The sequence below is a fragment of the Chelon labrosus genome (genome assembly GCF_963514085.1).
Source record: "Chelon labrosus genome assembly, chromosome: 21".
NCBI classification, from domain to species: Eukaryota; Metazoa; Chordata; class Actinopteri; order Mugiliformes; family Mugilidae; genus Chelon; species Chelon labrosus.
In genome coordinates, this window is record NC_140354.1 from 4,462,913 (window position 1) to 4,602,520 (window position 139,608).

Genomic DNA, 139,608 nt, shown 5'->3' on the forward strand with positions numbered 1-139,608 from the left:
TTAGGGACAGAAAATAGGAATGGAAAATGAGAAATCAATAACATTAACATGGTGAAAAAAACATTTATTATTCTGTGCCTCAGCAACGAGGCACTTTTCCTGAATCTCAGCTGCCTTATCGATTTATCATCTGTATATAAATAAGTTTGGTTTTTGGAAATGAGTGCAAACTGCAGGAGCCCCAAATTCGACCAATTAAAGGTGTTAATTACATACCTGAAAAACGGCCAACAAATAAGACAAGCGCTGAAGTGCTGATCCCAACTTCTCTAAAGGCGCAGGCTGCAAGCAGCGTGCCCATAATCTCTTCCACCACACGGCTACTGTCCTTGTCCTGAGAAAGAGCAGCATCCCGCAGGCAAAGACATGTTCTCATCTGCACAGAGGAGATAACTGACACCACACCCAGCCTCCAGCCCCCCACCCCCCACCACCACCAGCCTGCCTCTGCACACCATCCACGCTCTCGGCCCTCCAAGTTTCCTCTCTGACGTCTGTCCACACACATACACACTCCCGCTGAAGCGCACTGCCATTACCAGCTCACGGGAAAGATGAGGGGGGAGAAGAAAGACAGGAGTTAAAATGAGTTTGGACAGCGATGTGAGAGCAAAGCTTTTTTTGTTCTTCCTTCTGCTCTGGCGTTGGCGCTCTGTGTGTATCTCTGCTGATCCACTCACTTTGAAGTGTGAGGCCTTTGATTTGGACAAAGATTAGGGAACTTGATCCCCCTCTCTGAAGGAGGTGGCACACTGGGGTTGTTTTCATAGACAGAAGAAAAATCATTCTGACCAAAAATCAATGGGCGATTGCAGATGGGGCCATCTCAGCTGGGAGCGAAGTGTATCATCTCAGGGTATGTCAGCGTGGCTGCAAAGTGTTTATCGGGCGACCCACTGGTCGAGGAGATTATTATATTGACTCGGGGGGCAGTGACAACAGGTGGATGGAGTGATGTCACACTGCATGATGACACACCAGGAGCAATCTCGGCCAAGAGCTCTTAGAACTGCAGATAACGGCGCCAGGGGCATCATCATCTCTGCGGTGCCTCAGTATAAAACGAAGCGGGTGCAGCTCAAGTACATTGTGACCACTTGAAAGCACACTATCAGAACGGTTCCTCTTGTAGGAGAGACTCAGTCCTGCTCCTTCCACACTATTCCCCTGTAAAAGGATTCCAAACGGTCATGGAGTAGTTTGAGGGACTGTTTTGTCAGTTCCTGCGTAAAACCAAAGGGAATGGCCGAGTGTAGTCTAGAGGACTATGACTGTGGTGCCAATGAACAAACCTTACTTTAATACCAACAATGTGTATTACCATATAACCCAGCCACCTGTCGGCTACATGGCAGGTTTGTTTTGTCCTGTGTAGATAAGACACAGGTATCAGGTATCCACATGACATAATAATGTATTGCATGAGAAACCATGACAATGATATACATGTCTTTTAATACGGAAATCTTTCTTGCTGCGTTAGGCCTTTGAGGAAGAAGAAGAATATTGCATGTGATGAATTTCATTCATATTTAATTCAGAGAAACAGCAAAAAAATAAATAAAATCTGTCCCAGCTGAAGTTCCACATAACTGAGCAGTATCATCATATACGGTGAAGTATTTTTAGACTAAGAATATGCAGTGTGAAAGTAGTATTTGAGTGTCAGCACCGAAGAGAGAAAAATCTCAATGTGACCTGTTTGAACTGCCCCTTTAAAGGGACTCATCATCAGAGCCCGAATCAAACAGAAAGTGACCCAACATTAGGTCAGACTTCCCTCACTAGACCTAAATTATTGACACAAAGATAATGAATAGCCCTCGAGCACTTGACTTGATGCCGAGAGTGGCAAACGGGACGAATCATGCGAAGAGGCGTGTGCCGCAAAAAAAATACTAGTAGGTATAGATTCCACGTCCTGTCATTTAACTGCCATTTACTGGATCCTATACCCCAAGAAAACACGGTGGGTGGTTATCATGAGCTTTTGGTGATTACACAGTACGCCCATGACATTTTAGACCAAAAGCTTTAAAAGCTATTTATTATATAAGCTAGCAGCCGTTTGGAGTGCAGAGGAAGTTTTCTATTCTGCAGCTTCTTTTGAATTTCCACTGCTGGTGTTCAGAGGAAAGAGCCCATGATCATATTCCTTTCAAAACTCTCTCTCTTTTTCTGAATTATTTGTTCTCTCCCTGCCTCTCTCTGTCTCTCCGTCTCAGTGTCTCACTCTTCCTATCTCCTCCATTGCCAGCCCAACAGCTGCTTCTCCTTTGGCCACGTTCCAAATGGATGACTGAGGACAGTGAATGGGTTTTTAATTTCACTTGTTAATGCTGTTTTCTCACTGGTTCTCCTCCCTCAACCTGCGGTGCCAACACTGCCAGATAGGAAGAAAACTTGAAGTGGGAGGAGGGGGAATAAACAGCCGTCTGAGTGCAACACAAGAGTGGGGTCTGAACATCAAACCTTCAAATTAAGAGGATATTGATTAGGCATGAGCTGAGCCGTTTGAAGAGTTTCATTCTACTTTCTCCCCTCTTTTGTTGGTTAATTAATCATGAAGGGGTTTTGCTCAAGTATCTCAGAGGAGGCTAAGAGAAATGGAGCAGTGAAATTGTTCTGTTACTCCCAGAGCAGGGACTTCTGCCTTGGGCAAGATGGCGACTACCTTACCTGTGGCTGCAGTAAAGAGAGGCCCAGAGGTGCCATGAAACCCACCTCGTGATTTGACCCTTTTCACCTCACACTGACACTTTTTCATTACCCATAATTTCAGTTCTGCATATCTCATACCATACTTCTGGATCAATTGAGGAAAAGGGGGAAATAAAAGTAATAATGCTAATAAACATATGAAATTAAGATTAAGAAGAAGGCTGTAGAGTGGCTGCAGGTAAATGGGTCAAGTACCCGATAAGCACTATTATAAATGAGGACTACAAAGCACCAAAAAGTTGCAATCAAAGACAAATGCAGCATGACAGTATGTGCACGCAAAACTGTTAGACTCTGAGTCTGAAATTCACAAAACCAAAAAAATTTAAGACGGAAGAAAAAGCTACTTTAAAAAAGCACAGTTTCCATACACCAGAGATGCATTAAAAAACGTCAGGTGTCAGCGCTGTGGAACTTATAAACAGAGTACATAGCCCCTGAATGCTTTAAACCGTGTGCCTGCGGCTTTGCAGTGGGACGAGCTGTGACATCCATCCTAAGTGAGATGGATTACACAGAGCCAGTTTGATTTGAATAACAAGTAATTTACTGTCTCTAATGTGATGCTGCAGAGGTGCAGGTCGCTGGCAGAAGGAGGCCACAAAGCTCCCGTTACGCCAGGTGCTGGTGTCTTCCTGTCGGTCTGCCCGTTTGAACGCGGCCCAGCTGGTGGAAGGAGGAGCTCGTAGGTGCTGTCCCTGGACAGACACTGGCAGCATCAGGCTCTGGGCTCACAGGTGAAGTCTGGTTATAGTCACTTGTATCATATCTGAGCCACCAAAAGATAAATGGGGTAGACACAATTAACAGAAGCTGCTGCACTGTATGATCCAAAACAAGCTCAACAAAATCACACACTATGGCTATTTATATAACAATAGATTATCATAAAAGAATATTTTAAAACTGTCTTTTGCATTAGCATTAGTAATTATTAGCATAGTGTGTATTTATTGGCTTCTATTTTATTTCTTGAACTGCAGTCATTTCTTGTGCACTTTCATGGTTGTATAGTCTGACTTCAAATATGAATCTTCCCTCTTGGGCCTGCTTAAAATAGAGGTCTTGATTTAGCTGAAACATTTTTACACATTAGGTATGATCTGCAGTTGGTATTTTGCCCAGATGTCAACGCTGTCAAATTAATTTAATGTAGCATCTTCCAGCATCAACATCACATCAGGCAGAATCAAAATGTGATCAAATGCTGAACTGAAAAAATATAAAGGACAATACGCAAAAGGGGTGGTTTCTGTAAATTAATGTCACAATAAACTGTTAGTTGTAGGTCACTTGAACCTCTGTAAAGACTGAAGTCTGCAACGAAGAATGCCCAGTGGCCAGTGAAAGTCAAAAGGACAACATTTAGAAGGAGAGGTGTGCCCTCTTGTGGACAACTCTCAACACTGCAGCCCACATGTTTCACATTGATTCTTTGATTAATTTTCCTGCTCATTGGAACAGGCTCCATCTTTACATAACAATTTGTTTGACCATGAGTAATAATCCGTTTGGAAGCAGAAGCTTTGAGAACATAGACTTTATTTATTTCATATAAAAATGACACAAAAAAAAAAAGTCAAAAAATTTGAACAGGTGCTTGGGGTATCTTTAAGAGGACAAGAGCTGGAGTGTATCACAGCCACTGGGGAACACACTGAGGGTCATCACGCATCCACCTCGGTCAGTTCATCTACTGCACATAAAGACAAACTTGTGCAGTAATCCACCAGCAGAGGACAGGGTAAATCCAGGCCGAAGCACTGCACCCTTTCCACTCCTCCTCCTCCTCCTCCTCTACCTACATCCCTGACTCCTCCTCACACTCCTCCTTTTTCCCTTTTCTCCTTCCTCTTGCTTTCCTTTTTTTTCTTACCAGTCTTCTCTCTGACCCTCCATGTCCCTAAGCCTTCCTTCTCTGATTGGTTCCAGACGTGCCACTGAGCTCTTCTTGCCGACTCAACATTCCACAGCTGGAGACTGCACACATACACACACTGAAAAACACACACCCCTACTTACACCCTCTCCTCCTCCCTTCCCCCTCAATCTTAGTCCAACTTGTGGAGCAAAAAGAGCTGTTTTTTTTTCTTCCTCTTTCACAGCAGCTCACTGAAACACCAAAAGCTTCAGACTGAAATGGCTCCAAAGCATTCCTCCTAACAGGAAGACTGAAATGCACTCAGAGGCAGGAGTTGAAAGAAAAAGGAAAATGTCTCAGGGTGCAAACTAACTTGGTCGAACTCAACTCGGAAGACGAAGCGAAAGACTGAATTTGGGTTTGAGACATTCTTTGGCTCTCATGTGTGCTCATGTCATTCGCATGAGGCCTGTTTTCCTTCGTGAGGCAATGAAAAGTTGAAGTAGGAATGCTTCCAAATGTCTTTACCAACCGTACATAAGTCAAATCACATTATGCAACCTGCATCATTAAAAAGAGAGGCAAATGTCCTAGTGATATAACATACAGAGAAGCAAGCCTTGGGTCATTAAAATGATGAATCAGACAAATATTAAATTGCAGACCCTTTTCACGGTGCATACAAAGAAAATTACTGTCCTCAAAAAATGCTGAATCAGCTCCAGATGGCGGCACGGTGAGCCAAAACAAACTGGAGTTAGGAAACAAAGAGCAGCAACTGCATCTTAAAGATAATGACTAAAAGCAAGAGGATGACTGAATTAGATTAAGACAATAGAAGAAAGTGCCAAAACATCGGATCATTTGATGACAACCTTCAGTCCCGCTGTATCAAAAAAGACAATGTAGTCTATTTAAAGACCGGCTTTCAATACAAACTTCTACTTATGTGCACAATTATAGTGTGTGCCCTCAGACGGTTTGAGGTCACTGGTCCCTGTCACCTTCCACACATTCACATTTGGACTTCTTCTTCTCCTCCTCCGCTCGCCTGACAGCTGGTGCTGACGTGTCGGGTCAGAAAAGAGGAGGCAGGCTCGCAAAAAACCACACATGCATCATGAGTAACAGTTCTCTACAGCTGCACGGAGAATGACAAATGAAAGGGAAGGACACAACGAAACAACACAAAAAGTTCAAGTTCAGATCAATACTGACATGGCAAAAAGAAAAAAAAAAAAATGGTCCTGAAGAAAACTATGTGGATATTTAGAGGCAAATGGCTTTTTGTTTAGTGTCGATCGCTAGGTGTGATGGTCCTTTTTGTTTTAAAAGTCTTTAAATCAAAATAGAAACAAAAAAAGATACTATACAGTGTGCAAAAATTTACTTTGGCACCAGGAGTCATTGCTGGGTTTCTGGTTTTAGGCTGAATATTTCCAACTCCAATAAAACTATTCCCAGTAGATCCATTATGGCCTTCATGTGCAGATGGATGCATCTGATTTGTCAAGGGAGAAATTGCGAGCGCTCTTCACTCTTGGCAAAAGAGGATTTAGAAAGTGGGGAATCAATTTAAAAACTAAACATATGCTGCGCTCCACACAGCCCTTCAGCACTTGAAAAATATTTTTTTTGGTTTTCAAATGAGACAAAAACTAAAAAAAAAAAAAAATACATGCCATAAAGTGTTATCAGATTCTGAGTCAGCAAACTGAGGTCAGCCTCTCCTGTGTCAGGGTTGGGGTCCAGTCCCAGGTTGGTTGGCCAGTCCAGGGGGGGCTCCTCGGGCTACTCTGGCTGCTCATTCAGCTCCATGTCGGACACTAAGATGTTCTTCTCGGCCTGCTCGCCGTGGCTGGAGTTGGTGCGGCTGTAGCGGGCGCCTTCGTAGGAGCCCCGGGACCCAATGGTTCGCCGGCGGTACAGGTAGATCACAGCGACTATCAGCATCACCAGCACCACGCCCGTCACCATGACGACAATCAGAGTGGGCAGGTGGTCATTGTCCACTAGGTAGAGGTGGAAATCAGAATACATTACTCAGTTTAAGGAAGACAATGGAGATATGAGCAGAACAACCTGGCAGCTGTTAACCAGACTTACATGTTACAGGTGAAGTTTCAGCGCCTGCAAATGGAACAAAAGACAGTTAGTATAAATTAATTGCTTTAGTAATTAGCAGTCATTTCAAGTGCACTTGATTTCAGCCTCTTGTGAGTGATTTCTCAGGCTGTCACCTCAAATGATATGTTTTATTCTTGGATGAGTGGAGCCTCTTGAGCAGTTACGTGCGTGCTTGTGTGTGCTTACTGCGGGGCCGCTTGCAGATGACTCCATGCGTGCGATTTCTGCAGGAGCCCGGCTTCCACAGGCCACTGTTGCTCTGGATCCAGAAGCAGGACTTGACCGACAGCACCGAAGAAGGTACCTCATGCGTCTCCCAGTTGGTGTATAGCATCTCTGCATCTTCAGTCCAGACTAGACCCCTACCTGTGGCAGGAACACAAGCACGTTCAATGAATCTTACAGCATGTTCGTGGCAATCCTTAGGTTTATCTTCCGTAGCGCTAATGTTTCGTTGAGGTTTCCCTATTTAATATTCCCATTAGCTTAGTAAGCATATTTTATGGCGTTTTACTCGGATTATCTAATTGCTTTGACAGAAAATTGTACAGTTTAAATAAATTAACTTTTCTGAGATTGGATTCTTTGCTCACATTTATTTGACACAGCTTTAATCGAGTCTCCACTCTTTAATTAATTGTTTAATGATTCTACAATGAAAGAAATCATAATCAATCAGCTAAAACCTATTTAATTAGGAAAAATTATTTGCAAGCAATTTGTTTGACTGTAGTCTGAAATGAATCCGCATGGATTTAAAAAAGTTTTGAAGGTTATTAAGTCCGCTGCTTTAGTGAGAGAAGTCTGAGGCTGGACCTTTCACGCTGATGCCCAGCCATGCGCCGTGTGCCTGTTCTGCATAGCTCTGGATGTGTTCCCATATAAATCCGTTCTCTGTTTCATCCAAGATAGAAAGAAGTTCTGCTCCCACTAGAAAAGAGAGAAGGAAAAAGATAGTCAGAGATGCAATGAAACAGCACTGATCCCGTAGTTGGACTGATCAATGGTGCCAGGGGCTCAATGAAACACTTCTAAATTTAGACATATTGATGTGTTCTGTCAATGACATTTGCTGTGGAGAAGGTCAGGAGTGTTGCATTTAATTGGTTTTCAAATGAGCTGTACAGCAGTCTGGTGGAGGGTCCATACTTTTTTTGCAGGATGTGCGCGCGTCCTGCTGCAGCTGAAGGCTATGCAGGTTGAAGGCATAACAGTGGTTTCTGAAAGGCACCCACGCCCACTCTCCCAGAGCCTGGGGGCACAGGCCGGGGTAGATCCACGGGTGAACCGGAGGCTCATCTGAGAGGCAGAAAAACAGCTGTGAACACCTTTAAATGTTCACTTGTGAAATGTTACCTGAGAAAATGCTGTGTTACACACATACCACTGATCTGACAGATAGCAGCGTCCAGTTTGGCATCACATGGAGTCATCGTCCACAGCCCTGTAGTGGTCATGTGACCACATCCGGCCACCTGATTAGGGTCCCCATCTTTCCAATTGAAATATGACACTTCTTCATTACCCAGCCAGGTGAAGCTTCGTCCCTGAACACATAAGAAATCACTTCATCATAGTTCCTCTCACAGTGGATTTTTCAATCAATGCGACTCTGTCAGAGAAATATAATGAGATATCTGTAAGTTAATTTGCTCACTCCATAGTTGTGGAGAGCAATCCAGGCCGGTCTGTGCAGGCTGTTCATGAGCAGTGTGAGGTAACCTTGCTGGTAGGGATTCTTCACTGAAGCCAGGGTCCCATTCAAAGATTCGCAAAGATGCAAGGCGCCGAGCCAGTCCAGGCGCTTCTCCACCACACGGTACGTCACTCCACCCAGTTCCACAGGCTTTGACAGGGAGGCAGGAATGAGGGCTGGAGCCGGAGGGAGACTTTGGTCTGGAGTCAGATATAATGATTTACTAACACACTTCTGTTTGCTCAGTGATCTCAACTTTTAAATGACATCATTGTGATTATTACTGAGGATCACACCTTGTGGCTTTTGGCAGATGAATCCATTACTTTCCATCTCACAGGCTCGGGAAGCCCACATGCCAGTTCTCTGCTGCGGGTTCCCGTGAATCATTACCACACAGTTTCCCTGAGAGGGGACAGTGAAATGATGAGGACAGGGACAGATCGATGACAAAGACATGGCAAGAGTATAATGAGTGTTGTGAGTACCGGCGTTTTGTTGTGGTGCGGTCCGCTGTTGTCGAGGGGCTCTCCAGGTGCCCAGTTTGTGTAGCTGAGCAGCCCAGCCTTGGCCCACTGGAAATGACCTTTAGAGTCTGATGTCAGGCCCACCCAAAGGTCAATGCTGACATTGTTTAGCAAGGTGGTGACAAAAGCTGTGAGGGAGAGATGGGAGTTGCATGACAGCGTGAATATACGAAATGAAGAGACTCCTCCACCCCCCTGCTTGTGGCTCCGTGATGTATTCTGCTGTAATTACCTTGCTCCAAATGATTGGATACCACTGCCAGCACTCCTCCCTGCGCCTCACATTTCAGTTTGGCTGCAGACCATGTGAGCCGGTTTGACTGATCAAATATTCTGAAACACTACATACATAAGAAAAAGAGTACTTAGGGTTTGGTGTGGTTAGTCTTTGTACAGCTTAAAAACATTATAGTGAAATCCAGGGCTTACCTTATGCTGATAGGACGACCATCCGTCCTGACAGCCTGATGGCGGGTGAGGGGATGACGGCGTCGGAGGAATAGTCCCTGTGACATTCACTCTCTTGCAGATGTAGGGCAGGTCAGAGTGGCACTTCTGATCGGCCCAATCCCCTGTTTGTGTGTGAAAAGCACAAGTTCATTTAAGTGTATCGCATTTCATTTACTCTGCCGAGGTCTCTCTTTCGGGCTGTTCTTGCCTTTGCTGACGGACATGTGAACGCATCTGCGATCACGGCTGAGTGGATGCGGCCTCCCGAGGGCCCAGGACACGTAATTAAGCACGGAGTGGTCGGACCAGCGGAAACGGCCGTCGTTTTCGTACGTGTTAAGTCCAAGCCACCAGTTGTCCCCCTCCGCCTTGACCATCTGAAGGCGAGAGAGAAACTGTGAAAAAGTGTGGAGGCTACAAAGCAAGATGCTTCTATAGACAATAAGATTTATACCTCAACACTACTCTAAATATGTAGTTACATACTCATGAATGGTAGTTCTGCACTGTGGTTGCTACATGGACGCCATAATCAGTTGGACCATTACACATAGTTTGTTAGGTATTCCTCAGGGTTCAGCCCTGATAAAGCTGCACTCTGACTGGTTGCAGACACAATGGTAATCAATCACATTGTTTGATAAGATCAACTCCTACAAATGATAATGAACACCATGCCTTGCGTAAAGTGTTGGCCAGGAAAGCCTCTTCCTCAGCTGAGTGGACGGATGCCAGCGAGGAATCAAACCAGGAACAAATCCTCTGGGCTTGATCCCAAGTGGTGCGGTGGTCAAAAAATTTATACTCAGCCTCCTGGAAGCCTATCCATTCTGGTGAACTAGTGCCTGACAGAAGAGAGATAAGAGACTTTAATATATCACTTCAATGAAAGATGAGGAAAGAAATTGAAAGATTGGGAAATAGGACACACCTTCAGAGATTTCTGGTGTCTGCTCAACACTACCTAAAAACACACAAACAAGAGAAAAGCGTGTAAATGACACATATTGATCAAACAAACAAAAAAAACGAAAGAAAGAAAATGCCCTCTGTACCTCTGGGGATCTTGCAGATCCAGTCTAACTCAGAGTCACAGTGCATGGCCAGCCAGGTCATAGTGCCCAAGTCTGCTGCGACACACTGCCGAATGTTGTAGTAGTAGCGCCCAAAGTTCTGGTATGTTAACTGGGACACAGACAAAGAGTGAGCAGATTGCGTTTTAAAAAAAAATTAAATTAGCATCTGCTAGTACACAGGTGGGCTGTATCTTGTCATTACTCACAGCCAGTCCATCACTCCACTTCCAGCTGCCGTTATCCATGGGGTTCCTGCGGTTCAGTCCGATCCAAAACCAGTGCTGCTCATGCTCCTCTGACTCCCTGTGGGCCCCATCATCACCATCCCCACCACCATAATCACCATTACCATTACTATAATCATTATCATCACCATCATCACATGTCAGCTGGTCAGAAATCCACACCCACCCGAATGTCTCATGGAGGACTTGCATAACGAAGTGCTCCTCCTCTGGACCGCTGATGCTCAGCAGGTTGGCTCCATGTTTCCGGCAGAACAGGTGAGCTTGCAGCCAGCTCTGCTTCTGCTCCATCTGGGAGTAATGGAACACCTACACACAGGTGATAGAGCTGGAGTTACAGTCAAATAATAAAGGATGTAAAACAAGCTGTTCAGCTGTACATTCCACCTCCTGATACCTTTAACAGGGTATCAAACCTCAGCATATGTTCAGCACTGATTGCATTGTTCGTTCTAGGGAGTGTCATAACTGTTAAGAACTCTTAACAGCACTCTAAGAGCTTTTTATTTCTTAGTTAAAACTTCCAGGATGAACCTTATAGCAGTAGCGCAGGTCGCTGTTGCTCTTCCAGCCGTTGGGACAGGAGCCGCTGAGACTCGGGGTGGGCTGAGGGACGGGGGGCTCGGGACTCAGAGAAGCGTCCTGGTTCTGACGGCAGATGAATTTTGCCTTTGATGATGCACACTCCTTCACCTCCCACAGCCCTATTGCAAAGCCTGTCGCCATGGAGACGCAGCCGCCACGGATGTTCACTGAAATAGATGCGGGGTGAAATGTAGGTGAGCGGAAAGAAAGAGGCTGCAGTGATGAAACACGTGGAAATGGGTGAAAATGTGATTACACAGTTCTTATGCGGTAATTTGGAGAGTCTGATACTGAATTTCACTTTTGTTTTCAAACCATATGCATCATTTCCATTATGGATCATAATATAAAGCTCAGTGTGCACACTGGGAGTTGGCAGTTCTTTTTAAAGTATGGACCTTTTTTATTTCATTATACAAATATGTATGGGCAGGTAAGTGAAACGCTGCTTTGATCTGAACAAAGGTCAGACGGTTCATATCTCTGTATCCATCGGTGAATCTAAAGCCAGACAACGCCCCCAGCTGTTCTGTGGCCACGTCTCCAGGTTTGGTTTAGAAATTATGGCTGCCATGAATCTGAATTCCACAACAGTCTGTATTTTAGAACAAAAGTAGAATCCTCTTCGGTTTCCATGTGCTACTGGAATGACTATTTGTTGGACGCCAGAACTACGACAAGATTTACTATTTTTACATGTAGTCCAAAACTGAATACATTAAAGTAAAACTGGCATATGCCGTCACTGAAAATGTTCTTAGACGAGCAGACTGCCTGCTAAGCAAAGCTGCTTTGGAGCCAAATCAATCTATGAGGATGTGTGTTTTGGCAGACGAATAAAACGACAACTTGGGACCAATCCATTTTCTCCTTTGCAGGTTAAATCCAAAATTGGCTCTGATTAATGAGCGTCATGTTTTAGGCAACTGCAAATCTCCGTCTACAGATCAGATTAAACTTTAATATCCCCTCAAGGAAGTGAACTCATTACAGCAGAAGGAATAAACAATTGTAAGATCCACAAAAACAAAAATACTGCAGCAAGTATAAAAATGATATGATTAATGTACACTGAAAATAATTAGCTGTAGCCATAAAAATAACATTCCAAAAGAAAGACAAAACCCTGTTTTAGGTGTGAATATAGAAGCAAGTTAGATTTTACACTACTATGCACTAACAAACATGGTGTAATAGATATTCCAGATCTTATACTGATAGTACATCAGGAGCCAAAACCGCTGCAGCATTCACACACTCATTCGAATATGTATCCTACCAGGCTGGTCTCGATTCCAGTTGGTGTAGGACACCTCGTCTCTGCTGAGCCAGTGGAAAGAGCCCAGATTGGTCTGGTCATGGAGCCCGATCCAAAAGGAATCTCCAGAGCGGCCCCACAGCAGGCTGTTGGCGAAGGCCTGGTCGAACCTTTAAACATGAAATGGGATTTTTAGGGAGTCCACAGTGACAAAACACTCATTTAATCACTGAAAGGTAGTTTTCTCAGGATATGTGTGTGTGTGTGTGTGTGTGTGTGTGTGTGTACCTATTAGTAATGGTGACAAGAGCGGCTTTGTGGTCCTCACAGGACTTTCTGGCATCATTAAAGGTGAGCAGATCTTCTCCCACCCAGTAACAAGCTGAACTGTGCCACTTCCATCCCTGAGAGGAGAGGAGAGGAGAGGAGAGGAGAGGAGAGGAGAGGAGAGGAGAGCAGGATGTGAATAAATATTCAGTCAACACATCTTCAGGCTGTGCAGCTCTTTAAAGTTGCTTACTCAGTCAGTTAAAGTGTGAATAATGATTTTCATCAAACCACACGCCGACAAGCACACATTTTTCTAATGCATAGAAATTGCAGCAGCTCAAAGGCCAAACTGACCCAGTAACTAGCCTCTTCTTTGGATGCGAAAAATGTAAAAGGTATCTCTTTGAATGAAAAAGTTCAAACCTAACCGAATCCACATCTAAAAGCTGACAGCATCCCATTAGCACAGTGAAAAGAGCAAGTCTAGGCACACTGAGAAAACTTTCCCCTGGCTTCGGCCCCTCCTGCAGGCTCATGTATCGTTGCCGCCGTGGACGTGTACAGACAGAGAGAGCAGCCGACGCGCAGAAAGGGTGAGATTTTTGCGTGAGGACGAAAGTGAAAGACAGGTCATATGCAGCTTTGTGTGAGTAAACCCATCCCCAGGCTTTTTTTTTTTTTTCTTTTCTGCACAACCACGTTTGGCATGTAGACAGAAACCTCAAAGATTACAGCTGCTTGAGAGACTTCATCAGTCGAAGCTCACGTCTCCCTGACGCGCTTTCCTATCCTTCCATCGCCTGTCACGCAGTCAAAACAACGTACAGCTGATAGCATGTTCCAAAAGCGACGCATGCTAGATGAATTTCAACTTGTGTGTAATTCAAGTTATGTAGTAATTTCGGCTGCAAGTGACACAGATGTTGAAAAATGAATACATCATATTCCTTCATTTGAAATGAGACAGACGTACTCTCATTACTTTGACTTTATCACACAAAACACTGACAAAAAACAAAGAAGTGCACTGACCTACGTTCCTCTGTGACCTAGAGGAGGAAAACAGCAAAATCTTTCTTTTGAATGCTTAAAAAAAAAAAAAGATATACATATATATATATATATATATATATATATATATATAATAGCTTGACAACTTGTTTAAGATAAGTTTAGCTCTGGTTTTGGTTTCTACCAACCCCCAAGAGGAATATCTGGTTCTTTAGCCACTAAATGCTCCCAGCTAAGCATATATTTCAGAGTGTTTTCCTGCAAAACAATGTTATGCGGGCGGTGAGAGTGAACTAAAATGGTACAACAGTTGGAGGCTGGATAAACAATGAGCTGAGACTCGTCACATTGTTTCCACTCTATCATTTTAAACTAAAAAATACAATAACAGCCGCTTTCAGATGCCCTTTCTAACTTCCTTGCGACTGGGAGGACATCTGGGGCACTGAATTAGGATCCTTGATTCATTTAATAATCACCAAAAAAGCACAGAGGGTTCATTTTTTTCCTGGTGGCAGAGGAGACCGGAACAGCTGCTTGCACCTCAAACTGCCTCTGGCATTAAATATATGTTTTATCATCTGTCTTATTTACACAAGCACGCTGACAATTAAAACACTATCAAACAGACACTGCACAAAGTTAAAATGACAGCTTTATAATATCCATTACATGTCCTGAGAAATGAGCCCAGCACTAGATGGGGTAAATGGGTTGAGAATCAAATGTTGCTGGAGGAGTCTGCAGGCTCCATATTGTTATTTCACATGTTGCACGAAGTGAGCTCGTCTGCTCAAGACAAAGGGAACCGCCATAGGGCCCTGCAACGCGTGCCATGCCAAATGACCCCTGTCGCATTACCACCCACTGACTCATCACCCCCCAAGGGAGAGGGCTAAAGATTCATTACACCAAACAAATGACCCGTCCATACAGAGATCTTTGTTGAATGTAACAGCTGAGAAGCAGCACGACCCGCAGCTTTAGATCATTTACATCATAAATCAGTGCAGAGCAAAAAATACATTCAGAATCTGCTGCCAAAGGGGACGGAGATGCAGAGACGCTTTCTTTTCTGGCTATTACTGTTGACTGTGTCAAGCACAAAAACACACTAAATGCAGTAGTTGGACAGGGAAGATTCTCATGTTTGATTTGATTGTCAGGTCTGAGAGGCTTAAAGTCTTATCAAAGTCATAAGAACTATGTGCAGAATAATCCGAGACAGATGCAGATGCTGAATGCACACACAAACTTCTGAATGCTCTAAAATGCGATGCTATTTTTTATTTATTTTGTCATGGAAAACTCCACGTTATACCAAGTGAAGAGTTTACATGCCCAGGGCTGACTTTGCCTGGTGTGCCTGGTAGCTTTCCCAGTTAAAAGGAAGTGATTTATATCACAGCTCCAGTCTGGGGGCGGACCATGGCACCAGTGGAAGGGTGACAGAATGAAGGGAGCTCTGGGATAAAAGAGGTCAAAGGCTGAAATATTTAGTATAATAACGGAGCAGACAGCAACACTGCAGCCTGTCAGCAGCTGGAGACTGAGGCTGCAGGAGATCTGAGTACATTCGTTACGGAACAAAAGACAAAAATATGTGGAGGGGAAAAAAATGATTTAAAGCTTAAACGGTAAATCTCAAGGAGAAACTGAAGGATGCAACACTGAATGCAAAGAGAGAAAAGAAAGTAATACTTGTGCGCAGTCTTGGTGCTGCGGCTTCCCAGCACTCTTTGTTCCCGGTTTCTTGCAGATGGAGGGGAGAGTCAGATTACAAGGGCTGTCATCCCAGCGGCCCTCCTGCACATAATGGCGAGACACAAACAGAAAGAGAGAGCACAGCTGGTAAATATATACAAACGGAGGAGGAGACGGTGAGAGTCCGTTACTGTGTGCTGATGAAGACCACAGGCTTCAGGGGTCAGGGTGAGGCTGCGGGGGCAGGGAGGGCACTCACAGGTCCCCAGATGGAGACGCAATCTTCCTGGGTGTTGCGGAAGTTATTGGGTTCAAAGGGGTGCCAGTAGGTGAAGATGACAGGCGTGTGGTCAGTCCACTGGAAGTCCATTTGCATGTCAGTGTCATGGAGCCCTATCCATAACTGCTCAATATCTAAAAAGAAGAAACAGAAAGACGTGTTAAAAATGTATTCAATTGGGAAATAAGGCTTATGCCCTTTCAGCGAAGTTCAGTAATTATGTTGCACTACTTCCATGAGAAAAAAGAATTCATTCCTCACTTCATGTGATGGAAGAAAACAGAGGGAACAGGAGAGAACTGTCAGACTTCTGCAACATTTCAGCTTAATGTGAAGCTTTGGAGCATATTACTTAGGAAAATAGCATGAAGATATATCTAAATATATCAATGACCTCCCTTAATTATACTTCCTTTCACAATGCATACTGAAATGAATCACTGAGGAATTTGCTCCTCTAAGACACGGAAAAAAGACTTTGAGGATTGTTCTGACAGATTCGAGTGAACTCTTTTTGAACTTGCTGGACTTAACATTAGTTACACGCACTCCTGATCTCCATGTTAGTCCTTGGTTGAGCATGATGCTCTTTTCTTCTACATTTTCTACAATAAATGTCAAAATCTGCCAGAATATATCTGTCAAAATGTCAGCTTTATTTATTCGTTTCAGCTACTCTTGGGAGCCTCGCAGCACAGGCAATGAACTATGAGAACGATCAAATTACAGATGCCCCGTTGAAGACTGATTCGCAAGTTGGACACTTCGGAAACAGCGAAAGGACGAAGTGAGGACAGAAAAGATGAATTTCTTTTCTAACTGACCTTTCTTCAGGTTGCGCAGGATGAACTCTAGCTCGGGTAGGGTGTGGATGCTGACCAGGTTGGCCTCCATCTTCTGGCACGTTTTCTGAGCTGCGTCCCAGTCAATTTTCTCAGAAGTGACCTTGTAACATCCAGCCTGGAAGGCCTGCCAGCCCACATCGCACTCATATTTATCATCATCTGCCCATGAATCTGTGAAAGCGAAGATATAAAACCCATCAAATCTGTTGTATTTCACTATAATTGAGAGATCCAAATATATATTCACTGACCAGTAGTGAAGGGGTCCATGGTGGCATTGGGCCTCTTTTTACAGACATATGGCAGAGCAACAGAACAATCACGGTTTTGCCAACGACCTGATGACTCAGTCCTTATCACAGCGCAGTTCTCCTCCTCAGCGTGATTTGGCTGGTCTGGAGTTGAGTAAGAAAGACAGACTCTTCAGGAAATCACTCACGCCAAGGTGCCAGTGCTCAAATACTCAACAGTATAAAATACTGTGGCTGCGCTGGAAAGCTGCCATGTCGGCGTTTGAACCGAGAGCGGGGCGTTGCTAAAAATGAGTATGCATGCTTGCTTAGCCTTCTGTGGGAAATAAACCTTTATAAAAAAGATCACTTATACTTGAAGCTTTAAAAAGACAGACAAGCTTGGACTGTTTTTACAGGCTAACCTGGCTCCCAGTTGAGATATTTCAGTGGTGAGGAGTCGGCCCACTGCCAGCCTCCGTGGATGTCCAGGTCATTGAGGCCAATCCACAAAGCAGCACTGTAGCCAGTAAGTAAACCTATAACAGCAAGACAACACGTTTCTTACACTACACAAAATCTACCTGTTTTCCACGTGCACTTTGTGAAAGAAGTCAAAAAAATATCAATATCATCAATAGTGTGCTTCACATAGACTTAACAGCATGTCCAGTTGGCAGGCGTTCTAACTGTCCCCACTGTATTAGGTCAGTTACAGAATAGTTACGTAACAATAGTGTCAGTGTGGCCTGAAATTGGCAACAGGGTAAATACACTCCGAAAATCAGATATTCCTGTTGGGGATGCGAAATAGTTCGTCTGTGTGTTTGTGAATATTCAGCTGCGCAGCAAACGTCACAGCCGCTGAGCTATTTATGGTTCTCACAGGCAACCTGAGAAACAAAAGCTCGGTGGATAGACAAGAAATAAAGAACCTGAAGATTTTAATAGGTAATAGATCTTTTTATAGTTGCTGATTCTAAGAGTAGTGCAAATGATGAAACTGCACCCACTGCCAGGGAAATGATCACAGAAAATGTCAAAAACATCTACATCACATTGGGTTTTTCTTTTTGGCATGCAGCAGCTAGTTGTTTAACTGTTTTCTTAGCGTTGATTAATTTGTGCTTGCTGCAAATGTTGGCGGTTTATTTAACTGCTATTTTCAGTATATACTTCTTTGTGTCACAAAAAAAAAATGCTTTTACTAATGGATATGCGCATGCACACACTGACTTTACCATTGATGTAGGTCTGCTCATGCAGCTTGGTGATGCTCAGCAGATCTGCCCCCTGCTGCTGGCAACTGATCCGAGCCTCGCTCCACGACAGCGTGGACTGGAAGTTAAACTGGTAACAGCTGTCTGTCAGCGAGTCGGTATCCCAGAAGGTCTCACAGGTGGTGCCTGACAGTGAGGGGAAGGGACAAGAAAGAAGTACTGTTAAACTGGAGGACGAAAAACTATGAACTGATATCTGGCAGAGCGAACAGACCATGCATCCAATCCACTTACTCTTGACAGGACAGAAACCCCAACGCTCATCCTTGCCATAGTCAAAAGTGGTGGCACACCAAAGGTGACCATCCTCCCGCCCGATGCTAGTACAGTTGTGGAACCACTGGCCGTCGTAGAGAAAGGGCAAGTAGCAGGGTCGGCCGTGAGAGTTCCCCTGGATTGTGTAGATCTCTGGAGGACAAACAGAAGTTAAGACTTTAAACGGCTGCATGCGGCAGCGGAGACAGGCCTTCCTTGTGCTGTCTAAAGTTATGGCTGTGAACTTTGCTGAACTGAAATACCTTATATGTTTTCTCAGCAGCTTGTATAATCAAATACGTGATGGAAACAGAGGATGATGTTACAGTCAGAAAGTCAAACTGTGGTCAGCAGCAGGAAGCGTAAATACACAAAAATAGGCTTTTTTTAGGTAAGCATCTTTTATCGTCAACTCCACAGCTAGGATATTAGACAGAAAATTACAATTAAATATTTATATTCCGAAGCAGACCCCTTAAAATATGACATGCAATTTACTACAAGTTTTACTACAGTTTGACCAAATACCCTAGTGCCATTGAACATTCCACAAGTATAGTATGATGTGGGGAAAAAAAGGGCAACAGGGACGGAGTGAGAGGCTGGATCCGTAGCGCTACCAAAACACGTTAGGCCACTGGAAAGTAGGGCAGACATGTTAAATGAGGGAGGAAAAGATTTGGGAAGCTCCCTCCCTGATTTCCCTCTCTGCTCCACCACTGGCTGACTGACTGGCTGCTCCTCGGGCTGACTAATGTCAGAAGCATTCCTCTCCAACAGTGGGTTGAAACTTGTGAAGATTGGCGCTTGAAAGTTAAAAATGTCAATGTACCCATTTCTCCTGCCACATAAAAGTGAAACAGCCTCAGCAGTGGGAACATAAAGGAAAAAAGAGAAATTTTCTGGTCTTACATTTATGGCTTATCTGGTTTTAATTGCAGTCGAGCAGAGCCCGTTAACTATAGCCTGGTACGGCTGAGTGGGTCTTATAGTATAGTTTGTCAGGAAACAACAGTTGACACTGGTAAGCGGAAATGAGGCTTAACTGGGAACCACGATGGTTAGCTTACATCTGGACTGAAAACTGCACATAAATACAAATATAACATGAGTGCAAGGACAGCTTTGTGTATTTACTGGAGGTTACAAACACCGGCAATGTTTTCCTTGGAATTCTGACAGGCAGCCAGTTGCCCTCAAACATTCCCTAAAAGCAACATTTTTCTATATCCATTTGATCAGATACAGCTGTGGAATCCACAACAGTAAGTCTATCTGTCACACAGAATGCCATGCAGAAAACCAGCAGTGACGGAGTGGCTCACTGGAAGACTACAGGTGTCTTTGGGGGAAGGTTCAGTCCACATGCGGGCCTCCCAAAATGATTCGGTATCTGTGATCCCATTTCTTAGATCTTGATCTTACAGCGGGCACACAGCAGCTAGGCTGCGTGAATGAAGCTTTCAAACGTTCACAGTTTAGGCTGGAGAACAGGAATTTTCAGTCCGAGTTATTTTGGCTTACGAAGACCACTACACAATATTTTAAGTTCGATATATGCAAGTACAAGCTGGTATGAACCATGCTTTGTAAAAATCTCATCAGCACTTGGAACCACAATTTGCTTGAAAGTGGATTCTTCTGACATTTGCAGCAGCTTCCAGGATAAAGTCAAGGTGTCTGTTCGCCACCTGAGGATCAGTAGTTGGGTGATGCAGCGGAAAAATGACCCCAAACATCAAGGTAACTCTGCTTCAAACAAGAAGAAACAAAGATAACATCCTGTTGTACTGGCCTAGTCAAGGCCTAGACTTAATCCAACAGAAATACCGTGGAAGGATGTTATGGGAGCGAGTTGCACAAGACATCCTAACAACATGTCTGAGCTGAAGCAGTTCCAAAACGAAGAATGGTGCAGAATTCCTCCAGATCATTGTGCAGCTCTGATCCACTGCGGCTGGAATTGTTTGTTTTAGGTTGATCCGGCCAAAGGAGGCTCGGCCAGTTATTAATTCCAGGGGTTCACTTACTTTTCAGTAAAAACCTTTAACACCACACTTTGTGTTTGCCCATACTTGTGACTTAGATGAAAATCTGATCACATTCTATGACCAGAAAACCAGGTTTATCTCTGTTTCATCCGGTGTTTGTGTTTTTCCAGTTCCTCAATTTGTAGTTTTATTAATATTAAAACCATATATTTCAAAGGCAATCATGAAGTCGGTTACTTTGTTAAGATATGCAGTAATACAGATTGAGATTAACCACCAATGTGAAGAAAACTTGCTAAGCAAAACAAAGATTGTTTAAATACAACCGTACCTACCTTGATATATTTTGGAGCACAGGTCTGGCACATTGCCGTATAGTCTCCATTTGAACTTGGTAGTCGACGAGGCTACGGAGGAGTTTGAAAACGAGGTCAACGGGATGTAGCTGTTGAAGTTTTCCAGCACCTGTGCGCAGTTCCAGGTCCAGCGTATTCTGGGGGGCTCGCGGTCGCAGGTGTACACCCCGAGAGGAGATTTGTCCCATCTGGAGGTGTAGTTACCAGTGGTCACCCCCAGGCACAACGAGGAGCCCAGGTTGAATAAGCGCCCCCGAGTCACCCACTTCCAGCGCTGGTTGGCTTCCTCGCAGGAGGACGACAGGATAAGGGAGTGATCCTCCACTCCCAGGCACGCCTCGGCGCCCTCAAGGAAGAAACTAAACTCGTCAGACTCCTGGGGCGCTGTGCAAAGGCAGGGAAACAAAAGCAGCAGTCAATGACGCTGGTGACAATGGAGTTTCATGTGAGCAGCCATTGTGGCAAGTGGAGTGGTCAGGGTCTGGATCAATATCTCCATTAATGCATGTGCTGCTGGGTTAGTGCTAGATCTAGTGTAGCACACTGCAGTAATAGGCTATTAATCTCTAACATTTTCTATAAAGATTATATAACAAAGCTCCTAAGAGGAAATAATTAACATGCAATGAAATGAGAAGTGGCTGCATGTGTTTTTAATGCAAGGCTAGCAATCACGTTTGAAGTACCTCACCGCCCCCTGAGGTGTCAGGAATTCACCCCATTTCCAAAGTTCAGCATGGATTTACCTCTCACCTGATTCACTATATCACTACATCAGCTGGGTCTGACTGCAGAGAGAGACACAGCTGGCCTGTTTGGGTGATATACGCTGAGATATTTATCATTAGAATCTTTAAGGTGACATAGTTGCCTCATGTAAGTGATAGTTTTAACAGGTCTGAATAAGATTACTTTGGCAAAACTTTAATGGTCCTCAGGGTTTAAGCTGTTTTTATTCTGCACACTGATGTCTATTAGGCTGCTTATAATGACTCTCTAAAGAGCCATAGCCGCCTGCAGAGCAGCGTTACCCACAGGGCCTTACATTATTCACATTTGAATTATTTAATATGAATAAAATGTTAACTAATTATAGAGTTACTGAAAAAAAAGTGTTGAACTTAACTTATTCAGAGTTGCTGGGCACCAGCCTCAGTGAACAGACTTTCGGGAACAGAAACCCAACACCCTTTCCTGAGAAGTATGCGGTTTACTTTCATTCCTGTTTCTGTTTGGGGTTCTCTATTATCATAAAGGATTTTGAGATCGGCATAGGATGTCCCGATCCGCAGCAGAGAATATGTGCGAAGGTGGGAGAAGGAAAGATGCACAGGTCTAGAAATTAAAACAATTTTTAAAAATGTGGCCAAAATAAACTTCTTCTCTCTGACATGAGATTGAAGACACAAAGTGAGAGCCTCGGCATTCCTACTCGGCAGGCTCCGGTGAGAGGCCAGGAAGTCGGTTAGCTGGGAAAAACCACCGGGCATCTGGTTAAAAAACATGACTCTCTCATGTGTGGGCACCTCAGTCTGCTCAAATCCTTTGTTTCCTACCTCTCAGCTAAAACCCTTCAAACCTCCTGTTCTGTTTTTATGGACACAGAGACAATAGAGTCTCATCAAGGGCTCCATAAAAATCCCTGTAATCTGGAGGAGGCAACCGTCACGCCCCTCTTCTTGCACTCAGCCTCTGCGGTTGAGTTTCTCAGAAGTAGTTTTCGCTCACTACAAGTTAAAAACGGCTCACAGATATAATAACCCCCCTGGTCTTGCTATAAAGCCATCCATTTTACAGCGGCACCCAGACGACAGGCTTGTTTACTGCTAATTTACTGTTATGATCACTGTAGGATCAAGCGTGTTGATCCTTTCATGAGCTTTTAATCAGCTGCTTCTGAGGCAAAACTACCTGTCCAGGTTGACTTATTTAACCTGCTCGTTTCGGCTATTTAGTTTAGTGACACAGAAAACAAGAGAAGCAGCAGAGGTGCAGCTTGTCTGCAGGCCATGCAGGAAACTGCCCGAGGACGCAGGCCAATAAGAACTGACAGACTTTAAACTACAGCAATGAGAATAGGCTAAATATTGATAGTAGGAGAACTATGTAAGGGGCTCCCATCAGAACGACTCTGTTCATTAAATCCCATTGTGAAATTGTTAAGTATGACAGCAGCACCAAATCAATCAAAATCAAAAGAAGTTAATTTGGGAATGAAACAAAAAAAAAGAAAAAAGAAAGAGGATGAGGAGAAAAAAAAAAGGAAGACAGTTGTAAGTGAGGCTTAACTAACACAATGTGTCCAGCTCTGTTGTTTGTGTCTAATGTGTGTGCACCGTCAGTCATAAGGTTTGGTTTACCTCTCTTCATTTTTAAAATTTGAAATTACAATATTCATGCGACATTGTCCTTTATATTTATAGATTAAAAACTGATAATCAGATTATTTATCAGATAGAGAGGACCCAGGGTCCCAATAGACTCTAGAATCAACTCTGCCAAATAGTAATTGTTTCAGTAATTGTTTCAGCTCATACAAAAAACTTTCTATTTATTATCACTTCTATGTTGCAATGCTCTGCAGTCACAGTGTGAACGAATAAAATGTTGAAATGCTACACCCTTGATTTAGGATTCAGTTACTCTTCTCGTTGCAAGGAAAGGAAAAACTTTGCGGATACTGTGCTAACTTGAGGAGGGGAGGCATAAATGGCAATAAACCACTAATCGCTGTTTTGCCATATTCACAATAAGAATTAAAGCCATTTTAAAAATAGATCAGCTTCAAAAAGAGCCTGTGGGAAGGCTTTCACACCAGAACCAACCCAGCAAAATCAGCGTTACACCGCGTTTGAATTCGCTTCAGTACATGAATGTAAGCTCAGTATTAAAACGGTGACAATATGAGATGTTCCGGGCAAAAAGCTTTTGAACCGCTACAGACAACCTTAAGCTGAAGTTCCAGACGGCGAAAAGCAAATTCAAACAGGAGTTTTAATTCCGTTCAGGAGGGGACAGGACTTGATGTTTGATGTGAGAAAACTCCCGGGCAATCAGAGTGAGTGCAGAATTCCAGATTAACTTTAAGCCCTGTGAAAGCTAAGCCACAACAGCTCTCCTGCTGTGATCTCATCCCCTTCTTTGCCCTGTCACCCCCTGTTTTTTTTTTCAGTGCTGAAGAGTGCTTCCTACTGAAGAGAGAGGCTGGAGCTCACGGCCAAGAACAACCGGTTTCATCCGCCAAGAGAGGCAGATATTCCCAGAACCTCCACCTCCTCAAAAACGGTCATCTCTTGGACCAGATTTCAGCATAGAGATGTTGGTGACTAATCAACAGCACGTCTTAGCTTGAAATATTCAACAAACTTTCTGAAATTGCACTGTTTGGTAAGGAGTTGCATGTGACTCATTGTTCCTTTACTTTATTATTGCATCCTTATATCCAATCTTAAGCTCTGGGTTTATACGGCTAATGCTTTTCTCAGTACCTTGTTTTGACAGATGTCTGAATTTAAAACAAAAAAAAAAAAAAAAAAAAAGGAAAAAAAGACAGTTTTTTTACTGGTCAGCGTAACAGAATGGCAACCAACAAATAGGCAGGAAATTCCAGGCGGCTGTGTTTGTTTCATTGGTGTTTTATGGTGGTCTGGCCTCTGAAGCAGCCCACACTGTGGATAGGTTTTACCTCATCCAGGGGGCATGGGGGAAAGAGAGAAAGAGAATCACTACTGGAGAAAAGAGCATATTTGCATTTTGCAGCCACACTCGGAAAGGGAGAGAGCTGGAACCTCTAGGAAAGTACAAATCAAATTTAGAAGCCAGAGTGAGAATAAGTGCACATTGTCGAAACTTTCCATCACCCCCAGACTTACTCACAGATATAAAGGGCATTGCCATCTGCCACAGTGTAGGTTTTAACCATTAAATCACTTTCAGATAAGTTTGTTTCTGTCGCTGAAGAAGAACTGTGATGAATTTAAATTTTTTGAATTAATATCCAAAAGGAGATCTGCGAAAAAGGACACCACAAAGGTTGTGACATTGATAATGAATTGGAACTCATTTTGAAATGTCCACAGCATGTTGATGGTCTGCAACTAGTCTGTTATTGTGGTTCTGACACTTACAAACAAGAAGATGCAAACTTAAATCATTCTGCGTATCGTGAACATCATAGTTAATCTTTTCTCTGTTGTTTTCCACAAAACTACCAAGACACATCTTAGACAAAACTACACAGTTCAGCTCGTTGACCCGTCTCAGTGATAAGGCAGAGTCGGCTGGGGATTGCAAAACAATTGGCACAGCAAATCCAAAGAGTCGGCATTTCATAAGACAAATCAACAAGCCTTTATATCCTTTTGAATCCCCTCCTTTTGGCATAAACGTGACTGACAGGGGATTCCTAGCTTTAGTGACAGTAAAATGTGACTGCAGATGGGTGCAAGGAAATTTAAAATTAAGAGACTAAGGCTCGCCAAAAGGAGATCGAGATCATTTAAGATCAGGCAGTACATTCTCAGGAACAGGAGTACAAACAGAGAGCGTAAACTTCTAGAACTTTTTGAAACTCAGTGCCTCATATGATGACACCAGAAAATTGGACAGATTGCTCAGAAAAGTCACTAACAGAACACTAAAGCTTGTAAAGCTCCAGCCTCATTTTTAAACAAAGTGCTCTAAGTTTTCTAATTCAGTCTGTCTAATCCTTATTTGAGAACAGTGTTTAGATGGGGTTTTAGGTGGTGTGATGGCCTGCTAGCTGTTTAGAACGGACTGAATGTGTTAATTGCAGCCTGTAACAGGATGCAAAGGTCACATCTGCCCACAGGGTGCCAAATGAAGCGTCAAACCACGTCAGTTTTACAATGCAGCTTAAAGAAATTCCGATCCGGTGCAAAAATAGACCAAAAACATTAACTTTGAATCATGCGTTTCTTTAAGTCTTCTTAACTTAATGCAACTTAACAGAAAAATCAGAATGCATAAACCTAAGCTCGGAGCCCCAATTCCCTCCTCCCCCCCGTTTTTCTTCACATCTGGTTCCACTCACTGCTCGGACTTTTGGTTCGTGGCATACCAACGCACCAAATCCAGAATAGGCACCCTTTTAATGCGTGTTTTTTTTTTTTTTTCCCCCCGAGTGGAAGACATTACCAAAACAAGAGCATGCACAATAGATTGAGTGTCTGGCCAGGTTTCCCCGACTTCTACGTGAATTAAATCAAACGAGAGTGGATGTTTGTTTTTTGTTTGTTTTTCTCTCACCCGTTGCGCTCCTCTTCAGTTCCAGACTGAAGATGAATAAATATAAAGTGCATTTGTAAAATAAAAGTTGCCGATTTGTCCATTTCGCCCTTGATTCCATGTTTCGCTCGTTGCTCCGCATGCTGGCAGCCACAACACGCACACGCTGCAAAATAAACCCAAACGAGGAAAAAAAAAAAAAAAAAAAAAAAAAGAATAAGGGAAGCCGGAGCAGCGACTGCCCGAGTGCTGTACTTTGAGAGCGGATGGTGCAGAGTTGGTGGCGAGTTTGACCGCTAGAGCTCCGTCTGCCTCTCAGTCAGAGGAGACTGAAATGAATGGAGAAGCGTCAACAGCGCGTACGTGTGTGTGTGTGTGTGTGTGTGGCGGTGTTTGTATGGTTCCCAAAGTGAGGTTCGGGGACCCCCAGGCGTCCGTGGTAGGTAGTAAAAGTTAACTTCTAATATCGATCATAAAAACTGATTGGTAGTGTCTCTAGGGCCACTTTGAATAAAAATATAAATATGACAATGTTTTTTTTTTTTTTTCTATCAAAATTGGGACTTCAATCTCAGAATTCTGAGAAAATGTCATAAACCTCCCATTCTTTGCATTTTACAGTGGCCTTAATGCGCGGTGTATACCTCTGTGTCAATTTGACACTGTATGGCCAGCCTAAAGCACTGCTGAACCTAGAGGCAGGCTTATTTTAGTTTCTATTTTCTACTTCACTTTTCACTTCCCGCTTCACTTTCAAGAACCTCTTTTGAGGAACATGGATCATACAAATGTTACAAAGATCTAAATCTAAAAATATTAGAACAGCCATCCACAACCTTTACATCTTTTTGAACACAGGTTCCAAGAAATTTCCAGTGTATCTGTGTTTGTATTTGCATATCACTGTTTTAGTTTTTCCCATTAGAAATCCTATTTCCCATGTTTTAATAATAGATGGTTAATAATTGAAAAATCATAAACTCAGCTACACCAATAGCCTTTAAAAAAATAAAAAATAAAATGCTGAAATGCTGACCCGTGAGAGTCCGGACATACTAAAAACAATCATTTAACTTAATAAATCACAATATTCCTGTAATTATTAATATTTAATGGTTTGCTTCGGCTTTCAGATACTTGGATTTCAGCAGGGACGGGAAAAAATAACAGTGCTTTTTCAAAAGAAGACTATAAAAAGTAGAGGCAGTTCCAGATTTCCGAACATATGAGATGTATTCAAAATATTTCAGCACTTCTGCTTCACTGCAGCTCTCTCTATATTGTCGTGGTCAGTGTGACATTACAGTATATTTCCACTTTCCTCGACATAGTCTGTTTCGTTTCCTTTAACTTATGACACACCCGAATTCTGTGTATAAGCAATGCAGCTCATCTGTAACTAGGTAGGAATGAGTGCAAGTCAGTAAAAACATTCACTGAATAATGATAAATAATGACCAACTACAAGCAAAGTGCGCATGAAAACATTTTCAGCTGCATTGAAAATTGAAGCTGTTCCTTCAAAGAAAGCCGCGAGACAGAAGCCCAGAACAACAAACACATTTTAACCAATAGTATTTAATGGTTTATGCAACTTTCTGTTAAGGCCCAATCTTGCCCAACAGTACTATCAGGTAAACCAGTCCCTTGCATTTTATTGGCCAAAAATAAATTCAAACATACCTAAATAAATATGTGTTTATGGTGGGGGATGGGGGGGGGGGGTTTAAAACAATAACAGTTCTAATTAAAGGCAACTTGAAAACACAACAGTTTTCCCCATAAAACTGGTTAAATTGAAGTTTTTTTAAAAAAATGTAAAAGGGGTCATTCCTCAACAACCTCCACTCCATATCAAGTAGCACAAGTCAAACGCCATTCATTATAAAAACTGAGGTGGAACACTGCCACCAGCTGGAAGTTATAAGCTTTGGTCACAGGAGTCTGACGAAGATATGGGAGAGAGGGGGTGGACCAGATAGTAACTTCTGTCCCTCCTCGTCACAAACTATCTAGGTCTGGAATTTAAGTGGGGCAAGGGTTCCCAGAACAGTGGGTTGAATGGCTTAGTGCCATAGATATTTAGGGTTCAATACAATAACAGCCCTGACTGGTTCTCTCAGTTACGTTCAGGGAGATGAGAACAAACAAAATGTTTGAGCTTAGGGAGTTCAGGCTACCTCGGACCAGAATGGCTCATGCATGAGTGTATGTGTGTGTGAGAGCGTATGGGGATGAGGCCTTCCGCAGTCCTTTCCATCTGGCCAAGCTGAAGCAGTTCTATACTTCATTTTATTTTCTCTTTTTTAAGCAGAAAAGGAAAAATCTCAACCACTGAACCCCACTTTTCACCAACACAGTGCCAAAACTCGCCCCCTGCTGTTTGAGTCATCCAGGGCTTTGACCCCCAGAACAATGCCAGCCTTTTGAGAAAGCAGGACAGGTGGGCTGGGGTGGATGGACATGAGAGGGATGAAGGGTGACGCAGGTCTCCCTTCCTAACCCGTCCATGGCCTCTCACCCACCCCTTGCCGACATCTGGCCAGTTTCACATGGGCTCTTCACGGCAAGGTGGGATGGTTTTAGGAGACGGGGACACAGCATGGCGTCGCCCCCGTCGCACCCCACCCTTTCAAATGATTCAGTCAGTCAGTTTAAAGGGTGTGATCTCAGTTTGAGGCGCTGCTGTTAGAGGAGCTGGATGTGGAAGCCACGGCCATGCTCGAGGTGCCCGAGGAGGCCACCGACTTGCGGATGTGAGGCATGAGGAAGGGATCACTGGCCAGCTGGTGCACATCGATGCGGTCCTCCTTACGGTAGACTAGACAGCGTCTTATAAAGGCCTGAAGGGACAAGGGATGAGATAATGGAAGGACTGAGAAATGATCATCTCAAGCACAGAGATCAACTTTTCAAATGTTCAAGAAGTTATTAAACATATACTTATATATACACTAAAGCCCCATTTTAACAGGAGTAGTGAGCATATAAAGAGAGTAGGTTCATAATTGAAAATAAAGAGAGAAAAGCGAGGTGAGTGTCTATTACCTTAGCTTCAGGTGTGACTACAGGTTTAGGGGGAAACTGAACATCTGTTGCCTTCAGAATGGTGTTCTCCTGCAGAATGTCCTGCTGTGACTGGTTGTGTCCAAAGGGCTAGAGAGAAACAAGAAAAAAATTCTAACATTTCCCTTCATTTTCTGGAATAACTTTAGAACTCAATATCAGCTCAAATATCTTTTCAAAGGCAACATTTCTAGTCAGGGTTGTGTCTCACCTTGCGGCCATACAAACACTGGTAGAAAATGACTCCCACAGACCACACATCAACCTTGTTGGAGATTTTGGGTGGTTCCTTACCAACCACAAAGCACTCAGGAGGCAGGTACCTAAACGAGAGAAGGGGAGCCGTGTTAATGGAAGTGAACTTGAAGAAACCCAGTTATGTGTCTGGTCTTTCAATGAGCATTCTGAGGTAATGACATGTAAGATCACTTTTTCCAGTATGACCTCATCCCTCCGTCCCCACATATGAAAAAAAGCATAACAGTGATTTAAACAGACACGGTGTACTAGCAGGTCTTCAATAAGAACTATGCAATCAGAGTGTATATGTTTGTGTTGGGTGGCTCATCTTAGCAAGATTACTTTTGTGTTTGCACTAGGCCAGGAGGCAGAATGGTAGAAACATGTGTCACACCAATGCTTCAGCAACATTACAAGCGTTTTGATCTAAATGTTGTGTGAAGCAATGCCTTGTGGCCACACACATACTTTTATGTTAAGAAGTGGCATTTTTAGAGTTTGTGCCGTTTTATTCATGCATAATTCTGGTTATGTTTTTATGTTTCATCTTCCCTTGTCTTTCCATCTTTACAGTATTATCCCTTTATGGTACATCAGTGATCAAAGACAGATTGCTTTATTTCCCGTGGGTATTGAGGAACAATCCTTGTTAATCAGCACAAATGACTCCTTAATTTAACACAGCTTCTTTGCAATTCATTTTCCATCTTACAATCTTCGGGCTTCTGTAGAATTTGAAAAAACAAACAAATTCCTCGATTTCCAGGGGAGTTTTTTGTGATGAAAAAATTGAAAAGCAAAGTGACTTATTTTAGAGCTGAAAAGTAAAATCAAGGAAATTAGAATAAACTGTCTGCATTCATTTGTATCCCTGCTGTGTCCAACCAGCTGGAGACAATCAACTGGTTCTGTTTGATGCTAGCTGGTGTGTGTCTTAGTGTCCCTCTCATGTCCACTATTATTAAGTATTGGGTCTATTTTCTCTGAAATGCACTTTTTAGTGTCTGTTAACAATCGGTTTTCTTTCAGTGATGTACTTCATTTGTCACTGACAATATCTAAATAAACTTAAGGTGACATCTTCCAGTTACAATCTTACCAGTATGTCCCTGCTCCCTGTGAAGTCAGCTCCATCCCATCCACCGAGTTGTAGCTGTCATCATCCATGATCTTCGACAAGCCGAAGTCTGTGATCTTGATCTCCCCACAGGCGGTGCCATTCACCAGGAGGATGTTACCTGAGCAGGGAGAGGGCAGGATTTGAAGGCATGAGGAAAAATATACTAGGTAGTCAATTAGTCTGGATTATTTAGTTCTGTTGATTCCACCATAGACTCAGTCGGCACAGAAAAAAAAAATGAACAGGCTCATGTTATTCTCAATGGAAAGAGGAATCTCAATGAGAAATGACAAGATTAGAAAAAATTCAAACAATCGAGTTTAATAGACTCGCTCCAATCAGTTCATGATGTAAAAATCATGCCTTTGTGTGTACACTGTTAAGCAGCTTAATAACCAGTGTCATGCACCCCATGCATTAAAATAGACTCCCAATCAACAACTAAGGTAGCTGCAGCAGCATGGAAGTGACAGGATTATGTGAATGTTTAATAGAAATGTGTCAAGAATATGGTAACAACATTGTGCAAGCTCTTACAATGGCCACAGTGATGTGAACACTAACCAGGTTTAAGGTCGTAGTGGATAATGGGCGGTCTGATCTCATTGAGGTACTTGAGGGCATTGACAATCTGCATGATGATGGAGCGTCCCTCTTTCTCTGACATAAGCTTGTGCTGTTTCAGGTAGAAGTCCAAGTCATTGCCCTCACAGTACTCCAGGACTGTACAGAACCTGCTCCAAAACAAGGGAGATGTATTAAACCACACTGGCAAGTCAAAACAAACAATAAGAGTGTGAAGTACACATTTTCCACAAATTTGTTTTAAAAAGAATGACTTACGAATCAGTGTCAAGTGAAAAGTAGTCATAGAGTTTAACTATTCGTGGGTGGTCCAGCTCTTTATGGATTCTATATTCTCTGCACGCATGTCTGGGGGGAAAAAAAACATTTACACCAGTCGTTTTTAAAAAGGTAAATATTATGCACAGTACATTAAATGGGTTAATGATGGGGGAGCATAATTTCTTTACAATCACAGCAAATATATTATTGCCTTGAAAATGGCCCAGCACTCACTTGTGATAATTTTCCTTCTTCTCATCCCTCCAGTTCTTGTTTAATTGGTGGATTTTGACTGCAACATACCTTTGCTCCGTTAAGTCAAATGCCTAGAAGATAAATTAGAAACTACATTTGGGACTGCTTTGTTTAGGCTGCAGCAAGACTGTCTTCACTTTAAATGGGTCTGTTCATTAATCATTTTTACTGTGATGACGGCAGATTCTAAGAAGAACTCTCACATTCTGCTATAATCATTTACTTAAAATGTTGATCCTGTCAAGTACTTTAAGAAAAAGTACCTGCAGTAGAGACACTCCAGTTACTATAAGGATTAAATAAATGTGTTTTCAGTGCTACAATCTGGCCTCAAAAGCACACATTCACAATCAACATATATAAGACTCTTAAGCAGCAGAAAATGGCATTTGTTGCATGGCTACGCCAACATTGACATTGTACTTCATTACTAAGCATGTAACATACTTGTATTAAGGTATGGATGTTTTGGTCCTCATTCATTAAAAACAAGAAATGTATGTCTTTATGTGTAACTATTAGAAAATGCATGAAGAAAGCAAGGTTAAACACAGACTGACTGGCCTCTCACCTTGTAAACTTCACTGAAACCTCCTCGTCCAAGTAAATGGAGCAGCAGGTATCTGTCATTTAGCGTAGGGTGATCTTTGAATCTGGACAGAAGGAAAAACAATGTACACTAATTAGAGCACTGAGATTCATCAGCACAAACTTGGGAAAAACATTCCACATATTACCACATATAGCACGTGTTTGAATCTATATGTACTTTGGTCACAATAACTAAGTTGCACCCATTAACATTTTCTCATCAGTTTCACAATAGAAAAAGTTTTAGTTCTAAGTTATGGCATTTCACTGTATATTGCTTTTCCATCACCAAAAATTAGGAGGTGACACTTAAAAGTTGCAACCTAATCCCATCATTTGAAAGTGGCACTGTTTGACTGCAAATAAAAATTGTTCCGAATCATTTGGAAGTGATGACAACTTTCTGCCTCAGCTCTCATTAGAAATGTCAAGATATCTTCCACTACAGCTGCTGTCATCAACCGAAATAATGACTTTTTCTACAGCAACAGCTTGGTTCCTGTGAACAGGGATTTCTCTCTGCGTCTCTGTTCAGGTGTCTAATTAGATAAACAAAAAAGTTCTGTTGTATGTGCATCAAGACAAAACTGTCAAAGAGCACAGGAATGAACTGTATATGTTATCACAAGTGAAGTTTTGCCACCGACTAAAGGAATTTGGCCTGTCTGAATGAAGCTTGAAAACACACTAAAGTAAAAGCCTCCTAAGTGTGAGCGACACCAACAGCTTGACGAAGGCATCAGTATTATGTATTCCATGTCTGAAAGGAAGCTTAAGAAATCATACTGGGAATTATCTTCATTGTGAATCCTTTTCAGCTCGCGTATGTGCAGGTTCCGGACTCGCTCCAATCTCTCCAGCTCTGCCTGGATCTCAGCCTCCTCCTGCAAGAGACAATTTTATAATTTAAAAAGTTGTGCAAAAACTAAACATAGGAATCGTATAATGAACATGGTGGCAACAAGAAACTTTCAAATGCATTATACATTACCTTCTTAAGATGGCCTAGCCTTAGCTTAAAGATTTCTTCCTGCTCATGGTACTCAGCCTGCGATAACCTGCAAGAACATAGAATCACGTGCAACTTCAAATGGAGAAAAAATAACTGGTGTAAAAGAGGCGACAAATAAACAAAAGCACCGTACGCTTCACTTTCTGTTCCATTGGTCTTGCTTTTGCGTTTGTTTTGCTCCAGACTTGGTGGTGGAGTCTGGGCCATGGAGGGCGGCTTCCGTTTGGCCAGAAGCTTCCTCTGCCTTTCAATGTCTTCTCGCTGAGAGTTAATCCTTTCTTGTTGTCTGGAAACAGACAATACAATTAGTAGGAAATACAGACTTAATTAATGCTTCTTTGTGTGCTCCTTTGATAAGCTCTAATGCTGAGGAAGTAGCTTTAATGTACAAAAAAAAAAATACAGTCATATAAGGTAATTTATTGTGATAGTTAAAACAAGTGAATCTTGTACTGGTCAGCATGTGTTGTTTCTAGTGAGATTTTGATTCTTGAACTACAACTTAAAAACAAGTGGGAAAGAAGTTTAAGTAGAAAGCCACTCACTTGATAAGATTTTGGAAGGCATATCCATCCGTCCACTGCTCTGTGAAAGATGCTCCATGTCTCACTGTGGTGAAGTGACCCAGTCGAAGCCGATCCTGCATACTTTTATCCCGGCATGCCATCTTCTCCTGTTTTGACTTGTGTAAGGGCGGAGAAAGGCCGGCATCAAATCTATTGATTCTACATAACCTAAATTAAAGCTTATTAAAATGCTCAAAGCCAGACTAGATGAACATACTTTTTCAATCAGCAGCTTCTTGGACATGGTCACACACTTATTTAAGCGTTCCTTGTATCGCTCCAGCATCCTCTGCTGCTCATCAATTTGTCTCCTCAGTTCACAGTTTGCCTGGACGACAAAATACAAACAAGCAGGAAAATGGTCAGATAAAAAGAATGAACAAAACTTGTTACACATGTCCAGAATGAATGTGTCACCTCTAACATGCACTGCATGAAAAACCAAGACAAAGAAAGTGACATTCTCAAAACTACTGAAAATGGCAAGCAGAGTAGCAGGGATGAAATGTAATGTGATTAGTACCCGCAACAAATCGTCTATTCGGCCTTCCTTCTTCTCCAGGTCAGAGTTCTTGTTGTTCTCCATTGCTGTTAGTTTCTCTATAGTAAGGTCAGACTAAAGGTGAGCACAAAAAGTGTTTGTTAATGGTGGATCATTCAAAAAAAAAAAAGTAAAAAAAAAAAAAAGTAGTGCAACAAGGAGTCCCATCTTATATTAACTTGCAGTTCTTGAAGATTTTTGTCATCAGGCGGTGTGTCAAGTACCTGTGTGGCTTTGTGGAGCACATGAAGAGAAGTAGGCTTCAGTGAACACGAGGAGTGCTCTGTGTTGGCCGAACTGACAGAGGAGGGGCTTCCCTGCTGCACCTGGGAGGCAGAAACATTCTTCCAATAAACAATACACATGCACATGGGTGTCCTAAAGTGTGAAGTTTGTCACATTAAAAAAAATTTATCAAGATCTCGACCTGCAAGTCTTAATAAAACATGACAGCAAACTGGCAAAATAAACAAAAACAAAATAATATGAAGAGTCTAAAGTCTAGTATAGAGTCTAGTATAAAGAGTCAATCAGAATTACAAAAGTATTAAATTGTCAAAGAAACAGCACTCAGGACTCAGGATGAATTGCAGTGTTTGGAAATTAATTTTACTTACACATAGACTCAAATACCAAAAGGCACAAGCAACAGGTTCATCTAAAGTCTTTCTATTATTATTTGACAACTTGGATGTAAGTGAATTTGCATTATCAGTCTTTTCCACTTCCAGAATATGTTCGTCTTTATGATTTCTTTCCTTGGTTTTGGATATTATAGGAGCTTTTTCCAACAGTAAAACAAACTGCTAGTGTTAATAACAAGAATAGAAGACAGAATGGCAAGAGAGAGGGTTATGAGATAAAAAAGCACAAGAAAGACCACAGAGCAAACATGCTCACCATGACAGGGGGGTTGGAGAGAGAGTGTTGTGGGGAAGAGCGGACCACTGGTGGAATTCCCCTGGCAGGGCTGGTACCAGGACCGCTACCTCCCGCAAACTGACAGACACATAAAGAAGAAGAAAGCAATTCAATGGAAAGACCGAGATGGCTAAAAGAAGAGGCTAGAAAGTAAGTATGAAAAGATATGCACCCAGTACTGAAGCATTTTAGAGGACATGATATGCAGTCTGTACGACAAAGGAAGGTCATTTTCTGTACTCACCTCAAAATAATCACTAATTTTATGTCCTCGTGCTCCTGCTTTGCCTGGGAAGGAGAGACAGGGAGTTCAGGGAGAGGGTGGTGTTTGAGATACTTGATCAAACGGTCATAGGAGAGAATCTTACCTTGACTGCTGTCAAAGTGGTCTGCTTTGCGTTTTCTCACTCTCTGGTCATTTGCCTTTTTCTCTGGAGTCTGTTGGGAAAGCAGCATCCATCAACCAAATGTATAATAAGGTAACAAGAAGATGGTTGGCATAAACAAAAAAATGCTATTTATATGTGAAAGACACTAACCTCTAGCTCTTTGTCACTGAGCGAGCCCACACTGCACAGACTCTGATTGGATGACTCATTTTGATTCTGACCCGAGCCCTGTTAAAATTAGGTAAAAATACATAATGATCAAGCACAGCAAGTAATTAAAGAGAGAGATACTATAAAGAGGCAAGAGATCCGTACATAAAAATTGTACCTTCAACATGCATGTGAAAGAGCACACACACGGAGTTAGAAAACACAGAGGAAAATGGGTGAGAAACAGAGAAAGGGATGCGGCGTTTTGTCTAAATACCATCCCTATTAACTTCCCACCGAAATGCAGCCCTGCAATAGTCCTAATGCCGGTTCCCTAGGTGATGCCTGTCAATCAAATGAATCACATCAGAATTCAGCAGGCACTGTCCAATCAGGGAGAGATACTTAGTCATTCAGAGCACACTAGAGCTCTCTCACTGAACCCTCCTAAAATGGCTGAACATTAGGCATGCTGCTACGGATGTATTCCTCCCTCTGCTGTCTGTCACCTTTAGATAATGTCATCTATCTTTCTCCTGTTCACCATGGACTTAACCATTCCTTAATTCTCTAGAGAATTAGTCTGTAAAAAGCTGCTTTGGTTGGTCTAAGAATGACAGCTGCTTTTTGGACCCCCCCCCCCGAACACCACCACCAAAAAAATATCTTGGTTGTTTGCTCAAGAGGAAATGCACTTTCCAGCAATTTTGGGCCCTCTCTGATCCATTATCAAAAGGTGTCCTAGCTCTTTGTCCTCAAAGGATAACAATTTTCCTTTCTTTATGCCAACTCAGTGATGACAGAGGGAGCAGAAGTGCCACAGGGTTGTCCAAGGTCAAGAAAAAACTAACCTATTCTGAGATATTGATGGGCTTTTAGACCACCAACCCGTCTTTTGTCAGAGCCATTTGTTGACACACTTCTCTCTGGCTTGTCCCACAGACACATTGCATCCCTTGTCATACAGGATGGTAGTGGCATGATGCCTTAGCGAGAGCCGCCATTTTCTCTGCGGCAGCAGCCATGCCATGCTCTGGGCTCATCTCTGCCTATGGCTGGCACAGGGCCCACTCCTGGCACCGACTCTCACTCTCTAACTGTTCCAAGATCACCTTCCACAAAGACAGCTCCGTCCATGTAGCAAGCAAGGGGGCGGAAGGCTAAATGATGCCTCGACTTACACCTGGTCAAGAACTATTTCTGCATTCCTCCTCTGCCTTCTCTCCTCCTCCCCCTACCACCCCTGTCCCGTCTGTGGCCTTTTTGGCAAGCATCACCACTTGCATATACAGCCACTACATCATGAGCCAGGGAGAGATGCCATATCACACCAGCCAAAAAACACAGACACAGCTCAACCTTCTCCAGAGACAGACAAAGAAAAGGAGTGGGGCCAAGCCTGTCCAGGCCAAACAGCAGAATGACACTAAGGCAAAGTGAGACAAAGAAAGAAATAGATTCACAAATGTGTGTAATGGAGGAAATCTGTGATTGCAAGCACAAGAAAAAGATCCCATGCTCCACCTTCGCGACATCTGCTGTAACACAAACCTTAGCTACGCCGACCCCAGTGAAGCGAGCCTCCAACAGCTCCTGCCGCCGGGGGTCCAGGCTATGCAGTTCTTCCATCATGGCTGCAGAGACAAGAGCACAGATTAAGGAAGGCGTAGAGTCTGGAATATTCAAGTGAGAGTGAGGGATCACTGTTTCAAAAGGCATTGGTTGTGATGAGTCATGGCTGTTTTTAGCTATATGGATGTGGAAAATTCTTGTTCTGAGTCATCAATAAGCTTGACAATAATGTTATACACCATCATGTGTGTTGAACAAATACCTGCTACACAACTTGGCAACTCAGTAAAATACTCAAAACACAGACTACACAATCACGGCAAAAAAATATAGGCAATCACGGATACTGACTGTGCATTAAAGACGTGGGCCAGATGTGTAAAGTCACTGCCTGGAAAATTATAGCATCATGTGATAACGCTCTGGCATCATTGGCCTAAGTTACATGGCCCTGGAGTTATGAAAGGTCACTAATGGAGGGACTGCCAAACACATTCACAGCCATGGAAAAGGCCACGGTAGACAATAAGTGCCCAGCTTGCTAGCTTGTGCAAAGGTTAACGTTTAAGTTACACGCCCAACACTGACTGATATGTCTGTATGTTACCCACTCCATGAATACATTAGATACATAATATAACCTACAGAATTCGTGTCTTATTATAATACATTCTAGTCTTGGTCTCGACTCATAACTGGGCATAGTGGCTCATCTATCGTTAAAACAACAAGCACATCGATTTGAAATATCATCAGTGAATGGTCGGCGAGGTAGCTTGCTAACACTGAGCTAACCTTAAATGAGCTAACAAGCCTACCGACGTTGGCCATCACATAGCATTGCAATTGGAGAGCTAACGGTTAATGTTAGCTGGCAACATTTGATGTGATTTTGTCAAACAGTTAACGTACGCAAACCAGGCAGATGCTGATTAAAGTTGTCTCAACTATAGCCGTCTGAAAAGATAACTACTCTGAAAAAACATCTCAATTCCTGCCAGCAACTGTTACACGAACACGTTAGATAGGTAGCATTAGGTATCCAACTGGCTAGCGTCGTCTGTCAAAAAGAAGCATCTCCTCACTTCTGTGTTGCTAGGCGCTCGTGCCACGACGTCTGGACTCGTTGTATCAGGAGACATGTCCATATATATTCTTTTGTTCGACAACCTGACGAGACACTTACTGTAATTTTATATTTCTCGGTCCTCCGGAGGGCCTGTTGTTAACCCTGAAACCGTCTCCGTTGTTTCCCCGGTGCTCGACAGACCCTCCCAGGCTAGGCCGCATCCACAGCCGCGTCCCTCGCGTGCTGATTGTTAACGATCAAGACACGGGAGCGCGCTGTGCAGCTCAAGGTAGACGACGGAGGATTCCCTCGGAGGCCTCGACAACTCCGGGTATCCCAAACCCGCCTTTCTGTACTCCTTAGGCAGGGATCCCCATCACATCCCTCTCTCCGAGGACCATACCCTGCCTAGGTTAGGTATCTTCTTCCACACAATGGCGACCCTCGAGATCCTGCGGTTTTCACCAAGGTATAAATAATGTCTTTAAGCTCGCGTTAGTTACCCCCTATCTTTATCTCCCCCGCTGGTGAGATGAATTTCGGGTCTTGGCTTTCAGCTCGATCAAAACAAAGTTCGGCTCCAGTCGCCTTCCTCCCTGCGGGGAAAAAAACAATCTGTTTCGGAAGTTGGGATGTTGCAGGCGTTTCAGTTGAATCCGGATCGATTCGGTTCGGTTCTCATGTTTTTGCAATGTAAACAATAATCAGTAAAATCTCATATTTTCTCGTGAGATTGTTCAAGCATTTTCACCTTCGTTCAGTCCACGCCTGCCCCAAAATCTCTGGTCTGGACCAATGGCAAATCCCTCTGTACACAATACAATTTACTAGCGCGCGCCCACCCACACAACTAGCAAAATGATCACTTATCGGAAAGTTGATGTTCACACCCACATACCATACTTATTAAATGTAAATAAGTTGCCAAGTTTGGGGGCGGGGGTCTATTTCACACTAGCCATTCAAGTATAAATGGGTTTAATAGGTTGTGGTGATAAGCAAAGCACTATTAGGATAGACACGAAATTAATGACATCCTCCTCCTTTGAAGGATGCTTTAAAATGCTTCAATGGAAATGCTGTTTAGATTTTTATTATCATTTTTTTTTTTTTTCATGTACAAAAGGATCCATGTTTTCTTAAAAACAATGACATTTATTTCAAAACATTAGCTAATTAAAAACAATGGCAGAATAGAAACACTCATATGGAGTAACCAGCCTTTTCTCAGATCACTGAACACATCAGCCGAAAATGAGTAATCATCGCTTTTAAAGCAATGATTGCAGCACCATCTTCTTGATAGTCATAAAACTAGTCCGTTGCCTTTGTTGGCTGAAGGTCGAGCTAGGTGCGTTCCCCCTCCTCAGCCCTGCATGTCAGGTGGCTAAACTCGAGCCTTGCGGTACTTGCACTGGATCCACACCCTGTACATGGTGAGCTGTTTTCCTCTGTTCACCTGCAGCCTTCTGTCCACGAGGTTCTGCACTTTCTCCAGGCCAGCCTCAGTGAACAGCTCGTGAAGCTCATCTGAATTTCAAGAACAGACATGTGTTATACAATTCACCAGAATATTACTAATCATTCTTAAAGGAATTGCTCTTATTTTTACCTTGGGTAAAGAAATATACTCTTGTTCCATCACCTCGGACATAAAAGTTTTCTGAAAGACACCTTCCTGAAACAAGTACGGAGACACAACATATGTATTATTCTACAACAAATTGCAAACATGCCCTTTAAACTTGTGGTCTGTAAGTATTACTTAAACACCTTGGTTTAACAGGTGTCGTACAACCAGACTCACTGTTATCTGCTTCAGGAGTATTCCATAATATTATTTAACATTGTTTAAGAGCACCATACTTTGTCTGCACTTTGAACTGCTTGAATACAGAATATTGCTTTTAAGGGTCTAAGGCGGTGCTACCAGAAAAACACATTTCCAGCGATCAACACAAGTAATACCCCATGAGTAATGGATCTTTATGAGTTTGGACTTCAACCTGACTAACCTTTCTTGAAACGTAGTTGAGCCATATCGTAGCGTCCATAGTCCCTGAGGAGCATCACCCCCCCAGGCTTTAGCAGGTGTGCTAGTCTACTGATGGATGCCTGCATCCTGGAAAGGGGGAAACACATTAAGACAAGTAGTGCAGTATTTAACAAAAGTGGAAATCGGAAGAAAAAGAAGGAGGAAGGTAAAAAAAAAGAAGTTCATACTTGTTGGGATGCAGGGCGGATAGCACAAAGATTAGGACTATAACATCAAGGGTTCCATCAGGGACGGGGTAATTGGCTTCTGCATCACTTAAGTCGTGAACAAAGGCAAAGCAGCGCCCCTGGTCGTACTCTGGATTAGTCTGACGACAAGGAAGCAATTTTAATTCCGTCGTTAGCCCACAACCTTTGAGAGGAGTGCACATCATCCTTTTATGATCTCCCAATCATCTCACCTTGACCAACTCCACAGCAGTGCTGGAGAAATCGCAGCAGTATACAAAGAGTCCCGGGTCACTGCAAAAAACAAAGCCGCAGTTATAGCTTTCTGTGCATATTACACTGTAAGAGAAATAAGAATAGTATTTTTATTTTTTTTAAATGCAAGCGTCTTGTGTAAACTTACTTGTTGGTCTTTAGTATTGGAAAAACAGTGTTCCCCACACCACAGCCCACCTGCGCAGAATGCATCAATTCAGATGACATTTAATTCTTTTGACTCCACTTCTTCACATAAACAGAATACAAATGGTAGTCACTGTTTCAAAAGCACGAATCCAAGTCTAGAAGCAATAGTTGCTAAAAAATGTAAACTGTTGTCAAGGACACACAACTCCAGTTCTCCACAATAAGAAAGGCAACAATGTGATCCATTTAGAAAGATACTGAGTAACTCAAAGAGACACACATACACACTGTTACTAGCTATCTACATTGTGTTTTTCTTATGTGAGATCATGAAAAGTGTATTGTTATGTTTTCTCTGGCTACTGTTACTTGCTCCTTTGGCACAAGAATTTTCTATGAGATTAATGCAGTTCCATCTGATCTTATCTTATGAAGGCTGAATGTCTGAGAATATCTTACTCTGTATTTCCTGATTATTATTTTGAGACAACTGAGTGCTACCTGTTAATTTTTTACAGAAAATGTTTTAACTGTAATTGGGCAATCCGTATAATAGACAATAATGAAGCAGATAGTTCCAGCCATTCAAGTTAATGCATATGTTTTTGGAAGTTCCTCAAAAATATTACCGTTAGCTTTGAGTAAAGTCTGTTAACAAGTTTCTGAGACTGATTTGTTTTTTTTAAAAAAAGCTATTTGAAGAGCGTTTGCTTTAGCAAATCCAGCAACAAACTTTGCATACTTTTCCTTTTATATTTATCTCTTACCTCCAGAATGCGGTATGTGGCAGAGGAGCCAGGAAAGTCCTCATCAGTGTGAGACAAAGCAGCAGATTCCCCGTGTTGTTCTTGATCCAGGCTGTCCTGTTTCCTGTCATCTGCACCAGCGATGTCAGGATGGGATTCATGTTTGAGGCTGCACTGTGGAGCCAACTCCGGGAACTCCGTGAAGAGCCAGTGACGGTCTTTGAAGAAGCGATTCTCATGGATCGTGTAAAAATCGTTCCAATACTCGTTGGCCCGGTTGTCAAATTCCTCTGCAAAGAAAAAGGTAAGGGAGTAAAGCCAGTGTCCAAAGTGTTAATGCATAAAATTGATTACACACCATTTCATTTAAGTGGTAATTAAATGCGTCAAAAGATCAAAGATCAAAAGTTAATATGAGCTGGTTAGTTTATACGTCACATAAAACTCCAATTAAAGAGAAATAAGCCAATAATTATGCCACTTTGCTGAATGCTGTTCTCTTCTGTTAGCGATTCCTAACGTTAGTCATAATGTGAGGTTTATACTACGATCCACGAGCCTGGACAGCAATAATGCAACCTTGTTTCTCTGAAGGCAGCGGCTGATTGTTTTCTGAGACTTTCTTCTTGGCAGCTGCCTCTTGTTCATCGGTCCACTCCACGTTGTCCCTGTTGACAACAAAACAGTATTATCCACTGTGGACGAAGCAAGGTGGAAGAAAATCAGCACAGGAGCAGTTGAAGATGAAGGTTTTCTTGTGACAGTTCAGACAAGGCTAGGAAATTTCCCAACTCTATCAGACTGGTGGCAATTTACGCCTTGCATTTTATACATTATATCACACAGTCCATTCGACAAAATATATTATGCGAACGTATGACACTAGACTGTGCAGCATTGATGTTTTTTATTTTTTGTTTAGAGCTAGAATGTAGTCTGAAACAGAAAACTAATTGTTAATTTGATTATTGCACTATACAGTAGTTGAAGAATTTCAATTATTTTGCTATTTAACACCCACTCAGACTTACAGATACTATGATGAGAGTTTTTTGTAACCACAACAAAATACCTCCTTTAGTAAACCCCCAGACAAAACAGCAGATATTTAAAGTAATTTAATCGGTGAAAAGTTGTAACTGAAGTCTTGCTGAACTACTGTTAGCAGTGACAATGTCCCAGCCTGGGGACACTATTCACATGGACGTAGGTCTGTCCTTTTCTGGTATAAGACACCTACCATGCGTTGTGCTGGAAGACCTGCCGCGGGTCTGTGAGGAAACGTGTGCCGAACTGAGGTCTCTTGATACCCTCGCTGGATGACTCTGTCCCAATCAGCCCCGTTCCACTGCTACCTCCCTCCACTCCATCCTCAGCGAGGGGCGCCGCCATGTTGGAAATGACGTGACGGAAGAAGGGCCGGACGTTTAATTATGGTGCATTCAAGAACCGGTGGAAATACTGAAAAACAAAAAAACAAAAACAGAATCCTAGAAATACAGGATAAAAGAACAGGGGGTTAATGCAATACAGTTAGACCGACGAGTGGATGGTTTTGGCTCGAAATATCCTACGTGTTTCTACTTTGTTAAACTTCCAGTCTTCTCCTCTACACGTGTGTTGTGGAAGCGAATCGCTGCAGTGTTTATACACTAGAGGGAGACATTTGTCAGAGTTTTTTAAGCGGTAGTGAAACACACCTATTAGAGAAAAACACTGGGACACTTTACATACTTTACAGCTGATGGCGCAAGGTAGGGGCTGGGTTTATTTGCACCACTCTGTAGGTCTCCCCAGTCCAAAAAACAAACCAGATAATGGCATTTTGTTTTTATTATTTTGTGCGGAGAAAAACTTACATTTAATCTTTCCATACATTTGTTGATGGATTATTGTGACGTTTGACAAGATCCACATTCCAGCACTCAGAAAGCTTTTGCACATGTACCTTACACCTATCATACAGTAGCTCAGAGGTAGAAGGTAGGTACATCATACTCTCCACGAGTCCTAAACAAATGTGATTCTTTAGAACGCAGTGTTAAAGGCAGTGCAATCACTGTGTTATATGCATAATCAGTGTAAGGAAACCAGGCTTTTCTAAACTGACATACATATGTTTGGGGCGGCTGTGGCTCAGTAGGCAGAGCGGGTTGTCCACAAACCAGACGGTTAGCGGTTTGATCCCCGGAATGTGCCACATGCCGAAGTGTCCTCGAGCAAGACACTGAACCCTCAGTTGCTCCCAGTGCGTGGCGTGTGTGTGTGAAAGTGTGTGTGCTTGTGTGAGCGAATGGGTAGATGCGTCTGTGACTGTAAAGTGCTTTGAGTACCAATAGGTAGAAAAGCGCTATACAAAAACAAGGCCATTTACCATTTAACTGTACTGTGAGTGCAACCCCAGAGAAACCCTAAAATGTTATTTACAAGACTGAGAACAACAGCAACAGCAGAATGTTAGTGAACATCTTGATTGAGCAATTATCTTTACTCCCCTCCTGGTAGTGAAGATATCAACACATTATTTAGACCACTGATGACAAGTGCATGCAAGAGACAGCAAAAACAATTATCTAACTTGTCAGATTACAGAGTATTACCATGAAACCAAACTTAAAATTGATATATATATATAAAAAAAACATTTGATGTGGATGGTACTTTAACCCAAGCACTGCACTGATACTGTTCAGAACAAATAATGTACATAGTTAGAAAATGTAAGAATATTTGTAAACGTTAGATACATCATCAGCAGGGAGCAAATTATACAGTACATTTGTTCTGCAGTTGTACTCCTAACTTGTTATGTTGGACACAGAAAACCACAATGTCTTCAGTCTGATCATGCGGCCCATGCAACAGGAAATGGCTTGAATCGAAACAGAGTGGTAGAGTGAAGACAATATCATCAAAGTACCCGTGCATACTAGCATTTGTTTATCTCAATATTTTACAGTCCCCAAACTATCTGAATAGAGCTTCACCCTCGATCTTCTTGGAAATATAAAACACCATATATCGATGAATTTACTTTTTAACGAGTTAAACAACTGCTGTGTTTTTATTCCAGAAATTTCATACCGTTTATTGCTTTGGATCTGAAATGTGAACCTAAAATAACTTGTCGTTTAATTATCTGATCAAGTCAAAGGGTAAAAGTAGCTTTTGCATTTATTTTCTGAAAATTATCATCAAGGTTCGTGGAAATGTTGGTGACGTCAGATCTTTGTGCAATCCTCTTTGAGTGACAAATGAAATGAGCCACATCCTGAGAGGCAGCCAGAGAGCTGTAAAACCACAGTATGGCAACGTTCATCTCCCATATAAAAAATAAAGAGAAACTCTTCACCAGTTAATAGGTTCAGTTGCTGAAATTCATCCATGTCATTTGCCGTGCAATAAAATCTGCTATACACAAATATAGAATATGGCATTTCAGTGTGACACAGTGAAGTCGGAAACAAACAAATAATTAACAGTTCAGCAAAGATCAATTTTTTTTTTTTTTTTAAGAACAACTATGTGTGTATGAGTAGCATTTGTAAAGTCAGTTTGCATCTCAACACACCACAAACTTCTCTGAAAACCTAGTCTTTTTACTGCAGCTGTTACCATTACACCACATATTTATTTTAAAAAAAAGGAAGTGGTCATGCCCATGAAGCTCAATGTCTTAATATTATGGTTTGCATTTTAGGTATAATGCTAAACTTTCCTGTGTTTCATCTATATTTTGTTTGTTTAATTTAAAGAAAATGTAAGGTTGTATTCAGCGACATATTCAACATATATGTAAAAAAACAAACAAAAAAAACAAAAACAACAGAAAACCTTTTAAGCAACAGATACTGCAGTAGAGTGGGAAGCCTAAAAGCCCACACAAAGTGACTCAATCAGGAGCAGTTCCTGTGACAGCACAGAAGTTTAGAATAATGAACTCCTCCATAAATGCATGAGCAGCATTAAGTGACTGCTACAGCCATGGCAGCAGAATCCCAAACCACCTCTGACTTATATGTGAACAGTTGTAATCATTTTTACAGTATGTACAATTATTACATCATGTTGTTAACAGCAATTACTACTTTTCAGTAGCCGGTCACGTGACAGTGTAAAACCTTTTCCCATTCATTTCTGTGCTGCTACATTCCCTCTCTGTCGATGACCCCTGAGATTCTCTCCATCGTTCTGAGCAGTTACTTGCCTCTGTACGCTACGTTGGTAAAGGTGGAGGTGGCACCTTTATACAGAGGATTGTTAGCCTGAGAAATGAAAACACAGGTCATGATGTATGATTCAGTCCCACATTGCAATCCAAGTACAGTTTAGACATTCCTCTTTAGAAGGCAGCAATATTCTGTTATAATATTGGTAGTATTTCACTAGTAGTTGTTTCTCACCGTATCCCATTTGGCTTTGGCTCTCTCCTCCTCAAACTTGGCAAATTCTCTGCGATCGTGGATGGTGACCCACAGCTTCCAGATGAGGAGGCCAACAAGACCCAGTAGCAGAATGGCTCCGACCACCGACAGGAGCACGACCAAGATATCTGGACCCTCGGGGCACACTGAGAGACAAGGGACAGGAAGAGGAACAGAGAGTCAAGATAAGCTATAGTTTCCGGTGCAGTTCTGTTTGCTAACTAGAGGAGTGCACATGAAGCTAAGCAACTGCAGCAGTCCAACATCTTATACTTCATTTCCCAGTTATCTGTTACTTCATCACTATGTGTAATATTCTATGGTGTAAGAAGTCTGTAGCTGTGGGAAACAGGCTGATATGCTCTGTTGATAATAATAACACATCGCTAGGTGCACACACTGTTCCCTTGTTGCCATGGTCTGCCAGAAACAGACTGAAATGTCATTTATTTAAGAACACACTATTCTGTCCTCATAATGTATCTATATTATAATGCTCACTTCCCCAGCTGTTAGAATGTCCCATACATCCACACAGAACTCTTACAGTACCTGGTTCTTTTTCCACGAACAGAATGGATTTGCCACTTTCATCTTCATAATACTGGAAGTGCTCCACGCAGCCATCATCATCTTTGTAAGAGCAGTTCACTGCATTTCTATCATGGAAGACTGGGGGATAAAGATCATGAGAAGAATAAGATGAATGCATAATTCGGTCGCTGTTCATCAGGAGCAGGGATGCAACAGTTTAACATTACCACATCATGTTAAGATCACAGTATGTAGTCAGGCGAGTTCTCACCCAGTTTATCCACTACTTGAATTTCATCTTTGCAGAATCTATTGCAGGTGTTGTCCTTGGTATATTGTCCCCTCTTGAAGTGCTGACACTCGACGCACTCCCTGCAAACACAGTCACACACTTTTACCCTTGTACAGTGTACGCCACTGATTCTCTTTGTATGCAGTGCGGTTATGTGGTTCAGTTTCGCATTCAGAAAAAGATATGCATGTATAAAGTTTGAAAAGGTTTGACCTTTTACGTAACACCACACCTGAATCCGTTAAATAAAATATGCAGGGGAGCAGTTTGTGCTGTCATCTTGGAATGTTGAAAGTGAAACCAACTCCATCAGAGTATTTTCCTAGGAAGCTTTGGGGGCTGAAGATGGCAAAATCAGTTGTTCATCATAGATGTGGCATGTACACTGATCAGCCACAACATTAAAACCACTGACAGGAGAAGGACATAACATGACCATCTTGTGACAATTTAATGTTCTGCTGGGAAACTTTTGGACCTTGCATTAGTGTGGATGTTACTTATATCTTACTTGATATATATATAAGAACAGCACAAGGTGTTGATCTGGCCTCCACATTCACTAGATCCCAACAGATGATCGTGCAGTTATACAGTTGGCAGAACAACAAAGTGGTACTAATAAGATGCAGAGAAGCCTGCGGTGGTACTTTACAATATTAAAAGTCCCCAAAGGATGATCCATTTCCATTGCGGACATTCCATGTGTTTCCTTACTGAGCTCCCATCACATCCCACATCCCATCATCAAATGTCATCTTTGGATACAAGATATATTATACACTACTTTCATGGTAGACTGCACGAAATTTGCTTACCACATTTATGCTCAATTTGAAATAAACCACACAGGCCTTACCTGTAACGATATCCTTAGGACAAAACTTATGTTATTAGCATTACAACTGATTTCTGGCTTTAAAGGGGTGCTGTAGAAAACACTAGCGTTGCAAAAATGTGGGACTGTGTAACTGAGAAAGAGTGACTGTTTTCTGTCAGTTCAAACACTCACTTTTTAATAGTGCAGGAGTCAGGACAGGTGGGGCATTTCTCACAGGTGGCTCCGTAGGCACCGGGCTGAGTGCACTGACAAACTCCACACTCGCAGTTCCCCCTGGCGCTGCACAGCATGCCGATGCTGGACATGCAGGTGTCTGTACGTGTGGTGCAGTTACAGTTTTCACCTTTCCAGCCAGCATCGCACTGGCAGAAGCCACAGTTACACTTCCCGTGATCTGAAAGAATCACAAGTACATGGGTGGGGCTTGGCAAACAAAACAAAGTACATATTGCACAACTGCATATTAATCACTGTGTGTGTGTGTGTGTGTGTGTGTGTGTGTGTGTGTGTGTGTGTTCTGTTTTACTTAAGGACGAGGGTGAGTGTGTTCATGATGTTTTATTGTTCTATTGTTTCAGCTCCACAGTGCTTATGAATGGATTGCCTATAAACCCGTTTTAATAACATGTTGCACGCGCAGACAAGTCTCTGGATCTGTCTGCAAACATGTAAACACCAGCTTAGTGTTATGGATTTGGCCACTTATCTATAAATATTTATAAATTGATTGATTTTTATAAAATTAGAATGTCAGCTCTCAGCAACATTAGTTGGTTGTTATTGATTGGTTAACTGATTTATTGAACAAAAAATGCTCCTGGATATGAAATTCATTCCATTCATGTGTCTTTTTTTTTCTAATTCTATTGTTGAAGTTCCAGTCTGAGACAAGCGAAAGCACAAAGGCCGGGGGTCATTCTAGGAACAGTGTTACAATTACGTGGCCGTTCGCCGACGGGATCTATGGGCGAGCTTTACTCCCTATGGCTGAGACACCTCACATCAACACACTAAGCTACCTTTCGAAATAATGGCAAGGCCCCAGAGATTGCAGCGTTCTTAGCAGGATACTAAACAGGATTTGGCACTGGATGACTAAGAGCAAAGTGAGTCACAGCCCAGCTGGATCACCAGAGTGTTTGTGTGTGTGGGGTGGGGGGTGGGGGTTCCTAGGGTCCAAGGGTTCCTAGTTTCAAAACGGAGAACAAATGATCTACCGTTGTAAAATAGAGGAAACAATTCCCCCAGGATCCACCCTGTCAAGCTTCTCTTTTGGACAGTGTTTGTGGCAGGGCTAGGATCAGACATGGTTACTGATGGTGTTAATGGTTAAGGTCCTCGCATGTAAGGCTTGTCAGTGCAATCGGCAAATAATCTTTCATACTCTGTCAACAAGATAACATTTGAGACACATAATAAACAAGATAAATCCAAGTCTCACGTCATGTCTCAGTTATTTTTTGGACTGTGGATCACGTTGTTGTCTTTTTCTCATTAGTTGTAGTTGACTCATACACACTAAGGGGATTTTTTTAGCCCCCTCCCCATGAGACTGCACAGTAATCCTGTCCATTAATCACATGCCAGAGCTTTAGAGAAGTTTAACAGAGGGCGGGCATGATAAAAGGACAAGCAGATACTGTAGTGAAGCGAGGACAGACACACACTGGAGAGGAAAGAGGTCAGGAAAATTGCCAACAGAGGAATGCAAACTTTCCTGTTCTCTCTTCTCTCGCATTTATGGGACCTGGGGCTGTACTTGCTGACTCCTACTTCCTGGCCCTGCCCCAGTCTCACAGTCCCTCAGCAGTGGAAGAAATACACAGCCCCAGGGGATATGTCACTGTAGCTTCAGTTGAACTGGGGCCAAGGGTCAGTCGTTCTTTAAAGACCGAGACTGCAACTTAGCGGTCTTTGACTGAGCTCTGTGCATCGTCTTATATGGGTTATGTTTTTGTGTGTGCAGGTGAGTGTGGGAGCCCAAGCTCCTCATAAAAAAAAAAAAACAACGCCTTTGAGACAGACTCCTTGCCGAACGTCTCTCTTGTTGGTACATGTCACATTCCTGGAAAACTTCAGCTTGGTGCGGTTTTAAAAGGTGAGATGAATATATTTACAACCATTTGTCTTTGGTCATCATTTTGGTTATCTGACAGCCATCTGATGGGCACTGCACTTTCAGTTCAGTTCAGTGAAACTGCGTGGCATCACTGTTCAAATATCTGGACCTTTCATTTCCCTATTTGATGGTGAAAGTGTATTTTATGGTAAACCTTTTTGCTCTCCTGGTCTAATAGGAGATGCCTTTATTTATCACTTCCCTGTCCTTGCCCAAGGCCACAGCCACAGAAAACATACGTACAGCCATGTTCACAGACTGACTCTGACATGTAAACACGAGAATCTCCTCATTCCATTTGAGTCAGAGTTCGCACACACAGCTACAGTCTGCTCTGCTTAATGTATGCTAAGATAAAAGAGCAGTTTCCCATGATGCCATAGTTCAGTGTCTTTCTTCACAATCATAGATCCAAACTGCTGTTACATTAAATTACCCAGTGACAGAGCCTATTAAAGTTTTATTGGTGTAATTGAGTAACTGCACTGAGCTGTGCAGACTTGTAATGGGGAGTGAGACCACATCATGGAGCAACTGCAGCGATCGGGTGTGTCTAGATCGACTATTCGTTTACAGGCCTGGCAGAGGATCGGTCATTTGTAAGCAGCAGTGGTTGTGTTTATCAGTCAGATTATTAATGATAATTAAAGAGTAAAGAAACTTTTTTTTTTTTTTTTTTACAAAAGCCGTGCTCACTAAAAGCTATGTAAACTAACTAAGATGTGTTTATAGACTGAGATAAGCAAACTACAAGTCATCTAGGTAGGATGAGGCCTCAGAGAAGCAGAAAGGAAGGAAAGCACAGCTTTCCTTCCTTTCGCTATTAGTCACCAAGAACAACTTTTCATGCCACAACCCATTTCCTCGTTTGTGATAATGGTATGATCATTTATACACCATGACAGCATCCGCACAACTCAACTGAGAAGAATCTGTGTTTCTTCGTAGTTTGGGTGGATCAACCCTTTAGGTCCGGTGATTTTGCTCTAGTTGTTTAACATGGTTTTAAGATATATTATTGTCATCCATTTATTTAATATTGAGTACTGAGGATTAGCTGGATGTGACTGAGGCGTCTCTCATGTGAGACTGGAACTTTGACATGATTGATTGAGTAAATCTGGTGAATAGCCGGTAGATGTCTTATTTTTAATCGTGTACTCGCCATAACTCTACTTCTGGGAAAACTGATTGCTTGCATACCAGTTTTTTTTTTTTTTTTTTTGTCATATCACTGTCAAATCTAAAACCGCAGAGAGAAAACACGCTCATGATGGAAAGAAGTGTATCTACTCACCGGAGCACAGAGCCCCTTTGAAGCGCAAGCAGTTGAAGTCGTCACATTCGCAGTACTTTCCCCACACCTGACCAAACTCATTCGAGCGACAGGAGCACTGTCCACACAGACAGTCGCCTCTTCCGCTGCACACTGGGCCGTTTTGCCGTTGGATGCAGTTGACATCATCATCAGGACGGTAGTCCTCTACTGAGCACTCGCATTGTGGGCCCAGATGACCGTCGTAACACTTGCAAACACCGCACTCGTAGGTCCCGTTGCCGTTGTTGCAGAAGGGGCTGTTGGCTTCCGCCTTCGACTCACAGTTACAACCACAGGCAAATTCCACCGTGATCTCCAGGGAATCCTTGAAGCCCAAAGGTTTGATAGTAAACGTACGACTCTTCTCACTGGGGCAGCGACTCAGCTGAGCCTCTACGTTGAAGGACACCTGAAGCAGAGGAAAGGTGTCTGTAAACACCACATGCATACCTGTACGTGGATGCGACATATCATCATCTGAGCTGATACGTACAGTGTCTCCAATCTTGAGGCCAGAGCAGGACTTGACTCCAGGGATGACCTCTCCATTTAGGCAAGTGGCATTGAAGACGAGATTCAGCTCCTCTGGGACTTCCAACTGCTCCAGCTCCACTTTAGAGCGAATTTTCTACATAAAGTTATCAATCACATGTGTTTGTTTTTTGTTTAGTTGGTGTACACATTCAAATGGAATTGAGATTACACTTGAACATTTCATTTTTTTTTCCCCCCAGGCAATTCTTACCGCATAGGCCCCCTCAATTAGTTGAATAACATTCCCAGAGTCAGTAGACAACGTTCCCACAGTTGTGCCTGGAATGAGCTTACTGTAGTCCTGGGAGAAGAAACATGACAACAACATCATGGTATTTTTTTTATTTATTATTTCAATACTGATAATACATTCATGCTGTGTCACAATCAGTTTACTTTGTTTACCTTGTAAAGCTGAACGACATCACTGGTCACAGCAAAAACTAAATTGATGTTGTTTTCAGACATTTTCTCCGTCATGAGTGCCAAAGAGGGATAGTCCTGGTAGACACAGGAAGCATTGTTATGGAAATAATGAATCGGCCCAAAAGCTCTTAAAATCAGTCAGAGTGTCTCCATTTACCAGCACAGTTGATTTGTTGTAAAGGTTCTCGTTATTAAGGTGACATTGTCCGTCATTGGGCTGGACGATGCCTGCTATACGTCCATCCAGAGCAATGTGAGTTTTGGCATCAGTAGTAAACACCAGAAGGTGCGAGGCATCTGAACGCCAGCCAATTTTGCCCTAATGATAATGAACGCATGAATAAATGAGACACATATTAGAGATTCAAACATGTACTGTGTGCATGCACACACTCACATGTTTGGCACATCAGTGAGCATGTGTATCTGGATCGGATTTTATTTATATATAGATATATATATATATATATATATATACCTTGCACACCACAGCCTGCATGATGGCATCAAATCCACCCTCTGGAGCGTCCCTGTTTCTAGACACCTGCTGTTTCTCCACCTCCTCAGTGAATCGAGCTACCGTCTCTGTCAGTGGCAGCACGTTTTTGAACCCGAACTGAGCCTGGCATTGGTCATTAATCCTGTTTACATTGGAAAGGTGAAAAGGGAAATGAGTGAAGCAGAAAAATCTAATTCCAGTTGTTAAACATACGAGAATACTGTTACAACCAAACACCAACCATATGCTCCCTACCTACCTTTGGCAAGGGTTTGTCACCATTTCTGGGGGTGACATATACATGTAGGGGGATGTGGTCTTGTCCACAAAGGCTCCAAACCCCATGCGCAGGTTGCTTGTGGTCCGGCCCATGGTCACAGCTAGCTCATTGCCCAGGGTGCGTAGGCGATCCAAGTCATCCTTCATTGAGTATGAGAGATCCATCAGGTAGTAGAGGTCCACAGGGTAATCTTCCACCTGTTTCACAGTCACAGTGAAACGCTTGGCATCGCCTGAGAGGGAACGATAAGAGAGCCACACAATTTGAGAAGAGGATGAAACTGATTGACTGCACTGCAAACTGAACTCCACGGGTTATTTAACCTTTCATTTGTCTTTCAAGTGAAAAATGCTAAGTACTATTCTCTAGCCACTGGGGCATGTTGAGCAATAATAATAGTCCTTGGTTTCTGGCTTCATACGGATACCAATGAATGTATCTGGTCTTGAGCAGTATCAGATTCTATAAGCTTTCTTGCTGATGATTTCTGGTGGGTGTGGACATACCTGGTCTTAATACCATACGGAGTTTCTGAGGCTTGACCTGAGTGACATCATCAGCTACACCCGATGCCTTGTCGCTGAGCGGTTTATCTTCCAGAAGAGTCAGGGTGCTGGAGGGAAACTCCAGGGCTTCCTGGCTGCAGCCTCCATTCAGCAGATTCTGTTTTAGGTCGCAGCGAGAAGCGCTGGATCCCCCCTTCCCAAAGGCCTAAAACAACCACATCCAAATGGTGATCAAATCTAGAAGAAAATGTTTGTTCTAATAGCGATTTAAGATACAGGAAAGAAACATCAAAGGATGACAGCTAGAAGAATGCAGTTGGGAAATGAGGTTTTGCTCCAACTTGCTCCAAGCAGCAATGAACGGGGGGAGCTATGAGGCAATGTATGTGTTTTTACCTCCTGAGAGCACCATGCACAGCTGGGGTGAACAGCTAGGCAGGCTTGACAAGTGGTGACTCCTCTGGATGTGCATATGTTGGAACCTGTGATGATACAGCCCAGACATATGAAACGAAAAAAACGGGAAAAGAAGAAGTGGTGCGCTGCTGTGTGCAGACAACACTGTGGAATCAGCGTTCCAGTGCCACAAAGCTCTGTTGCCAATGCACATACCATCATATGAGGCTTTTGCTGATGCTTGCAGCTCACACATTATACTAATTACTGCAAGCTACGTTAAATGTGTCATTCAAGCTAAATGAATTCCAAACTTGTGTTGTTATCTTGCGTGGCCCCAGGGCGTGGCCCACTGAGGTTCAACATTGAAACAGTGTTTATTAATTTGGTGAATTTGAATAAAACATCAGCAGTCTGACAGTAATATGAAAACATTATCATATTTATTTTAACCTTTGAATATCTGCCTGAAAACATCAGCTTCCTCACCAGTTACAGCCCCTTGACACAAATAAATAATTAACTGCCACTTTAAGGTTTTTCAGTTATTTCATTTGTTGACTGGCTTTGTGTTCTTCCCAGTTAGCCAGGGGATATTTCAGAGTGTACAAGGGCAGCCTTAAAACCACAATCAAACATTTACTATGCGCTGATCAATGTAGTCTCTACTGTGGAGTCCGTGGACGGGAAACTCGCTCACGGCTTTTTCAGCCCCTTATAAGGAAAGGTGGAGAGAGCTCCAGTGTCTCTCCATTCAAGCCTAACAGTGAATGAGTCCACGTATTTAAATATTCCACTAACAATCCGTGTGAGTGATGGATTACTCTATGTCAACAGAAACTGGCACGCTCAGAGATGTACTACTACAAGTTCGGTGCTGGGCACCTCAGCAGCAGGTGAAAGTTTTAAAAGTTAGCGCAAGAAATAATAATAAAAAAAAAAAAAACACATATCTTACCGAAGACGGTTGATGCTGAGGACAAAAAGAAAATGAGTATCCCTAGACGGTTTATTAACGTTCCCATGACTGGAGCGTAACGGAGTCGAGTTTCAGTTGTGTCTTCTGTGTGTACTCCAGGGCTTGTTCACTTCGCAACTTGAACGCCTTTCCTCATTCCGCCCGGTGGGTTACAGCCTACCCCCTCATGCACGAAAAACCTCAATCCGCTGAGACTATTGTCTCTCCGTGGCTGGATAACCTTCAGTGAGAACACGGGGGGTGAAAAAACGAGGAGTGGACGATTACGCAAAAACTTACTTCATTTTTATTGCATCCGGCAGAAGGCTTTCACAACAGCTTTGTGTTTTTTTTTTTTCTGCCCTTCCTCTGAAGAAACACCTGTATAATCCCTGCAAGGTGGAACTCAGGTGAAGAGTGGGGAAGAGTTTGACTAATAACTTATAAGTATATGGACAACTTTTTTCCTTGAATAGGTAGAGCAACGTGTAATTATAGAATTTATGAACAAAGCTCATAAAGACCATGATCTCTTGTTTTCCAGATGTAAACACCTCCTCCTTCACCGAGTTGTGTAGAAATAGTGGCTATCAACACCAGTCTACATTGTTTTGTCCTTTATGAGTGAGCCTCATAAGATTCTTTATTCCTTTATGGAGCGGAAATAGGACAGTAGCATATAGGATAATTAAACTACTATCATGTACTGTACAAGTATGTAAGTGAATGAAGCCTTCCTGACCATTTGGTGAGGTCTTGTCCAGTAGACCACATCATAGTAGATGGCTGATGCCCCAAAGTACCGTCTTTAACAGACCTTTGTTGACCTTTCTTGTGGAGTGCATCAGTGTTGTCGCTCCAGTCCATCTCACTTTTCGACCGGTACGGTAGCCAAGCGTCTCCACCTGCGGCAAGTTCACCTCCAGCCTTCTGGTTTTCCATGCGTTAATCTGGAGGCAGTTGCCTGGCCCTCTGTATTCCCTGTCCTCATCTGTGATGAGCGCGACAGTTGCAGAGTCATCAAAATCCATCAAAATCAGTGCAGTTGCAGACTGAAACTTTAGACTTGAATGAATGTAGCAGTCACATTTCTGAATTAGACACTGGAGATGATAGTCATTGTTAATTTGCATGTAAAAACTGTTTCAGGTGACCTAAACCGTGTCAAATTTGAACTGCTTTGCATGTAATCCTGTCCTCTACTGGTCAGAAAAGGGAACAGCATGTAAAAGTCACTTTGTGATCTGGAGCTCAGGATTAATGGATCACAAACAACAAAAACTTGACCTATAGTACACTAAGATGCAGTGGCAGTATTCATAGTAGGGGAAAAATACACATAATAGGATATATGCAGTAGAGTTCATACTGCGACCTGGAGTTTATTTGTTTTAAAGTGTCTGACTTTGCCGCAAGCCATTGCTGTGTAATTTAAATTCCCTATAGAAAATCTCCATTTCCTCCTCTCTAAATTTATGAATCTGATAAGTCCTTGCCACAGAAAGCCTCTTCTCATAGTGAATGGCAGAGCAGACCGAAATTTGACAGCTTCTAAAACAAGAGAAATGAATAAGAAATAAAAAACAATCCAAAATGAGACAGACAATGGGATAAATGGTGGGACTGCCATACAGAAATCAAGTTTGGGAGGTGTGTGGTGGTGGTGATATGAGCGTGGTGGGGCTTGTAGAAGCAGACAATGCCTCTTATCTCTGCACTTGTCCATTTATTGAATCTTTATCCCTGTGCCCTGCTCTTATTCTCTGGCTGGTTGCTAAGTTACTGCCACCCGTGTCCAAGAATTGCCGCTAGAAGAAATGACAGAAATAGAGAAATAAGTAGAAAAGCTATAATAGTCAACTGTTCTGCTGGCATTAAGCTCTCAGTGTGGGCGGGTGGCGCAGGTAATACACTGTGGGCAATGAAAACCCCTCTTCAGTATTGACTGATTCGGATCTATTGGCCCCAAAGCCATCTGCGGCGACCACCTCCACAGATGAATGGCATTTTGGGAAGAGCATAGCGCCGGTTGCCCTGAATAAAGAGCCACAGAGTGGGTCAGATGGCAGCCAATTAAGACGGAACAAGAGGCATAGAGGGAGGGCTAGAGGCAGAAAGGGGGATGGAGAGGTCCTGACCTGTGTTACCGATCCATCCAGAGCCCTTTAAGCTTTTCACTGAGTCTGAGAATGCTGTTGCAAAGAGCCAATATCAAAACGCAATCATTCTCAGAGAAAATCAGTGTTTGGTTAACCACAGCCAGCTTACCCTTTCCTGCTTCGCCGGGTTCAACAGGCAGGTGGGAGGGTCAAGTGAGGAGATATGAGTTTTCCCCAGGTGAGTGGTCAGCCGGCTTATGAAATGTGCCCCACAGTTGCTGACGTCGGACGATGTGTGTTTGGGTTGTCACCCTTCGCTATATCTCATCTCCCCCCTCCTCTAGTCCCTCTGGTCCTGAAGCTTACATTTCCCTCTCAATGGATGACAGAATATACGAGAAGCAGAAATAAATAAACGCGGAGGACACATGAGGGATGAAGAAATTGAAAGAGAGCTTATCTGTTCTTGTGTTCTCAAACACATTAGAAGTGGCCTGCTGTTAAATTCTATAAGAGAAGACAGCAGGAAGGAAAGGAGCTCAAGGAACAAAGAAAACAACTTGGTGAAGACGGGAGGAGAAAAGACAATGCTCATGGTAGCCTGCGTTACTGAGACGTGGAGATGTGTCTAATTGGAAATGAAGTTAATGGGTGGCGGCTGGGCTCATAGGATGTCTGCGCTGGAGAGACAGATCAGGAATTTCTTCAATTAGATTTATGAATGCTGTAATCTGCGTCTCAAACAAACAGATTTTCTGCAGGCATCCAAGCGGACAGGCTGCAGCAGGGGCCACGCGCACTCGTGGAGAGTGTAATATCTCCCTGCAAATCAAAGCAATGAAGTCATTATCTCCTTAAAATAACTTTGATGACTGATGGTTGCTTGGTGTGGGGTTGATGTGGGGCGCCACTCCGCTGTGGCGCTGCATCCTTGCAATTTGTATCAGTGTGTAATTAATGACCGTATTTACATCTACGTGATTAAGCGATTAAGATTCCCAAAGATAGCAGAGATCAAAATATGGCCTCTGACACGTTCTCTTAAACAATTGGTTTATTCCTGTTTGATATTTACAACAAGCTTTTTACATGCACCATTTACTCTCCCCAGCGTTTCCTGGTATTTAATTGCACACGGTCCTCCTTCTCCAGCTCGCCCAGGGATACAGCCTCTGCCTCGCAGCTCTGTGTGAGCTTTGATCAGCTAATAACGGCACATCTTAGGAGAAATCTGTTAATTGGAAAGGGGGGATGTTTTAAGAAATGTCAGCTCCCTCTGGGGTGATGGGGCCACAGAGGGTGTGTCCACTCCCTGACTCGGGTCCTGTGTCTGCACCACAAACAAAAATGATGTCGGGGGGTACGGAGTAGCGGGGAGGTAGGCGCGGTCAAACACCAAGTCTTTGTTGCTAGGGATGTCTTCACTTAGTTTGTGTTGCTAGGCTGCCAATTCCCTCATGTTAAGTGGAAACGTTCCCCCCCTCTCCTCCGTCCAGGCGCCTCCTCGCTCCCTCCCTCTGTTTCTCCTCTAAACCAAAATAACTTCACCAACCATCTGTCACTGGGCTCACAGGTCTACTGTTGCTTAGGAACAAGTCAGACACTCAAATTCGTGTACGCATCTTCATATGAATATGTCTTCATATACAGTAATACCAACAATAACTGCCAGGAAGAAAAGTATCCATTCCCATGACTGGGGCACTATTGAAAGGTGGAGCCCTCACAGCAAACCCTCAGTCTGATGCACCACAGAGTTGAGTTATAAATGAGCAACAGGTTCTTTAGAAGCTTTGAAATAGCCTTCAGAGAAATTAAACCGTGACTAATAGATGTTCTAAAGAATTTGATTATTAGTTCAACAGTGACATGCCGGTTGAAGTTTCCTCCTGCTCGACTTTGCAAAGACTTTTCCCTCATTTGTAAATTCTCTGAAGTTTTGTTGATAAAAGCCTCACTGAGGCATTGTTGGATTCTAACTGTCGCAGAGGATTTACATGTTGACAGAGAGATTAGGTGTAAGTACAAGCTACTTTCCATAATCACACCCCACTGAACAACGGAGCAGAATCAAATCGTGAAGCGGCGATTTACATGCCGCAAATGAATGTACGGCAGCCCAATCAAAAGGCTAATGAGATGATTTGATCTTATTGCACACAAGCGTTTGTTTGTCGTCTGTTATCAGCCGTTAATAAACCATCTGAAGGTGAGCGGCGCGCAGGCTCATGAAGGGCTTTCTGTGGATGGAGCTAATCATTGTTTGTACACACGCTTGTCAAGTTGGTGACTGAAAGCAGCTTAGCCAGACATCAGGAGCATCCCAAATTGAATTCTGTGGCTTTTGCTTTTAGACAAACAGCGGATTAATCTCACAGGCTCCGCGCACGAGTGTTGGGAGTGGTGATGTAAAAATGTTTCAGGCGTTTTTTTTTTTTGTTGTTGTTTTTTATTAACCTGTAGAACTTCATCACTGCAACGGTTCAGTTTCGCGCCCATAAAGAAGTTTCTCTGCTCTCACATTTCAGTGTGTTTATATACTGTATAATTAGATTACATTTTAAGGGGAGTTACAGCAGCTGTAATCATTTGGGATGTAATTAGATAATAAGTGTTAAATTGAGTCTCAGTTGGCCAAGATACTTTAATCGTTTCCAATTTGGTTACACAACTTCTTTTATAAGAGCTTTTTAAGGTCCATCTCTCTCTGCTGCATTTGCAGCCACACAACCGTCTGTGCGGGTATTTTCATGAATTTGAAATGTTTGGAATTTCACCTTGGTAACTTTCAGTCACAGTCAAGTTTCCATCCATCTAATATTTCTGCCTCAACGTCACGACTATCTGCTAGTTGCACGCTTGAATGCAAGTTATGTGATCCAGCACAAATTCATTACAAATCATTTTATTTTGTGTACGGGTGGAACTCTTAAATAATTAGTTTCAGTCTAATAATAGGAGTCTTATTTTAAATCACAGCCAATAACTGTAATTATTACACATCACCTACCGACTGCGATGAAGAGAAATGATTTTTGTTATTTTCTGCTGCTTTTTCCTTGATGTCAGCAGGGCTTCAGTCAGTCTCATTCGATAATATCAGTTATGCTCGGCTATTTAATCTAATGTATTTCAAGAAATAATGACCTATAATAAAACAAATTTCATTTCAAAGGCAAACAGTCACACTAAGAATTAGATTTTTTTTTTCTCATATGCAGCCGTCAATAAAGTATTGACTATATAAACTGAAACCTCATATTATGCATGAATGAGCTTGTATGAGGAATGAAGGCGAATACCATTTGTGTCACTACTTGGAAGAGTTCTCTGAGAAATTCTTCAACTGGTATACTTCTTCCAAGGCGTGTTTTTACATACTGAAAAGAATTTCCCCACCCTAGTCTACAATGTTTTATCTTTGAATAGCGCTTTCCAAGGAGAGTGCTGTTCGGGAGTTTGATTTCAGCCTTAGCCAAGGAAAGGAAAACAACTAGAATCATGAAAGCAGGGTAGCCACTATTTCTGGAACAAACTGTACCGGCCACGCTTCAGTCATAGTTTATTAATTCATGTCTTCATTTCTTAGTTATTTCACGCTATGTCTATATTGGTCTGTCGCATGAATCCCAAGTCACAGTTTCCCCGGCAATGACATTACACTCTATAAATACCTCTCAAAGTTTTTATTGCTTATCAGTGCAGATGGCAATCTGCACCTCATATCGATTGCAATGAAGCTGAATGTTTTGTAGTTTAAATGATTTTGAAAACTTTCATGAAACCTTCAAAGCTAATGTGTGTATGAATCAATATCAGTGAGGCTTTCAGGCACTATTGATGTGCATGAATGAGTGATATGTTAGCCTCATTAGTGCCTGAAAGATAATATCAGGATGTGTCATTGAAATGCATTCACTTGTTGAAGGATTTTTTAATTTTTGGAAACATAACATACTCCAGTTAGAGTTAATCATAAGACAATAAGAAGTCAGCTGACTTTTTTTTTTCTCTCTCTTTTTTGCACATGTAGAAGCAAATTATCCAAGGCCACCTGACTACCTCCCCTAGCGAGGAGTGGTGGTGTGGTCCACAGGGAACTCATCATCATTTTAAAACGCACCAGAGACTTGGCACAAAAGAAACGCTCGCAGGCGAGCACAGGCGCACAGGGAGTGTCTCCTATTACACCGGAGGGAAGCACCGAACACTCTAAACAGCCGAAAAACGCGGACTTTGAGTTCAAGAAACTTACTTTTGTTTGCGCCTGATGCGACACTCTTTGACTGCAGCAGTTGGCTGAGGTGGATGTGGTCATTACGCACCGAAGCTGGGACAAAACTCGATGTTTGGCTGTAGACTTGGACTTCAAAAGCGCGTTGTTCTCCGTTCCCTTCCTCTTATTTTTTTGTATGAAAAGTCACATGACGCAAAATTTTGCTTGGAGTTCAGGTTTTGTGGTGAGACTGTGTGCCTGCCAACTGGAGTCGCGTGTCTTGTTCCTGATAATCCGCAAAGAAACATGAACGTTTCTCTCTTTGACATGACCCAGGGTGCGCTTTTTAACGGGAGCCAGACGCTCGCCGGGACTCTGGCGACATACTCCGGCAACAGCACCGACAACGTGGTAACCGGCGACGGTGGAGCGTCCCTGGTGCTGCAAGACGAGCGCAAGCTCTTCGTCATGCGTGTGGTGCAAATTGCGGTGCTGTGCGTGTTGTCGCTCACCGTCATGTTCGGTATATTTTTTCTCGGTTGCAACTTGATGATCAAATCAGAAAGCATGATTAACTTCCTGGTGAAAGACCGGAGACCTTCCAAAGACGTGGAGACTGTAATGATTGGGCTCAGCTAGTACACTGAGATCAGGTACCGTTGAGAACAGAAGAATGATCCGGGATGAGGGTCTGGTGCGCGTATCCAACCCAGGTCAAGAGCTGCATCTGCATGTACTTATCTAAGACGCTCTGTGCCCTGAAGAGTGTCCTAAAGAAGAAAGATATGCAAAAACTTCACATTTCCTTCCGAGAAACGACTACAGGAATGTAGTCCCGCGACCAATGTTTGTGCGTAAAGTTTGTGCGTAAAATGCGGACAGTTGTTTACACGTGGGCCGATCTGTTGAATCTTTTGAGTGAATTAAATATTGCCAACTTGAACAAAGTGACGAAAATGTTTACAAGATGTTACCTCATTTTTTTTGCTTTGTAGTTTGTTTTTCTTTTTGTAAAGTTTACATGATGATTAATGGACGTTTCAAAAAGCCGTCAAAAGCATGATTGTGAATTCTTATACTGTAGTTCCACGCCTGCCAGTGTACTCAGTGGACGTAATGGATATGTGGGTATTCTCTATACAAAGTATTTTTCTTGGTCTCGTTTGGTAAATACAATCTAAATACCTAGATCTCGTGGGTTTTTCAACAAACTCAGTCACAGCTTTATGGAGTGATTCTGGTCCTGTTTGGCATGCTCGCTAACTGATCTGTAAAGTGATTTTGGACCCGTTTTGCACTTTTGAAATCACTGATGCTGCATGAAATATTTTGTACCAAAAACTTGAAACTGCAGCATGCAATTAAAATATTAACATGATCGTGTTACGTATTGTCATCTGTTAATCAACAATATTTTGCACATTGCCAGAAGGTTTTTGAATAGGGTACGTTTCAGAAAAGTATTTCTCTTTCTTAATTAGAGCTCAATAATTTATTTAGAACTGTGCCAGTCTCTGAAAACCCTTCTTTTTACTTTTTTAGTTTTAAACTTAAATCTAATCAGACGTGTGGAATGACCCTTCACTCCCATCACATCTCATCAGATTCTATCATTAGCTATGCACTTGATGAAAGTATTAAATGAATATATTAATGTCCTATAGTAGGTACTCTTTAAAAACTGCCTGGATTGTTTTTATATACAGTATATGTTAAAGAATTTGTACATAAAAGGTTATTTAGTGTTAGTTTTAAATGAAGACAAAATAAATCTAAAGGCCTGAGATTATACGACACAACTGCTCTTGGCATTTGTTGTATCTTTATGCAGTGGATGGCCACTCTGCGTTATCCATCTTGGGGACAACAGGCTGAGCTCATTTCAGCTTCACAGCGTTTAAACTGATCTCTCGGGAAGAACGGTCGACTCCACTGAAAAAAACAATCAGCCTCCCCTTGACCACTTTCACTTTTTAAAAGACTTGAGTGAGACTTTAAGTTTGAGGTTCAGAGAAGTTCTTCTTTGGTTCCATCAGAAAGTGTGTACATGGGCGCATAAATATAAAAAAGTCAGCAGTGACAGACCCTGGCTTCAGTGGCGCTTTAGAAGGATTCCACACAAAGAGGACATACGTGTCCATCCAAGAAATGCTATTCTAAGATGTCATTACTTTTCCCTCTGTACATTGCCAGCGCCTCTGTACTTTCTATGTCAAACAGAAAGAAAGCTCACAGACAGTTTCTAAGTCTCAGATATTAGTTTTCCGTTGCGTCAAGCCAAGAATTTTGGTTCAATTTTTCTTCTCCTTCCTCCATCTAACTGCATCCCCTCCTCCTTCTCTCTAATGCATCCCACTCAGAAGCAACCAATGTTCTCATTATTATTTCAGTACTTGTTAGGCGAGCTGGGGTAGATGAACACTTACAAACACACCCATGCATTCACACATGTGCCCATTCACCATGCATACATAGGACACTGATGTGCAGCAGACCTGCAAATTCTGACTAAAGTCTCTCAGAAAACAACGTGAATAAATAATAGTCGTTAGATAATTAGACTAACAGCTAAGAACAAATCTAAACTCGACTTCAGACACAATATGTGCATGCATGTGAAACACACTGTGTGTCTAAACATATGGAGTGATGGAAACCGCCACAAGCCATACAGGTATGTACTACAGATACAGTACAAGAAAACATAATAATCCTTACATTGGTCAATATTTGAAACTTCAGTGTAATATTTTCTTTCAAGACAGGATGCTAGGTGGCAACACATTTGCAATGCGCCTATCTTTTCTGTTGTGTTGCATATTTAAAGTGGAGGTCAAAGGGTTAACCTTTATTGCACTGAATGCAGTCATTTCTGTGGACAGCATTTTTATGAAAACCATTCATAATAGTGTTTTGTAGGCCTCGCATATTCTTCCAAAGCCTGCAATGTAATCTTCTGGGAAAAACTAAACAAAATTGTTCTGACATTGTTCCCATTCCCTTTTGTAACAAGGAAGCATGGGTGTTATTTTTAGATGGAGCCAATTCTCACCAATTGTACTGAAACAATAATATTCACAGTGTGATTTTAGACACTGCGCACAGGGGTGCAGTTAGAAAGGGCTTACAGATTTGGACGGCCCATTGACGTGCTTTATAGATACATGCACTGCTGGCCGAAGACTGTTTATAAAGACTGTCGTAGCAAGCACTGGAGCCGAACTGAAGCCCGGTGATTATTGTTGACACCATTTCTTCCCCAGCTGGGGCCAGGAGCTTCCACAGATCACAAGATATCTACCCACCACAAAAACTGAATATCCAAATTTCTTTATGGTTTGTTGGTAAAAAAATGAACCTAAGAACAAGAACCGAAAACAGATTAAATCAGGCTGAAGAACAGCAACAGTGGGGGCTGTCAATCACTCCAGACTAGGCACGGTCTGGTGAAGATGCTTTTGATGAATGGATCCAGCACCCGTATTGACACTCACTACTTCAAGGTACTTCTGCGCCGGCTTAAGTTTTAAGCCTTGGTTGCTGGCACGCACATCAGAGCTTCGCGAATGAATGTCATCTTCTGTGTCTGAAAGATTCCAAAATTGCATATTTCTTCAATTAACATGACAAATGCTGAATGTTCCTAACAACTGGTGCAGTGACATTTGTAATGACTGCAAACAACATGATGAGGGACATACTTTATGTCACTTATTGAAAGTTCAGCAAGACTGCACGCATAAAAACGTAGCAGCTAGCATCCATCATTAACACACTCAGAACAGACTGAACCAGGGTGCAAAATGTCAACAACGTGACATTTCGAGACTTTTACCCCATCTGAAAAACAACCCCGCACGTCATTTGTGCAAACAACTTATCATAACCCATAGTTATGTTTCATTGTTGCTGTAGTAGGGCAAATGCATATATCATATCAGTGAGCTGATGTGCATATGGAGTCAAAAGTCCACATAGGAGGAGGTCGGGGTGGATTGTCAGTCAATAAAACACTGGATGTTAACGACTGAGTTCTGATGTTTCTTTTTACCAGTCCATGTTAAGTTGCTCCAGGCAATAAATATTTACCGCCTACAAAAATGGACGCAGTAGTTCCCATGGGTTGTATCAGGGGGTTGACTATAGACCGCACATATGCATAAATATGTCACTAACACTATGGAATTAGTAATTAACATTACCTGCTCTACATATATACACAAAACAACAACAACAACAACTTGCAAATTCAATTGTTTTGCAGCTAATTAGCATTAATACGAGACAGAAGTCAAGCCTGCTAAAGTAAAATGTTTCCATATCCAATTATGATCAACATTTGTCCTGAACCTTGCAATTGAACATACAATGCTGTATATTGCTAATAAAGAATTGCTGCGTAGGAATGCTTTTATTAGACCACAGGATGTGACAGTGTTGCTGATAAGAGCCTCTTTCTTTATGAGTTTATCTGAACAAGTACATGCGCTAAGTAGTTCTAAATGGTGGTATTTTTCTCTGAATCTTGGCTCCTTGACAATTACAATTACTCACCCTCTCGTCTAAAGGTGTCACACTATGATCGCCCACTGCTACTGAAGCATATGCGAGTCAGGATAGAGGAAATTCCATATGTCCACAATTGTGGACGTTTACTTTTTTTGTTCTTCTTCGTCCCCAGAATAATCTGCAATAATACCAGTACAGTATGGTTTGAAGATGAATGACATGAACCATAATTATGGTGTACTGATTGGGATGTAGTGCAGAAAAAGGATATCAAGTGTTTAATGTTGCATTAGCAGTTGCATTAACATGTTAATCCTTCAGTCAATACGTGTGCCACTTGGGCAGGTTGGTTGTGCTTCGAGACTTTTCCCCATAACTGTACATTTGCAAGAAGCGTCACCGCTGACCTTTTACAAAAGAGACCTCACAAAAAATAATGAACAGTCTACTGGCGATGAAACCATGACAGAAATGATGATGATTAAACCAGCGATGGCATTCAACTTTAACCATGACCAAGATAGCTCTCTCCCATGAAGCTTGGCTCTGACTGAAAAACAGAAAAAGATCATTTTGTCGATACGGATTTGTCAGCGTAGCAGCAGACACTGAGGACGCGGACAGTTTTAATTCCCTCAGTATTTTTGATTAGGGGGGCAAGACTCACAAAAGATCTGTTTTCTATGCCGACGCAGGTCTCACAAGGATGAAGTGGCCTTTCTCAGCCCCATTCAATCTGTTTCTAATGGGATGTGCTGTATTCAAAGGAGACGGTAATAACAATACATGCAATGAAGGTGAGGAATGGAAACAGTGTCTCATATCTCACACAGATGGATGTAAACACTCTCTCCTCTCGCTCTCCCTTCGGCACATGCACACAGTAGTATGACTTTTCATAAATGTTGCATGACAACACATCTTTTAACACCTACTAGGTCCATTAAAAACGCTGGTTTAAACTACTGTACACTCAAGCCTGGACAAAGCCACACGTATGCTGACTTCCACGTCACCTCATGCAAATTGTGCCTCATCCAGTTCAGCAGGGAACTGGCAGCCCCTGCCTTCAAACTCATGAAATTTTAAACAAATCTATTATGTGCGTGGAGATGAACGACAAACAGCTAAATTGCCTCATTATTTCCATTACACTACGAAGCTGAGAAGTTGGCGACGTACATACACACGCTTAACGCAATTAACGCATTTTCAAAGCATCCACCAAACGATACACCTACATCATTTCACACTCACAAATGTGCCTCTGTGCTGCACATATTCCCAGCTTGAATGCGAGCATAATTCGCCAGTGTGACTGTTGTCGGCTTTATAATAATGCTGTGCTGTCAGCTATAACCCCCGAGGATTTTTTATTTATTTATTTATTTATTTGTTTTTTTGGGAGATGTGATGTGTGTCACTGTGCTTCTTTTCCTTGCCAGGTCCTGAACTTCTCCTGTCAGTGTGTCAGTGTATTCTCACTCCGGAAGTGCCGTCCCTTCCTCTCCTGGCGGCTTTCTTCCGTCTCCGCTTTTTCAAAAGTTTCTCACACACACTCCGAACAAGCAGCGGCGTTAAGTTCTTGTAAAAATGTGGACCTGCACGGGGAAAAATGGAAAAATAAATTTGCCAGTGAAACAGGGGACAACAAAAGCTTTATAGTTGAAAGAAATTAATTAACCTCCCTCTCATTCATTTCTTAACAGACTCTTTGTTACTTTTGTGCTTTTAAATGCAACACATTAATGCCAACCCTAATCTCAAGGAGGTTGTGGTTTTGCACTTTTAAGAGGTGGGACTATTAAATTCAAACCCCAGTGCCTTTTGTGTGAGTCACTATAAACAATATGCAAATGATTGCTTAGTATTCACAGGTTTCGCTCTCACATGTGCTGTTTTGTGTAAAGAGCCTAATCAGATTCAAAAGGAACAGATGTCTGCAATAAAAAGAAACAAACAGAGAGAAAGCCAGTGGTAGTGTGATCTTTAACGGCACAGGTGGTCCCACAATCTGATCCTGCAGCTTTTGTGCGCCGAGAGAGAAAAGAGGCAGAATAGGTACATCAGTCAGTGATTCACCATTTTAGAGGATGACTCCTACCTGAGGAGGTTATAAAGTAAATTAAATTATCTAATGAGCCTCCAGCATAACTGAAAGTTTTAATTGGAGCATAATACAGCCAAGGCTCACAGTCCTTCGCCGGTAAGGTTAAATCCAATTCTCATGAGGGATGGCAAGTCAAACGCAATCTCTCATCTCCATTTCTCTATTTAACTGAGGATCAGGTGCGGGTCAATCCTGCGTCTGGGTACAGACCCAGTCAGAGTGAGGAGACAGTGCTACACGGGGGAGATCAGATCAAAACAGGAGAAGGGAGCTTGGCACAGGTAGTGTCTGATTAAGTAAGCATTCAGAGAGGAGCACCGGAGAGAGGGAGGTAAGGCACAATGACACCAGCTTGGCTGCATTAGATGGAGAGGATCATCATGGGAATAATCAAGCCCACAATGAACAAAAAGTAAACAGAATGGGAGCTCATTGTGTGTTGAGGCAAATGGCATTAATATGCTTCTCCCTAATGGCTGAGTCCTCTCCTGGGGGCGCTGCTTGTCTCATCCAATTGATTTCCATTGGAAATCACTTGTATTGACCGCTTTCACAGCATCATGACAAACCCTCCCCCTCAGCCGTGACACAACTCTCCCAACCACTTAAATGGCCAAATGAAAAATAATTAGTGTCTAACTAGTTTATTACATGTTAATAAACTGAGAGTACACATAGAGACGTGGTAATTGGCTCAAGTTGGTGGTAGGCGCTATACGAAGCTTGCCCACAGCCAGGAGAGGAGGCGGTGGAGATGGGGGGAGTCTGTCAGTCAACGCTTCTCCTTAGGGAGAAGAGAAAAAAGCGGAGACATATTCAAAGCCTTATCTCGCATTGCTCCTCCGGCTCTTTTTCTATTGCATCCCTACATGCCAGACAGTGGACCACCAAAGAGAGAATAACACACCCTCCCCGACCCGTCCTTGACTGTTTCGGCTCTGTCGTGTCACTCTCTTGTGCTCTTGTCGTCTTTATATATCTCCTCTTTTCATCTTTTTTTTTTTATTATTATTTGGCATTACAGAACACCGATGTGAGACGGCTTCAAACTTTTGCTTCCCAGACCGAGTCGAGGGGACACAAGATCTCAAAAGCTTTTCTAACAGCCCACTCTGCGGCAGAGAGCAATCAGAAAAGAAACTTATTACAAACCAGCAAAACGTGCTTGACTGTAAAACTGGAGTGCTCGTTTCCTAAGGAGAAAAAAAACCAAAAAAAAACTGTTGCTGAACTTTCTTGAGTCTGTGCACATTTATCTGCGACAGACACTGAGAGAAAGTTAAACAAAACTGATGGCACTCTTTTGTGGTGTTATTCAAACCAGCCTCAGCTCATCATGCGCGCACACGTGATTGCGAACACACAAATGCGCACACTGCTATCCCTACACGGGGGCTGCAGGGTGGTGTTGCCATAGGAACGGGGAAAGGTAATGGCCGTGTTCTTGAGCTGATGCCGCAGGGGGTTGGGGGCAAAAGAGGGCTGCGCGTGTGAGGAGGGGTGAAACTGAGTCAGACTTATGGACTAATGATAAGAGCTTTGACTTCAAATCTGCCATCTTTCTGTCACCATCTGCTGACTTACGGTGTTGACGGCTCCAGTGAGTGCTAATGGGGAAATTAATAAAGTTCTAACCGATAGTGAAGACATGCCATTTGTTTTTAAGGCATTCAGCAGAGCATCCAGCTAATGTGGTTAATGCTGCCTTGATGCAAAGAGAGCTGCGGGGCGCGTCTATGCACAGCCTTCTCTTACCATCCCCGGGGTGTTAATAAATGATCCCTAATGCAACGAGTTAACCTTTTATCTAGCACCGATGTCCACTTCTGTGTGCGTGGGCATGGGCGTGATTAAATATTACTGAGAAACTCAAATAATTTAATCATACCTCAGCAGCCTAAAGAGGACTTTGAGTGACAGAAAGCTGCTGCGGCTCATTCATATTTGACATAGCACCTATGCATATGTGCTTCCTGAAACGCTCTAATAATAACCTACTTGTGCTCGCGGTGAGGACATCGTGACCTCATGTGGCCTCGCTGTACGTAATGGTAGGGCTTGTAATCATTATGATCACCGGATGCGTGTTTCCTGAGACAATATTGCCTGTGAGTGTAAAATTAACTGTTCTGCATTGTATGTATTAAATGTGTAAATCCCACAGTTTAACCACGGTCCCCATGTAATCACCAGAGCAAATGCAGTAAAATCACATGATCACAATCATGCAGTTCGGTTTAAGGACGATCAGTGATAATATCAGAGTACTGCCCACCCCCTTCTTTATGGCGTTGATCGTTTCATTAGGATGTTCTGACACTGAGAAACGTTCCTTTCTTTTCTGGTGGATTCACAACTTTTCTTTCTTTTCTATAAAAAACGATCTTCCAAGTAGACGTGTAGGCGCCGCTGGATAGCAGTATAACAATTTATCTTTAGGCCATTCTGCCAATTAAACATAGTTTATTAGCGTTCTCATCTCTCACCGAGCTGGTCATCACCTGCTGCTGTAGCTGTTCCTATACCTCCCCTCCCTTTCCTCCCCCTCCTCCTATTCACCGCTTGATGCTTCCCTTTGTGTCACTTTGCCCACACGATGACAGGGGGCTTTTAAAAATAGAGACGATCCACCCAGATTACAGCGTTTTAATTACAGAGCTGGAGATGCAGTGGGGGTGTAGAGGCCCCTCTCCACTGACAGCGAGTGGGGAGGCAAGGCGAGTTGGAAGGCAGAGTGGTACAGTGAATGTAAACTGTGTGCTAATTAGCGTCGTCTGCCATAGTGACGTTCTCAGGCTGCAGCCGTCTATTAAACATGCACTGTTGGCGCTGTTGTGTTCTCGGAGTGCTATAAATGGACAGCTAGATCACAGCTTTTCAAAATAAATATTAATGTTCTTAGATCAACTTAAAATAAGGTCACTATTACTCAGTTCCTACAACCTCTGAATAGAAACGCAGTTTAAGAGATACCAAAGTTTCAGTGTAACACATTTTTACATAGGCCTGTGACTTTCTCAGTCATGCACTTCACGGTATTTCCAAGAAAACTGGACTTCTAGAGTTTCTTGACATTTCACCACCCATCCTAGTAGCTTCCTCAGTTCTAAAATAATCAAAATCTAAAGATCTAAAGGTGGAGAGTTAGGGTTTAAATGGGCACATCTGTGAGTGTTAGCCACCAGAAACTCCCATGACTAGTATGCTTTTTTTAAATATACTTTTATATACTAGATACTAGAAGAGCAAAGGAAGACTATGTGTATGTATAACTGGAAGACACTCAACTGAACAGGGGAGGTGGATTGATGCATAATCTGCCATCAGTTTACAACACGTCCTAGCATCTGTCCCCACAAAGGTTCACCCCGGTTAACACCTTGAGACTGGAGTCCCTGGCCATAAATGGTTCCTTAGAGTACCATCCACTGGGGAAGGAAAGCGGGATCGAAACGGTTTCCTCCAATTACAGGTGAGTATCTGGTTGTTACAGACCCTAATCATGTGAGTATCAGGCTGGCAACACACACAGATGTTCCTAATGAAAACCTTCCCACCAGTCATTTAGAACTGAAGAAGCTACTTGGATGATGGTGAAACATCACCCTACAGGTGGGAAAATTCCTTCACTGTGGTGTAGTCTTATGTTTAAATCTTCATTCAGTGATGGTACTTACCTCCTTCTGACTGTCTCTGTAGCTTGGTGCAAAAGAGTTAGGCATGCCTGATCACCTACTTTTAAACTCAAGGGTAAAAGGGGAATTACCGTTTTTTACAACCTGGACCTTATTTGTGGCATAAAATACGATCGTTTACTCACCCATATAACTTTGGTGTCATTTGGAGTCGTTCAGACGATATTTAGATCCGCGTATATCCATATAGTGGGAGTGACTGGGGCACCGCAACACAGCCTCTAAATAACGCATTTTCTGCGTTATTTCACTCGTTCATTTCACCAATATTTTGTTATGATACGCTAATCCTATTCCACATTGAGTCCGGAGTTACCTGTTGTCTATTCGCGGACGTGCAGTGGTTTGTTGTTCTTTGGCCAGCCGTTCCTCTCTCTGCTTCAGTATCTTCCTTTCAGTGAGCTCCTCATCCGTATACTCTGGCTCAAAACGGTAAGGACGTCCATCATAAACAAAGTCGTCATCCACAACCTCAGAATCTGAAAAATATTCAGCCATGTTGCAAAAAACTAGCAGTAGCAAATTACAGGTAAACAAGCGGGCGGCGCTCAGAGATGACATCATCCAGGTCAGAGGTTAGTAGGTCAACCCTGGATGATAACAGGTAACTCCAGACTCAACAGGGAATAGCACTAGTGTATCATAACAAAATATTGGTGAAATGAAGGAGTTTCGCGGCAGATAATGCGTTATTTAGAGGCTGTGTTTCGGTGCCCCAGTCACTCCCACTATATGGATATACGTGGATCTAAATATCGTCCGAGTAACTCCAAATGACACCAAAGTTATGTGGGTGAGTAAAGTATCGTATTTTATGCCAAAAATAAGGTCCAGGTTGTAAAAAGCGGTAGTTCCTCTTTAAACCATTTTCAAACATTGAGGGGCAATAGAATCATAATGATTTAAGTATTTGGTTTGGTTGGTTTATACTACTGAGATGTTAATGAGTGTGTGTATATGTGTAAATAATTAGTGATGGTATGTTTTCTTATATATGGTGTTAATGTGTTTTCTTAGATGATGTCCCCTGTAAATAGACCAGTCCTGTTAAACACGTGGAGCAGGACAAGTGTATAAAAGCCAGCTAGTGGCCTCTGTCAGGGAGTGACTGTGATGGTTGGTGTCAGTTGATGTTGTTTGTCAATGTTTGGTGCACGCTGAGTTAATAAATAGCAAACCTTTCCATGGAGCTTACATCCGTCTCAGGCCTCTTTTTTGCAACAAAACTTGAAGCCTCTGTCGGTCAAACTGACGTGTGGTGCGAATGCTTCAGTGTCACGCAGCAAAACATAGAAAAAAATAGTATGGCATTGGAAAAACATTTGAGTACAAGTTATGAAACGGCAATGGTGTTCTAAACTCACAGTTTGATTGGCCTCTGTAATCTGTTAAGACATCCCTTTCCTTTATTTCCTGCTGTTGACTTATACGTTCAGGTAAACACAGCCATACCTCATTCAGACTATTAATATCCAAAACATCTGATTTAAATGTAAACTGTAGATATTTTTTTTTTTTCTTGATGATCACTGAAAACCAATTACATCCAATTAGATTGTAAATGTAAAACAGTTTTCAAACAAAAGTCCGGAGAGGGTAGATGCTTTTTATAGGCATTGCACAGTTTCACCTCTTTGAATTACCAGCTGCTCTGCGTTTGGTTTCCAAAGTGAGCTTAATTACACAAACAGCTTGTGCGGCATACTGTAGGTCAATATAATGATCACGGAAGGATGAGAGCGCGCGTGTGTTTTGTTAGATGCATGTACGTGTTGTGTGGGTGAGTTTCTGTGCATATGCGTGCGCAGACTGTTTCTTGTTGTGTTTTTTTTGGCACCTTGGCAACTTGCTACTGTGTGCCTCTGCACTTCAGCAAACAGGTTTGAATTACACGCTGGTTACACGTCTTGTGAATAATCTCTCAGCTAAATCTCTATCACATGGAGTGGACGGAAGATATTTATCCGCACTTTCAGCTGTATGATCCACGCGCTTTTCAGATATTTCCTGTAAGTGTTCATTTTTATAGATTTAAAAACTTTTTTGGGTTACAGTATTTGTTCCTTATCTTAGCAACCTGCTGCTTTTTGTGTCGCAGGTGCCACTGAGCTCAAGTGTCATATCCTCATACACTCATTTATGGTTTTATTTGCATTTAGGGAGATAATGCTTTGATTTTTTTTCTCCCTGCTGTAGAGCGGAGCTTCACTTCCTGTATCGATACTCCATTTTATTCGCAGCCAGTCTGCCTCCAGGCACAGAGCCTCATTACAGTCTCATCTCTCATACACAGTCTCCTCAGCACACCACTATCCTGCAGCAGCACCCAGCAACTGTGATGCCTCCCAGCGCCGCTGCTACCATTAGGCCCAGTGGTCACGTCAAGGAGGGTACGGCAAACTGTCAACACACAAACCAAATCCCAGGATTTCATACTTATAGTTGTTCATGCCTGTCTGTCACATTACCAGCTCACTAGCAAGGACTCAGATTTATTATTTATGGTCTACACTTGAGCTAGGACAATTGTATAAAATGTGTGTATGAGTTTGCGTGTGAGAGTTAAGTTCGTGTTCGCCTGCTGCTGCAGATCTGAGTCAGCCTCGTTTATGCAACTGATATTTTAGATTTATCCAGTGTGATAACTTGAAAGCTTGTTAAAAGTCTGGAGAATGTCACAGCGATCCGTCGTGTAATTAGGCAATTTGTCGCAAAAATCACATACAGCTCAGGCCTAAATCAAGTCCTCTCGCTGACTGGAAGAGGTCTTGTGGAAAATGTTTACAGCGGGTTTTCTTCTAATAGATCCGTCTCTTGCTGATGTGGGAAGCACATTTTTATTTTATTTTTCAGTTTTATTTTGTGCACCATAAAAAAAAAAAAAGTGGCCCCACCAAACACCGCGTTTCTCCAGGGCACAAACTATACAACAGGTCCCACTAATTGGAGACGGTAATGAGACACAGCAGCCATTGTCGTTTTCATGGTGGCAGGAGACGTCAATTTGACATCCGAAATGATTTTTTTTCAAGAGTGGATAAAACCTTGTAAGGTAAAAGTATTGACAAAAAGAACTGGATGATATATTTAAAAAAAAATAAAAAAATGAGCCCACAACTGTCTGTCCTTCACAACCAGACTAATGCACATGTACATGCCACATGTTTTTTGCGCGGATAGCCCTTAGACTTACATTAGCTGACATCATTGCTCCATTATTTATATAAAAAACTAACAAGGCTGTGATTTACCCTGCAGTTTGTCATGTTACTGAATGTTGAGTCATTGTGCTACCAAAATAAACAGCAGCGCAAGCATTAAATAATTTAGCAGAATGACAAAAATGCTTCAGAATGAGCTCTCAAATGACAGCGAATAGACTTTCCTAAATCATGGTGAGAAAGCCTATTTATATTTCCGGGAAGGAGTTAAATAATTTAGCGAGGTGAGTCATTGCCGAACAATATTGAGTGACAAGGAGGTGAGAAAATTGAGCTTGGCACCTCTTACAATGACCACCTCAGTGTGACACAATGTGGGTTAATCACTTAGTCACCACAAAGGGAATAGGACAAAATAGCAGGCGGATAACACAGATGAGGCAATCAGACAGTCCTCAGAGGGTGATTAATAAGTGCACGTGTGTGTAACAGATCTGGTGGAGCTGATGATGATCCAGAATGCTCAGATGCACCAGGTCATCATGAACAACATGACCATGTCGGCTCTCGGGTCGTTTGGGTACCCCGCCCCTCCGTCAGGTCCTGAGGTGGGTCACAGAAAAGGATGAAGGTTAAATTCAACAGACAGGAGACAAAAGAGATAAAAGTCAGGCACTGCATAAATTCACAAGATGCCATCATTTTAGTCAATAACAGAGAAAATGGGATAAGACATGATGAAAAGTAGGAGCTGAATGAAATCACTCAAATATAATCTTGGATCTTGGGCTTGCACTAAGAAATAAAGCTGACTGTTTTTCTCCTCTACTATGTCAGGCTCCCAGAGCTCAGGTTATAATCCAGGAGAATGAGGCCGACCCACAAGTATACCATCACTACTACCAGCCTGCCCCGTACCCGTCCTACCCAGCGTGGCTCCTCCAGCCCCAGGCCGCAGCGGACTTCCGAGGACACTCCGACAGATCCGCCTCTTCTCGGCCGCAGCACAGAGACAGGTGATCAGATCAGATCAGAGCTGCCCCGGGTCCGTCACGTTTCGCGTTGCAACTCATTACTCGTGGCGCCGAGAATTAACTCTCAGAAAGATTAAAAAAAGTCAAAGGCGCATTCATCACGCTCAAAATGAAAGGCTTAATTGATCACATTTATTTGCTTTGAGCCTTTTGTATAAAATCATCACCTGCTGGCAGACAGAGAAGTTTTTATAATGGGCACCAAAATTTAATTTAGACAGACAGAATATGAGATTGGAGTGGGAAGGGACCCACTGTGTGAGAAGGATTCAACCAGTGTATTCTGTAATGAAAACCATCTCAATAGCAGAGATGTTGGTAATGGTTGCTAATTACTGCAGGGCTGGCAGGGCTGTATTTAAAAGAATCTTTGTGTTTGATATTTATAACCATAATAATGAACAAAGATTAAGCAAAATTAGCTGCAGACTTCAGTGGAGGAATTTGCAGAATAGATGCATGTTTAGAAAGTTTGATGGGCTGAGGTTAAAACTTCTTTTAAGGAACTGCATATATTCATAATACAGTCAACACAACACCTTCATTGTCTGTGCATTGTCACCAGAACCTATTTTTGTGAGCCACTGATTTAAGGACAGTTGGGGGAGTAAGGATGCTTCATGTCTACTGAGCTGTGCTTGGAGAGCCTGCTCTCGCCTTTTGTCAACAGTGCTAGGCAAGAAGCAGAAGAAGTTCCAGAAAATGAGTTGCACTGCAACTGAGCACAAATCTCTGAGAAAGACTTTTCATTCTCTGTCTGCAAAATGGTCCCCACTGAGAAATTATTAAAACTATTTAAAATCTCTACAGTAGGCAGAGCAATAATAGTTATCTTTCCTTACCGTTCATTAAATCCATGTATCAAATGAGACACTGAACTCTGAGTCTTGTCAATGGACTTTTTTTTAACTTTGTTCCGGGTTGACTCAAACTCATCCACTGATGCATACTTATGTGTGTTCAGGCCCGTCGTCCCTCCGCCTTGCCCACCGAACGCCGCCAACGTTGCGCCTGCAGCAGGTAAAGCCGACTACACAGCAACACCCAGCCACCAGCCAATTAACACAGTGTGCTCGTGATGTCATAGGGCCCCTAGCAAACAGCGTGACAAAGAGGTGACAACAGCCTGCATCAGAGTAATTGTCATGAGATTGCCACTGATTGGGGACTCTGCTTGTGATTATGGTGCTGTTGATTGGGCATGGTTGAGGAGGGTGAGTTAATCAGATGCTTTAGATCTGTGTAATGTCTTTTGTTCTTTTTTTTATAGAGAGCAACAGTGCTGCTGAGGCAGAAGAAGCAGAGGAGAGGAGCGGATGAATATTAAAGCAGTAACCGAACAATGTTTTTTTTTCTAATTGTCACCAGTAAAAAAAAAAAATATATATATATATATTTGACTTTTTTATGGTAGATAAAAGAAACAGTGCATGACTGATGGAACAAGCAACAAAAAGATTTTTTTTAATATTACGTTTAGTTTGTTACATTACCCACATTATCCAGTAGGGGGCAGCAACTCTTGTTGATGGTGCACTCCTGTCGTGACCAGGTCCTGTGGTTTCACATACCACTTGTGGGGAACATAGCAAAAGTGACACCACACATGAGATCTCCTTCTGTGCCACACCATTTGACCTTGTCAAGTGATGATTAAAGACTGTGAAAAGCGCATTAAAATGGTTTTAATTCATTTGAAGATTTTGGAAGCTTATTAAACAGGAAAAACAGGAGAGTAGTTTCCTCACCGGTTCACACTCAAGTAGGTGGAAAGGTACTGAGTCAATGTACAGCATAATCCAATTGTTGGGGTTTACACTAACATGCCTAGCAGATGGGTTGCCAAATACAACGAGCGCCAAGCAGCTGAGACAGGCGAGACAATTTCAGTGTCGAATTATTAGATTTGTCAGCGACAAAATTCCCACATTTCCTGGCGTCCACTGAAAATAGTTTCAGGGTTTGGAGGTTCATTTGGATTTTAACAAGCGGCTTGTACAGTGACAGTGAGCGAAGTATTCCGGCAGCAGTGTGGGAGGGTAATTTTAAACATAGGGAGTGAAGGCAGCACACCCAAATCTCAGATAAAACACTAGGATTAAAAGCTCAAATGGGAAGAACGTGCCGATACGGCTGTCTCTCCGCTGTCTCCAGGGCAATGCCAGTGTTTACACAGCTATTAATACCAAAGAACCACACGCTGCCTATCACAGGGAGGCAAGTGAGAGTGATGAGAGAGCGAGGGGGACAATGAATCAAAAGGGGTTAAAGAGACAAATATAGCCAGAGGAGGAATTCAGTTCCACCGGAGAGAAGAGCAGCTAATCGCAGAGGTAATACCTGATAAATTAGATTGAGTAAACTGTAGATTGAGCGAGTGTACGGGGACGAGGTGATGCAGTGCATCAATTTCAGCTCCGCACGCTGACAGGAGAACAATGTGTTCTGTGTTGAGGACAAATCCAGGAGTACACCGTGAAAGATAAATGAAGATGTAAAGTGGTGGAGTGGAGTTTGTTCAGAGGGTGGAGGACACCGTGACAGTGCGTGCGTCCAAATTATGGCCAACAGATACCCAGCTATGTATGTCAGCTGTCTATTGACTGCTCCTACTAAAATGCATTATTTTCATATTTAAGTTTTCACTAGTTTTTCTTTGTCTGTATGCTTCTCTTTCAGCACAGTGTGTAAGCTAAAACCTCTTATTTTCTCTTTTTTATATCCCTCCCTTTCTCTCCAAACAAGCCAGTCACATCAGGAATCAATAGTCCATCCAGTCTATTAGCATTATACAGCAATAAACCAGCAAATCAGTGCTTGTGGAGTTGTGTCCTTGCAGCTTATCTCATATGCTACTGCCTGGTCCAAATCCTTTTAAACAATGTACGTCAGGTTTTGATTCCTTGGGTTTATCATCTGTGTTGGCTCTGTCTTAACCAATCAGAATGTAATCAAAAGCATGTTCATGTTGCATATAAGACAGACACCATGAGAAATGTTCAACTTTTATTTGTAAAAATAATAAATATCTAGGAAAATATTTCAGTGCACACATTTCAAATTCATTTACACAAACTTATGCATTCTTAGGTGTGACAGCATCAGATCCTCTATCAGATGTAAATATGAGCTGCCACTCAACTACAAAGGCAGATCCGTTAATATACGGTAAAGAACGGCTTATTAGTTTTCTTTTGATTAGAGGTGTCAGCACACACACGCACACACAGAGGGACACACATATATGTGCAGCGCAGTGTGTGACCGCGCCAGAGCATTCTGTCCTCTTCACACAGATCAGAGTCTGGCAGGAGCTTCTGGAGCCCTGGAGATTGACCAAGTCCGAGGCATGTTCCCTGACCCCTCGCCCCTCCGCTTCCCCTCTGACTCTCCCTCCCTTCTTTCCATCCTTTGTTCCACTTTCCTCCCGGCTTCATTTTGCACGTCGTTTTCCACCTGTCACCACATATTGCAGATATCATCCATTCATCTCATAAGATCACTTTTGTTTACCTTGTGATGATATTTCCACTTTTCAATACAATAGAAAGGCAAAAGAAATGGTTGTGGTGCGCCCGTGGGTCAGCACAGGGAAGGATTAGCCCATGGCACAGCTGAGAACACACGATGTGTCTCAGTTACAATGCAAATACCTCCACAGAACCATTTCTAACACCACAACCACCAAATGCCAACAACGACAAAGCGTGACATTTAGATTGCTAAAATTCTACATTATGTAGGGTTTATGATGAATGTCACAACAAATAGACCTATATACAGCTTGGCATAATCTTTCCTGACATACTCTGCTCATTGACTATTCTTTCCCATCTGTCACCCTTGTCGTCTCTCCCTAACATCCCTTCTTTTTCCTGTGTCCTTTTTTTCACCCTCTCTGAGCCTCTTGGGACATGGAACGACCGAGGACTTTGGGTGCGAACTCCATGAGAGTCGGTTTGACTGGTGGGAGGTCTCTCGTGATCTCGTCCACGCTCCTCTTGCTGGGACAGGCTCCGTCTGGAGTGGGGAACGGCTGCAGGTCCTGCTCGGTGTGCGGGGCCCCGCGTCCCAGCCTGACACCCAGCTCTGCGGGGGTGAAGATAGGCAAGGGGAGGGTGTTTCTCTTTGGCAGGAGCTGGTGCTCCCTCACCCCTCTTTCCACAGTGCCCACCCTGAATACCCCAGAGGGGCAAGTCTGGATTAGGGAACGGGCCTGCCACTGCCGAGACAGAGTTTCCCTTCTAGAATCATCATTCATGTTCATGGTCTGTCTGTGGGTATCAGAGAAAAGTTAAAGTTAGAAACTACGGGAATGCTCGTGGTGATTTAACTTTTTAATTTAGTCTTTAATTTCCATCCAACATGACAATACTTTGAAGAATTGTTAAGTAGATAACTGAGTAGAGGGAAATACATATTTTATGATAGTAAGAAAGATTTTAAAACACAACCAGAATGAAATTGAAACCATTTCTTTCAGTGGTGACTCATTAAAGGGAGCTGTGGTTAGCCTCACCTGTCCTGAGGTTGAGTCTTGAGACTAACACTGTGCCAGTCAGCGCTGTAGCTCTCCCTCTGAGCTTTATTCTCCTCCCGCACGCTGCATGTCAGCTCAGCGCCCACCACCACACCGTTACGCTTCTCCAGCACGGTACAGACTGGCATCATCTCTGCTGTGGGAAGATCTGTCTCAGATATACTCAGATATATACCACCTCCTGTGGGTCTCGTTGATCGGTCCTAAGGTCCGGTCTTGTGTCCGAGGTGAGGATGTTTGTTCAGGGACTCAGTGATGCTGCAGCTGGCAGGAGGCTTCCAGTGTCTCTGTCTCTCTTTGTGCCTTCTATGTCAGTGCTCTTCGCCCGTCCACGACTTTTATAGATGCTCTGCTGCTATTTCTGATTCATGTTGTCACTCTACAATCAGTGTGTACTGACACCCGATGCCAAGTCCTCCGTGTCTCATTCCCGGACAGCTGGAAGCTACTCTGAGGAGGGGTTAGGGGTAATTGGGCTGAAAATCCTCTGATTCTCAAATTGTACGTCCAGTCACCTCTTTAATCACTCAGCCCAACACTTTCCACTTCAGCTGGGATCATGGTTGAAGAATATCACAGAGACTATCATGGAGATCATATACGACAGGTTTAGTCTTAGCAAAGGAATCTTAATAAGATTGTGGTCTTGATATACATGAAACGGCAAGTGTCACTTTGCCATTAAGGAACAACGGGAGTGAGGCGACTTCTTTCCAGAAAAAAATGAATATTTAAGGCATGTATGTTAAAAAAAAAAAAAAGTATGGATCCGGATTAAGCTAAAAGATGAAAAGCTTGAGAACTTCATGGTGTATCTTTATCACAATCTGCTGCTTTTTAAAAAAAACATAATATAGTTAAGGAGTTCATTCAGCAGCTGGGCCTTTTGACAACTTCAAAACCTGCTCATTACAGCGTGCTGTCTCACAGTAGCAGCGAGAGCCCCCCTCGTCCCCAGTGATTCATTACCTCGGTGACAGAGCGCCACGCAGGCCACAATCAACTCAGGTTACAGACCGAAGAAGCGAACACACATGCACACCCTCACCTCTGACAGTTATCTGCTGGTGTGATGTTACTACCAGTCCTTGTCTCTGACTCATTCATCCACATCAGGGACTAATATCATCAGATATCAGATATCAGATATGGACTATGAACCTTCCAGTGACGAGAAGCATGAGCAATCAATCAAATGTCCAGGATTTTCCACATGTACTGGAGTTATGAGAACAGTATGCGCCATGTTAGATGTGTGTCGAGTCATAATCCACCGCTGGCTGACTGTATTTCTTCACTTTGTGTGAATTATTTCTACTTTTATTTAAGGTCTTATGCTACCACTGTACTTCACTTTTCTTTCAGCAACTCCCCAGCCGGTTAACACTGCACAAAATATTTCTCAGTGTCGCTCAAGAGATAACCGTAGGCATCCCTGGGGTCGCCCATTCGGTCATGTTGTGACACCATGACAACCATGAATGCCATTTCAGAAACCTAGTAAGACGCTATGCAAGGTCTAACAGAATCTTGATGTGAAGCCATCAGGTTTTAAATCAAAGCAGACAGAGTGATGCTTTCAGTTAGTAGATTTTTACATGCATACCTACAAGCAAAAACAGCAAAAGGACATCAGGTGGCTTTCACCTTCCAGAGTCGTGCTATGCTAATGAAGACCGGGGCGTGGAGGGTCTGTAAAAGGTGAGCAGTGATGAGACGGGACTGTCAGAGTGATCACCCACCCCCCCAACCCCCCGCCCTCTGCCTCCTCCACACGAGGAAGAACATAGTCTTGCATAACAACACAGCCCCAGCTGCTGCGAAGTGACATTTAAATGAGCTGTCACCGGGAAAGAGACAGGGATTGGGTTGGGGAGAGGCAGTGGAAGGGCAACCGCAGGATAAAGCCCGGGTCTGTCTGGGAGTCGTAAATATGGCAAAATATTGTGAGTGCAGGAGTATATCTGATTTTATGAGACAGAACAATGAGTTTGGGGAGACGGAGAAGAGCCTCCTACACCAGGTCAGCCTGCCACAGTGTGCTCGGTTAACAGTAAGACGAATCTGAGGGGAAGTTAACTTTCTATTGATTCTTGCACAATCTCTAGCTCGACTATCTTCATATCTGCGCCACAGTCTAGTGTTATCGGCTACTTGTGTGTGTATTTGTGTGTGTGTGTGTGAGGCACCGTGCCATCAGACTGGTGCCGTGCTCAAACATGTGCCCTCACCAGAGTGTCTCTCTTATATAACAACAACAACAAGCAGCTGACCACCAAAACACCATCGTCACCATCCATCTTGCAAACCAGCCTGCTCCCAGGGGGGGGCGGTGTTCAGAAGCCAGACAGGCCGCACCAGAGCAGGATCTGTGGACTGTCTGCGGATCGGTATGAGCCAGCCACGGGTGCACAGCCGTCAGGCCTCGTGAAGGCGTGGGAGCGGACTCTAGTGTTTCACTTTAAAAGAAACATTGCTTCCGAGATAACTTCTATTCCACGAAGCAAATCCTGTTTAAGTTTCAGACTGCTAAAAGCCGAATTCTTTTATTCTTTGTTTCACTTTTAAATCAACAAGTGACGCAGGAGGCTCAAGGCTGGAACTTTATTTCATGGCAGGCTGCCACATGCATTCATACATCTTTTCACATTGTCGATAAATTGCTGGAGAGGATAAACACCTTAACATGCTTCACCTGAAAGTCCTCTCAGTCACACACACATGACTGACTGAAAAGTTCAACATACAGTACCAACTACAGTGCATTTCCTTTTTGCTGTTCCCCAAACAATTTGATGCCAACAAAAGCAGTAGTGAAGGAGTTAAAAGTGTTGATTACACAAACACATACATTCTGGTCAAATCAGATGTCAGATGAGCTGTTTATTCAGCGCTGTTACCGATCATGTGACTGACTGAAACAAGTGCTGATGATCATAGGACAAAATATAAAGAGGCTCTGCTCAAAAGAACATCGCTACCCTGGAGGTTCACAACAAATGAACAATGAACAGGCTGGGAATTTAATAAAAACTCTTTGCCACACAGAAGCACACATACAATCGACACATGTGTAACAGTGAAGCAGAAATCCGATTTTGACTAGAGAAAACAGAAAAGATGTGCTGTTGAGGGAGAAGGAGGAGTATTAGTTCAGCCTGAAACTTCCAAAAAGCAGCAGCAGCAGCAGCAGCAGCAGCAGCACTATTTGAGGCAAGAAACACTTGAAGGGTAGAGCTGTGAGATTCAGTCATCCGAATCTCCAGGGTTGAGGACTACTGCCCCCTGCCGTGTGTTTATTGTTACTGCAGCCAGCCACGTCTTAGGATCTGTCGCTCAAGTTTCCGTCATCTCGTTCGCTCTCGTCCTCGTCTCCGTCGCCTCTTCCGTTCATGGCCTCTACCCTGGCCAGCAGCAGTGGCAGGCTGAAGCCGAGGCCCGGCGTCTCCTCGTCGGAATCATCCGTTGGAGGGTAGAAGCGCCTCGCCTTCGCCAAAAAGTCTTCAGCTATGTCTAAGTACAGGAGACGATCCTGTGGGGATGTAAAGAAAGACTGGCTGGTTTAAGCAAGATAAAGTAATGGATATATGGGTGTTTTCTGTTGTCAACCTTTGACCTTTCTCTTTCTAAAATCAGTTAAAAAGTTAAATCTTTCCTACTCCACTAAGATTTATTTTGTGACCCCTAGGAGAGGCCTAATACTTAAACGATTACCAAAACGATTAGTGTAGAAAAATTCACATTCACAAGTGGTTCGTCCTGACTTTGTGTCCCTTTTACTCATAGTTAGGACAGGAATACGTCTTTGTGCAGGCAAACTTCAGACAAAGCACTAGCTAAACCTAAGCTCCATGTGCAAGAACCCTGTCACTTGAGGGAGTTCAGAGCTAAAGGTTGCTGCAGCTCAGAACCCCCCCCCCCCCCCCCCGCTCTCACCAGGATGAACAGATATCTTTCTGGCGGCGGCTCCCTGCTGCTGAAGACGGAGGTCTCAGAGTGGAGCGTATGAAGCAGGTCACGGGCTGCCGGGGCGTTACGCATGCGGTCATGTGAGGCACCGGCGGACACCGTCAGCAGAGAGTCGGCCTCAGCCATGAAACCTGGAAAACAAGGCGCATAACCTCAGTATCTACGGTGGGTGATTTGTGTCACCTGTCATGTGTCCGGCCTCACCAAGGTTTTCCAGGATCGTCTTCCATTTCTCTCTGACTTCTCGTCGGGTGTCTCTCATTGCCTCGATGTCGACGCTCAGACGACGATATCCCTAGACAAACAATTAAAGACATTACCATTAACAGCGGTTAAAGTTCTTCTGTTCTGGACATGTGACCTGCTAACCTATAGCTGTTCTCACTGTACTCCCATATAGTTCAGTCTTTTTGCATCAGTTGGTGTCCGCCTTATTCACCTTATTTAAAATGAACAAAACCTCAAATCTAAGTTGTGTCCCTGCCCTCACATACCGTGGATCCCATGCGCGTCTTATTCCTGGCTTGCAGCAGGGAATAAAGCGTCCGGTCGTCCTCTCTCTCACTGTGGCTGGGGTCCCCAGGCTCACTCCACAGGTTGGTCTCCTCATCTCGACGCTTCTGGACTTCACGGTTGAAGTACTCCAACGGATCCTGACTGTGTGGTGGGCCAACACACACAAGCGGTTATTACACCAATGCATGAAGAGATTTTAAACACACAGTCTGATGGTTACACTCTTTTTTTTTTTTTCTACTATTCTACACTTGTGCAATGAATGGCTATGTGGTATGTGGTGATCAGCTTTCTCTTTCCTGGCCTTTCATCTTACGGTACTAGAGGCTGCTTTTCATCTTCATCATCTTCATCGGCCACACAGCAGCAGCAGCAGAACTGCATGCAGCACTTTTTGAAGGTGGCACCCATTGTTAAGAACAGTCAGCTGGAGGCAGAAAATCCAGAGGGAAGTGGTGTTGCTGTTCTTTCAATGGTCTTCCTTCAGACTACAAAGACGGATCTGAACGAACTTGGCTGGTTTGCTGTGGCTCCACAATGCAGCTGTCCTCCTTGGATGCGCTCAATAGATTCTTTACAAAGAGGACCTTATTTCACAAAAGAACTGGCAAAGTAAAAAAAAAAAAAAAAAAGACATCTGTGTTATGTGATCCACTTGAAAGTTTAAGAAAAAAAAAAGTTACAAAACAAACCGATCCCCGAACTCTACCTAATTTTCAGCTGCCCATTTTCCAGGACCTCGAAGCTGCTCCACGTCCAGCAGAGGTTTGCCCTCCAGATCACCGGCCAGAGCCCGTCCGCGCAGAGGAGCAGCCCTTCTCATCAGCCTTACATTGAGGACAATGAGAGCAGTGAGATGCTCGTGCTCTCATCGATTTTTAAAAAAACACTCTTATTCACACACCCACAGCCTCAGAAGACAGTCACAGCACAATCATGTGAGCTGCTCCACTGCTTGTCCTAAGCATTGTGTTTTGCCCTGGGGACACCACATCTCCTCTGGGAGAGCAGGTCTGATTACACACTCTGGAACACATCTACCATGGCTACATTGATTTAAAGATCATTTAATTGTATTGTCTACAGAAATGAGTCGACATAAATAGTAACCTCTGTTTGAAAAAAGTCAGTAGCTCCACTAGACTTTTGCTTTAACTATGCTGGAGTGTGTGACAGCCAGGCTTGGAGGGTGACTAGGCCTCTAGCCTAATTCTAACGAGTTTAGTTGTGGGCTCTTTTGCAGCTGTACGGGTGTCATACATGTGACAGCGTCTCAAGTCACACGGCACCAGCATTCATGACGTAAACACTGCTATGCTTAAAGGCAAGGAAATACATACACGGAAACTACGGTGACTTGGCGATCAGGAGTCACTCACACTGCACTGATTTGATATATTTTATTAGACATAAGACACTGGTTAAGACTCAGTAAAAACTGTTGGTCAGTGGTGATGGCTTTGAATTAACATGTTTGGTGAACCATTACAGACAAAAACTATTCAAGAAAACAGTGACTTATAAGCAGGCTTCATACGTATATAATGCACCTTTGTATAAGGTGTTAAGCATTGATTTAACGGCATGAAAGAAATGCAGAGGAAAAGAAAAGGCAGACATGTAATGTTACTGTGATAAAGGCACCACATTATTGATAGCAGTATTATCAGTTGACATTCCTTCTGTACAGTCAGAAGCTAAAAATCCATCATAATGTCTGACTGCGATTACAGCTTCCACAAATACACCCCGAAATAAGGTCCTTTAAAAAGAACAACTGAATCAAGCAGTGTCGTGCTTCAGTACTGAAGAGCACAAGGAAGATCAACTCTCTCTATCGCATAACAGATTCAGTAATGAACCATGATATTTGTTTTGAGGTACATCACAACACTGACTTGAAGAGTTTGAAGCAAAACTGTGTCCGGATGGTACGTTTCTTCATGGTTAAAACTGCGTAATGCTTTGTACTGCACAGTAAAAACTTCTGATGACAAATAATGAGTTCAGCTATTTTGCCACAAGGCCACTTGAGGTTATTGGCACAATGATAGCTTTAATAAGTATACAGTATCCTAATTTATGAACTTTATCATCTTCAAGTGTCTTCGGCGACTCTTAACAGCCCCCTGATCTGACTCGTGGTTTCACTGATCTCAACATATAATCAATATTAAAACCCCTACAGTAACACTTGACTAAATGTTAGCGGATAGATTTTTTGCAAACAAAACCAGAAGACCTTCACTGAGTGGATTAGTGGTGTCTCCCTCTAGTGGTGACCAGACAGCAGAGCAGCCTCCCCTGAATCTTTCACAGTGTAGCAAAGGTGAACAAACGGTGTTAAAATAGCTTTCACCCATTGAAGTGTTGTTAATATGGCCGTGAAGTGTACTGCCTAAATATGGCTGTGAGAGAAATATTTAAAATGGTGCAGAGAAAAGAGACGCAAAAATATCTTAAAGAAAGCAGAAACACAACAGCGGGCAATTTGTGCATTGTGATAAGGCTCAGAGACAGTTGCTTCAGTCAGGCTTTTGTAACAAAACAGTGAGACGCCCACAGTGAGAGATCACTTCCATGTCCATTAAAACTAAAGTCTACTCCGACTCAGGATCCATTGCATGGTAAGAGACACAAAAATACAATGTGATCTTCAAAAAACCTTGATGATGAGGCGGAATATAGTCTTTGATAACCGCATTCCTCCCGGTTTCATGTGCCTGAAATATGGTAAATGTCTCACACGTCCTAGAAGTGCAGTCTTTTCATTTATGTAGCAGATCCACTGAGCTTAGAAGCGTCACTGGGGACACTGCTACGTCTGTTTCTGGGGTTCAAAAAAAAAAAAAAACTTTTTAAAAAACCAGTAGTGACACTTCCCAACCGAAGGCGACACTGCCGGACAGCCCTCCAGTCCTAAGTGTGGTGGTGTGAGCGGTGAGAAGGTCGCAGGTCGGTGATGCGTTGGCGTAAATGGGACATAAATTCAAACATGGTGGCCGCCAGGCTCTGGTGGATGAGGTAGCGTGGCAGGCGGCCCTGAAGAGACACAAAAAAGAGTGTTAATTGGTTAATTTGTGAAGTGTTCGCAGGAGGTTATTACACTCATATAACTACAAGTTGTAAATAACTGCCAGATATGGAAAATTCCAGGTATTATGGAAAAATGGTCAAACGCTCTTCCTCACAGGATATTTTGACCATTTTAATAGTCAAAATAAAAATAAAAAAAAAAGTTCAGGCAGACATTTTGAGGCTTAAGTGTTAGAGGCTTACATACTGAGTCACTTCTTATAAGCCACTGCCATGTGTTCTGTCCTGGCTCAGTTTTTTCACTGTCACTATTTGCAGCTGCAAAAATGTTCTTTCTCCAAATACAGATTATTCCAGTTTTACCAGTCTTAAAAAAAAGAAAGATCATCCCATCAAGGCCTAAACATAAAAAAAAATTCTGGAGTCATTGCAGGGTGCATTTCCTCACCTTCAAGTCTGTGTTGAGCACCCAGATGAAGGTGCAGACGGACGGGTTACTGCTGGATTTGAGGACAACAAATCCTCCTGGACCGTTTTCTCCCCTGACAGCAATAAAAATAAAAAAGACAGAAAGTTAAACTAACACTAGTGCCCTTTATCAGATCGATATGATGTTCTAATTTAGAGGATCAGTGACAAGGGGTCCAGCCAGAGACATGGTCTGACCTGACGTAGCGACCGCATGGAGGTTTGACGTCATGGTTGGTTGCCATGCCAGCAGACATGTAACAGTCTCGTTTGCGCTCCACTCGCCGAACATTGACAAAGTCCCTAAAGTGAGAAGAATCAATTGGGCAATCAATATACTTAATTTCAGACCTAAAGTCCTGCTGAGATAAAAAGACAAGACAGGAAGACGACAATGAGAAAATGTCACATATTAAAGCCGGTTGCCGTGCTGATGTACCTCGCTGACACGACTCCCCCTGCTGCGCCAGAGGAGACATCGTATGATACCATGGTGTTGTCGTCAACCCTCTGAAGGATCTGAGGAGAAGACACCGAACAATATCACTTTTTAGCAGCGCCCAAGCAAACATTGAAAGATGACAGAAAAAAAACAGAAAGACTGGTCACCTGGCAGACAGAGACAGTTTTGTTCCACTGAACCATCTTCTCTGGTTGAAGGATCACCTCCTGATAGACGAGCTCAGCAGGACACTGCATCAAGGCCTGAACATGACAAAAACAAGGCTATAAACAAATCTATCCAGTTAAGTATTGTGAAACACATAAATATGTGTAATATATCGCAGCTCATCGTTGACTGCGTGTCCCCTTGACCCATATTCCATCGTATGTGTGATATTACAGTGACAGCTGTTTTCTGTACTGTCGCCTTTAGGAAGAGGTCAGCACTGGAGAATTCAAACGTCTAATTTTAACTTGTGATGACCATTTTCAAAACCAGTTCTCATGTGCATGTTTATGACTGCTGTCGTGTTAGAAGACCCCGCCACGGTACAGAGATTTCCACACCTTAACAATGAGGTTATTGTTGCTCGATTCATAGACAATTGTTTTCATACATCATCTTGGGAAAAATAATTTGCACACAGATGGTTCTAGTTAACACAGCGTGCTTGTACAATTTTGGGATTTGCGGTTCAGTGCATCACTCCTATTATAAAGACCGTGGCTGTAAAGCCTGGAGCCAAATCTGTGTAGAAACAAAGCAAAGCAGTATTCAGATATATTCACCAACAATCAACTTAAGTTGATGGCATGACTTTCATTTTAAAGCATAGATTTACAAAGTATTGTGTTGACACTCTGAGAAGGCGTCGAAAAGGACTTCTAGAGGGCAAACAAGGATCAGGATTTAAAATATTTGAAAAATTGACTGTGCAAATATTTTATAATGAAGGAAACACAGTTGATATCTTAGCCCACAAAGGACATGCAGAGTGTTTTGGCAATAGAAATTGAATCTAGACTACACTGTAGCTATTGTTAGTCTCCAAAGACTTTTTTTTTTTTTATGGTTTGCATTTGCACTGCCAACATAAGGCTGAAGTAACATAATGGCTTGCAACGCCTTTTAGTTCTGTGCAACAGCACCTCTTCGTTTTGTTTCCGTTTTGAGGCTGGCATTAAGAGCGGTTTACATTTCTGCAACAGATCAATACAGAGCCTACCCAGTGCTATGCATTTATACTGCATGAGCACTGATCTGTAATTACTTGCTAAAATGCCACTTTTCCACTATTCTGTGGCTAGTCAGCTGAGCTGGCTACTGGAACTGAGCAGCTCATGTTGGAGTTGGAGCTAATAATAGTAAACAACTATTACTCAAATCGATGTTTAAAAAAAAAAAAAAAGAAAAAGAGAGAGGATATGTCTTGAGAAGATGAGTGTAGGAGGAAGAACTTTTACGCATTCCTTTAAAATGCTAATTGCCGGAAGCCTGAAAGACAGCCTAACTTTCCCTGTTGGAAGTTGGAAAGTTGGATTTGAAAGGCTCCGTTGGGAACTGGTCATGCTCCGACAAAGATCTGCCAGGCCAGTCGTATCATTAGAGCAGGATTTATGCAGTGACGGACAGAAGACTAACGGCATCCATGTAATGTGCGCCATCTGAAGTTCTTTACAACAAAATAGCTCTGAGTGGTTGGAGGAATATCCAGTTGCATGTGGAGGCAGTTTTTTTTCTCTGTATTGCTTAAAAACATGCCTCATAATGAAATTCAAATGGTATGTTATCAGACTCATATTCTGATATATATCTGATAAGAACTAGACTGTTATCAGTCATGTAGTGCAGACACACGTATGGCAATTCATTCACACTCGTGAAAACAAATGCATTCAACAGTTCTGTACTAACTCCCCTTGTTCTAATGTCAGTTTATGTTGAAACGACGTTAGAGAGTTGGTTAATCAACCGATAACCATTTTGGAGGATGTGGTTTGTGGTGCTGTTAAACACAGTTTAAGACAGTTTAACAGCACCACTGACTAAAATATGGTGGTCTAAATAACAGAAACGTGTGTCGACACAAAACAATAAAGTTCAATAGGACCACGAACCACAGCCTCCAAAATGAAAACACAGTTGAATCGACAGCTCTTAAGTTATTTGAAACAAATGTTGAATACCACAGCTTTCATGAAGCTAAGATGTATTGCAGGACTCTTATTCGAAGATGTATTCATTAACACTAGTGTACCTAATGAACTGGCAAGTGAGTGTATGTTATTATTAGGGCCGGGACTCGATTAAAAAAATGAATCTAATTAATTAGAGGCTTTGTAATTAATTAATCGAAATTAATCACATTTTAATCGCATATAAATATTTGACCTGAGAACAGTGAGAAGTAATTTTTTTCATATGGATTTTTAGTATACCATTGAATAATGACTGAATACATAAGCTTCAGCAACAAAATATTGTTTATTTTTGTTCAACCAAGTCCAACAGACCAGTGCAATTTTGCCATTAAGTGTAGCAATAGCATATTTAGAAATATAGTAGCCTACATTTCAGAAATTCAGGTACCCTATAGGTAGGTAGACCTTCTGTAAACTATGTTTTTTTAAGTAAAACACAATACTTTCAAGTACATTCAGAACATTGGAAACCCTGACTATTACTCTAGAAAACATCTCTCTGTTGCTTCAGAAGCCATAACAGACTTTGTTGATTTACCAACAGCTGGTTTCAAAAAATAAAATTAATTCCCATCCACGGGGCCAACCAAAGCGGTCTCATCAGCTTCTTCGTTCATGTTCACTGTGGTTTGTTGTTGTCTGAAGTAATGAACGCTAGTTGGTGCTCCAGTATAATCGGTCCGCCGAAACTCATCCAGTGAGAAACATTCCGCGGTGCAAAAATAAGTGTGATTAAAATGCGTAAAAAATGTTTAACGCGTTATTTTTGTGTAATTAATTAATCTTAATTAACGCGTTAAAGTCCCGGCCCTAGTTATTATTAAAGTATATTCAATATTTTTAAACATACATTTTTGCTATAATTTCATATTATAAATGTCACTTCCACCTTCTGATACATGAGCTCATAGATAAATAGATAGAATTTAAAAGACAAGACTGACCTAGATTCTATAATCTTCCAAATAAGCCTCTAGGTCAAACTAATCAATAACTTATTAGAAGTGTGTCTAGAAGAAAAAGCAAATATGACACTGTGTTGATTGTGTGTTTCCCTGTTTATCATTTACAGCTGTAAACCCACAAGATAAAGTGGTGGACCATTTTGAAAACACAGCGCCTCAAACTGCCTTCAGTTATAGAGCATCCTGTGAACAACACACTTCCTCTGTGGGAAATTACACATGCAAGAAGACTTTCCCTTTCCCTGAATCCTTTCTAAGAGGACCGTGGCCTCTGTGAAGCTATCGTGACAGAACAAAGCCTGTGATTTAATTTAACGTCCAATTACTCTGGATTATTTCAACACTATACCCTTCTGGCGTTGTTTAAATATGTACAGGCCCATCAGCTGTAAGCTGTACTGGGCTATAACAAAGTGTTAAAAGGAATTATGGAAGCCGACTGCCAGTAAGTCTGATAATCTAACAGCTACACTAACAGTGTACAGGGGGAAATTAGGCTCATATATAAAATGCCACAGAGACAGAAGACGTCATTAAACAGCCTAAAAAAAACAAAACAGTTTGGTGAACTTGATTCCTGTGAGTCACTGGTGAGTTTCAGTGTGTGTACACAGAGCATTACTGTACCTTCAGAATGAAAGTCTTTCCATGGAAAGGAATCTCCAGAGTGTAGACAGAGTCCCCCATGTCCTGTCATGAGACAAAACATGTGAATATTTAGACAGTTCCTGCTTCGTTTCAGCCGAAATCATGATTCATTCAATTAGAATACTAAAGCACTACTCCAGCAAAGAAATATAGACTACATTTATTTTTATTTTTAGGATTTCACATTCAGAAAAATACATCCCTGCAGTGGAAAATGTGGCGCGGCAAGTTTTGTGTTTCGATTTCAGTTTGGAGCTGGTACAGTATCTAACATACCTGTTTGACCACCTTCTGACAAATATCTTAAAAAAATCTCCTCACTGCTTTTCAGCGTACAGAACATTTGTCTCACAAGACAAACTGGATTAACCTGGATCTATAAGTGTTTTAAGGGTTATATCTGACAACAATACATTCATCCACATTAGTATTCTGCAAAATTAGCAGAAGCTCTTTGATGGTACCTTCCTGCTCCTAGATTTTGGAAAGAATTGTGACCAAGATACATAGTAAGCTGCTGAAGAATGATCCTATGTGTGCTGTCTGTTGGATAAAGATTTTGGCATTTAAACAGCATTTTTCCGATTACTCATCTCGTGACAAAAACATAAATAAAGTCAAACTCCAGCATTCCCCAAGGCTGTTAGAAAAGTGCACTCAACAGTTGGATTTTGGTTGCATGAACTATAAAAGAAGTCTGTCACCATGATGTGAAGTTTCAAAATATAACGCAATACATGTTGTTACATGTTCCAGTGTAGAGAGTACTATTGATTAAAACTAAAGAGTGTGCATTATGTGCTTAACAAAAACATAGCGGTAAGAGGTAAAGCACTGGACTCTTCAGTTCCTGACATGATCTTTTAGTCAGCCAGTGTGCCCTTAGAGGGGCTCATCAAAATAAACTTACATTATGTTTTTCAAACTTCCAGTTCTCCTCCTGCGCTAGGATCTGTTCTACTACACACATGGCCTCTCGACCCTGTCGGACATACTCCTTCTCCTAGAATAAGAGTGAGGGAAGGAAAAGAAAAATCAGGAAAATAGCAGGGAGTTTTCAAATAGAGAGCAGCTAGCAGAGCTGATTATACAGACCTGAGCAGTGACAGCTTTGCGCCCAAGACCCTCCTCATCCGGATCCTCCTCAGAGTCTGCAGACACAAGTTCAGGGTCAAAAGTCAATTAACGGCTGCTGCACACTGGAAAGGTTGAACCCACTGAGGCTTATTAAACAGGAACTTAAATAGGAAGTGGAGAAAAATCACCTGAATCAACCACAGATTCGGGCGGAGAATAGAACTGTCCGTCTGAAACAGCGCGGGGGTGGATCATGGGGGCTCGTTCACATGCTGCGTTCACCGCTGCTAGGTACGCTGACGTCAAGAGAGAAAAACATTCAAAAGAGAGATTTTTGGCAGAGGGCTGATTGAACTGGCCGGGCGTTTATGACTCACCTCTTTCGTCATCGGCCTCCTGAGTGAAGACCTTGAAGTCGAGGAACCACGTCTCCAACCACGCCAACACAAACGAGCTGATGGGTAAAACATAGCCAAAGGCATTCTGGGACAGGAGTTCCTAAGAGACAGAAACCGGGTCAGTCATACCGACACAGAAGCATATTAAAACGGCTACTGTTTCAGCTTCCATAGCAGAAGTGGCAACGTACAAAAAGGTCTATTGAATTCTATACAATTGCATCTGATGTGAAGGATACTAAAGATAAGAACATGTGTTTAATTCTCTGCTGCAAACCACTGTAAAATCATAAAACCTCTAATCAGAACGTTGTTTAAATAGACTGAACGATCGCCAGCGTAAATGCAGAAGTGAAAAAGATGAAGCGGTTTCAGCTGATGCGCTTGCACCGCACACATGCACACGCGTGGAAGGGTCAGATTAGCAGACGTGGGACACTCACATTAGCTCGAATGACCTTCACAACGAGGAAGACGCTGGTCACCAGAGTGGTAACCTGCCGAGCAGAGAAGATCAGAATTAAAAAAAATGAGGCTTTTATTTTGTCAGTGTGTTTTTACTGCGATTGAGGTGACTTACCGCGATGACCCACCAGTGCTTCAGCCGAAAAGCGGCATAACCCACTTGTAGAAACAGGAAACGAAACAGGGCAAGAAGCTGAGGGAAGGAGGGAGGAAGGGAAAACAAGAATAAGCTAAAGCATTTAATGATATCACGTGTTGACTTTGCAAATATTGTCTCCCGTGTGTCAGTAAATTCAAATGTGTGACTAACCTTGACGTTTAGCTAGAGGGCTAGAGCACAAGACTTTTTGAAACAACTTATCATGATCTAAACTTTAAAACATAAAAGCTTGAAATTAAACTCAAATATGCACAAATCTGGATTGACCCACTTACAACAATGTCAAAGAAGGAAGAGCTGAAGGTATATCGGACGACCTCCTTTTCTAAGCTGTCCCAGATTGAGCTGGAGATCTGCAGAACAACACAGCAAACAGAGTTTTAACTGTATTTGGCGTGAGGCACAAAAAACACCAAAACTCTAAAATGAAAACACGCCTTTAAAAATGTCCTCTGACTGTCGAGCCCAGACGAAGACTCACATTCAGCTCAATAATCCAGAGAAGAGCCACGAAGAGGAGATCGAACGTCACGAAGAGACAGAAGGTGCGGCGGACGTCCGAGATGACCTTACGCTCTGCGGGAGGCACGAACAGGTAGGGCGAAGGGATGGACAGCGACGTGGAGTAGGAAGCGTTCAGGGAGGCGATGGCAGGGAGGCTGCCCCCGAGCTCCCTGTAATCTCCACCCGACATTCCTGGTGTGAGACAGGAAACTCCCCCTGCAAGGTGAGAGGCTTTTCATTGGAGATTCAGGCATCATGGAGTCAAATGAGAAGTTGATTCCTCAAGAAGGATTATTTTGTTATAATTAAGAGAGATAGCAAGATGTCAGTCACAACAATTGACTGAACTCGGATGATAACATATCAACTTCAGCCAATTTGTCTTCATCAGGACGACATCTTCATCATAAAAATACAGCTAGAAAAAGGAATTATGTCGCAATTAGTTTCACTATAATGGACTTTCACGGAAGGTTACACTGCTCTGCACCTTGTGTGTGTGATTGCCAAGTTGGAGATAGATAACAGCAGAGGTTAACTATCCTCCACCAGCCTCTCTGCACAGCATGGAGTCCCATGACTTCCCACGCTTCACTGTGGTTTTGATAAACAGCTTATGACAGGGTTTTTAGAACAGAAGCCTTTGTCGTACCCTTTAGTTTGTAGTTTTAGGTTAATACTTTTGTTTTTGTTTGTGCTGTCTGGTGTATGAAAGCCTGACGCACGACTCAGATTTCTAGACTGACCAAGACATAAAATGTGCTTCCTGAAAAGGATATTTAACAGTAGGTTTTGGTGAATGTTTGCACTATGAAGTCAGGTTCTGGCAGAATAAGTGTCTCAAACAAGAAAACAGTGTTTTTAAAAAAAAATAAAATAAATCATATTAGACTATTGGACCCTTGTTAGCCCAGTGAATCACAGTCAGTCGGTGCTGAGTGAGTTTCAATTATCTCTTTAAATACTCGTAGACAATGAACATGAGTTAAGCACAACAGATCATCTCGGCCTTACCGAGAAAACTACGGGATTCAAAAACATCTGATTCAGTTTCGTTTACGACCTTCCCTCACTTCTGCTAAAAACAAACAACTGACTCTGTTAGCAAGCTAACTTCTTAACGCTGTCAACCGCAGTAAAAAAAACAAGTCAGACAGAAAACAATAACCAGATATGTTTGTTACGACTCTAATAAAGAAACACGTAATAGATAATGGTCAGCTAATGGATAGAAACGGTGGTTAGCTACACCGGTTAGCTTACAATCGCTAACTTACCTTCGTTTCTGAACAAGTTGCTTGCTAACTGTCACACCGTGAAGAAACATGTAGATGAGACACCCACATAATGTCTCAAATAAACAGAGGCAGGAAGCAATGTGACGGAACGCGGAAATGCTGCTAAGCTAAATGTCCGTTTACAAAACAAAAACAAATTTAAGACATTCAACTCACTTGATTTACCGCAACATCATCGTCTAGCAAGCCTTCCGGGCTGACCTTTCAAAGAAGAAGTGTAGCGGCAAGATGATTCACCGCCTCGTACCAAAACGCACACGATCACGTGACCAGCTCCTCAGCACGCAGTTTGTGCTTGCGGTGGCGGTTTTATTTTGAAGGTCTGTACCGGATGTCCCAGTGTTTTTTTTTTTTTTTTTTCATAGACTGTATAAATGAATCTTTGTACCGATTTAGCGCCGTCCAGGGGCCACTAACCTTAACTGCAGCTCTGTTGGTTTTAAATGTGTTTCGGTTGAACAAAATAGGGTAAATAAAAAAAGGGTTCAATCCATACCTGTCAAGTATCCCGTTTTGGCCGGGAAAGTCCCGTATTTTACCCTTCTTTCCCGCCGTCCTCCCGTATTAGTATTTTCCCGTAAATCTCCCGTATTTTAACATGCGTTATTAAAAAATAATAATACCCCGGGCCCGGGCGGAGTAAAAAAAAAAAAAAAAAAAATATTCCCAATCTGAGCTCTGTCACTAGCCTCGCGATAACTGCCACCTGCAGTAGCATACTACAGGTACTGTAGATCGCGATGGTAGTGCGGGTAGATCACGTGCCATTGAATTATTATTATTATTATTTTTTTTTTTATGTTAGTCTAAAACATGCAGCCATTGCAACTCCAAAACAAACAGCAAGACAAAGCTTCATCTTTATTTTTACTTTATAGTTGCAACATGCCCTCAGTTCAGAGGCACACATCCACAGCCACGCAACAACTCCAGACTACCGTCTTTCTTAAAGAGACAGCGCTATTTTTGTAAAGGTGCAGTGCACCAATTTTTCTTGATAAAAATAAAAACAAAGATGGATAGAGCTTTTAACACTGTAACAACTATTAATATGACAATTAAAAAAAAATGTGTATATGTATATATATATATATATATATATACGGGTAGATCACTTTGACTTGGTCATTGTAAAAGTAGCTCGCAAGCCAGAAAAATGTGGGCACCCCTGATATAAGGGATACTGGAGCTTGGTTGGGGTGGTGGGACTGCTTGCGGCGGGCGCCGGAAAATTTCCCTTATTTTTAAATCCAAAACTTGACAGGTATGGTTCAATCCCAAATCAAAAGTAAACTGAAAATGTGCCTGGAGAAAACATGCCACTGCCCTAACATGTCTTTAAAATGCTCTTATGCTTACCATGCGAACTATAACTTCACACTGAAACATCCGGTGAGGGCATTCAAAATAAAGCTTTCAAGATAGGTACAGGCAGAAAAGTCAGACTCAAAGCGCGCTGCTGGAAATGCTAGAGGCCTTTAAAAGCCCGAGTTCACGTCCACACGCCAAAAATCACTGCAAACGCTTTAGTAACAAAACTTTGCAAGAGAATGACCAAGGGAATAACCTAGAACGAACTTCCGGTTTCATTGGCAAGCAAAATTAGCCACTATTTTAAGTCAAGATGCAAAACACAATCCTTGAGCGTTTCAGAGAAGCAGGTGGAGAACGACTGAAACATTAAAGATTTACATATATATTATACACAAACTGGTTGCAAATAATCTGAATCTGGCCAGCTCAGGGAAAATTAGAAGAATGAATGAGCGGATGGACAAATCAATAAAGGTTGTACATTACAAAAATTATCTTCTTTAATTCTTGCATATTTTATAATGTCCTCTATCTGGTACTGTTGATTGATTGGTGATGTTTTATGTATACAGTCCCTGACAAAAGTCTTGTCACTTGTCCATTTTGTAGAAACAACAGTTTATAACCTGATTTTTAATTAATCCATTGGTTTTAGAAATGGCTCATATGAAAGCTAAAACCCTCCCAAATTATGTTTGATATACTAAAATAAATTTGCTTCACTGAAGAAAGATTGATCATTTAATGAACACAGAAAGGTCAGATTTTGGCAAGACAAAAGTTTTGTCGCCTACAGAAAGTAATGTGAAAATTGAACAAATCATTTACTTCAAATACAAAAATATGATGCATAACATCAGTGAATTAAGTACTGGTGCTGTGAGATCCATATTTAATATCTTGTATGACTTCCATGAGCTTGAAGGACTGCATCCATGCGGTTCGACAATGATTCATATATGAACTGCATCCATGCGGTTCGACAATGATTCATATATGAATCATTGTCGAACCGCATGGATGCAGTCCTTCAAGCTCATGGAAGTCATACAAGATATTAAATATGGATCTCACAGCACCAGTACTTAATTCACTGATGTTATGCATCATATTTTTGTATTTGAAGTAAATGATTTGTTCAATTTCACATTACTTTCTGTAGGCGACAAAACTTTTGTCTTGCCAAAATCTGACCTTTCTGTGTTCATTAAATGATCAATCTTTCTTCAGTGAAGCAAATTTATTTTAGTATATCAAACATAATTTGGGAGGGTTTCAGCTTTCATATGAGCCATTTCTAAAACCAATGGATTAATTAAAAGTCAGGTTATAAACTGTTGTTTCTACAAAATGGATAAGTGACAAGACTTTTGTCAGGGACTGTATATTTTAAGGACACTGTACTTAGAAGGGGTCAAATGCATTTATTAAAATGGAATATGGATGACACTGTATGTGAGGGGTGATGGTAAAGAGTATTATGGTTTGTTGAATAAGAAAATGTGATGACATTTTAAAAATAGATCTTGTTTTGTGTGATAATTGATCTGTTTGTACCTAACATCACGTGACAACTAAGTTACAATCAAACTAAGTGATTTATTATTTTCATGCTGTGTAGTTTTTACATGACTTTGAAAGAGATTATATGGAATATAACTTTGCTCCAACCTTAAACCAAATCTTCTTACTGAAATTAAATGATTTATGTTGTGAGGACCTCTACAAAAAGTCTGTGTCCAAACACACACGTGCACACACATGCAATAAATACAGTTTGAGTTAAAGGAGAAAAAGAAAATTGGTTTATTTTGATATCATATAGTTGCTCACTTTAAAACAACCACATCACATTGAGAAACAAAAGAATGGAAAATTAAAGAAAATAAAGACAGAATAAGCATTAGAGTTCATATATGTCTTCCCATGGTTCTTCTGACCCGGGAGGAGAGGGGAGGTGGTGGACAGAGAGCAAGGGATGGAGGATGGCGTCGGCTGGAGAGTCTCAACACTCCCAGCACGCCCATCCAGTCATCCCACGATTTGAGCAGGTCAGAGGTTAAAAAAAAAAAAAAAAGTTTCACAAAGTTTTATATACAAAGAGCAGCCCAGACGATACAAACAGCAGGATGTATTCATCATGTGGCACAACTTGAGACCTTCTCATACATCAGATCACTTTTAAATTGGAAATTAGAGAGGAGCTGGCTAATGATATTTAAAATTGCTGCTGACCCCAAGCAAAAAGTGTGGCATCATCTGTGGGAGAAACAGCACAGAGAGTTTGCGCAGTGAGCATTTTGCTGAAATGTCAGTCGTAGCCGCGGTGCCTGGTTTTAGGCTTGTACTTCTGCTCGCTACACGCAGGCCTGTGAGTCATCTGTGTGTTTGGATACAGGCAGCAGAAGCAGGACAGAGCTGAGCTCCTCATGCCCTTGGGTTTAGGTTAGAAAAACAGCTCTCACAACACATCCTTGACTTAAAAATCATGAGGGAGCAATTAAAAAGATGACTTTATAAAAGTGTCCATGTACAAAAAGTCAATCTGTGAGCGAGAAATTGAGATATTCAAATGAGGAAAAAGTTTGTTTTTCCTTCCCAAACAGATGATGATGAACTCAGCGCTAATGTGAGATAGAAGGGACATTTTGAAAAGTTGGAGGTAGCTTTGCCCTTTATTCTAAATAAACTCAAATCATCAAAAGTTGGGAAAATACACTGAGATTACAGATGATTTAAAATGAAAGAAACAATTTTGGTGCTAATCACTGAGTCATACCTGGGTTTCAAAGCAATGCTCCAAGTCACGGATTCTCACAAATTCTGGACTAGTTAATGTAATTATTTGGAAAGTTAGTATAGGTGCACAAATACTTGTGTAGGCATTGACAGGGTATTGATTTTAATAACAGCTAATGGCTTCTGCTCTTTTATTCGACAAAGTTATAATCCATTAGGTTTTACATTTGGCAACCTACCGTATAGTATGCATATTAACCGATCTGATACACTTTTACTAGGACTAAAAAGTAAACTGATATCAATACAGTTACTCTGGACTCTAGCAATGAAAACTATGTTGACTTTAAATAGCATCAGAAACAGGATTTAGTTTCATGAAACTGTATTATAGGATTATAACTTGGAGCAGAACTTTAAACCCATCGTTTCTACTTTCAACCACAAGATGGCAGCACACACAAAGGGCTTAGCAGGCTGCGCTCATTTCAAGATCTTCAAGGGCTTTTGTAAAAGGTCATAAAAAAGACCATATTTGTTAATAATGCGTACGCTGTGTGTGTATCGTGGCTACTTTGCACACTTTAAATTAACATGCAGCTGTGCGGAAGCGTTAAGGTTGGAGGGAAGTCTGGCTTTCCTTTTATTTTATTTTTCAGCTCACGTTGACCTTGGCCCCTCGACTCTCATTATAAACTAAGGGACCCAAGGGCCAAAGTGGCGTCTGCTGTCTGTGGTCCGCTCTGTCAGTAGATCATTCCTCACCTGCTCATAAGGGCCGACTCACACACAAACTCCCTTTCTGTCCTCTCTTTTAAATCCAGCGGGCCCCTTAGAGGTGAAGTGGCACAGAAATCGCTGCTCACTGGCGTGTTTGATTTCATGGAAGTATCTATCATTCAGACGGCCCACTTTTGCATTCAGACTTCGCACATTCAAAAACCGACGGCCTGTTTTTTTCTTCAGATTTTAACCTTTTGACAAAACACCACCACACTCTCTCCCCATATCTGCAATTCATTTCCCCAGCTCCCTCCCTCCCTCTCTCTCGCTCTCTTTCACTCTCTCTTTCTCAGTTACATCCCCGACTGTTCTCCTCTGTTGCTGTCACGATTTTGTCCCCCTCCTCCTCTTCCTCTTCCTCCTCCTCCTCTTCCTCCTGCGCCGCTTGGATCTGCTTGTCCGTCTCTCTCACGCTGGAAAACCTGACTGACTGTTCAGCGGTGGCTCTCTCTTGGTGATCTGAGGGAGACAAACACTGAGGTCAAAAGCAGCAGTGGAAGCACAGGTTTGTTTTTAGGTAGCCGTAGCCATAGTTATCAGGGTTAGGTTAGGTTAGCATTGTGTTCATGTGTTCCTTTCATAAGCTGCACTTGCAGAATAAGCACTGAATGAGACTGAGAAGGAGACTGCTAAGGTACTATACTGCCTGGCCAAAAAAAAAATAAAAAATCACCACCAAAAACAAAGGTCACACATTTGCTGTGGCATAGTCTTGATAAGCTTCTGCAGTGTCACAAGATTTAATCCAGTTTTGCATTCATTTTTCACTAAGATCTTGTATTGATGATGGGATAGTCTGACCACAGCACATCCCAAAGATTCTTTTTGGGGTTAAGGTCTGGACTCTGTGGTGGCCAATCCATGCATGAAAATGATGTCTCATGCTCCCTGAACCTCTCTTTCATAATTTGTGCCCGATGAATCCTGGCATTGTCATCTTGGAATATGCCCGTGAAAAAATCCATTGATGGAATAACCTGGTCATTCAGTATATTCAGGTAGTCAGCTGACCTCATTCTTTAGGCACATGATGTTGCTGAACCTAGACCTGACCAACTGCAGCAACCCCAGATCATAGCACTGCCCCCACAGGCTTGTACAGTAGACACTAGGCATGATGGGTGCATCACTTCATCTGCCTCTCTTCTCTTCTGGAACAGGGTAAACCTGGACTCATTAGACCACATGACCTTCTTCCATTGCTCCAGAGTCCAATCTTTATGCTCCCAAGTAAACTGAAGCCTTTTTTCCAGTTAGCCTCACTGATTAGTGGTTTTCTTAAGGCTACACAGCTGTTCAGTCCCAGTCCCTTGAGTTCCTTTCTCATTGTACATGTGGAAATGTTCTTAGTTTCACTGTTAAACATAGCCCTGAGTTCTACTCTTGTTTTTCTTCCATTTGATTTCACCAATCATTTAAGTGGTCGCCACATTTCTACCTCGAAGACAATGGTTCCCCACTATCCTTCCAGTTTTTAATAATGCGTTGGGACAGTTCTTAACCCAATTTTAGTAGTTTCTTCATTCTGTTTTCTCTGCTTGATGCATGCCAGTGATTTGACCCTTCTCAAACAAACTAACATCTTTTCCACGACCACAGGATGTGTCTTTCGACATGATTGTTTAAGAAATGAGAAGCTACTCATTGCATCAGTTGGGGCTAAATAACTTGTTGTCAGCTGAAAGATAATTTCCCATGCAGTAATTATCAAATAGGAGGCCCGTACCTATTCGCTTAGTTAAATCCAGGTGGTGACTTTATTTTTGGCCAGGCAGTGTATGTTTTCATCAGATCTCAATGTATTCATTTCCTTGATTTATTTTCTCAGTGTGATCTCGCAGGCCCAGCCCTGAAATAACTGATAAACCCAATCAGTTTATTTTAGCATCTTGTTTGGGTACTTTTTGTTTCAGCAGGCCTCCACAAAGGGATTTAGTGAGAGAGTCATCTGTCATCTGTGGCGACAGAGCAATAATTCTGAATGAAATGTGACATAATAGAGATTATCTATAATAATAATCTATAATTTCGCATCATCAGATAAAACAAGGCACACAGTGCATATAAAAAAAGTTTAGTTCAATGTGCTATTTCTTCAGTTTACTTTTGCTGGTGTGCACAGATGATGTGCACAGATACTTAGATGCAGTTTAAATGGAGCGTATACAGAGCAAGGTCACAACACTGCTCTGCACATTAATTCTGTCTGGCCTCTCCAGTCGGTTCAGGTGCTGGTTCTGGTCTTTTACTCAGCTGCTGTGTAACACCTGACACTCGAGACAGAGAGCTAATGCGAGATCTGGAGCCGTCACTCAACACATCACTTCACCTCTGCTGCTGGTCAGCACACAAAGACGATACTCAGAAAACGGCGCAGGGCTAAGAACAGCTGCAGCATTCAACTGGGAACAAATAGTGTTTTTATATTTTTTATGTTATGAAACCAAATTTTTGTCAGAGCATGTTTCTGTCATCTTAAACTCAGCTCCTTCCTTTATTGTGAATTTGTTCTTCTATAGTTTGAAGATACAGTCTGATACAAGATGATACAAGATGTTCGGGCTTAAGCCTTCACAACTTTTCCAATCTTAGGACTTATTTTTCAGTCTTTAAGGACAGATTAGCAGAAAGATGTCTCGGATTGTGTAAAACACGGGGAAACACAAATACATGTGAATGATAAATGTACAGGGAAAGAGATAAACTGGGCCAATCATACGAACTGGAAGGAAAAATACACCTTTAGACTTAGATTTTTTTTTATTACCATTCAAAGCTATACACCAGCATTGCACATTAGAATAAAATGACACTGACTCCCATCAGAAACTATACACAGATTGAGAAAAAAAATAGATAATCTAACTGTAAGATGTTATGATTAAAAAGACACTCGAGTCCACTTTTGCCAAACAGATGTTCAAAATTCTTTGTCTTCTATTGCGTTAACTGTAGATGAACTGGGAGACTGATTTATTTTAAAAAACATGTCAACTACCAAACCAAACAAAAGCCATGAAATGAAGAGCCAGCATCTGGGTTTTAAATTGCCTCAAGGTGTATTTTTCCTTTTAGAATAAAAAAACTGTGTTGTCCTTGCTGCCACCGTGATGTCATCGTGGTCTAGAGAGCCTCCCTCTCACCAGCAGCTTTGGCGGGAGATGCCTCCACTCCCTCCTCTCCCTGCCAGTCGTCGTCGTCGTCCTCCTCCTCCTCCCCTTCACAAGGGTCTTCCAAAGGAGGGTAGACACCTAGGTTCTGCATGTGCGCTTCAGCCATCTTCTGCACAGCTACACACGGGTGGACACAGCACGGACACGGGGGAAACGGCCACACATGGGAGACAGACACAGGGATAGAGGGATACGTTGTTTTGGGTTTTACCACGCTTCAACACTGTCAGTTTTTTTTTACCAAGCCTCACAGGAGTGTTTGAATGCATGCCAGGCACACAGGAAGCCAGTTAAACACATGCACTGACAGACAGGGCAGACAGACAAGGTGGGCAGCTCCAAAACTGTGCCCCGCACTGATTTTCAGCATCGAGCTTCCGCTGTTGTCTTCTATCCCTTCTCTCCCCTCCATCTGTTTGTTTGTGCCGTTGTCTTTCCTCGACCGCCCGCCCTCCCCTGCGCTCTCTCTTGGCTTTACTGACTCACTCTCTGTGCGCACACTCCTCTCTTTTGTGATAGTATCTCAGCTCCCCCTCTCACTTCCTCTAGGTCACCTTGGCTTCTTTCACACCCTCAGAAACGCAGCGCTGAGGCAGGTCGCTTAAGGTAGGTTATGCAACTAGAAATTGTTCCGAGGTAGCTCTCTCTTTCACTGTCTGAGTCTGAGCTGATGAAGGGCAGATTTCTGAGGCAGGAACGAGGCTTCCTGACTCATTATATCACCACTTGACATGTGACAATGCACAGGCCGGTAAATGAAACCCTGTTGACAAACTCACGTTCTTTACCGGCCTCCCGCAAGCAAGACACAAAAGAAAGCATACGCCTGCGTTCATGTATGCATTTCAATCATTCCTATATTTGTGTTTATTCCACATGTGTGTGTGCGCCACAGCTTTATACACAATTGACTGTAATCCTGGATGATCCAGACTTTCCTAGACTCACACTCGGTATCTCACAGCTGTCACGCTCTAATCTCTCCCTTTCTCCCTCTGTCACACACACTGCTGATGAGTGTATAATGAGAGCAGAAACACATAGAAACGCGCCTATGCATATCACGCACGTGCACGCACTGGAAAAAAAATAAATAAATCAAGACAGAAAGCCTTTTATTGCACATCCACCCATCTGTCACATGCATTTTTTGCCTTCCTCGGAAAGCAAGGAGGACGTTGACGGCAGCGAAGCACGGTAAAACAAAAGAGGGCTTAAACACAAGGATGGATCACAACACACATACAAAGCCGCCACCTGTAGAATGAACACTGCTCGCACAAACCTTTGAGCGATGGAGGCTGATAGACGTTTGGATTGACCCGTTTTGGTTTGAGCACTCCGTTCTCTCCCACCACCCACTGTGGACGAAGACAGAGAAACAACAGTCCTGAGTTTCTCCCTTCATTTATCCTTAAATATTCCTTCCAAACATCCAGATATACATAGTAAATATGGTTCATTTTAAAGTGTAATCTACTGGATGCAACCCATACGGGTAGTACTGAGGGTTTCTGACCTTAACTGACTTCCAAACAGATGTAACACACATACATAAAAAAACTGCTGGAAATAAAGTAACAAAAAGCAAAACAAGTAAAGTAACATCAAATTATCAAATAGTTTAATTTTAAAGTGAATTTCTCATAGAACGTCAAACTGAAAGTGCTTTAAAGACTGCATGAAGGGCCATGATGCAGAGACAAGTTCAAACCCAAGATGAAACTTTTTTCCATAGTTTTCGTAGCAGGGAATGTTTGCTCCAAATCCTGCTGACGCATTTAATCTTCACAAGAATATCTGAAAAGTGTCATCACAAGACCTTATTTTTCTCAAGGTTTCAGCCACAGTTTATGACCATCCACTCATAGAGTGAATATTTGCACTCAGACACTTTTAAAGGTCAACCTTGATGCATGTGAAATTTTAAATTACAGAGCTGTTGGGTTTGAACAATGGTGTATACATATCATGAGCGTGTGATGATGGACACGATGCAGGGTCAAAAAGGGTTCAAATAATTCGAAGTAAAACAGGCTGCACAGCTGGAGGCTAATATTTACTATGTGGAATTTTTATGGGGTAGGAAAATACCGGAGGAGGAAAGATGAGAATCCACAGACACTTAATATAAGAAAGTGTTCCGACTTCACCTTTACCTGATGAGTGGACTGATCGTCCTCAGGAGACGATTGGTCGGCTACTCTAAACAGCGTGGCAGGCGTAGGCCGCCTGCGTCGGATCTGTAAGCAAACACACAAACATAAAGGGCAACCATAAGCGAATGAATAATTAAACCGACCAGCACTGTATTATTAATAACGCTTAGCAACACAAAGCCATATCAATATAATGGAAAACGCTGACAGTTCATGGTGGTGAAGGGCACGCTGAGTCCTTGCTGGCTTCATTAGCGCTGCTGCCAAGTCGGATGATCGGTCAACAGCCGATTGCAAATTTCAGTGCTCAATACTAGTGAGGTCAGAGTGAACGGTCAGTAGTGCAGAGGAAGTTTCATTTAGGAAAGTTTGATTTCATAAACACACAGCCCACAGAGAAAATCCTGTTAGGTAGCTAAACTCGTGCCAGCATCTAAGAAGTGTAAAAGCTTTTAATAAAGGATTTATTTGAAACAAATGACCTCCTCACGTCTATGTATGGTTAATTGCCACTAATGTACAGAGAGTGCATGGAAAAGTGGACTAAATGAACCGGGGTAATCAGCCCAGACACTCCCGACGCCACACGCTGCTCCTTGGAGGCCCAAGTCAGGAAGGTGCAGGCCCAAGAGGAAAAGCAGAGCCAGACTGTATGCAGGTCTCCACCACACCTCCAGCACAAGCCAAAGTATACAGTGAACTCTCTGTCCCGGGGAACAAATGCCCAGCTGTGCCCATACATCCTTATAACCGACCTGTATCGTGGTTTGCCAGTAGGAATGCGCTCCTCAGAATAGCCGATTGTGTTGATTTGAAAGTACAACCCTCCCAAAAACTCATTTTGATTATGAATAATTTGCCCCCTGTAGACCACAAAAGAAGCTTTATAGCTCACTAACACACTGCACTCCTTCACAGGGTCCTGGATATGGAGACAGAAGCTGTGCACAGCCGGATTTTTGCAAATTATATTTGCGACATTGTCTGCATGTTGATGCTATTTCGATGACTGATAGTATTTAAATGCCTTCATCTGCTGCATGTCATGATAATAAAGAAAAAATCTTTTGGTTCCTGTACCACTTGACATTAGGCTTTGCAAAATGTGACAAGCATCCTTGCAAGAAAACAGGAAGTGACTGTTTGATACTGAGAAGATAAGTTCAGGGTGCAGTGTTACTTCACTGAAAGGTGCTGAGCAGAATGTGTGAGGAGGATTTATAAAGAAAACAACACACTACTTTAGCTCACTTCCCTGTTATTCTACAAAATCTTAATAGTTGTCATCCATAAACCTTTCTTTCGAAAAAATGTTCTGTAAAATAAAGCGGACTGTGGTTGAAAGCGCTGCAGTAACGTGGACTTGGCTTGTCTGATAGGTACTGAAAGGTGTCCTCTGCGGAGCAAGCCAACCTTGGCCATGACATGAACCTGTGCGCTACTGTTTACAGCACCACAGCGTAGGAAGAGAGCTAAGTATCCTGGCTCTATTTTGCGTCAAGCGGCTCCATACGGAGAGCCGTGTTTGTGTTCGCGTCCCTTCCGTCGTGTTCAGCGAGGTGTGCCGGGTGTTGCCAAAGCAGAGGCTTGCTGAGCCATGTGGTAGAAATCTGCCACCGTCAAGTTCAACAACACAGAGAAATCAGGCAAGGATTGTGCCCTTATTTATGAGACCACGCACATTTTAATCTCATCACGCAACTTCCAGCTTTCCTGTCTCCCCAGAATCTCTCCCACTGTCAGTTTTTCTCTTGTTCTCCTCTTATTCCATCTCTCTTGATCCTCTGCTTCCTCTGTCCTGCATACTTCCTTATCCATCCTTCATTCCTTGACAGTGACATTGCCCTCATCCTCCCCTCTCCTCCCCTTTGCATTATCTCGAGTGCGTCACAACTGAAATCAGATTATCGTCTGTTTGTTTCCTTTCCTCATGTGATCGCTCCCTTTTTCTCTTCCGTGGCGGGGGACATCGGTGGGACTTCCTCTGACCCCCTTCCACCTCCACTCTCTCCTCCTGGCAAGGTGTGGAGGCCTGAGGCTTTGTGATGCTAAGAACCCTGCTGTCCCTGACTGCCTGACACCTGCTACCAGCCTTGCAGGGCAGCCTGAGGTGGTTCACCCAGATCCCCACGAGAGACACAATACGCCAGATGTTGCCATGACCAAGCCTTTGCCCGAGTCTCATTTAAAGCTATTAAAGCTGGGAATACCGCTGGATTATTCCTCTGCATTCAAGTCATGCAGATGGATTCATTAGTATTTGAATGGTGCATTGTCTGAGTTTATACTAAGGGGTCAAAGTGCCAGGGGAAGGTCTGCTTGGTTAATCAGGGTTGTTATTTGTTGTCATTTTCAGAAATGACAAAAAAAATGTCACGTTTACTTATCAGTTGTAGATATTTTCTTCTTTTCTGTCTTTCATATTATTAGAAACGGAAGCTCCGTGGGTTTGAAGTGACTGAACAAGACATCTGAGAATCAATTTCCAAGCTCTAACCGGAGATGGATGTTTTCCAGCTATAGTTTTTGGCTGCCACCCCTCTTCTTTTCCATTTCTATTCTCCTTTTTATTGAAAGTACCCTTCTGGCTATTTCTTATTAAAGAACATGTCACAGCAAGATGTCAAGTATCAACTTTTCAAAAATGTAGTGCCTGAGTCATAATACCTGTATCTACTGTAATCTCTGTAGTTGGTAACATAGTTCTCTCTGATAAGGTGTCAGTGAAAGAGACTGTTGCTTACTGAAAACGGGAATATATTCACATAAATAAATGCACTATGAGTTAAATGGAAGATAAAATGATTGGAAGGGATAATTGAGGTCACTGAGGAGTGTAATCTGATGATCTGTTAACATGAACCTGTGCTCAGTGCTTGTTATTCTAATGTCATTTAGCCCCTACTCAATCCTCAAAGCGGTCTTTGTGAAATGTCATGGTGTGACGTACTAATATGTGAAAATGACAACAGCGTGTTTCAAAGGTAAACCACAATCTACACTAAATGACATCCAAACAATAAAGTCACGCACTCGAGGAACATAAATGCATTAGTCAAACACAGGTCTTTATGGCTGCTCCCTTAAACAAAGTGATGGTGGCGGTGGTGGTGCTGCTGGTGGTGACGTGCACTGGCAGCTCCAGAAGACATAAACGCACATAGTGACTCTAGTAATTTTCCACCCTATTCTGCCTGAGTTACATAATATCGTATGTGACTTCCTCATTTATGGCAACACAGGGCCACAGCGTGTGTGAGATTACTCCAGCTACGCTTTATCCCTCCATCCTCTACTTCTCTAAACCCCCCTGCCCCCAATCTCCCAAACCCTCTCCACCGCTGGCAGCGATTGTTTTTGTACCAAGATCAGTCAGGCTGCAGTGGACTTGCACCGAGGGGGGAGCTCCAAGCAGGCGGCTGCGGTGGCCTTTCAGAGGCTTCACAGGTGCACGGCTGCAGGCTTCCCTGAGAGGCAGCAGCACCTCATAGGTCCTCCAAAGACCCAGAGTCTCCATAAAACACTGGCTCATTGATCCTAGCATAGAAAAGAGATGCATCAGTGTATCCAAAGCTGATGGGTGAATTTGAACAAAGTGCTGACTCGGCATACTGTGAGGTAAAGAGAAAGAAGCAAACTATCTGAAGGAAATTATTTGAAATACACTTTAAACACTTTTGTAGATGTATTTAAGTATGTTGCATGTATGCATTTATAATTTACTTATTTTTTAACAGTAAACTAATTTTGAAAGAGTGTTTTAAAATGTTCCATTTAAATAAAAATCTCGTCAGCAAGTATGTTTATACCACTGTCAAGTTTAATCAAAGGGAAAGCGGTTAAGTAGCCAGGAATGACTCCGAGTTTGGAGCGGTGTTGGGTACATGAGTCAGTGGTTACTGTTGACTTTGCATGTTTCTGAGTGTGCACTCTGCGTGTGTTGGCTCAGTACTGTCTTACAGCAGCCTGGGTGCAGACTGGCTGATATGGGTTCGCTCCCCGGAGGCCTCCCTCTAAGCTGGTGCTCTCGTGGCCGGGCCTATAAAAAGCAGCTGCAGTAGGACAGCATAAACTAGATCGGAGGTATCTCTTGGGGCTACGCAGGATGAGACAGAAAGGTTCTAAAACTCTGCACCAGCGCTAACTGTCGAGCGTCCCGAGGGGAGTCTGCTGAAGAGGCAGCACAGAACGCACCTCAGATCTCCTTCCCTGTTAGCTGCCATCCCTTGAGTCCAATAGCACATTACACGGGGTCATCCTATCAGGCAGTGTGTGTCAACTCTCTGTGACTGAGATGGGAGCATCAATCAGGTCCATGTGAAGCTCAAACTCTCTCATGTCGCTGCTGTAACTCTGCTCCAGATGGATAGATATAGATTTGTACAATATTGATTTGCAGTTATGGCATCTGCCCGCAGGCAGGCCACTACATCACTCAGAAACAAGCGCTACTGTATGTGCATGGCTTACAGTTCACCAATAGGAACATGTACTCCACTGAAGGTTCAGCCAGAATCTGTATTGAGTTCATCTGATCAGCTAAAGAAATGTAGGTTAGCAAAACAATTACCCTGCAACTAATAATAACTGTCTTTCTGCTGCTAAAAAGACACCTCCTCTATACAACCTGCTGAACATCAGATTCCCTTTCTCCTGCTGTTCATCTAAGCTCGGCCCAACTCTGGGTTAAAGGTACTCTCAGTCATTTTCATTCCCTCTCTGCTGTTGTGATCTTTAGCTGGATTGAACTCTGAAGAGCAATTTAATTAAAGTCGTAATGTCGCCCACCGGTGAGCCAGTGGGCTGAACCCCATGCAGTGCCTCTAAGTGCAATCTAGCCATGCCGTCAACATTACAGAAAGGTGAAAATGATCCCTCTCGCTATGAACTATGAGTGTCTCTTTCTGCTTATTTATTTATCTAATGTATTTGTATCGACATGCGTTGCAGGTTTAACTATTACAATGATTTTTAAGTCTGAAACAGCTAATAATTACACTGGGTGGTAGTTAAATATTTTCTCTTTCCTTTTTTGGAAATTCAAAAGGCACAATTACAAAGACTGATGTGCTGTTTCTTGAATTTGATCTGGTTTCTGTGAATAACAGCATATTTACTTGGATTTTTTTTGGAGAAAGTTAAACACTAACAGGCAAAATTTCAGCGCCAACATCACAAACTCCACCAGCTGTTTTGTTTATGAGCATATTCACACAAGTACATAAAAGAAAAAAAAAAGTTTCAGTCAAAGAATTGGACACAGTGCTGTGCGCCGTCAGGATTAAACTTTTAATACCAGGCAGCCCTGCCTCTTCCTCACAAAGCAGCCAGACTGAATGTTTCCATAAGCAAGACAAGTAAACAACCAAAGGGCAGTGATCAGATGTATCATGTGACAAACGGCTCCGTTAGACACATTTGGGCTACATCCATTTATCACTAACAGACTGCCAGGCAGCTTCAACAAAGCTTCAGTGAGTAAGAACAGCTTGTTAAGTTTCCAGCTGTTAAGAAGAGGGTCAAGGACAGGGGTACGCAAATCTTAACCCCAGTCTGTCACATATTCACAGAGCGCTCATTCCTATTCAGATGCATGGCACCACCGAACACCCACAAGTCAGAGAGGCTGCCTCATGTCGCTCCTCAACATTCACATTACACCTTTGCAGTGACCTTTGATCCCACCAGTGGCTGACTGAATAAACAGATGGGCTGCAGAAAGCATCTGGAGGGGCTCTCCAATGACCCCCAAATAGGAAATGTAATTACGCTGCACCCACTGGCAGAATGATATCATACTCTCTCAACCCCCCACCTCACTTCTTCTCCCCTGTCTCTGGTACCCCACAGCATTTATGTAATTAGCTGCTGATAGCTGTTGGCCTGTTGTTCCAGAGACTTCTGGAAGAAAGGTTTACCACCACAGCACACCACAGCACACCACAGATAATGTGCCACTGGTTTATGAGTGACGGGAAGCCACCTGCCAGGCCGAAGCGCTCTGCAGGGGATGTGCCAATCAGAGTTTTCATAGAGACGATGGAATGGCTAACAGCCTGTATTCACTGAGATAAATCAGCTTTTCTTGTCGGTGCACTCAAGTTCTGCAGGGTCACCGTGTGTTTCTGACAAAGACCAGTTCCAGAGGTCAACAGGCAGACACAAACAGAGGGCAGAGTAGCTATAGTTACTCATCTGCAACGTCATATGCACCCACATGGAGATAAACGACAAAAAGGTTCGAGCTGATAGTTGCTATGCAGCTTACTTACCATTGCTTGGATGCAAAGGGCCCCTAACTGTGACATTTCAACATCACCAAAGATTGGAACCAAGATTTGCCCGTTTGAAATATCTGCAAAATATATTAAATGACTCCATAGATTACAAACATTAGTTTTGCTTCCCAGGCTGCCAAAGCGTTTTATTATCGTGATATTTGTGCGTTCCCTCCTACGCATATTAAAGATGACCTAGTGAGCCCTTTTGCAAGCTCCTTAACATGCATGCAGATAAACACAGGGGGGGAAAAATCTCGGCTAGAGATTACAACTCTTGCAGCGGCAGCAACAACATGTCTTCTCTGTAACTGTGAAACGGGGATTGAGATTTGTTTAGAGTCACGCTTCAGTGCTCCCCTCAATATGACTTAATCAGTGTGACCGTCCCGTGCCTCTTTAACAAGAGAAGGGAGCTCCAGCAGCCGATCCTGAAAGTAAAATCGGGAGGGAGGAAGGCAGCAGAAAAATACAGTTCAGGGTCCACATCTAGTGAACACACTGACTTCTGATGACATTTGTTGACAGGTCAGCTCCCGTCCAGCTCTCGTCCCCCACCCCCATTTCCGTCCCTGCTGCACCACAGTTGCCCTTCTAATCCTCTCGTTCCTCTCTCATTATAGATGTATAGCTATTGTTTGTTAGCCGTTAGCCGAGGTTAAACGATGAAGTGCTTCATATGCACCGTGGTTTCTTTGCACAACCACTGAAGTGGATGATCTGTAAGGAATGAATGAATGCACACCAGGGGATGCACATCGCTTAATCTCTTCGTAAACTGACAGCGGCCTGAACTGGTTTCACTAAAGACGATCCCCGAAGTGAGTGAATGAGAGGGAAAATGATAATGGAGGATTTGTCATGCGCAATATTTAAAGGCTAAAAGGGTCTGCTGCTGCACTGCAGGCCTCAGTTTGTTTGTTTTTAAGTGCCCATGCAGGCCTGAGGTGCAGAGGGCATTTTGACGTATTTTCAGCTCAATGTGTACAGTGTAATCATGTGACAAATCACTCTACCCATGCTCAATATTTATGTTTCTTAACTGTTTACACATTACACATATGTGCACACAGCAGCCAAGAGAAGATGATGGATTGTTTAGTTAGTATCCTCATCAAGACAGCATGATCTTCAGAATAATATACAAACCCTTTACTGCAGAGCTGCTCCACTGCTAAAATAAAAATGGAAAAAGAACATGAAAGGAAACTTTGTGGAGAACAGATATAAGCCATGAACATGTTGCTCCAGTCGTCAACTAATCAAAACTGTCAAAAACAGGGAGGAACAAACACATGCATAACCCACAGAAGACAGAGGGCCATTGACTGTGTCCAAGCTGCAATTATAACGTAATGTGTGGTTGCAACACTTTTTTTTTTTTAAATAATAACTGCTTTCCCAATTAGTTTTTTGCCACTACAAATATCAACAAACTGCTGTGGACGGGCATTAAAAATCTTTTCATATACACGACGGATCACGTCATTGCGCAAACAGAGTCAGACCACTACAGCGACAATCCTGACCGTCCACATGCAGGGAAAGATCACTGCCGTCCAGTCCCAGCCCGCTTTGTGCCATCCAACAAGATGTTCTCTCCGGGAGTGCATGTTGACAGTCCCCTAGACTTTCAGTGTTTACCCACAAACAGTAGCTGCATCAAAGGTCGCTGTTTGATGTTTAACCCGGAGAGTGGACTGAGCAGAGTGACGGGGAAGGTTGGGTGTGCTGCCGAGGGTGAGGGACAAGGTGGGGGAGAAGGGAAGTCATGGCCTCCATGACCCTTTTAGGTTTCATACAGATTAACGTGGACTAGTTTACCGTTTTTGGAAGCTTGTGGACTGACGACCTTTCCTATATATCCGATATTTCCAGTCATACTCTGAGGTTCCTGTCAATTGAAAGGGTAAGCATGTGTTGAACAGGTTGAGTCAGGAGAGGAGAAGCATGGAGAAATGTCTGCTTGTTGAGTCCAGGGAGGGAGACTTGTGTGCCATGGCCTTAATCTCTGCCCATTATGCACATTACTCTACATCCCTTCCAAAGCACGCAGGATTGGTGTGTGTGGCGTGGCATTATGGGTGGTAAACACAGCCATGTGCTTTCCCTGCGTTGTTTTAGACAACTTCGGTCGTGACATCTCAGTATAAAGAAAGTAGAGAATGATAATCTTAAAAGTATCTTATTATGAGGGGATTTCAAGAAGGGGATTGAATACCAAAACATTAAATACCCTACATGCACCAAAAAAACTTTTAGTCTAAAGAATTCCAGGCTCGGCACTTGAGTGCTTAATAAAGGACTAATCGGAAGAATGGGTTTATTCAGTGATGTAATATAGCAATAAGCCAACAAAGTGAGAAAATGTCACTTCTGTCCAAACTGTGAATGGCCTGCCTAATCCACAAAACCAGCATTTTTCAGTGGATGGTAGAAAACTGTGTGATATCAGTGAATTCATTTAAATAAATTGGACAAAGTAAATTAAGCGAATCAGTAAAAGTTCTTTTTTTTTTTTTTTTAAATCCTGTGAGCACTGCAAACAAGCTTTGTATTTACCTCCACTTCACGGAAAAAGACAGAAGATATATATATGTTTCTAAATTTGGCTAAATAAAAGAGAAAATTTGCATTTGCAGTGTGCAAATGTGCAGACTGTTTGTATATATTCTTTCAGAGTCGGCGTGCACAAACAGGTGAGAATTGTCCAATACGACTACCTTACACCTTTCAGGCATGTGCAAATAGCTGCTGTTTTCTCCCAAGGAGTGCAATATTTCGTCTCTCACATCAACAACATTGAATAGGAGTCACACACACACACTTACTGTATCTCCAAACATGCATCTGCACCTATGTAAACAACCTTTCCGACGCACAGAACTGTCCATTAACGTTGACCTTCTAGACTGTGGAGGAGCTCGGGGCGACATAGTTATACACCATGTCTCCATAGTAACAAGTCCCCGGCAGTTCATTTGATTGTGGTGGTGGGGTTTTAAATGCCATCGGAAAGAACAGTAAGGAGTTACCGGTTGTGTAACAAGTTCCAAAGGGTGATATAGTGATTGCAACTCATTAGCAACTTGTGGGCAACAGCAATTGCTATGGGAGGGGAAGAGAATGAAATGAATGTCGTTAACCGTTAACCCTGCCCACCCACACGTCCCTGGAGAATCCCATCCGCCCTGAGTAGATGCTATCTGCTTTTAAACACGCGTAAACACATCCTCCCCTGAATGCTCCTTCTGTTTCCCATACCACCCTGTAGCGCGTTTGTCGCTTTGTTGCAACAATCAACATTTCCCCCCCCCCCCCCCCCCCCCCCGCATGCATGGCATCAACAGTAACCAAGGATTTATGTTTCTGTACTCATGAAACATCTCTGTTACATGTTTGAATGGATTGGTAGCACCAAGCTGACCAAGCAGAAGCTTCAGTGCACACAATGTAACACGTAAAGGTAAAGCTCAGGGCCAGGGAGGAAAGCCAGCCAGCAAGACTAAAAATAGGTGTTTGACCATAAGGTGACTGGGCAATGAGGTCCACCCCAGCACAGAAGGAAGTGAGAGAATCTCTTAAAAGATGAAGGAGTAGATCACATATGGTAGATTGATATCCTGTGGTTTCTTGGAAGAGGTGATAGCAATCAGGACGCAACGACGAGGTTATGAAAGAAAGACGAGGTTGTGGCGAGGAGGAGAGCAACTGTTTATGTGTAAATGTGAATGGAAGTCTTGCGAAGCGTTGCAAAACATTTTCATTTCGGGCGAATTTCCTTCGCGACAAAAATAATCTAGTTTTTAGTAGGAGGCAGGGAAAAAAACACTTTGTTCTGGGAGGGAAAAAAAGAAAAAAATGAAGGAAACATTTAAAAAAACAGCTCTGTCAACAACGTATCATTATGATCGGCTAAGGACAGGACAAAAAATGATCACAGCTTGCTATTGTTCTTTAAAAGACGCACTTTTATGCTGCGGAACAAGGACGGTCACCAAGGGAGCTGACCCTAGACAGGTGAACCCAGAATTCAGGTTTTACAGCTTTGTCTCTCAGTTTTCCTTCATATAGCACATCTTGCCACCCAGCCCATTTCTCATCAAGCTCTCAAGAGGAATGAGCCATTGGCCTCGATCTTCTGTGACACCAAACAGTTTCTACTTTGGCCCACTTATCCCTGATCTAAAATAAGAGCCACCAGCATTAGAGCCAAAAAGAAAGATCAGAGTTGTCCCGTCAGAAAATGAGCGTAACCCTTGCACAGAAAGATCTGCGCTGAGATGAGTCAGTCATAAGACACTTCTGCGGCAGAGCAGAACCGAAGGATTTTACTAATGAAAGCTCAGGCTATGGGTCAGAGAGAATGACAAACAGCCAAACACAAATAATTATTATCAGCAGTAGTATGCAACTACCTAAATGTCAAGGACTTCCTGCTGCACTGACAAAGAGCGACTGGCTTTAAATGCAACATAATAATTATTGTGACACATTCTTGAACAGGTTTAGATGAGATGAGACAGCAAGGCTCTAATCTTGTGAGGAAACAGAGAGAGGGAAATGTCATCATCATTTCTCAACAGTGTGGCAGACAGAGCTACCATGTTTGCCCATGTTGTCTGAGTGGAGAATCATGGTCAACAATGGTCATGCACTTCATAAACAATATAGCACATTTTCTTGAATGAATAACTTTGTGAAGGACAGATGTTTAACTGGAAACAGTTGAAATGTGAAACTCTTAAACTAGTCAGAGCTAAAGCAGAGCTCACCATCTCCACTTGCCGAGGGTCCAGGTTGGTGGGCGCCGAGGACGGCATGGCAAAGTGGATCTTCTTCCTCTCCTTGGGCTCATCCTCGACCTCAGTTGACACGGAGGGCTCCATGTCTCTGGATCCTGGGGGTCTGACTCCCAGCAGAGAGGAGAGGAAGCTGCCGGTAATCTCTATAAGCTCTTTGGAAGAACCTCCCACTGCTGGGTAGTCCCACTCCTGAACACTTGTCTTCTCTCCCCTGCCTCACTCCCTCACACCCTGACTCCTTCTCCTTCTCTCAGAAAACCTACAAACTGAAGAGTCTTCCTGTCCTCTTTTACCTCTCCCAGCTAATATTTTCCTCTCTGGCTTTCCCTTTCTCACTCTCTCTTTTTGCATTCCCTTAAAACCTGTGCAGCAGGAGTGAATGAGGCATGTCCTCAGATCTGGCTGTGAGGGAGAGAAGTGGGTGGGTAGAGGGTGGAGGGGAGGGGTCAGCGTCCGAGAGGAGGTGGAGACAGTGGGAGGGAGGAGTCAGAGCAAATGTGGGAGGAGAGAAGAGAGGATGTAACAGCAGCAGCTATGCTTTTTCTACATATCTAAGCTGAGGTTGATTTGTAATCAGAAAAAAAAAAAAAATATCATAATCTCATCAAATCAGCTGAGCCTCTTTTGGCCTCTATTTGTGAATGAGAGATTTGTGCTGGGGAGGGAGCAGGGAGCGGGGAGCGCAAGGGGAGATAAACAAGAAGAGAGTGATGCGTGGCATACGCAGGGGGGAAAAGTACATGTGGATCCAGCCCAGAAGCTAAGCCCCTGCTACTGACTTGTGAGGGGTGCTGTGACCAATGACTGACAGTAAATGCACCATTGCCAAGGCTTTGGTTGTCCATTTGTTAATAATAATAAAAAAAACATTTTTTAACTAAATCTAACCAGATATTTGAAAAGTTATCAAAAAAGATAAAGAAAATGAGGAACTAGTGAAACATCTTGATCTTTGGGTGAAGAAAAAGAGAAAGGAAGGAGTGAAGGAGGCAGATTGTTGACGACATAAAGGGAATAGAGAGTTTCAGAGCTATTTTCAGGGCCTCGCTGTTGTTTCACTCACATGGCAGAGGGATTTGGACAGTGGAGAGCTGTGGATTTGGCCTTGGGGCAAAGTTGAGCTTTGGCATCGGTTACAACGAAGTAGATAGCAGAGGAGAAGGAGGTGGAGGAGGAGGAGGAGGAAGAAGAGGATATGAGGCTAGAGGGGCAGAACAAAGAAGGTCAAGGTATAGGGTTCTGGCACTGCCATCTACAGAAAAACACAACAAAGAGTCTCCATAGTGCTTATCCTACAGGCTGAGCATGCCAGAATGTTAATTATTATCTGTTTTTATGCGGTGGCGGACAATGAGGGAGTGTGGTTGATTCTCTTCAAGTTAGCGTTTAACTCTTCTACAAAGCCACTCATAATTATCTGGATCTCTTCATAAAGCTTGAAAGATTGCGGTTTTGGTTTGTGGCGAGCTCGACATGCTTGACAAAACACAGACAAGTTGCTGCTCAGCGTTTCTAAAGAAATTAAACCTTTGCTATTGGATTTTGCTCCAGAGGGGTTGCATAACTGGTGGAGCGTTCGGCAGGAATTGCACAACTTTTCACGGGGAATGCGTAATAGGCTCTGTGTAAGAGCCCGGCTCACTCCAGGCTACAAAATTCCAGAGGCTGAGTCATTTTTTTTGGTCAGATGATGAGGAAACAATTAAAGAGAGTATGTTTTTTATTTGATGAGTCGGCCAATCAGGGAGAGAGGACTTTTTTCATCAATCAGGAAGACCTCCAAGAGTCTTGAAGGCACTATGTCTGAGTAAATGTAATAAACACAGGTGCACCACAGCGCCTTTGTGCTCATCATAACAAATAAGATACAGATTTGGGACCCAGCCTGGTCTCTGTACAAATATGCTGAACACGTGTTTGGTTAGAGGGCACGCCACAGAGAAAGGGACGATTAGCTGGTGTCAGATCCCTAATACCTGCAAGATGGAGGGCTGATTATCAGCCAGAAAAGCCCCCACCTCCCTTTTCACCCTGCTGAGAACCTTAAAGCAAAATACCTTTAAATGTTTACGCGCTTTCAGAAAAGGAGAGTCACAGCTGTTTTCACATTATATGCAACACATTTTAGCCTAAAAGCACTACAGGCTGGGTGCAACTGCAAATACAGAAAGGCTAAAATTAGAGCAAGAGATGACAAACCCATCCCTTGCATCCATTCCTCAGTGTCACCATATGTCCAGAATATATTTAAATCCTCTCTCAGTTTGAGACTTTCAGGGCTGTTGCACCTGTAGCCACACCTGTGACTAACATTGCTGCATCAGGGTTAAAATTGAAATATATTGGGTTACTTTTTAATGTGCCTGCAGAATTCCTTTTCCAAAAATGTTTTGATGATGAGCTGATGCACCACAACTATAGGGTTCATAAACCTTCCATGTGCAAAATCGCACGCAAACACAATATTTGGACTTGATAAGCTATATCTAAGCTAAGTGAGTTTTAAGATTCATAAATTACCCAGTTGCGACATAAATCCCTCGGGGCTTGTCCTCTTCCTCGTTGTTCCTCTTTGTTTGTTGCAGTTTCATATGACGGAACTGGTGCACAAACGAGTCCATGCTCTTGCTTACGCAGAGGACAGTCAGTTGAGCAGTCGGCCTTTCACGTGCCCGAGGACGCATTGTGCTCACACTGCTAAAAGAGTGTGGTCATCTGTACCACCGAATGTGGTCTCAAATTCCTCCTCACTGCATTTTGGGTGCTTTCACACGTCTACTAAAGAGCCGTGAACTTGTCATCAGATCACCCAAACACATGTCAACACCAAGTGTGAACAGGGCCTTAAGACGTGGATGCAAAATGTGTTAATTGTCAACCGGCCTCGGCTGACCCACAAGTTCTCTTCTTGTACTTCTCTCAGAAATATTTGATCTAATGTTTTTATTTAAGTGACCCACTCAGCACGGAAACTGGCTGCTTTAGAGAATGACTTCATAACATTTGCACCTCTGCCAAGACTCCTGATCTTGCTTCCGTGTCTTTAACCCCACTCCGTCATAGTCAGCGGATGAAGGAAATTCATGCACATTAAAGAGCTCCTCAAAGAAATCTTTCATTGTGAAGATTTTTTTTGTCATAGAATTTTGGATTTCCGCTTTGTGTATTTGTTTGCTTTCCTCATTATGTTGTTCAACTCTCAAAAAGAAGTAATTTCCTCATTTGGGCGGTTAAGTTTCTACCACCGATGGTAGTCTGTTTAGCTGAGTGTGAACGAAAGAATTGGTAGGGGAGTCTGTGCAGCTCCAATGAGCAAAGCTGTGAAGACAAGCCAAGATAAAAGTAGAGAGAACGGGAACCAAACACAGGCTGAACAAGCAAGTGGAGTGCTGGCAAGGCAAACATAAACAGGACGATCAGCTGTGATTTGAAACTTCATTACCAGAGGAGGCATTAAATCTTTAAAAATAATCACAGCTCTCTGGCAAAGTGAGAATGGATTTAGTGGGGAATGGAAGTGCAAATTCAAGATAAAAAAAAAAGGAATAAAAATAAAAATCTGTTAAAATGGGTCAGAAAAGAGGTTGCTGGTACATACACAGATGTTGCAAACTAGCAATAATAAGGCTAAGGCTACTGTAACTTTTCACATGTGGAAATTACAGAAAAAGCTAACATGTGGAATACTGTCACAGCGAGTGACTTTAAGCATATTTTATATTTCGCCAAAGGTTGGCTATGAACGGAGACATTATGCTGCATAATACACAGCGGCTGGATTAGAGCACCAGAAAATCAGATTTAGGGCACTGGCAAATCAGATATTCACATTCTGCTGTTTGGCAAATCCAACCTTTTTTTTTTTTTTTTTTTTTTTTTTAACTCCTGGAGGTTGCTGTGCCCCCTGTCAGCTCATCATCTTCAGTTCCACAAGAGCAGCTGGAGTTAAGATAGAGTAAAACAACTCAATGTCAACGCAGTGAAAATGTCTCAAATGTTGCACAAAAAAAAAAAAAAAATCTGATCATCCTGGCTGTATAGATTACTAGAGAGACAAATTGTCAGGTAAGCTTTCAAATCTATTACACAGATGTGTCAGAGCAGCCAGGCATTGTAAAATCCCCGGGCCGTCTGTCATATTAACAAAATTACTCCACATAGCTGACACACTGACAAGTAGAACAAATTGCTCTAATTGGAAACCAAATGGATATTCTTCTGCGTATGCACTCATTTGTGCATAAAGGGATTAACATAACCACTTATACGAGATCCTATAGTTTCTGCATGCACTACAGTTGGTCTTGATGTTTGTAATGGCCTTATTATGAGCCATTTTAATTCACTTGTCAATATTTGGCCTTGCACACTGTTATGTAACAAGAGCTAGTCTACCTGCCGTGTGTTTGTGTGCTTCAATACCCACGGGGGAGGCTGAATTTGTTTGTAGCCGCTAATTAAGTCAGATATGTCACTTGCTCTACTCGTGACGCGTGTATTTGCAGACACCGGGTAAACCCATCTATATGTAGACTCGCATGTGCCTGCCTCTATTTTTACCGCGCTCCGCTGTGTTTATCCATTTTGTTACAGGGATGTCATTAAATCACTGCTTTGGCACATCCAAAGGAAAAAAAACAAAACAAAAAAAACCCTCGTGGAGATAGATCACACTTGCAGCAGGAGAACGGCCAGCTTGATAATCGGTCCAGCAGCAAGCGGGGACATGCTGTACAAAATGTGTGCCATGTATAATGTAAAATCCCACGCACACACACACACACACACTTGGGCCTGCTCCAAAAACAGATTGGGAAAAGTGTGTAATTCTATCTAGTCCTAAACAGGGCATCTTGTACCATGTGACAGTCATTGGAGAAAGGGCCGACAAAAACCTCCCTGTTGTGAAAGTAATTCACAAGCACCCCAGACCCCCTACAGATGATACCCAACCTGCTATGAAGAGCAAAGGTATTCTGGGTATTCTGCATCAAGTAGTGTTTATAAAAAGAATAGCAGAACGGGGAGCCAGAGTTTGATGTCTGATCTAACATTATCTTCAGGGCTATAATTCTCTGTAGCTCTAGCTGTAATAAGCTGGTACACCGGCGGGATATTTCAGGGACAAACATTAGTTTTGATCACAGAGAGGCTTTGTGCCGTCGCAGCAGTTGATAATTCGGCGGAGGGGCACAGAGAGACACTGCCTGTCAGTCAACACCTCGTTTGACTCCTCACTCACCCCCCGTCCATCCAGTTACATAACATACCATCAGACAATAAACGGGATCTGTCAGCTGCAGTCAGATACACCTGGGAAAGCTGCTCTTCCCAGCAGTTTCAGCGCCAACACTAGTGCTCTTATTTGTTGGTGATTAAGGACACATGTGCACCATCTGCTGTCCGGCTGTTGTTATTACTGTTTTGTCTTGAAGGCATTTTGTAGACAGTTTATTGAGCTATGCATATAGTAATGGATATGCCATATGAATCAGTCATCTTTTAACGAACTTGGTGACCCAGTGTTTCACTTGCTAATTCAGCAGGATGAATGGTTGTCTTTGAGTCGAGTTGTCTGGTTGAATGATGTTATTTTAACCACAGGGCCTCCACTGTGTAAGTAATGGCCTAAAGCACTGTCCATCGTACGGACAAACAGACAGAAAGGGCATCAGCTCCTTCAGCTCATCCAGAAACTAACATCCATCTGGAATCTGACAATATAGCACATCATTATCTGAGAAAATAGAGAGAGAATCGCAGTATTGAGGCAAGACAAAATGTAAAACTGAGGCCCCAAACCCCATGATGAGATCCCAGTGCAGTCCAAAATACTCACAAATGGAATTTTAGAGAAGAAGCTTGGTCAGATTATGTACAAACACCCTAATATTATGAAGATCTCTGTTGGGCCTCCAAAGCAGTCCTGAACAAACATAGGGGCATGGACACAGCCCCCAGGACAATGATAGTGGGAGCCTTTCGAGTGTGATGCGTTGTGGGGCGTGTTCCAGCATCCCATAGATGCCCCATCAGTTTGGTATATGTGGGATTTGGAGGCCAGGTCAACAGCTTGGGTTATTTTTCATGTCTTCGGTCTGCTCTGGCAGGCCTCATTATCCTGGTGGGATTGGCTGCTGCCATCAGGGAGCTTCATTGCTACAGTGCAACAATATTTAAAGGGGAACTACCGTTTTTTACAACCTGGACCTTATTTCTGGCATAAAACACGATCGTTTACTCACCCATATAACTTTGGTGTCATTTGGAGTCGTTCGGATGATATTTAGATCCAGTGGAGGGCCGCGTATATCCATATAGTGGGAGTGACTGGGGCACCGAAACGCAGCCTCTAAATAACGCATTATCTGCTGCGAAACTCGTTAATTTCACCAATATTTTGTTATGATACACTAGTGCTATTCCCCGTTGACTCCGTAGTTACCTGTTATCATCATCTGGGGTCTATAGATTGACCTACCAACCTCTGACCTGGATGATGTCATCTCTGAGCGCCGCGGGCACCCGTGACGGTAGGCTTGCTTACCTGTAATTTGCTACTGCTAGTTTTTTGCAACATGGCTGAATATTTTTCCAAATCTGAGGTTGTGGACGACAACTTTGTTTATGATGGACGTCTTTACCGTTTTGAGCCAGAGTATACGGATGAGGAGCCCTGAAAGGAGGATGTGGAGGCAGAGAGAGGAACAGCTGGCCAAAGAACAACAAACCACTGCACAGGTAACTCCGGACTCAACGGGGAATAGCACTAGTGTATCATAACAAAATATTGGTGAAATGAACGAGTTTCGCAGCAGATAATGCGTTATTTAGAGGCTGCGTTTCGGTGCCCCAGTCACTCCCACTGGATATATGCGGCCCTCCACTGGATCTAAATATCATCCGAACGACTCCAAATGACACCAAAGTTATATGGGTGAGTAAATGATCGTGTTATATGCCAGAAATAAGGTCCAGGTTGTAAAAAACGGTAGTTCCCCTTTAAATATTGTTGCACTGTAGCAATGAAGCTCCCTGATGGCAGCAGCCAATCCCACCAGGATAATGAGGCCTGCCAGAGCAGACCGAAGACATGAAAAATAACCCAAGCTGTTGACCTGGCCTCCGCTGCGATCCACTGGATCTAAATATCGTCTGAACAACTCCAAATGACACCAAAGTTATATGGGTGAGTAAACGATCATTTTTTATGCAAGAAATAAGGTCCAGGTTGTAAAAAACGGTAATTCCCCTTTAAGTGGTTGGTTCGTGTCTAGATCCACATGAAAGCCCGGACCAAAGGTTTCCCAGCAAAACATTGCATTGTAATGTGGTGGTCACTGTTGTGCACTTCACCTGTCAGTGGTTTTAATGTTGTGGCTGATCGCTGAAGAGTTCTGGCCTCTTTGTCGGCGTTTAACATGGAAAGGGACCACTCATGTGTGATGCAAGCACCTCCTCACGGCTGAAATATTCCGCCTTTAATAAAATATTACATTCCCATCTGTCTTCCCCATTGCAAGCAAGAAAATAAAACGTTAAATTTCAAGACCTTCGTTTATGTGGTGTGCTTTCACTTCTTGCATCAGTTAAACAGAGTTTCTGTCTTTTTTTTTATAAGTGAAGTGAAAATACAGAGAAGCGCTTTAAAGTGAGGTGACGATTATGACAAAAGTCCAGTAGATGGCACCCTTCTGTTGCTATTGGCTCCTAAAAAGGCTCGTCCCATGTTGAGCAAGGAAAGGCTTCCCTAATGGGGGTTGAAATTGAAACTGAGGAGCTCATTTAGGATGAAAGCCTGTCACCACAGAGGGACATTGAATAGATGGATAAATCACTCTCACCCGAATGTGGCAACCTGCTGGAGGAAATATAATTGAACATAATTGAAATTGAGTGAACATTTTCTGAAACAAGACTCAGAGGGGTGAAGGAAAAGCTGAACTTATGTGAGATTCCTGAAACGGTGATCGGGTGAGTGGAAGATCCTTTTTAAACTTTCTCGCAGAGGTCTGGGAGAGTTCTAACTGCAGGGAAGATTACAACACAACCACGCGAGAGTAGCGATATATGTGTGGGTGGGTGTGAGGAGGAAAGAAGGGTGGGGTGTTGGAGATGTAGCAGGTGGAAGACATGGTGAAGGCAGAGACAGAGGAGGACATGGCAGTGGGGCAGTGATTTAATTAGCACCCTCTACCCCCTCCAGCCCTTCACTCATAGCATCAATAATGCATGGCCCCTTGTTTCCACTGCCATAATTAATCCTCTCTTACTATAATTAAAAGCCAAAAATCCCACAAGATGGTTCAGCTTGGCCAGGCACGGGCAGGGCTGGCACGGGAACTGATGAAAAACTCCAGAGCCTCACGCTCACTCCGTGGACAGACAGATCGACGGATAGACACGTTGACAGAGAGATCAATAGTTGAGGCAGCTCCATCACAGGCGGAGAGAATGAGGCATGAAGACAAGCTGAAGTACAGTGACATGCGGCAAATGAAGTGAGCGACTTTGACGGACTGGCAGAACCTTGAACATGGGCTTTTGTGCGCGGCATTTGTGAATGAGTGAGAAAGAGCAAGCCAATCGCAAGAAAGGAGGACGAACATACAAGTGCGCACACACACACACACACACACACATACTTTCAGAAGCATCCTGGTCCCAGATGAGGTTCATCTTCGCCGCAGCCAAGCCAGACAGAGAGAGAGAGGTGGAGCTTTCTGATGCTGCAATTAGGACCACACTGTCTGGGCGAGCAAACAAGAATGAATATTTCAGTCCGGAGATCTCCATGGGTACCTATGGTGGGGGCCTGGCACACCTACAGGCACACACATACAGACACCCACACCCACGCACACAGACAGACACACAGTTTACCATGGCTGCCAGAATTATTCACCTCCCAATCACAGATGCCACAATTATCACATCAGTATCACTGCGTAAACGATGCCAACTGTTATGCTCATTGAACTATTGTACAAGGTTTACAATGTGAGTATAAATATGCATCAGCAGGAGCAGCCACAGTACGATGCTTTCTCCTTTGTGAAAGTAGGTGCAGCGAGCATCCAGGCTTGGCCACATGCCAGGAAACGGCACAGTTGGTGGAGCAGAGGTCATCTCTCAACCTCAATTTCGTCTCCTCTCCCTCTCTCCCCTTCCCTCTACCTTTCTCACCTCCTCCTGCAGACAGAAAGTGCTCACCTCGCTCATCCATCCACCGCTTTTACGCTCTTCAGCATTTTTAAACGGTGCTCCACTTCAGAAGATCCCGGCGAGCACATCCTCTTCCCAGTGCAGGACTTGTACAGTAGGCGCGCTCCCTCTGGTGTGGGTTCATTGTCGATGCTCCGTGCAGCCCTCCTCCTGCCCCGCCGTCCTCGGCCCCATCTCCACTTGATTTATCGCCCTAAAATACCACTGCACTAATTAGTCAAGTAATTAATTAATAGGCATTTGCATTTGTGCATATGCAATTAGGAGGCTGGAGAGAGGAGAGTGCAGATGGGGTCCGGGAGTCTGGTGGGGGTGGGAGGGTCTGTGTGTGTGCGTGTGTGTGCATGCGTGTGTGTTTGTATGTGTGTTGTATTTCATATTTGTGCCAGCAGAAGTTTGCAGTTCTTCCAGAAAGACAAGTGAAGTGCAGGTCATCACCTCACATGTCTGACTCTGAGAAAAGGGGGGAAGGGAGGGGGGTGGGTGACAAAGGTACGGAGGTGTGGCTTGATGACTTTGAAGGGCTATTGGGTGTCATTTGTCCACGGAGCACTAGGAGTGATGGAGAATTTGATACCTTAAAAGGAAAGGACTTCTTCAGTTTTGCATTTTGATTACATGCATTTAGCCAATGAAAAAGCCCAGCAGGTGGTCCCTACTTAGGACTAATCCGCATACAAACTGGATTCAAAGTCATTCTAAAACACCATAATTCCAAACAAGCTCTCCTCTGGCGTTTCAATATCACATCAAAGTCTTCCTGATTGGAGCTGCCTTGAGCCCAGTGCTGGCTAAAGCCACACTGTTGACATTTAGCGTTTATTTTGGCAAGGTGACTTGAAGGTTGTTTGGGACTTGTTGAGAAGCACCGAGCGGCCCCCGTGACCACAGCAGGATGAAGCGGGATAGGGCACCAATTTGGCTGACGGTGAAGCTGAATGCGCCCCACACACACGCGCACACACACACACACACACATGCTGACACAATCACGCCACCGTGGTTTGGTATGGCGCCAGGTTATCAACCCCACATCCCATAAGGGATGAGACACATTAGTGAATGTGCAGCATCACGGCTCCCTAACCACAGCTGCCACACTACTGGTGACCCCAGGGATGACCCTCCAACCTCCCTCAGTGGTAGCTATGGAGGAGATGTAGGGGTGATCCATGCAGGCCCAAGGACATGATGAGCTACTATCAGCTATTTCTCAGCCTCCAGGTCCCTGTCCCCTCAGCCTGATAGGTCTCTTTGTGCCAAGTTGGAGTTGGTGGTCACTGAGCTCATTTCTCCCACATTAACTCCACTAATGCCTTCTAAATAGAGACATCTCTGAGTCGGGCTGGACACAATGCAGCAAATCAGACCCACTGGAGGGACGAGGATGCTGGTGGCAAGAATTCTTGCGTCTCCGCCACTCATGTGCCAACCTGCCTCCTCCTAAATCTCGGGCACCTCTGCCAGCTCTCACCAGCATCAATTCCCTGTCATCTACCGCTACACCCACCCCCTTCCTCCTCATTTTTCATACATCCCCAGTGAGCCCGCACACCTGGGTCTCACACTCTCTCTCACCCGTCCTCTCACTCTGTCTGTGTCTCCTTCCCTCTCTCTCTCTGATGCTCTCCCCCGCAGGCGCCCCTCACTCAGCACTGTATGCAGAAAACACAAGCAGCAGCGGCAGCAGCAGCACTGGCAAAGCTGACACATTCGGACACAGCTACCAGTAAACACTTGATCACCACACACACACCATGCACGCACGAGCCTACTGTATGTAACATTATACGTTTTAATCTGATTTCACTGGCGGATCTGGCAAGTGGGTCATGTGCACCCGGTGTTGGGCCCACAAGAGTCAGAACAAATCACAGTTGGTTTTGGTTGTCGTTCCTCTGAATACATGGAAGCATAATTTGATCCAATTAGGTAAATAAATAAACAATATGCCTTCTGTTCCATGGCCTTAATGCACTTATAATGCGTCCCCATCCCCCTTTCCTCACTCAGCTCCTGAACCAGAGATGTGGTGGAGGGTGAACTAAAACCGCTTTACCAACCTTTCATTTGCTGAAGAGTTAATTGGTGTAATTCTGTAATAGGCTTTATGTGGTATTATTGTATTATCTCCCTGGCTGATATGAGGATATTATTTTAAAGGGGATAATTGATTGATTCGCTTCACTGGGTGGGATTATATAGCTCGAGGTCATAGTTTATCTACTGTATTGTCTTTTAATGCAAATGGCAGTTTTACAGGCCACTTCACGGTTTCGTTTCTATTTGTAGTTGTCTGAGATGAATTCCCTGACCTCACACTAACTCTTCTAATAGCATGTTCCTTGTGGTGACTCCTTGGATATCTGTGCATCTCACCTCTCGATTGCAGTTTGACTGCTGAATAAGAGAATTCATGGGTTTGATTAAAAAAAAGAAGAAGAAAGAAAGAAAGAAAAAAACAGTAGCCTGCATGTCTTGAAGCAGCAGCACAGGTCAACAATGATGAGTTTTGTTGTTCCACCATTTTATTTTCTCCCTCTCTCTTCTGTTTTCCTCCTTTTTTTCTGGCTGTGTGAGCGCTAGCGTGGTGACAGATGGCGGAGCCCTCCTCCTCCTCCTCCTCCACCACCACCACCACCTCCACCTCCTCCTCCTCCTCCTTCTCTCTCTCTCTCTCTCTCTCTTTCTCTCTTTCTCTCTGTGTGTCTCTCTTCCCCCGGGAGGGCAAATCTCTCCGAATGCGGGCGCATGTCAATCACCGGGCTCTCATGTGATGGCTCTTGCCGGTGACGTGCCAGCCATATGGGCGCTGGCATCACAGCCTTAGCTGGTATGTAACCCCGTCCGCGGCAGCTCAGGGTTGCCATACGCGCACTCACGCACACATGCACATACACGCATGCATACATGCTCACTTAACTCGCTCACACGTATACACGCAGACTCGCCAAGACGCACGTTTCCTTCGCAGGCTCCGGTCGTTCGAGCGCGCGTAGTACTGGGAGAGAAGCAGCCACCGAGCAGCATCATCAGCACCAGCGGGGGGAAAAAAAGCTGCGCGACTCCTGCACCTATATACGCTGACAAGAGAGGGGTAGTTCGTCCCTGAAGATGGTCTGAAACTCAAGAGCGTGTTTTTTTCCCTTTTCTTTGCCTCTCATCCCCTGCGAAGAGCCTGAGCCGAGGTAAGTTGGAACACCGGCTAGAAAAATTAAAAATAAAAAAATCCTGGATGCTGAAGAGCCTGTCCAGTATGGAGGAGGGAAATTAATCAAATAGAACAAATGTGTTTTAATGCCAGGTGTTCGCATTGTTTTAGCACACTTTTATTATCTTATTGGGGTGAATTAAACGTACTGATTGGTCATGACTGGGGACTAAAAGCTAATCTACTGGCATTAATCCATATGGAAATCTAAGGTGTCGCCTTCCTTTACTCCGGCATGCTCGCATCGATCCAAAATATGCGTGCGCGTATTTTGGCGAAGGCGCACTTTGAAACCCATTCTCACAAAAATATATGGATCAACATGGCATATCCATGTTTGCCCGTTAATTGGATTTCAGTATGGGTGCCCTTGCATACATGGCTGCTCTCTCTCTCTCCCTCTCGCTCTCTCTGTGTGTGCGTGAGTGTGTGTGTCGCTGCTTGCCCTTCAACTTCTGACGTCCAAATCTACCTGGATTATAAAAGCTAAGTTTTAAAAAATAAAAAACACGCTCGAGTCAAAAGGCAGGGATCATTTACAGGAGAGCGGTCCTGAGGGTTGGATTGGAGTAGCCCCTGACAGCAGCGCAAGAGCTGTAAATAGATCACATCGGACACTGATTTGATTTAGAGATTCCTGCGTCTGGACCCGAGAATCCGAGAAACAAAAGACCGCGACAAAAAATAAAAAATCTGAGTTTCTGCGCATGAATTTCGCCCTCAGCTCCTCCGTGTCGAGAAAGGACGTCCGCGAGCTTGATGGGAGATTTATTGATGATTTTGTCGATGATCCGCACGTTCAGTCTCGGAGCAAATGAAAGGGTGGGACAGCGCCGTTGACTGTGACAGGCAGTCTGCAGCGTGATTTATCTCTGTTTGTCCAGTTTTATCTCCAACAATCCATCTCGCCACAACATTGTTTAAATCAGTTACAGTAGAGTAAAAAAAAAAAGAGGAGGGGGTGCTTTTGCAAGGCAGGACGTTTGCGTTCCGCGAGCTGTGTTTTTATATTTAACGAGGGCTAAAAGGATACAAGCGATTTCCATCTGCAATGGGTTATCGCCGACTAAAAAAAAAAAAAAAAGAAAAGTGCTTTGAAATGATGCACTCGTGCATACTGAATTATGTGTGAAATCTATTTCGTGTAAACTGCACGGTCTGTTAATTAAACGTTGCTGTGAGTTTTTTTTTTTTCCCTTCCTTTCTTTCTAATTGAGCAAACCTCCTGAGCCTGAGATTTAAAAACTAGATTTTGCCCCTGGCACACCCCCCGAGATAATTAACCAACCATCACAGCCTACCTTACCATTGGGCTGCAAGTCTATCCGCTGCTGCTGCTGCTGCTGCTGCTGCTGCACTATAATAATAGCTGGGAAGTGAAACGTGTCAGGGTGGAAGCCAGTGGAGGCTTATTGAATCTGTCAAAGATCACCTCGTCTCTCCGTACTCCTTTATTTTCTGTGATGGGACTGCATTTGCTGATCAAGTGGTAGGCTGGTCAATTTATTTTCGTTTTCCAGATGTTATGAATAAGATGTGTCCTTAATTATGAACTGTTTATTCGCAGTAGTAACCACAGACTGCAGTGTTTTAGTTTTTTGCGCATTTTTACCGGACATTATTACTATATTTTTTTAATCGTATTATTATTATAATGATAGATTAAATCATATTTTTAAATATTAGGTTTTTCGAGGTGTAAAGCATTGTCCTATTTATTTCAAAAATGTTGTAATAGTGAAATGGTTCTGAGTCATTTTTACTAGATGTGCATATGAGCCTTAATTCAATAATGAGCGTGACTTTTAAACGGATACAGCCTATCAATTAAACCCAATCCCGTTTGTCTGCTCGGAGGAGAGGTGCGTTGTGTGGATGAATAGTGCTGGAATGCAGCCAGAAGTGTATATGGGCGTCAGGAGGAGTGAAAGTGGGGGCCCCCATGGGACCTGTAATGTGGCCCCTGCCGCTGGGACCTGCTGCGAGAGGACGCGACAGGGCACACGGATGACAGCAGGGAATTAAATGGGTATCCGTCTGGCTGTAGCCCAGCGCGGAGCACTGACGGCGGATTTCTTTTATTTTTCCTCCACAATTTACGCTTTTTGTTGTTTTGGTGCAGAAGCAACGAATCATCTTCTACTGAATTTATATTCAAATGTATGTTTAAGTTCGCAATACTGAATTTAAGCTTTTCTTACTCTTTTATTTTTTTCCTTATGAAAAGAAAAAATCTCGTCTCTGCCTTGTTACATCCACATATAAAATATCCTGCCATGTGAGGCCTAATTTTTGATTTCCCCCCTCTCCTTCCAGAGCTACGATGTTGACGAGGCTTTTCAGTGACCCTTCGCTGCTTCCCGACGTAACAAAATACGCCGGCTGGGCGGACGACAGCGACAGCGAGGACCCCAATGTAAAAGATGACGATCAGGACACCCAGGACGACATGGATGACTCTGAGCTGAGGGGAGACAGCCGGACGCAGTCCGAACACGCCGGGGAAGACGATGAGGACGACGATGTGGAGGAAGAGGACGACGGAGAGGACACAGGCGGCGACCGGCCCAAGAAAAGGGGCCCCAAGAAGCGCAAAATGACCCAGGCCCGCATCGAGCGTTCCAAAATGCGGCGGATAAAGGCCAACGCTAGAGAGCGGACCCGCATGCACGACTTGAACTCTGCGCTCGACAATCTGCGTAAAGTGGTGCCCTGCTACTCCAAAACGCAAAAACTGTCCAAAATCGAGACGCTGCGGCTGGCCAAAAACTATATCTGGGCTCTGTCGGAGATATTGCGCTCTGGGAAAAGGCCGGACCTCGTGTCCTATGTCCAGACGCTGTGCAAAGGACTCTCCCAGCCCACGACCAACCTGGTGGCGGGGTGCCTGCAGCTGAATTCCCGCAACTTCCTTACCGAGCAGCAGTGTCAGGAGGGGGGCAGGTATGGGTCTGGCGCCTTCTCCATGCATTCCTACCCGTACCAGTGTTCGCGTCTCTCGAGCCCTCACTGCCAGCCGGGCACGAACTCGCACCCACTGAGGACGCACGGCTATTGCTCAACTTACGACTCAGTGTACGGTGGGAGCGGATCCCCGGAGTATAACAGCCCTGAGTATGAGGGGCCTGTCAGTCCACCCCTGTGCGTCAATGGCAACTTTTCCCTGAAACACCAAGGCTCCGCATCATCGGACAACGAGAAGGGGTACCACTATTCTATGCATTACTCCGGCCTGCCTGGCTCCAGGCCTTCCGGGGCCCACAACGTGGTGTTTGGCTCCTCGGGGTCACGGAGCGGCATTCACTCTGAAAACGTCCTGCCTTACCATGACATACACTTACACCACGAACGGGCCCCTGTGTATGATGAACTGAACGCGTTTTTTCACAATTAAACGAGAAGCCTATCGTGCGTCCCCTTGCAATCAACAATCTATCCAAGGCACACTTTTTAACAAGCTTAGCAGGATTTAGGCATTCTGGAGGAAATCTTTCACTCGTTGTCATTAGCGTTTTTCTTTTCAGTCTTCAGAATCAATCTATTTTGTGTTGCTATAGTCAGGGATGTAGTGGAGGGTTATCCACCTAACCCACAATCTTATTTTGCGCAATAGAATTTATCCAGCTTTTCAAGATGACAGAAACCTCTAAGAGAAAAAAATGATAAATCATATCAAGACCTGTGAGGACAAGGGAATATACAATTGTTAATACTTTCAATGTGTGATTTGTATATGTATTGGTGATTGTTTGCATTTTGATGGCTGGAAGTTCAGTTATTTATTTACCACTACATCACTGTCTACAGCTACACCTTGACACTGGAGGAGGTTTTCTAACACAGTTAGGAACACAGCTGAACCACATCATATATGCGATGTGGTTTTCGGAAATAATTAAATCTAAAGGAATGCAGAGGGGAAATGCTGAGCTCCGAAAAAAAAAAGTGCTAGTTGGGTTGTTTTAGCAGAATCTGTTCTCTGGCAAATCAATCGTTTCGCATCTATGCAAAACCCAACGAGACTACAGAGCGAGGCAACAAGGCCCCTGAAAGACACTGTATGTTTCAGCACTGTTGCTGCACGCACGGGCGCCACCAGACACGCGCGCGCACACGCGCGCACACACGCACACACAAACACTAAAATTAACATCCAAGGAATTTGACAAAACCATTGGACAATCCTACACAAAAAATGAACTGAAATTGGACATTTTCTTATTTTATGTTTATTCTTATTTATTTATGTTCTTCTTATTGTGCCATTGACTGTACTTTGATTTCACATTAAATTTAGTTGAATATGTTCTATTTGCAATGCTGAATCAGTTTATTAATTATTATTATTATTATTATTATTATTGCTGCTGCACGTATTTATTGTGTTTTTTTTTGTAATTAATGTTAATAGTCCATCGAAACGAAGGGAACCCTGTGTTGCAGAGCATTTTTTTTTTTGTTTGTTTTTTTCATAAAGTCTTTCAACTTTGTATTCAACCAACTGTGTGGTAAAATAAAATGACAATAAATGAGACTGTGCACCTTGAGTATTTTAAACATGCATCTTTCCCTACACTTCCCTACAGTTTATTTTATTTTTTATGTCGGATTGAAATGTCTCTCCTTTATAAAGAATAGTAAAAAAAAAAAAAAAAAAAAAAAAAAGCAGCCTGCTCCAGTCTTTGTATTTTTCGGATAACACGAGTCTGTCCAGGCCTTGTGCCACAACCTGCGGGAGTTCCTCTGAGCCTCGGGGCCTTTATCTTATAAAATAGGACAGTGGGGAGAGAGCAGTGTTGCCATCTTTCACTATGAAGTAAAAACGGTGCCAGTGCGTTATTTCTGCTTGGCAGACAGTTCTAATTAGAAACATTATGGAATGATTCGAGCTAGCCTCAAGACTCCAAACAGATGTGGACATTTGGATTTAGTGAGAACCTACTATCTGATTGGATTGTCGATTAGTTATGGCAAATGCGCATATACGAATTGAATCATGTGTAGAACAGCGTTCGAGGTCTGATTCATAGTCTATTGACAAGGAAGACAGGATGGGAGGAAGAAATCAGTTATCAGGACCACGGAGAGCGCTTGACCACTCCAGACTGTGTGTTTACTCCACAACATACCATCAGCATTTAGACGCAGGTTATTGCATCCTAGCCAGAAGATAGAAGATGCATCTTAGATAAGATGTGAAACTTATTTTTAGATCTTATCCCACCGAAAGAAAAAAATAAATTAATTGATGAATAAAAACATGTTCTGCAGGCCCTTTGGTTCCACGCCAAATCCACGAGCGATGCACCAGCACCGACAAGCCAAAGACAAAAACACTAAAAGACACACTATTGCTGAATTGTTATATTGAATCACTACATTTTTTTTTTTCGATTCCTCGTATGTTTCTGATATTGGCGATCATTTGCTCGCAGGCCTACTTGTTGAAAACGTCTGTGTTTGAGGCACTGACACAACGAATCACCTTTAAATTCAGTTCTTGTAAAATTAAACAGACTTCTCATAGCCAGCTTATGGAGTGCATTTAAAAAAACAGGTTTACACATGCAGCATGAATGTGTGGATTTATTTACAGGTGTAAATTGAATAAATAATAAAGCGTATTGCTCACACACACACACGTTTAATTATTATTCATCTTTCTTAAATATTGCAGTAAATATATTATTTTTAGTATCCACACACACACACACATGCACACACTCAGAGCAAGGGGCAGCCGTTGCCACCCTGGCTGGGTTTGGAGCGCTGCCCCGGGACCCATATGTTCCCTAAAATGTCCTGGGTGCTCTCTGCTGTAAGGACACACACAGGCTTTGGGTGGCGGGTGATGGCGAGCAATATTAATACTCACATCAGTGGCCCCGCTAGAACCAATGGAGTTAAATGCTCGTTTTTCAATTTATTTAAAATGTAAACTAAGGTTCAGCGTTGATTGTGAGACACTGCGATTAGAAATGCAGGAAAATTAAAAGGATAAAAGCAAGAAAAACTGATCCAACTATTTGCTAATAATATCCTTGTCAGACATCAGGACTTCCACCAGCTGTTACCAGGAATTTAATCTCTTTTTATAGCGTATAGATGACAGTATTCAGGGCTGAAAGCTTAATATATTTTTAAAGAATATAGCAAAATCTGCATTTCTATTTTTTTATATATATATATTTATGATTCGACAAAAAAAATCACATTCATAAAACCATCAAGGCTGGCTTTAACCAACAGGTCCCGCCGCTTTTTTTTTTTTTTTTTTTTTTTTCCTAAAATAAAACTAGAGCCCATAAAATGTTTTTGTAACGACAAATAGCGTTATTAATGCCACTTACTTTTATTTATTTTAATAAATAAATTGAGCTTGAAATGGAGAATGCTGCAACAGTTTTTCGTTCTGTGAAGGACATTAAGAAGAATATTAATAAAATATTTTGAGAGAGGCTTTTCATGTGACGCATAAATGAGGAAATATTTTAGAGTAGAAAGTAGAAAGAAATTAAGATTTATTATATGGTTGATTGTTTTTTCTAACAAAACTTAATTTCGGGTTGAGTATAAAAAGCACTATTTGGGGGACGCGTCCACCTGTAAGGGCAGCGAGACTCCCTGCTGAGAATCAGACCAGCTGCTTTCAAACCACCATGGAAACTCTGAGGCCCACTCTGCTTTATGTGGTACACTTTCTGGGTTAGTTTTAGGCCTCTATATTCTTTTTGGCTTCATCAGCAAAGAAAAAAAAAAGTAGCTGCATGATTTTCTGGAGGAGCCAATCCAAAAGTAAAGCCAGCCAGCAGTGGGAGAGGGCATCTATCAAAATACTCCCCGAACCCTCCACACCACCACCACCACCAGCATCTCCTCTTCCTCCACAGTCCGGTGAGAGAGAGTGTGTATGGGTGTGTGTGTGTGTGTGAGAGAGAGAGAGAAAGAGAGGCTGGCAGGCTGGCGGAGGAGAGCCGTGCCAAGTCCCTTAATGTTCCCCAGCAGCAGCACCAGGAGCTCCGGAGAGGACAACCCAGTGTGTGCGCCAGTGTGCCAGTTCACCGGGCCAAAGTGGCACTGCTGGGAGGAGTCGATGTTTCTTTCCTAATTTTTGCAGCATCTGTTCATTATCCAGGACGTTTAAAAACGAGAGCGCTCATCCCGAGTAACCCTTCGCCGCGCACACTCGCACACAAGCCCGGACACACAGCACTAAGGCATTTTTTTTTGTGAAGAGTTGGCCAATGAATATGCATGTTTCCCTCGAACGTTATGTTGTACATGGGGTCGTGCACTAGAAGAAGGCTGTGCCTGGATCCTTGGAGTTTAACTTTGGTTGTTAACAGCCCTTACATGCCGTTACCCTTGCAACAAATTAGGCACAAGCCAAAAATAATTTTTTTTTTATTATTATTTGGTGCTGAAGGAAAACAGCATGCTACTTCTTCTGTTTGCAAAATTTGTACATAGAAGGCTAAATTGCTTATACAGGCCTCTGCAAGGACGCTAAGCGTGTGTGTATGAGAGAGAGAGAGAGAGAGAGAGGTCGTGGCATGATATGACCTCATAAAAAGTGCCGAAACTGTAATTACAAATGTCACACTTTCTTCTATATAAAGAAAAACAGACATAATGGTTATACCGGGGATAATGCCAACACTGAATGAATTCATTGTTTTGTAAATTACATCCGTAACTGAAAGGTTAATGACTCGATTTTACGCATTTCATCATTTCTGGCTTTTCGTTTCCGTCTGGGATTTAATTCCCCAATTCTTAATTTCTCACAATTTTGCAAAACAAAAGTCAGAGTAACTTAAATTTACAGCAACTCTAAGCCTGTCTGACTTCAGGAAAAAAAAAAAAAAAAAAAAAAAACTTCCAGTGACACTCTGTGCTCCACTCGGGATGAAAAGTGAGTGAATGAATCTCGCTGTTTAAATTATCATGTTCATGCCCACTCGTTTTCTCACTCAACTTGGTAAGGGAAAAAAAATCAGGAGTGTTTGTCCGACATAACAGTCAATAGTGCGATTATCAAAATGTCACAAGTACTATGGTGTGAATTCCAATTAACGTCTAGCTAAAATAATAACCGAGTGTGTTTTTTTAATGCAGATGATTAATCACGATGATAATATATGTATACAAAATAGGAGGGAAATAACAGTATTTAGAATGCAGTGCAGAAGTGGGGGAAAGATAATGTGGTCAGGAGATCGTGGGCATTTGCAGTCTGTCAGTGATTTAAAAACAAAACGCGAGGCAGAAACGGACGCAGCTTTGGTTTGAAATAAAACACACTCTCATTCGCGCACAGATCACACATGCATTTGAATAATTTATGTCCGCGCAAAATGTGCAAGAGCGGGGCGCAAACACACAAGGGCGCATTGTTAACTTCACTGGCACCTGCGCGCACACACAGGCGGAGCCGCGCTGAAAAGTGAAATGCTCCACATGTGTACAGAGGAAACAATTGTGCAGACTTCGGCCAAGCTCGTTGCCAGACTCTGTGCCAGTGCGCCCCCCGCACTGCCAGACAAGGGAGCAGGCCTGTCATTGGCAGTTCATTCTGAGGAAATTCCACAACATCTGTTTGTTATCACACAATGGGGCGCGGTGGTGTGCGGGCAGTGGGGCAGAAGACGCGGCAGAAGCTAAACTGAGAGTGTGTTAACTGCTGGAGGTTCTGCCAAGGGAGAAACAAGGGCTTGGGGAGGAAGAGGAGGAGGAGGAAGTGTGGAGGAGGAGGGCAGGAGGTTGAGGGGTAAAGGGGGCGGGGAAGAACCGCTGGGAGGTGAAAAGACAGAGGTGGAGATCCGGGTGTGCGCCAGGTAGGTTTCGGGCCCTTGGCGGGTGGCCAGGTAGGTTTTGCCGGGGCTTTGCGTGGTGCCAGATGTTACATGCGAGACGAAAAGTGTTTGTTCGGATGGTACGAGTGCACTGCGTGAACAGACCTGTCCCGACAGTTCTCCGTCATCCTCACGGAGGCCCAGTTGCGGCATGCTCTGCAGGGTCCAGATACGGGGCGTGGCTGGCCCCTGTTTAGGAGGTTAAGTAGGAGCGTGCAAAGGGACGCAACTGGATCAGAGGGGGTTGGGGGTCGTTGCTGGTCTGCACAGATGGCATGTGTACGCGCGTGTGCGTGCGTGTGTGTTATGATAGGGTTGGATGATGCCCTGGTCACATGGGCAGCAGTAATTGGCTTCCATATTGACCAGTTTGCAGCGCTGGGGGGGCGGGCAGTCTCCCAGCTGGACCTGTCAGATGGCATCGCATCCACCTCACTGATCACCCCCCGGACGACCTCCGCACCTCTCCCCTTTTCCTTTCATCTCTCGCTTCTCCTTCATCCCTTCATCTCATCTTCTCTCCGTCACCTTTAATCTCCAGTCGCCCACCTCTTCCCCCGTCGCTTGCTCCGTCCGTCACCACCGTTATCTAACGTCCTCAGCTCCTCCAAACTTCAAACAAGAACTCAGTAGCCTACTTTTGCTGCTCTAGAAGAGACTCCACAAGATTTTTTTTTCTTTCCTGAAAAGATCTCTGT

General features: G+C 42.9%; 10 protein-coding genes and 1 long non-coding RNA gene across 16 annotated transcripts; 3 read left to right on the top strand and 8 right to left on the bottom strand.

Moving 5' to 3' along the window:
• Window positions 1-4,244: 4,244 nt before the first annotated feature.
• mrc2 (mannose receptor, C-type 2) lies at window positions 4,245-26,832 on the bottom strand. The gene is made up of 29 exons (XM_084571279.1): window positions 26,037-26,832; window positions 20,748-21,152; window positions 18,401-18,574; window positions 18,128-18,292; window positions 17,312-17,425; window positions 16,908-17,051; window positions 16,636-16,827; window positions 15,791-15,945; window positions 15,529-15,633; window positions 12,835-12,950; window positions 12,568-12,716; window positions 11,238-11,455; window positions 10,870-11,012; window positions 10,665-10,761; window positions 10,438-10,567; window positions 10,314-10,346; window positions 10,061-10,227; window positions 9,591-9,759; window positions 9,362-9,504; window positions 9,165-9,273; window positions 8,894-9,060; window positions 8,702-8,810; window positions 8,367-8,605; window positions 8,094-8,256; window positions 7,859-8,008; window positions 7,526-7,639; window positions 6,896-7,075; window positions 6,689-6,712; window positions 4,245-6,594 (listed from the first exon to the last, which is right to left on the bottom strand). The coding sequence occupies exons 1-29, from the start codon at window positions 26,155-26,157 to the stop codon at window positions 6,374-6,376; spliced, it is 4,416 nt and encodes a 1,471-aa protein (XP_084427405.1). The 5' UTR covers window positions 26,158-26,832; the 3' UTR covers window positions 4,245-6,373.
• A 741-nt stretch (window positions 26,833-27,573) lies between these two features.
• On the bottom strand, window positions 27,574-43,263 carry tlk2 (tousled-like kinase 2). 3 transcript variants are annotated; one of them, XM_084570865.1, is made up of 28 exons: window positions 42,968-43,263; window positions 42,307-42,395; window positions 41,749-42,017; window positions 40,980-41,029; window positions 40,810-40,870; window positions 40,577-40,716; window positions 40,369-40,475; window positions 39,966-40,031; window positions 37,264-37,346; window positions 35,713-35,790; window positions 35,542-35,611; window positions 35,418-35,461; window positions 35,153-35,251; window positions 34,477-34,578; window positions 34,235-34,327; window positions 33,929-34,039; window positions 33,691-33,827; window positions 33,279-33,431; window positions 33,125-33,191; window positions 32,920-33,017; window positions 32,114-32,195; window positions 31,522-31,613; window positions 31,285-31,374; window positions 31,006-31,175; window positions 30,421-30,559; window positions 29,293-29,404; window positions 29,064-29,171; window positions 27,574-28,858 (listed from the first exon to the last, which is right to left on the bottom strand). In XM_084570865.1, the coding sequence occupies exons 1-28, from the start codon at window positions 43,117-43,119 to the stop codon at window positions 28,685-28,687; spliced, it is 3,036 nt and encodes a 1,011-aa protein (XP_084426991.1). In that variant the 5' UTR covers window positions 43,120-43,263; the 3' UTR covers window positions 27,574-28,684. The 3 variants fall into 3 exon arrangements, with proteins under 3 accessions (XP_084426991.1, XP_084426990.1, XP_084426989.1); XM_084570864.1 differs by lacking the exons at window positions 39,966-40,031; window positions 40,369-40,475; window positions 40,577-40,716; ... (3 more) ...; window positions 42,307-42,395; window positions 42,968-43,263 and adding an exon at window positions 38,471-39,190; XM_084570863.1 differs by lacking the exons at window positions 39,966-40,031; window positions 40,369-40,475; window positions 40,577-40,716; ... (3 more) ...; window positions 42,307-42,395; window positions 42,968-43,263 and adding an exon at window positions 38,471-39,192 and having other exon boundaries at window positions 33,125-33,431.
• A 287-nt stretch (window positions 43,264-43,550) lies between these two features.
• Window positions 43,551-55,849, bottom strand: LOC311506790 (integrin beta-3-like). Its single transcript, XM_084570862.1, has 15 exons — window positions 54,855-55,849; window positions 53,897-53,982; window positions 53,501-53,705; window positions 52,974-53,226; window positions 52,694-52,856; window positions 52,373-52,534; window positions 52,195-52,290; window positions 52,001-52,090; window positions 51,749-51,883; window positions 51,235-51,664; window positions 47,990-48,212; window positions 46,957-47,057; window positions 46,704-46,823; window positions 46,131-46,297; window positions 43,551-45,992 (listed from the first exon to the last, which is right to left on the bottom strand). Exons 1-15 carry the CDS (start codon window positions 54,919-54,921, stop codon window positions 45,927-45,929), a joined length of 2,364 nt encoding a protein of 787 aa, XP_084426988.1. The 5' UTR covers window positions 54,922-55,849; the 3' UTR covers window positions 43,551-45,926.
• Window positions 55,850-61,496: 5,647 nt separating this feature from the next.
• On the top strand, window positions 61,497-61,808 carry rprml (reprimo-like; the record flags this gene model as incomplete). The annotated part of the gene is made up of 1 exon (XM_084570012.1): window positions 61,497-61,808. One exon carries the CDS (start codon window positions 61,497-61,499, stop codon window positions 61,806-61,808), a length of 312 nt encoding a protein of 103 aa, XP_084426138.1.
• An 11,815-nt stretch (window positions 61,809-73,623) lies between these two features.
• LOC311506226 (proline-rich protein 29-like) lies at window positions 73,624-76,998 on the top strand (the record flags this gene model as incomplete). Its single annotated transcript, XM_084570108.1, has 5 exons — window positions 73,624-73,873; window positions 75,137-75,252; window positions 75,482-75,660; window positions 76,643-76,698; window positions 76,949-76,998. The coding sequence occupies exons 1-5, from the start codon at window positions 73,822-73,824 to the stop codon at window positions 76,996-76,998; spliced, it is 453 nt and encodes a 150-aa protein (XP_084426234.1). The 5' UTR covers window positions 73,624-73,821.
• On the bottom strand, window positions 75,123-76,635 carry LOC311506227. Its single transcript, XR_014699684.1, has 3 exons — window positions 76,521-76,635; window positions 75,572-75,739; window positions 75,123-75,247 (listed from the first exon to the last, which is right to left on the bottom strand). It is a non-coding gene; the product is annotated as an uncharacterized lncRNA (long non-coding RNA).
• A 2,569-nt stretch (window positions 76,999-79,567) lies between the features above and the next one.
• tcap (titin-cap (telethonin)) lies at window positions 79,568-80,728 on the bottom strand (the record flags this gene model as incomplete). Its single annotated transcript, XM_084570370.1, has 2 exons — window positions 80,198-80,728; window positions 79,568-79,952 (listed from the first exon to the last, which is right to left on the bottom strand). Exons 1-2 carry the CDS (start codon window positions 80,347-80,349, stop codon window positions 79,568-79,570), a joined length of 537 nt encoding a protein of 178 aa, XP_084426496.1. The 5' UTR covers window positions 80,350-80,728.
• A 2,092-nt stretch (window positions 80,729-82,820) lies between these two features.
• On the bottom strand, window positions 82,821-85,531 carry LOC311506763 (melanoregulin). The gene is made up of 6 exons (XM_084570828.1): window positions 85,413-85,531; window positions 85,020-85,307; window positions 84,682-84,844; window positions 84,392-84,482; window positions 84,155-84,318; window positions 82,821-83,750 (listed from the first exon to the last, which is right to left on the bottom strand). Exons 2-6 carry the CDS (start codon window positions 85,112-85,114, stop codon window positions 83,541-83,543), a joined length of 723 nt encoding a protein of 240 aa, XP_084426954.1. The 5' UTR covers window positions 85,115-85,307; window positions 85,413-85,531; the 3' UTR covers window positions 82,821-83,540.
• Window positions 85,532-86,009: 478 nt separating this feature from the next.
• On the bottom strand, window positions 86,010-96,695 carry stard3 (StAR related lipid transfer domain containing 3). 3 transcript variants are annotated; one of them, XM_084569910.1, is made up of 15 exons: window positions 96,525-96,695; window positions 95,048-95,286; window positions 94,842-94,919; window positions 94,522-94,599; window positions 94,385-94,438; window positions 93,921-94,041; window positions 93,732-93,839; window positions 93,562-93,617; window positions 93,377-93,469; window positions 92,446-92,508; window positions 88,817-88,912; window positions 88,647-88,726; window positions 88,406-88,510; window positions 88,188-88,281; window positions 86,010-87,745 (listed from the first exon to the last, which is right to left on the bottom strand). In XM_084569910.1, exons 2-15 carry the CDS (start codon window positions 95,258-95,260, stop codon window positions 87,623-87,625), a joined length of 1,362 nt encoding a protein of 453 aa, XP_084426036.1. In that variant the 5' UTR covers window positions 95,261-95,286; window positions 96,525-96,695; the 3' UTR covers window positions 86,010-87,622. The 3 variants fall into 3 exon arrangements, with proteins under 3 accessions (XP_084426036.1, XP_084426037.1, XP_084426038.1); XM_084569911.1 differs by having other exon boundaries at window positions 96,348-96,695; XM_084569912.1 differs by lacking the exon at window positions 96,525-96,695 and having other exon boundaries at window positions 95,048-95,862.
• Window positions 96,696-99,464: 2,769 nt separating this feature from the next.
• On the bottom strand, window positions 99,465-118,011 carry ppp1r1b (protein phosphatase 1, regulatory (inhibitor) subunit 1B). Of its 2 annotated transcripts, none has more exons than XM_084570866.1 (5): window positions 117,590-118,011; window positions 106,531-106,620; window positions 105,663-105,738; window positions 104,348-104,494; window positions 99,465-101,663 (listed from the first exon to the last, which is right to left on the bottom strand). In XM_084570866.1, the coding sequence occupies exons 1-5, from the start codon at window positions 117,701-117,703 to the stop codon at window positions 101,494-101,496; spliced, it is 597 nt and encodes a 198-aa protein (XP_084426992.1). In that variant the 5' UTR covers window positions 117,704-118,011; the 3' UTR covers window positions 99,465-101,493. The 2 variants fall into 2 exon arrangements, with proteins under 2 accessions (XP_084426992.1, XP_084426993.1); XM_084570867.1 differs by having other exon boundaries at window positions 106,537-106,620; window positions 117,590-118,010.
• A 14,345-nt stretch (window positions 118,012-132,356) lies between these two features.
• LOC311506317 (neurogenic differentiation factor 2-like) lies at window positions 132,357-133,449 on the top strand (the record flags this gene model as incomplete). Its single annotated transcript, XM_084570229.1, has 1 exon — window positions 132,357-133,449. Exon 1 carries the CDS (start codon window positions 132,379-132,381, stop codon window positions 133,447-133,449), a length of 1,071 nt encoding a protein of 356 aa, XP_084426355.1. The 5' UTR covers window positions 132,357-132,378.
• Window positions 133,450-139,608: the final 6,159 nt, after the last annotated feature.

Bases quoted from the DNA above. Each gene is read 5' to 3' on its own strand.
- LOC311506763 (XM_084570828.1), bottom strand. From the start codon at position 85,114: ATGGGTGCCACCTTCAAAAAGTGCTGCATGCAGTTCTGCTGCTGCTGC. The intron at 84,845-85,019 runs GTAAGATGAAAG...CCCACCACACAG, and splicing joins GAAAAGCAGCCTCTAGTACC to TCAGGATCCGTTGGAGTACT. The intron at 84,483-84,681 runs GTATGTGAGGGC...TTGTTTGTCTAG, and splicing joins AGACGCGCATGGGATCCACG to GGATATCGTCGTCTGAGCGT.
- ppp1r1b (XM_084570866.1), bottom strand. From the start codon at position 117,703: ATGGAGCCCTCCGTGTCAACTGAGGTCGAGGATGAGCCCAAGGAGAGG. The intron at 105,739-106,530 runs GTGAAGTCGGAA...CTTCGTCCACAG, and splicing joins AGTCCACTCATCAGGTAAAG to TGGGTGGTGGGAGAGAACGG. The intron at 101,664-104,347 runs GTGAGAGGGAGG...TGTCTCCCTCAG, and splicing joins ATCTCCCGCCAAAGCTGCTG to ATCACCAAGAGAGAGCCACC.
- stard3 (XM_084569910.1), bottom strand. From the start codon at position 95,260: ATGTCGGGTGGAGATTACAGGGAGCTCGGGGGCAGCCTCCCTGCCATC. The intron at 93,840-93,920 runs GTGAGTCATAAA...TCTTGACGTCAG, and splicing joins GGAGGCCGATGACGAAAGAG to CGTACCTAGCAGCGGTGAAC. The intron at 88,282-88,405 runs GTCAGACCATGT...TATTGCTGTCAG, and splicing joins CCATGCGGTCGCTACGTCAG to GGGAGAAAACGGTCCAGGAG.
- tlk2 (XM_084570865.1), bottom strand. From the start codon at position 43,119: ATGGCGGCGCCCCTCGCTGAGGATGGAGTGGAGGGAGGTAGCAGTGGA. The intron at 40,032-40,368 runs GTTAGTCAGGTT...TACTTGTTTCAG, and splicing joins TCAACTACGTTTCAAGAAAG to GAAGGTGTCTTTCAGAAAAC. The intron at 29,172-29,292 runs GTGAGACACAAC...GTTTCTCTCTAG, and splicing joins AGTGTTTGTATGGCCGCAAG to CCCTTTGGACACAACCAGTC.
- LOC311506790 (XM_084570862.1), bottom strand. From the start codon at position 54,921: ATGGGAACGTTAATAAACCGTCTAGGGATACTCATTTTCTTTTTGTCC. The intron at 52,857-52,973 runs GTAGGTAGGGAG...CAATGTAAACAG, and splicing joins GTGACAAACCCTTGCCAAAG to GATTAATGACCAATGCCAGG. The intron at 52,091-52,194 runs GTAAACAAAGTA...TTCTTCTCCCAG, and splicing joins ATGTCGTTCAGCTTTACAAG to GACTACAGTAAGCTCATTCC.
- mrc2 (XM_084571279.1), bottom strand. From the start codon at position 26,157: ATGCGGAGCAACGAGCGAAACATGGAATCAAGGGCGAAATGGACAAAT. The intron at 9,274-9,361 runs GTAAGCCCTGGA...TTATGTATGTAG, and splicing joins GGTCGTCCTATCAGCATAAG to TGTTTCAGAATATTTGATCA. The intron at 9,061-9,164 runs GTAATTACAGCA...TCTCCCTCACAG, and splicing joins ATCCAATCATTTGGAGCAAG to CTTTTGTCACCACCTTGCTA.